Raw genomic sequence first — 126,896 nt, 5'->3', positions numbered from 1 at the left:
CAGGAAGTCACATCTGTGAATGCCATTGTTCTTTTATGTTGAGGACATCTGGTCAGTTCCGAGCTTTGATTTCCTGAGAGATCAAAATGATGCATTTTTATTGACTATCTTGGATGTTATGATGGATGCCAAGATGAAATTTATTTGATGTTTTATTGAATTTGTCCTCAAGAGAGGAAAAATTGTCTTTAATGCACCTGATGATAAATGTTTGATGCAACGATGCAAACTCATTTAACATGCATGTATGTGTATGTATGTATGTATGTATGTATGTGTTGATGTATGCTTGTCTTAATCTGTAAAGAGAATGATTGCGAGAGCAATCTTCACTCTATCATTGATTCAGTTTGTCTACATTTTCACCAGTGTGTACTCTTGCAAACCTTGACCTGAGACACTTTATTTTCTTTTCCCTATCAAATTTTGCCACAAAAATTTGGCTTCTCTTGCCCCAGCTTCGATCTAGAGCTTCAGAGAGATCTTCGTTGAATTCCAAGATATGCCTCCAGAGATATTATCTTGTTTGAAAATGTTTTTTCTTCTTCTTTTATTTTCAAAAGTCTGAAATTATCAATTAAAAGAGTTTTGAAAAATGTTTAATCAAAAGTTTGAAAATATTGCCCCTTTCGAGGTTTCACAATTGACAACTCATAAAACAAGATTTCATTGGATATCAAAGAATTAATTACACTGTTAATCCTTCAATAAATTATAGTTATTTGACAAGTGTCAAGATCAATGCTATCTTTGAGAAATGGATAATTAAGGAAGGTTAAAAAAGTCTCAAGTGGTTATTTTTGGTCAAAGGTTTGGTATTCTCATTTATTTGTTGTTCACTGATAGGATGGAGTAGCTTCTGTACTCAGTTATTGGAAGTGTTCTCCGACTCCCAGCTCTCATGATCTTATTCGGGTTGTCCGTTGCCTCATCAAGGAATTTGTGTGATCGCCTCCTATGCAATAATTGTACATTCTTTATATTCGAGCCATATTTTCAGGTTTTCAACTTGAATCCTCCTTTGGTTTCAATACGTTACTCAGAATTTTATGTCTTGAACCCCCCTTTTGTTATTTTTTTATCTATCATACATTAAATATTTTAGAAAACCTTTTGAAAATAAAAGATTAATCCTGATGGGCGGGATGAAATCTTAAGATAGTCTCTTCTGTTTATAAATCCATGTATGATTAGAATGGACTTTTAAGGCACGTAATGTAGGCTGGGGTTCATGGTTATGAAAAAAATGGATAAAAGGCTCAAACAAGTGTTTAAGGGTAATTGAACCAAGGATTAATTCAATCTGATGCCTTCAATCTGGTTTTGTTCAATTTGGATCTGCTCGTATATGTCTTTCTCTTAATGTTCTATGATCTTTGAGTGAAGTGATTCTGAAGTGATTGTGCTTGATCAATCTCGCGGTTTGAAGCTCGATGCGTCATTTGAGTCGAGAGACTCTTTGTCTGTGCTCTTTGTCCTCTTTTTTCTTTGTTTTATTTCTTTTTCTTTCTGCTTGTTTTTCTCTTTGTTTCTTTCTCTTTGATTTTCTTTGTTCTTCGCTTTTATTTGATCTTTGCACTCTGCATCTGGTTCATATTTCGGTATCTTATCTAGATCAATGGTCTTCACTCATGCTAGCAGATTTCCTCCAACTTGCCCCCCAGTGTGGAGGGTGATCCTTGGTTATGGTTGAATCAGAAGAAAATATCAATTAGGCTCAAATGGGGACGCAAGGGATATATATTTTCTCATGTTGTGAAGGGATAAAGAAAGAAAGCCGTTCATCATCTCATACATAGAAATCCTTGCAAAAGAGGTATCCCCAGGGGGATAGATTTTCAGGATTAGTTTTTATTCACATGAAAAAAATGTAATTAATGCATGATAAAATTATTTTGAAATAATTTCTTTTTCTTCTTCTTGTTCTCAGCATGCCTCAATTGTTCGAGCTTATCTTTATAAAATTGATGCAAGATACCCCACGTTGTGTCTTCTTGTAAAAATGATCATGTACAAGCGAATATCTTGTACTCAATGTCTGTAGGTTTTATTGGTAGAAAAATATCGGTTTGACGTCTAAGAAGATGATGTTGTGACTTTATTGGTTGAAAGAAAGGTATGGGTATGAATTTTGTGTATCAAAAGGATAAATGCAATGTTTCAAGGCCACAAAGAATGTTTTAAGGTCTCAAAGAATGTTTCAAGGTCTCAAAGAGAGGGAATGTCAAAAATTGGTTCTTTGGTATTGACTAGGAATTATTCTGGGTAAAAAATCGAGAGATTTTATTTTGGGTTTTAGACGGGATAAGAAAGGTTTAATCTTGCCATATGTTAAAAATCCATAATTCTTGAAGAATTAAGAGAATACGTAATTTATTCGATAATCAAAGAACTAAAAATTAAAATTTGTTCAATTATTCCACCTTAGAAGGTAGCATAAATTCAAACATTAAGATTAAAAATATTTTAAAAAATATTAAAGGTAGAACAAAAACGATTTCAAACAACACAATCTCTTTGGATGCAAATGGTAGATGGCATGCCCTTGTCCTTATTAGATTGTACATACCCCTGAATCCATCAGGTTCTGGATCTTGCGCTTCAGTTTCTTATAATTTTTAGCGGACTGTCTGGAGTTTCCTATGTGATATCAACATTATGGACCTCAAGAAACAGAGACTCTTTTCTTAGATCGTCCTGGTATGCTTAGTCCTACAAAACAAGCTCTCATCGTAATGATTTCAGTTTCTTCTTTTAATTGTAAATGTGGTTAGGACCACTTCATCAAATACTCTATGGATTAATTCCCTGTTTTTATGAATGATGCATGTGAAAATGCTTAAAAATGAAATACATATGAAAAATGCAAAGATACAAATGCAGATGCAAAAATGTTGATCCCAACGATGAATATCATAGAATAATTTTCACCAGAAATAAAAGCTTTCACATTACAAGACAATCCACTTTACAAACATTCTTTGGCTTAGATGTTTGAGTCTGAAGTAGATCGCTGCTTCGTCTCAGATCTTCGTCCTTGAAAACGATGCCCCTCAAGCGTTCTATAATCTGACACCATTAATGCCCCGGCGGTGCTGAAGTCAGTGCGTCACTCCTTGATGGATAGCGATGAAATAATTGTAGATGAGGCTCTACTGCTGGATTACTCAGTGGATCAGGGGATCATCTCTCCAGTCTCGAATGTTGCACGATCTTTGAGCAAGTCTCATTCTTGTATTCTGAACTTTTTTAACCTTCGGTGCATGTCTGTGTATGAGACTGCTTGATTGAAAACTTTTATCTCTTCTTGTGAAGATTTTCTCATGGATATCCCCTTGCGGATCAACACTTTCGTATTATGTTATGTCGATGCAATGCAATGCAAAGAATGATGAAAAATGACACAAACAAAAATAAATAAGTTAGTGTGTAAAAACAAAAGAGAAAAATGAGTTAGTACATATAAAATAATTGATATGGATAAAAATGTTATTCCAAGATGAATATAACACCTACCCCGTCATGATATCTACCCAAACATGCTTTCAATAGATAGCAATCCTACCCGGATATGATTTCTACCCAAAATTATCTATTTTCAAGAAATTGGTCCTAACCGCATGATATCTAGTTCGCATGCTTTTATTCAACAGAATTTAAAGTAAAAAGGAAAGGTTCAGAAACGCTCATCCTTTATGTACACCTAAGTTAGGTACCTACTGACGGACAGAGGTTCGGTATGACTATACTTATGGTGACCGTTCTAAGGTTCACTATATGCATGGTTTCAGCTCTAACGGAAAAATGGTACCCGAATTGTCCTTGATGTCGGTGCCCCCTTGGGCTGCCAGACCCTCGATCCTCACCCATTACAGGTTTCGAACGGAACGAGTTCAATTCGAGGGGATTCACTGCCTTATACCCATACGAAGAATAAATCCCTACGAAGGTATAAGGTATGTATCCCATGGGTTATTTACTAAAACTCATACGAAGAATAAATTCTTACGTGAGTAAAGCATTCACCCGACTAATTTGGATCGAAGCTCGTGTCTAGAGCTTACGTCATGCAAATGCACGTGATGTGTATGAGGAGCGTACCTACCTTTGACTCAAAATGAAAGAGAGATAAAACTTGACAAAAACTTGGATCGATCTGAAAGCAAAAATTCAAGTGTTAGTATGACAGTTAAAAATGAAGCAATTAAAAACCTCAATAAACGGATCATAAGTTAACTAAATACTCGAACTCATAATTTCCACCAAGACGACAAAGTGTAAGCGACTTAGCCTGACTCTCTAAAAAAAATTCCTCAGCAGAGTCGCCAAGCTGTCATAACCATTTTTTGATAAAACAATTAAATATTATTTTAAAAACGATTATGATTTTAATTTTGAAAAATTGGGAATTTTGGATTAATTGAAATTAAATCGAATGAGAGTCGCCATCGACCTTTGGATTAGGTAGGTCGAATACCTAAAAATGTCTTTTAAAAATAATTTTAAGAAAAATCATTTTTAAGACAACGTTGACCAGAAATCGTATTAAAACGGGTTCGGGAGTCGTTTACGCGTGGAGAAGGATTAGCACCCCACAACGCCCAAAAACTAGTACCGTGTCGCTTACACGTTGTCGTTAATGGTGAAAATTATAAATCGAGTATAAAGTTAAATTATGATTCGTTTATTGAGATTTAATTAATTTGCTTCGAAATAATTAATTAGAGAAAATTCTTTAACTTGAAAAGAAACTTCGAGATTAGCAATCCTCCGTCGGGAAAGCTATCTCGTCTATTCTTATTCGTAAAAATATTCCCTCATCGATTAAAAAACAAATAGAATATAAACTAAATATAAATAGTTTGTATGAAATAAAACAAATTGATATTTACAACAATACTCATTGCATCATTTGAATCATAATATAAACAAATTAATTAGTAAAATAGAAATTGATTTATCTCAAATTTTCCTTTCATTCGAATGGTGTATTGAATCGCACCTCCTCCGTAAGGGGGTACTTTTCACACCAATTCTATGACAAATGTTCTTAAAAATAATCAAAGGGCACCAACTAAAATTTAATTAATAAATAAACTTATCGTAATAAACAACATATACATGTATAAATATGCAAAGTAAAATTAACATAATACACATACATTAGGGACTAAAATGAAAACTAACAAATATTACAAACTGAAATAAAATGAGCAAAAAGGTAAGTACTTGAAATTATAAAGACCAAAATAGCAAAAATATAAAATCAAAGATCCAAAATAGTATAAACAATACTTAAGGGACAAAAATGGTAAAAACATAAACTTAAATGGTTAAAACAATAAAAACATAAATTTAAGAGTCAAAATAAAAAAACTTTAGGGGCTAAAATATATAAAACAGAAACTTCAGGGCTAAAAGAGCAAAACAGAACATTAAAGGACTGAATTAGCATAAACATGAATTTAGGACTAAAATGAAACAAATAGAAACTTAGGAACTACAACAGTAATTACAAATAAATCAGAGCCCAAAATTACAAGCATTAAACAATACAGGTACTAAAAATGGAAATAACCCGTAAATAAAATATATAACTAAAAGTAAATAAAACAGGAACATGGAGGGCTGAAACATAATTAAACCGAATGTCAACAATGACTGAAATGGACTATTTACAAATTCCATGACAAAAATTAAATAACAAAGAAAATTCAAAACACATAACATCAATGACTAAATTAAATTATTTAAAAACATTGAGGTCAAAGTCAAATATTTACATTAATGGCATAATAGGCAACAACAAGACTAAAATATAAGTACATAAACATGAGCGCTCAAATCAAAATGAAATAAACTTCATTTAATGGCTTAAACGAAACGTTACAAAAGAAAGGGGGACCTAAACTGTGATTTACCCCTTTTAGCAAAACATGCAGACCCTCCCTTGGCAAAACGGGGACGTTCAGTAATGTGGTTATAAATCATATTTAGGGTTATAAAACCCTAAATCCCTCATTATGTTCCCCTCTCAGCCGCTCAAACTCTCTTCTTCTCCCTTTCTCTCATCTCCTGCCTCCTCGTCGCCGAAGAACAGAGAACCCATGGGCTCCCTGGCCACCGTATAATGGTGGCCATAGGGAGCAGACAAACCCCCAAAGACCCCAGTTCTCCTTACCCTATGTTACCCATGGTTCAATCGAGCCTCATAAGGCTCGAAGAGCCCTACAACCACCTCCATGGGTCACGAAACAACCCCAACCGAGACCCACCGATTAGTGACTCTGACGAAGACCCAAGAAAGGTAAAATCTCCACCTCTCACCTCTATATTTTCTTTGTTTTGTTCAAATCCTTCCTCTGGTATTTCTTCTTTCCTATTTTCACTGGAAAACCGAATGGTCCCCTGATATTTCCCTCTCTGTCTTTTTATCTTTACATGTATCATTGGTGATATCTTCTCTGTTGATTTTGTGATGGATTGACTGATAGATAGACTCTTCTGATTCCTCGAGATTTCTTGTGTACTTGCATGATTTTATTTGATTTTTTTAATCGGGTTTTCTCTTTGATTTGCATGACTGATGTGGTCTCGGTCACTGTTGGTGATAACGTCGACAGAGACGATAGGAAGGGAGGCTCGCCTTGGTGGCTCGGGAACTCGACGAAGGCTTGGTGATCGGCTCACGACTAGGAAGCTGAGGAGTTGAAGCGGCGGCGGCTACTGGATGATATGCTTAGGGTTGAAACCCTAATCTGGGTTGCTTGTGGGCCGTTGATCTTCCTCTAGATCTAACGACTGGTGTTAAAGGTGGCTAGGGAGAATAGGGTGAAACCCTAACTGAGTTGAGTCCTTTGTTTGGGCATGCCTGAGTGGGTTGGGTAGACTAGGTCTTTGGCTTGTAATCTGGGCTGCCCATTAAGCCTAAAAAAATAATGAAAATGCATATTAAATAATAATAATAATAAAATATAAAACTAAATAAATAAAAAAGACCCGGACTGATTGATATCTATACAAGTAGGCAACAACATCAATGTCTCCTACTGCCTTTGCATGATTAGATTGTGACTTAGCATTATTCAGTTGATTAGATTGTGATTTTCTCTAATTTGATTTAAGCATGGAAAATATAAGCACACTTACATTAATTCTATGAAGGGAGAAAATTGGACAGTGGCAGGGCGACAATCATTTTCAGATAAGATAACCCCACGAAAAAAACACGTGAAGTGCTCTCAAATTTTCCTATATCATGGGTCCTTTCTCCTCATAATCAACACACAGAAAACATGATTTATACTGCTAATTAAGACCTCAAGACAAAAACACATTTTGGCCTCAGAAATGTGATTATGATGTTATCTTCTTAATTTCGAAGTAGGGTTTTAAACTGCAACTGTGAATATATATAGGGATGGGAATGGGACCTGATTCCGACGGGTTTCGATCCGATCCGAACGGGTCGGGTTTTTTTAATTTTTGTCGGGTTGAGTTTTTAAATGTGATGTTCGGGTCGGGTTCGGGTTTAGGGTAAAAATATCCGACCCAACCCGAAAAAATAATTTTACCTTCTATTTGGGAATAATTACAATAATACCCATATATATATTTTTTTCAATTAAATAACTGTTTTATTAAATAAAAATAATATTTTTTAATTATTTCGGGTCGGGTGGGGTCAGGTTCGAATTTTATCTAAAAAAATGGGGTCGGATGGAGGATATATATTTTTTGGGTACAGACAGGTCAGGCTGACCGAAACCCGACCCAAATCATACCCATGCCCATACCTAAATATATATATATACATATATATGTTTTTATCATGTTTGTTTATTACAATATTCAACAAGCAAGGAGTCAGAATTAGATATTGGCAGGGGTGAAATATTGAACTTTTTAAGAAAAATACAATAAATTATTAGGTGTTTAAACTTAAAATTTAAAAGACAATGTCTAATTTGTCTAATATTTAAACTTACAATGACCTAAATTGTTATTAGACCAATAAATAGAGAACATTAAATTATGTTTCTTTAGTTCGGCCCCTATATGATTAAATATTTAATAATTTTTTTTTTATTTTTTAATTTGATACTTATTTTTAAATGAACTAAAATAATATTAGATAAAAATCTATTGAATATAAAAAGGTACTGGGGTCGGGACTCCTTTGGGCCCCAATAGAGCTCCGCCCTTGATATTCAGGGATAAATCGAATTGGGCGGGGCAGTCGCCTGAAAATTTAAAATTTATATATTTTAGATTTTTTTTACGTATTTCTATTAAAAATTTGTTTTCGCACCCTTGAAATTTTAAAAGTTCAAGTTAGCGCCTCTTAAATTTTAAAAGTTCAAGTTCGACCCTAACATAAAATATTATATATGCCCCTGACAGTATTAGTATTTGAGACATATTCAACTTTGTATTACAAAAAATGCATAATAACAAAATTACCCCCAATGTTTTTACAAATGATCACTTTGTCTCTATCTTTTTTTTGGAGCATTTTAGCCTCTAACGTTTTATTTTGGAGCAAAATGTCCACTAGTTGGATGGAAATTGTTAGTTGACTGATTGTTAATGTTTCATACAGACATGACAAGTTCATGTATAATGTCACTTCAGTAAAAAATCTACTTTTAGAGTAAATTATAATTAGTTACATATACACTTATAAAAATATATTTGAAAATAATTTAATTTTTTTTTGATGACGTCGCATCACAAATAAACATGCCACATCAGTAAGAAGCGTTGATCGTTAGTCAACTAACGATTTCCATCCACATATGAGACATTTTATTCCAAAATAAAGTGATGTGGCTAAAATACTCAAAATAAAACGTTGGAGCTAAAATGCTAATAAAAGTAATAGGGATAAAGTGATATTTTTACAAAGGTTAGGGGTAATTTTATTATTATGTCAAAAAAAAAATAACGGTACCTATGTTTTGTACGTTCTTTTTGTATATCCCACGCTTAAATTCGGGTAACTTAGCTATTATAATTGTATTTTGTATTGTAAATCAACATAGTGGCAGGATCCTCTCCTCTTTACTTCGATCCTACTATGAATAAAGAGACAATGTTACAAATCATAAAAGTTGGTACGTCGAAGGGGACAATATATATGTCATTGGGGCCTTGGTTGTGCCCAAAATCAAAACAATGTCAGGATACAAGGTAGATAGAGGGATTGTGACATTGTCCCAAAGCCAAATTCCCTCCCCCTAACTCGTTCTCCATTGGCCACGTGTCCGTTCGACATCTCATCGGACCGTCGAGCTCGAAAGCCGGCCAACATGAACTAGGCACATAAAATAAATGGCTTGAAAGGATCCTTTAGGAACAGACGATTTAATGTTATTACGTATATTTGTATGGTGGCAGTGGCACTGAGCCATGGTGTGGTAGGATATTGCGGGTCCATCACGTGAACCACCCGGCGGCTCGCAACCTGTAGGCAAGGCCGATCGACCCACTTTGGAATTTTCTTCAAGATTTTGCACTGAAGTTTGGTACCAAACATATGTACAAAATGATCACAACAAGATCATATGATGGATAACTTTTGATTTGGTTTCTGGTTTCTTAAAAGAGTAACCCACCCAAACTGCCCCCATCGAACCAACAAAATTCAAACAAAACAGGAATGTCAAATAAAACATATTGTAGTTGAGTTTTAATATAATCTATCTTTTTCAGCTTAATAAACTAATAATGATAGTTGAGTTTTAATTAGATATTCCTTTTTAATTAAAATTAAATCTAATATTGCATATATATTGTAATAATAATAATCAGATACATACGAAGATTATGTTGTAGTAGTAATAATAATAATAATAATACAATATATTATTTAAAAATTAAAATTTCCAATTTAAATTGTTACCCTTCAACCAAATGTTAAAAAAAATTCATTTTATGGATAAAGTTAGTTCAACTTTATATTATAATTTGAATCAATATTATATAGATCATTTATATTAAAAATTTAGCAAGACTCAGTTATAACCATTAAAAAAAATCAGAGATTACTTAATTTTAGTGTCATAATATACATATTATATTCTTCAATAGAGAATTTAAATTTCAACTATGAGCCCTAAATATGAATTATAAATCAAAAATAAAAATAAAAATTTACTATTTGTAAACTTCGAAATTCATCAAGCCAAGCCAAAATTGAGTAAAAGGTATAAACGAATTAAATCACAACTTGATATAACCTAGAAATAGGATTTAAACTCAGCAGTCAATCTTACTTTGTTTCTCATTTTCTTTTTCCCTCATTTTGTGATTGTTTTTAAGCTTAAATATAAAATAAGTCACTAATGATATCGTTTTTTTACGAATAGGTATCTAAAGTTTTTTCGACTCATCCCGATGCCTAACGTTACAAACGTTACCATTTTAGGTAATCAGGCCGTAAATTTTCTCTATTAAGTTACATGTGTTTCGCGTTCTGATAGTTTTTGAAATAATTATTAAAAAATATAAAAAATCTTATTTTTTTTCTAAAATTATAAAAAAAACCTCAAAAATTCCTAAAATACCCAAATCCTAATCCTAACCCTAAACCTAACTCCACCTCCATTTTCAATCACGACCATCGCCTTCCATGCCTCCCTTGCTATCTCCGTAGTCGTATGACGTCGTCCTTGCTGTGGAGTCATCATGGTCTTCGTGATGGTTGTTGTTTGTCATGTTCGTCGGGTGATTTCGGGGTTGATTTCATCGCGATTTCGCCGCTTTTATGACGCTTGTTCGTTGGGGAACAAGTCTTTAGTGGAGTTGTTGCCAAGTGGAAGTCCAATCAATGACAACGATGGCGACGGACGACGGCAAACATTGTTATAGGGACTAGATTTAGTGTTTTTAAAGCTTGGGGGAGGTTTTTAAGATTTTTGAAATTTTTGGATTTTTTTAAAAAAAAAATTAAAAATTAACAGATTGCGATAAGTGTCACTTAACGGAGGAAATTAATGTCGTTGACGGCCTAGTCACACAAAATGATAACGTTTGTAACGTTAGGCACCGATATGAGCCAAAAAAATAATTTAGACGTATATTCATAAAAAAATATATATAGTTTTGACACTTGTTTTATACCTAAGCCTTTTTTATATGCCAAAAAGTATAATCCATTTTGACTATGAATATAGCAATAAAATGTTGCATCACTTGATTCATTTTATTACACATTGCACATGCTATGTTATTTCACTTCACTTTTTAGTCTCTTCTTCCCCTTTTGGGTATCTTGAATTCTTTATTTAATTTTAGTGTTTCTTTGTTCAGATTGGCTTTGAGTGATTGCATGAAATCGGTGAAGAAAATGGCTTGTGAAATACTTGAAAAAATGGCTGATGGGTTAAAGAATCAACTCAGAAATGTTTTGAGTAAGCTGTTAATGGATGAAGAGAGTGACTGTTTTCAGGGTTAACCACTACCCACCATGCCCACAAGTTCAACCTTTGAATGACGAATGGCAATGGTGATGTGATTGGATTCGGAGAACAAACTGACCCACAAATCATATCTGTGCTGAAATCCAACAAGACGTCCGGTCTTCAAATCTCTCATAGAGATGGTAGCTGGATTTCAGTTCCACCAGACCCCAACTCATTTTTCATCAATGTTAGTGACTCCTTACAGGTAAAAAAAATCAACATTTGACGAGTAGACGCAACCGCTTAAACTCGAGTAGTGAATTATTGATGGTTGATGTTATCGGATGATGACCAATGGAAGGTTTAAAAGTGTAAAGCACAGGGTGGTGACCAGCAGTGTGAAATCCAGGCTTTCGATGATTTATTTTGGTGGACCACCATTGAGTGAGAAAATAGCACCTTTGCCATCTTTGATGAGAGGTGAGCAGCAAAGCTTGTACAAAGAGTTCACTTGGTTTGAGTACAAGAAATCTGCTTACAATTCAAGGTTGGCAGATAACAGGCCCATTCACTTTGAAAAAATTGCTGCTTCATAACCTTTACTTTTTCCTCCTTTTTTATTATACTTTGTACAAGAAATAGGATTAGGGAATGTTAGTAGTATAAGGAAATTTAAAAACTGTATGATATTCTTGCTTTCTTCTTTAATTTCATATTAAAATTAAGTGAAATGCAATATTTTTCTATTAAAATAAATATTTGGCATTCTTTTATAAAAATTTGAAATTAAAAAATTCAACCTTTATCGCCCTATTCCATAAATTTAACATCCAATCAAGAGTTAGCCAGTTGGGTATCTGCCAATGGGTTTACGACTTGGGTGTTGTACTTAACGTTCCAGGCTGTTAAAGTCCTCACCTTTCAGTTCTAAGCCACTTTCTGAAAGGCAAAAGTTACCCAGTTTTTCTTTTTCCACTTCCATGGCGAAGAAAAGCTCGAAGAACCCTATTGACGATCCACCCACTGCTTCATCTTCTTCCTCTGGTTCTTCTTCAGAGGAGACTTCAACCCAAACCCCACAAACCCAGAAAAATTCTGCTCTCAATGTCAAGCCAATTGCCACAAAACCCATGGATGGAGCTTCAAAGGTCAAAAAACCCAGATCCAAGCCATCATCTTCTCCCGTCAAGGTTGTTTCTTCAACGAAACGTCCTAGCGTGTCCGATCAAGAACAACCCAAGGAATCAAAACGTTCCAGGAAGAAAGCCGGCGAGGACGGGTCCGATTCTGCCGATGTTGTTGAGGAGGAGGTGAAGAAGGCCGGAGAAGACGAAAAGAAACAGCTTTTCCAGCGACTTTTTAGTGACGACGACGAAGTTGCTGTTTTGAAAGGCTTGTTGGATCTCTTGGCCAAAAAAGAGGTTGACCCATTTGCTGATACGCATGCCTTTCATGATTTTGTTAAGGATTCGATTCACGCTGATGTTTCGAGAGCTCAGTTGATGTATAAGGTTAGGAGGTTGAAGAAAAAGTTTGAGAACAACGCTAGGAGGAGTAAAGACGGTGAGGATCGGACGTTTTCTAAGCCCCATGAACAGCAAGTATTTGAATTGTCCAAAAAGATTTGGGGTAAAGAAGGAATCATAAAAAATATCGATTCTTCTGCTGCAAAAGCAAAGGGAAACGGCAAGGCATCGGATACATTGAAAGCAGAGCCGGTTGCTTCAGCTGATGAGAAAGTGGATAATGGGGAGCTAATGGAGCTTGATATCAAGTCGTCCAAGAGTTCGGCTAGCTTGTTCGATAAGAGATCTGGTGTGGGTAGTTTGGAAGATGAAATTTTGAAGCATGGATTGCACATGGTTGGGGAAGAAAAGAGAGCTGCTTTGGAGGAGAAATGGAGGAAATTGCAGGTTGCTGAGTTGGAGCTGTTTTTGGAGAGGAATGAGTTGGTTAGGGAACAAGCCAAATTGATGTTGGAATTTTACAAGTCTCAAGATGCTTAGATTGTGGACTGTGGTTATTTGGTGTAGAGAATAGTCTTGTCTTGTGTTCATTGCTAGACAAGTTTCTAGGCACATTGCAGTATCTGTGTTGTTTGTTGTTAATCTTTAGTTTTATGTCTAATGCTTGTATTTGCTTTCTATGGATCTTTAGTTTCAATTTCCCATTATATAGGTGTGTCCAGACGCATTCGGATACACCGCATAATCGTTCTAATGTTCGAAAAGACTCTGCAACATAAATGAAACATATGTCCCCATACCTAATTCAATGATAACACTAACATATTAAAGATCATCATCCTTAGTGGTTTTACATAACTTTGCAGAAGCAATACTACCTTCTGAGCATGAGACATGGCAGCAGGACCTGCTTTGGAGGCTCGGAGTTTTATTTATGGCTCTTCTTTTTCCACAAGTCTCCGAACATTTTAATCCCGGAGCCTTTGTGCTTTCCACTTCTGAAACCATCATCCATTTCGTCACCTAAGGCTGGTGATCCGAAATAACCTGCAAAACCACCACCGGCTGGAGTCTCAATCACACCACCAAAATGCTTATCCATTGAGCTACACTGGTTTGAAATCCTCCCATTCGTGTCCATGCCCCCAGACAGAATGGCTGCTGCGGCATCCGCTGCTTTTCTCCACTGTTCTGTCTGTGCCCTTAGCTTCTTCGTCTCTGCTTCCAATGTTTCCTTTTGCTCTTCCACTGATTGGAGCTTTTCCTTCAATTGAGCTGAATTTGTGTTACTGGCTTCCAGCTCCTCCCCTACTTGGCACAACTTCAAATTCATTTCTTCTTCCTTGGCTTTAGCACTCAAAATGTTCGAGGTTGCTTCGATGAGCTGTTTTTTCAGGTTCTCGTTTCCGTTAGCAAACAGGGTAAGCTCCTTTTCTTTCTCTTCTAGCTTGGACTTCAGCATATTTATCTCATCATTTTTCGAAGCCAAGTCATGCAAAGATGGTTCCTCCTGCTCGGATTCTGCCGGCGATGCAATCGATATCGCTATTGCTTTGTTTTTTTCTTCAGCTTGTTTGACTTCTTCGACTTCCACCTTGGGCTCAATCGCTGCTTTTTCCACTGTGACTTCAAATACATCAGTTTCTCGCTGATTATCAGCAGAAACTTCATCTCTGATGCTGCAGTCTGATTTCTTATTGTCTCGAGTTCTTTTCGGAGAAATCTTTTCATTAGGTTCAACAGGTTCCGGAGCTTTCGGCTTCTTGGTCTTATTTTCCAGCTCTTGTTGCGCTTCTTTCTTTGCAGCCTCAGCTGAAACCAACTGGTCTTTCAGAATCTTCAGCTCTTCTTGTGCTTGCCCGAGTTGAGATTCTAAATCCGCAATGCGAGTGCCGAGCTTCTTCTGGGGATCAGATTGCGAAGCACCTCTTGGGGAACGACGATCTCCGACCTTGGGACTACTCCGATCAGTAATAGATCGATGATGCAGAGGGTCCGAATCAGAACTTGACCTAACCTGATGAGTTCCTCTTGGTGATTGCCTTTGTGGCATTTCCGAGCCCCTAGTCCTCAACAAAAGAATAACACAAAAATCACATACAAAAAATGCAACACTAAACAGCAGAAATATAACACATGTGGATCAAGTACTAAGTCATGAACAACTATATTCATTAGTTCATGGCAGATTAGATTCTCACCTTGATCTCGGCATTTTCGGAACTCCAACGTCGAAGAGTTTGTGATCGAAACGGGACTAGATAGTCGAAATCTTGAGACCTGCAGAGCTTAAAGTCACAATATTTCCGATCCTTAGTTGTAGCATCTTGCATGCCTTGAGAAATGCAACGCAGTTACATCGACATTATAGCTCAAAAACTGGAGAACTCGAACCAGAACTTGAATTAAATGCGACAACAACACAACGCATAACATATATCTTCAAAACATGATTATTTTTCTAAAAAATTATAAACAAACCCCTCATAGTTTTCATTTTCCAATATCCTATGTCTTCGGTTCCCTATATATTTCTTTGCTAGATTTCCCGGCATTTCTGGGGCTGTGCAAAAAGTCTCTTTCTTTTCACTCTCCATGCACATCAATATATGTAGGCCTGTAAACGAACCGAACGCACACGAACGGAGGTATGTTCATGTTCGTTCATTTAATAAATAGACGAACATAAACGAACACGAACATAAACGAACAAAATTTTTTTTGTTCATGTTCGTTTATTAAGGAATATAATATGTTCATGTTCGTTCATTTAATAAATAAACGAACATAAACGAACACGAACATAAACGAACACGAACATAAATGAACACGAACATAAACGAACATAAACGTTGGAGACCCTACCTTCCATTGTTCTTTCATGAAAAATAGTCGACAATGCAAATAACCAAATCTACAGTGATAAATAGCGTAAGAGTTTATTAGCAGTGATGAAATGTTTGAAGATATCAAATATTTTGATCGATCTTTTAAAGATATTAAATTATTCACACAACTTTAATTTAACACTATAACATTTATCTTAGTGGTCCATGATTACATATGAACAATCATTTTTCGCTATTACACTCTTTTCAGAAATTGCATAGAAACATTTGTTTTGTTTTCTGGCAAATTCTATATATTTTTCTCTTTATTGATGCTCATATACTTCTGATTGTTACCTTTATCTTCCCATCTATTTCTAGAAAGAAGTATGATGTTTTCTTGAGTTTTAGATATGAAGATACCTACAATAACTTTACATATCAACTATTAAGCCAAATAAAACAGAGAAAGAGATGAAAACAGACCTGTAAAACTTCATATTTCACTATAATATAACTTGTTTTGAAGCTTTCAGCGATCGTCTCCACTCTCTAGTGAACACTAGGGTTTGGGGAAAAAAGGGGAAATGAATATAGGTGCGATGTGCCTCACATGTTAACATATTGGATTTAATCTCCAAATAAAATTGGGTTAATTATGGAGTTGGTCATCAGAATATCAGATTAATTAATATTTTTAAGATACTTACAAATTGGTCACCAAAATTGATTTAAGAAGATTGAGTTAAACATAAATGAATGAACATAAACGAACATAATCGAACGAACATAAACAAACATAACCGAACGAACATAATCGAACGTTCATGAACGTAAATGAACGAACGAGACCTATGTTCATGTTCGTTCATTTAATTAAACGAACAAAAAATATTGTTCATGTTCGTTCATTTAGTAAATAAACGCACATAAACGAACTTCCCGCCGCACGGTTCACGAACGGTTCACTGAACGTTCAGTTCATTTACAGGCCTAAATATATGGACAATTAACCATGACTAAATCAAAAAGTATATAAAATTTCCAAGGGTGGATTTGTAATTAGAGAAAGGTAATGTATGATTAAAGGGAAGCCGGGCATGCGTTGTCTGTGCCTCCTGTCAGGACTCCTGAGTAAAAAAGTTCAATGACACGCGCCACCGTGAGCGTGATGGTGAGGTGAAGCAAATACAGATAAAATATTCCTAAAATTATATTCAAAAAATATTTGGCCTATTATGCAGACAATCAGACAAAGTTCATAGTTGTTTTCTGCAAATTAGAAGCATTTGAAAACAGATCAAATTCCCAATAATCAACTCGAGCATAGCATATAGAAAAACAGTTTGAGAAACTGCAGTTCTTAAAAAATGATCATACAAAAGGATTGAACTTCAAAATATTTTACTGCAGAAGCCAGCAATGGTTAGCTTGCATAACAACTTTTTGCATCGGATCTTTACACACACACAGATGCAGCTTCAGGTTGAAGATGAACCCAGATTTCACAAGCTATTTTCATGGAAGAATAGCAAAGAAAACAATAGAAAGGAAAGGAATTCGAGTCTTGAATCTCAGGGACAGTCAAGCAAAGTATGAAACTAAACAATCAAAGATGAAAATTTGAGAAAAAGAGAGATACCTTATAAAAGAAAGGAGGAAATCTTAAGCCATGGGAGACTGGAGAAAGCTTTTATTACAGAAACTGAAATGCAAGGCAATGGAGAAAGGGGAAAATGACCCACGAATTTGTTTTAAGCAATGAAGCAGCAGAGAGAAAAGAGGATGGAGAGAAAGAAGAGTTCAAAAGTTTGAATAAAAGCTGCCAATGGGAAAGTGGCATTGGCATATACTCCATTAATATCACTCACAAACAACAATAATAGAAAGAAGAAAAAATAGAATTAAGTGTATTAATTTGAATTTGAATACTAAAGCTGTGTAATTTCTTCCATTATTGTCAGCTTGTGATTGTTTTCTTATTAAAAAAGTGTAATTTTGAGGAAGAAAGATTGAATCTTGGAAATCCCAACATGTAGCTTCAACTCTTGTCTTGTTGTCTCTTTTCCTATCTTCAAACATTTTTTTTATTTCTTATTTCTATTTTCTTGCTTTCTCTTATCACACATGCACTTGCTACCACAATTTTTTCTTCTATATTTTATTAATTAATAAATCATTTGAATATATATTACTTTCTGTACTTAAAGTAGTGAATGCTTATTCTTCTCATTTTACAATCATAAATTCATCATATTTATTATTCAATTGATTAATAAACTTAATTATATAAAGAAACTAACATATATAATATGGGTAAATTACATGTTTGGTAATTGAACTTTATTCTCTCTCATATTTCACTCATTTTACTTTCAATTTTTTATTGAATTATTTGTCACTCAGTTGTTAAATAATTAAATGATATTAAGATATGAAAACTTACATCACAACGGCTTTAAACATGCATCAAAACAACATCGTTTTAAATTCTTGAAAAAAATAAATTTTAGACTAAAATGATGTCATTTTGTTTAAAATACAACCATGTCATAACGTCGTTAATAATCCAACGACGGAGTGGCAAAAAAAATTCAATCTATAAAGTTTAATAAGTAAATTGAAAAAATTAAAAGTATGATGAGTGAAATAAGAGAAAAAGTAAAATTCAATTACCAAACTTATAGTTTACCCATATATTATTAATCTCATCATCGATCATATAATTTGATCTCAAACTTTGAAGATAATTTTTTTCTGAAAACAAGTAGCCTGTCATTATTGCAATTTACTAGAAAAATCTGAGTGCATGAAATTATATAAATTCGATCGCATAATATATTGGATAAATTACGTATTGGGTACCTAAATTATTAGTTTTGATCTATTTTAGTAATTAAACTTTTGTTTTTCAAAATCATACCTAACGTTTAGTTTTTGTTTCATTTTAGTACCCTCCACTAAAAACTTAATGGACATGCTGACAGGGCATAGCTCCGGTGGATGGACGACCATCTGAATGGTGAACCACAAGAGAATGACGAGTCGACCAATATAGTCCAATTTCAGGTCAATCAATTGTTGATGGTAAAGATCGAAGGATGAAGAAATCGAATAATACATCGTTGATTTGGGTAAATTGAAGCATTTCTCGGGGAAACAGAGTGTTTAGGAGGTCAAAACGGTGCGGGCCGGAAAGTATGGGTTTCATTAGCTGACGGAGCGACGATCGACGACTGTAGACGCAACGGCTAACGAGCTCGTTTGTTAAGTTTTTAAGGGCGAGGTACTAAAATAAAACAAAAACTAAGTATTAAGTATGATTTTGAAAAAAATAAAAGTTTAGGTACTAAAATGGACTAAAATTAATAGTTTAGGTACTAAATATGTAGTTTATACTTTGACTACTAAAATTTTAAAACTTACATTTTGGTCACTACTAAAAATTTGGGGTATTACAGTTATGGGTTTACAATTTTCTTTATAGAAATAAATTTGATCTTTTAAATGATATTTTAGTTCATCTCACTAAATTAATTAATTATTTGTTATTCATCAATAACTCTAATTTTTTTATATAATTACTGGTCTATAATCTATTGATCAACTATATGAATCGGGGATTGCAAACGCAAGGGTGACCCTCCCAACTCAATTTACTCCATTCGCAATCGCCAATATTCAAACTCCTGACCTTACTTAAGAAATCTAATACCTCATCCCACTAGATCAATCGATTGTTGGTTACTCTAAATACTTTTAATACACATAAGAGAGTCAAAATTATGAGATCATAAATGGTCCCAAAAGGCAGTAAATAACATATTAGAACTTTTGAATATTTTATTTCTCATTAAATTTAAGGTAAATTATAAATTTGATAACTAAAGTTTATTTTCTCTTTTATTTCACTCACTGTATTTTTTTTTCTTATTGAGCTTAATACATTGGTTTTTTGGTCACTCAGTCGTTAAATAGTTAACCACGATAAAATTGACTGTGATATATATATGCAAAACAACATCGTTTTGGTGAAAAAATTATTTTCTTTAAAACGACATCTTTTTTTGATGTTGTTAACTATTCAACGACAGTGCCCGAAAGAGGAGAGAGAAAATAAAAATTCAGTGACAAAAAAACCCAATTATTAAGTTCAATAAGAAAATTGAAAACTTTTAAAATTTAGTGAGCAAAATAGGGAAGAGGGTAAAGTTCATTGATGAAATTGATAATTTACCCTTAAATTTAGAACTCAATAACTGTAACACCCCCAACCCGTATCCGACCCGGATACGAGTCCGAAGTGTCACATTGTCTTTTCAAACATTTATTCATATAAAATAGTGAGTAATTTAAAAACTTTTATAACATTGAACTTATTCAAAACGTTTACAAAACTATTCAGAGCTTATACAATATATTCTTTTGATTACATGCCAACTAAAACTTTATTTATTAAAATACGTATTATTCACCTCTTTTCTGATCTGACATTTGGTAAGGAGAACTGACATGTCTTGCTCCTTATTGCTCTTTACTCTTCTTGAAACCTACGTGTGAAACAATCACACGCTAAGTCGTTGACTTAGTGAGGCATATAAACATATAATAAAAACCATAGAACATTTCATATAACAAAACACATACCTGTACAAATACTATCATTATCATTAACATATCTATCATATAATATCATACATTTTTCCAATCAATACCCATTTCATCCGATGAATATGTATTCTAAACATTTGATCATGACATTTCAATATGCATGTATCTATTACACGATAACATATATAATCATATCATGCACATACGAAACTTACCTTCTTGTACCACTTTCACTTTAAAGTTTGTATTTCAATTGCCCATGTATATTATTGAGAATAGAGGTATGTGAGTACATTGAGGTTGTGCACTAATGCACTAATTGCATTCGATGTTTCCTTATTAATAGGATGCATCGATGCACTACTGATGCATCGATGCACAAATTGCATTCGATGTATTTAGTTTAAAAGAGTGCATCGATGCACTACCAATGCATCGATACACCTTCAAACAATTTCTGGGTTTTAACATTGATGCATCGGTGCACTATGAATATGCATCGATGCACTCTGCCCAGAACCTCCTTTTGAACCCGAAAAATCCTTCTTTTTGGATTAAATCCTTCATATTTCAACCCTTTTCATATTCCTAACTTTCATATACCTAATTAAACTCATTAATATTCATTTATCTCATCTTTAACCTTAATATCCTCTCCTCTTTAGGAATTTCAAGAATCATACCCTATTTTCCACATGTTTCAAATCCAATTCTAAAACTTAATACTTCTTAATTAAGCTGATGGCAAGTCAAATCCAACTTTAGAACTTCAAAAACCTTTCTATAACAAAAGTTCATTTATAAACCCTTAATAGAAATTCCTTTCTAATTCTATCTCTTTGGTGTTTTAAACTTATATAAGCTTTCCTTAAGCTTATATAACCCTCAAAGACTCAAATCCAACTTAAAACTTTCAAGAAATCAAAAGCTAAATCAAACTTACCTTTGCTCTTGGCTTCCACGTGAAGAAGAAGAAGAGAATTCTGGAGAATTCTCTCCCTTTCCACGTGTATATAATTCCATTTTTTTCCTTAAATGATCAAATGACCATTTTACCCTTTATTTCCTTTAATAATTACTAAATAACCTTCATCATATATATCCAATAATCATTGAACTATTTCATTCTTCTACTTTAGTCATCAAATTCTGAAACTTTACAATTTGGTCACTAACCCATAATTTGGGATGTTACAAATCTCCCCTCATTTTAAAAAAATTCGTCCTCGAATTTTCACTGCACATCCTTAAAAGGACATATCTTCTAACGTTCTCATGTTGCTTTCTGAACTTAATCTTTTGTATCATCTTTAATAACTTGGTTCTTATCTTTTCAATTATTCGACTACCTTTTTACTTTATATCTCCTATCATGTCACTTATCAGATAGACAATAACATTAATTCTTATTACTCAAACTCATAAATCAATCAAATTCCTTGTCAATCTTCAATTGTCTTTCAAGAATCACCAAACTTTTATTTCATCCTTACTTGACTGACTCCAAAACTTCCTTAATACATATAAATCTTTATTCATTTCTCTGACTACATCCACTTGACCAAGAAACATAACCTTAAATCTTCATCATAACTGATTAAACATAGACTTTACAAATTCAAACAATCTTTTCACATCATCCTACACATTTTTATTTACCTCCATATCGACTTATCATCTACACTTCCATAAAATCTTTCTCATATCTGATCCTTTAAACTCAACCATTTTCATTTCTTTATTCATATATCCTTTTATAATCAAGATCTTCTTATACATAACTAAGCCATATCATGTCCTTCATACTCCCATATTCTTTTATATCTCGTACACTCATTTCTGATTACTGATCTTCATTGCATCGTCATAACTTTGATAATCCTCTTTACTTATACAAACCTCATTCTTTACCATCTCATATACATTCTTTGCAGTCGGAACTATTTCAACAATTATCAAATCTCAATACTCATCTCACCCCTTTAATATACTTTTCCCCGCTTCAATTTTCATAAGTTCTAACAAAACTTTTAACCTAATTCTCGAAGGTTGTCTTTAACCCTGGCTTATTATCAATTAAATCCTTGTTTAATCTTTCAGTACTAGACTATACTAACTGAGTCTGTCTGACTCTCATCGGATTTGATTCTCTGGCAGAGAATGCAACTAATTCATACCTTGTCTGAAATTGAAAACCAGAATCTCTACCTCTCTTTGATGGTACTGAACTCTATGAAGCACTAATTCGCTTAATCATATGATATTTTTATTCTCCAAACTTTTCATTCTGAGCTCTTTCTCTTTAAAGCTTTAACACAATTAACCATTTCTTGAAACGAGAACAAATTCAAAACATTCAACATTTCTTTTAGTTAAAAGCGCAAGTCCTAAACAACTAATCACATGTATCATTTTCAATCGAATTTAACTCGGCAACAAAATTGATTAGCTTATTAAACTTACAATCATACTCATACAAGGTGTAATTCACTTGTTTCAATTTCGGGCATTCCAGTTTCATCTGTCTTATAAGCTGGTCATCAATGTACTTATTCTTGAATTCTCTTACAAATTCTCACTGCATCATTTGATATTTTCAACGTACTTATGATGGCACTTGTCCATCATATTCTAACTTACCAAAGTAGTAACAAAACTACTCAATTCAACATCTCCACTTTGAAGAAATGAAAAACCTTCTATCATATCATTCAACCAAAGGTCTATAACAATAGAACCTTCCTCAAATCCACCCTTGAACTTGGGTGCTCGCAACTTTATCAACTAATTTGATACATTCATTCTATGAGTTAAAGAAGTATAAATTGAAAACACATCAGAACATTCTTCAATCATGAAGAATAATTTTCCAAATTTTATACATGCATTTCCTGAGGTGTTCGCTCTTCTCTCTGCCTGGCCAGGGCAGGTGAATGCTATTACCTTCAGGTTTATTACCTTTCACTTCTTTCAAAGCTCTTATTATCATACTTCTATTATCACATAATAATCTATTTTTTTATTAGCAAGACAGCATACTCCTTACACTATCAGATCAGAATTTTTTCACTTTGAGTTGTCATGTACACTTTTTAAAACACTTCTGACTTCGATTTAAGCCTAGAATCGGCTAAACCGTAGCTCTGATACCATTAAATGTAACACCCCCAACCCGTATCCGACCCGGATACGAGTCCGAAGTGTCACATTGTCTTTTCAAACATTTATTCATATAAAATAGTGAGTAATTTAAAAACTTTTATAACATTGAACTTATTCAAAACGTTTACAAAACTATTCAGAGCTTATACAATATATTCTTTTGATTACATGCCAACTAAAACTTTTATTTATTAAAATACGTATTATTCACCTCTTTTCTGATCTGACATTTGGTAAGGAGAACTGACATGTCTTGCTCCTTATTGCTCTTTACTCTTCTCGAAACCTACGTGTGAAACAATCACACGCTAAGTCATTGACTTAGTGAGGCATATAAATATATAATAAAAACCATAGAACATTTCATATAACAAAACACATACCTGTACAAATACTATCATTATCATTAACATATCTATCATATAATATCATACATTTTTCCAATCAATACCCATTTCATCCGATGAATATGTATTCTAAACATTTGATCATGACATTTCAATATGCATGTATCTATTACACGATAACATATATAATCATATCATGCACATACGAAACTTACCTTCTTGTACCACTTTCACTTTAAAGTTTGTATTTCAATTGCCCATGTATATTATTGAGAATAGAGGTATGTGAGTACATTGAGGTTGTGCACTAATGTTGTCACCACAGCTCGTATCAATTCCCTCATGGGGCACCGAACCTTAGTTCAGTATTCATCCCGTAGGACCACTGTATATGTCTCGTAGGACCACTATGTCCCGAAGGACTACTCCTTAAGAACCACATACATAATACAATGGCTCCAATAAGTGTACCGAAGTACTACATATAGGTTCCACATAATTACATACATGTCCCGAAGGACCACGTAGAACCCTCGACTCTTGGCATGCCAACTATACCTATAGCTCTCATATCATATACTATGGGCATTATTCTTATGTTTCATATCACTTGTTCCTTTTCTTCTGTCACATACCATATGTATGTGTGAACATACATCTCATATCATATAACCTTTATCTCAAGTGCATGTAATCACGTATTACATGTAATCACGTAGATCATTTCATATGGATTATATCATTTCTCATTTTTCATGTAAACACACATGTCATATCTTATTCACATATGTTCATATATACATCATATATCACATAGAATAACATATAAACTTATACATATATTCATGTACATACTTTCATATAGTTCGTCTATCAATGCCCTATAACTTATCTCACATTATTTATATCATGGTTTCATATATTTACTTAATTCAATTTCACATAACTTGTTACCTATATATATTCTTATAACTTATCATCACATAACTCCCATAACATCTTCCTATAGCTTCATAGATCTTTACTATATGACTCATATATTATATGTTCATTTAAGCCCATAACTCTTCCCATATAGCTTATCTTACATGTTCATATAATCACTTCTGTCAATGTCTCCTAATTTATATATTTTCATATTGTCCTATAGGTCAATGTTATTTAACTTGTCTCACTTTTCATTTCATCTCATAAGTTGGTTATACTAATTCTCATATATTTAACTCGTGTAATTTATATCTTGTTATTATATTTTCAACTAGACCTATATCCACATGTTCATAATCACATATGTCTATGTCGTTTAACTTATCCTTTATATCTATATCATCTATTTTATATCATTTTTTCTTGCTATCACATAAGTCCTTGCTATTTTTACATAGTTCGTGATCCTATAGTCAATTATAATAGCATATGTTTATCTTATTTAATATCATATAGTTCTTTAACTCATGTCTTATATCACATATTTATATTATAAACTTATATAATCACATATACTATTTAAACCAATTCACATAGCTTATCACACTAACATATATTCATTCAATTCATGTAACATATGCAATACATATAACATATGTACCCAATTTCATGCACTCATGCAAACATAAGAATCACAATTCAAATAACATTTTTAGGAGTCCCTTCTTACCATAGTGACTCCATCACTGGATCATCGCAAGCCAATGTTTATTTGATACATAAGTACAATTTAAATTGCACTCACCTTAGCTTTGCTTTGATTTGAATCAATCCTAATCCTTTGATTGTTCCGGAAGAAGCTTACTTTTAGTATCTACATAATCACACATGGATCTATATCAGTATTATAACTAATATACTCTAATGGTTCACTCTTTAGACCAAGAGAAAAGTCAATTTCATCTTTTAATGAAGGTATGCATCGATGCACTACTGATGCATCGGTGCATAAAATGTATTCGATGTTGTATTATTACTGGGATGCATCGATGCATGCCTTATGCATCGATGCACTAATTGCATTCGATGTTTCCTTATTAATAGGATGCATCGATGCACTACTGATGCATCGATGCACAAATTGCATTCGATGTATTTAGTTTAAAAGAGTGCATCGATGCACTACCAATGCATCGATACACCTTCAAACAATTTCTGGGTTTTAACATTGATGCATCGGTGCACTATGAATATGCATCGATGCATTCTGCCCAGAACCTCCTTTTGAACCCAAAAAATCCTTCTTTTTGGATTAAATCCTTCATATTTCAACCCCTTTCATATTCCTAACTTTCATATACCTAATTAAACTCATTAATATTCATTTATCTCATCTTTAACCTTAATATCCTCTCCTCTTTAGGAATTTCAAGAATCATACCCTATTTTCCACATGTTTCAAATCCAATTCTAACACTTAATACTTCTTAATTAAGCTGATGGCAAGTCAAATCCAACTTTAGAACTTCAAAAACTTTTCTATAACAAAAGTTCATTTATAAACCCTTAATAGAAATTCCTTTCTAATTCTATCTCTTTGGTGTTTTAAACTTATATAAGCTTTCCTTAAGCTTATATAACCCTCAAAGACTCAAATCCAACTTAAAACTTTCAAGAAATCAAAAGCTAAATCAAACTTACCTTTGCTCTTGGCTTCCACGTGATGAAGAAGAAGAAAGGAGAAGATAATTCTGGAGAATTCTCTCCCTTTCCACGTGTATATAATTCCATTTTTTTTCCTTAAATGATCAAATGACCATTTTACCCTTTATTTCCTTTAATAATTACTAAATAACCTTCATCATATATATCCAATAATCATTGAACTACTTCATTCTTCTACTTTAGTCATCAAATTCTGAAACTTTATAATTTGGTCACTAACCCATAATTTGGGATGTTACAATAACCATATGATCATTATAATCATTCAAATTAGAGAAGGAATGTAGGTCGATGTGACCCTTCTCATATTTTTCATCTATTAATTTTATGAAAAAGAGGGAGGGCTCAGTTATTAATAATAACAAAGCCTAGACCATGATAAAGCATGTGAAATCCAGTACAAGTTGGCGAGTTTTCCTTATATTAAGGGAAGACACCTGCATGTGGAATTTAATTGTTTTCTAAAAGCATTTCAATTACTCTTTTGGGGCCAAGGACCCTCCACCCCTCATTAAAATTTTAATGTCGAGGCCCAAAATTGACCATCATGATGGAACAACATACATCCAACACCTATTCATAAATACCGATATTCAATGATAAAACATTTTTTTTGGGGGCTTAAATATACACTTAACTTATGAAGTACACATTTTCTCAAATTGGTACCTATGTATGGAGTGAAAAGATCATCAATGCATTGACCTTTAAACAGGGTTGTGGGGGGCTACTCGTGCACTTTGTCACGGCTCGAAGTGCGGTTAGCTAACAGCCATGGTCAGTATCATCGGTTTGAAAAAGAGGATAACTTGTAGCTTGACCATGGAACTCTAATGCCATGAAAATCCAATGCCTCTTGTCATAGTTCTACCTTCAGCCATTGATATAGACATCGCCAGCATCATCTGCTCCTCGTAACTCTCGGGAATGATGGGTTCGGGGAGATTACAAAAACCGGCCCTTGTTTCAGCTTGCTGTGGTATTGTGGAGATTGCGTCGACATATTCTGTCACATCGGAGCTTTCATAACTAGTCCCTGCATCAGCAACTTCTGATTTATGATACATGTCAACCGGAGTTTGTGCCAGAGGATAGTACTCAGCAACTCGGTCCAAATTACTGCTGCTGCAGCCGGGAAGCATATCAAATGCTGGCATGTTTATGTTATAATTGAGAGAAGATTCTCCAGTCATCTGCTGACGCTCAGCCAAGGCAGCTAGTGCACAAACAAGACCACCGGAAGCAGATGATGATGAACCAGCCACTGTGGTTGTGGCAGGAGAGAGATAGCGATCGCTTGAAACATATTGTACCAAAGAAGCAGCTTCTCCGCAGTTAGAACTTCTCAGCCTGCTATCATCCTATATCATTAGTTCAAGGAATCAAGTCAGATGGGATCAAATTTATGACAATGAAATCAATTAAAGTAGGCAATATACAAAAGCACACTGAGAAATTATACCTGAATTGACTGCCAAATTGCTTCTGTGACCATCATGTCCTCAAGATCCAAGTCAAAATCATCCCTGAAATTTTTGGATTTGATACAAGATATTATAGAAGATTCAATCAGATTCTTCCTGGATCATAAATTCAACAATGAAAAAACTTATCTTCGCCCGAGAGATTGGTACTTGTGCAATTCTAAACTACACAATTTCTGTGCAATGTTTTTCCTCTTAAACATGAATCATGGATTCTATAATGAGGAAGGAAAGCTACGTAAAACTCCACCTACCTGTTTCCCTTCCTATTTGAGGGTTGTTCAATCATCAAGGCAACTTGGGAATCTTGAGAAGAATCTACTTCCTCCGGGTCCGAGGAATGAGCTGCAAATAAGAAGAAAATGCGAGGGGGGAAATTCAAGTTAGAAGAATGTCAGACGGAATCAAGAATCGCCATATATTGATACCTGCAACCAAACTATTTTCGACTTCTCCCGATGCAACACAGATTGAAGAACTTAATCCTCGTCTTTTCTGCATCCTCTCTTCTTCATCCTGAAGTTCACGCTGCCTCATTCTAAGTTGTGCTTCTAGGACACGTTGTTCTTCCTGCCAAATTTAAATAGAGAAAATTAATCCATTTTCTATCTGATGAAAACCATAGGATTTACACCTTTCTTAGCTTCTCTGTGAGAGAGCAGGTGTACTTACAATTTGCTCTATCCCTTTTTCTTCCTTCGTTTTTACACCTCTATACTCCACCGCGTAGTTTGGAGTTTTGCAGAAAGGACACCTCAAAATGTTAAAGAATGCAAATAATTGGAATACAAGTACATAGACAACTAATTAAACTGAAATGTTTTATGGTCAAGTTCATTAATGTGAAGGATACTGGGTAGGATGGGCCGAATTTGGATTCTTCATCTGCAGAAAACACTCTGGTTCAAATAAAATGTGTCATAGTTCCAATCAGCAGTATAACTAAGAATCAGTCAGAAGCATCAATGATGGTTTACCTGTACAAATACTTTTCAAGCAACATCTTGATCTGTTGAGACTTGGATAATACTAAAATCAAATGGGGGAAAAACCAGAAGGTATCACATTAAAAAACTAACTCAAAGTAGTTAAAACTAACATTCAATGAAGAGCCTTAAAAAGAAAACAAATACTACATACCAAAAAGCAAATTGGGCATTCTTCAAGATCAGAACAGCACTCTTCATCCCCGGGATAACAAGGAGCGAGCTTTGATTCAAGTATCAGCTTTCTCAGCTTCTTAATATCCACATCTATATCTAAATCCAACCCCTGCGGACGTGTATACCTCTCGTCCACCACTTGCTTCTTCCTTCCCAACTTATTTCCCATCGATAATATATCGAATTTGTGTCCTAGAAAATGTTCTCTTCTTTTTCTTCTTCTTCTTCTTCTACTTCTACTTAGTATTATTTGTTTCTTCTTCTTCTTCTTCTTCTTCTTCCTTCTACTATTTGATTATTTGCTTTACTCAAAATATCACACACATTATGAACAAATAATCAAATAGCACCTAAACCTTCAACATAATGAAACTCACCCCCAAACAATTCAAAATTTGAATCAAAATTGACAGCAGTTCACTGTGTAAAATCATGCACCAAGAGTCCTGCAAATTCAGCAAAATATTGCTACAAAAGTAAACATAGAAGCGAATTAACAATTTCAAAAAGAATGCTTTTAGTATGTGAATTCCCTATAAAAATTCAGTGAGAAAACCCCAATTATTGTATAACTAAAAGAAATGAACTTACCAAGCTCTCACAACAGAACTAGCCAAAGCGTGCTTCTTTCAGAAACATTAGCATACATATGACTAAACCCTGAAAAACAAAACAAAGATTAAAACTTCAAAGCAAAACCATTTCGAAAAACAGATAATTTCTATAGGAAACAATATGCAAAGCTAACCACACAAAAAAAAAGATAGAAACTTTCCTAATTTAACTGTAGACACAGAGGATAGAAATTGACCTTCAAATCCCGTAAATGGAGTCTGAGGAATTGAAGCTCGAGACTTTAAAGGAATTGAAGCTCGAGACTTTAAAAGAAAAGCAGAGATTTTGCAACGCTAATGGAAAAAAACAAAGCACAACTTTCTAGTTTCTCCTGTAAAAATATAGAGATTTTTCATTTTCTTTCTTTATATATTATTTGTAGTAACATTTTTTTATAAGCAATATACATATAAACATGCATTGGTCCATTCAGTGTCTCTGATTAATTTAAACTAAATATTATCTATCATATTTTTTTTAAATATATTTTACTCGTTAGATTAATTAATATAATTAATTAAGTTTAATTGAAATTGTTGGTTTTTAATGGGGAAAATAAATTTTGAGAAAATAATGGAAGAATAGTAGGGGAAGAAAGGGATTATTAGGAAAGGGGTGGAGTCGTGGAGGAGAAAAAGAATCAATCTTCCTTGTATTTCTCTTTCAAAGAAAAGATCTTCAACCACTATCCTTTTCTTGTGGGAGTGGTCTGGATTATTTATTTCAAAAGATAAATTTATTTTAATTAAAATAAAACTAATCCTTCAATCGAATAGTGACACACAACACAACATACGATACTAGTAACACGTGATATCATTAGATTTGAGGATTAAATTTATTAAAAGTATGACTAAATTGAGAGAATACATAAATAACAGAGATCAAATGTATGATTATATCAAAATATCACGTCACCTAATCTGTTAACTGTTTACGACAGCTAACCCGTGATGATTACATCTTAATTAAATAAAAACGAAAGTGATCATATACTATATTTTTTTTAAATCAATGAACAAAATTAAACAAAACATAAATATAAGTGATCAATTATGTAGTTAAATTATCGTTCATTTAAATCATTTGAAAATCATGGTAACCGAGGGGAAATATGGATTTAGGAAAACCTTGATCAAAGAAAATTAACATTGATTAAAGATTTTAATTTCAGAAAATCAAAGAGAATTAACTAGTTACCATGAACGAGCTCTCTCAGAATCGTAAGTTACATTTAGAAAATAGAAAGAAATCAGCAATATTGTGCAAACATCAAAATCGATATAAATAATATCTTCTGGATTGAATTTTTCATCATTCACAGGACAAAAAATGCCTCTCCAAATTGATTTTGCTCTACTTTTCTTTTCGGTTTTTTTCTCGGTTTACCTCCCCGCAGTTCAAGGTGCAAGAACTTTCAACGTTAGGGAGTACGGAGCCATTGCCGATGGTCGAACCGACAATCGAAAGGTATTTGCAGCTGACATTTTCGTGTATCATTTTGTCGCTTCTTTCGATTAGTTTATCTGAATGCATGTTGGTATTTAGGCTTTTGTTCGAGCATGGACCGACGCCTGCAATCGAAATGGAGTTTCGATTGTGTATGTACCCAGAGGAGTTTACATGTTGGGAGCAGTTGAATTTTCGGGTCCATGCAAAGGTCCCATAATATTCTCGGTGAACGGACGTTTAAAGGCTCCGATGGGAGCTTCATCGGATGCTGAAAACTGGATAGCGTTTCAGTACGTAAATAATTTGGTGATGAAAGGTGGTGGAACACTGGATGGTCAAGGTCCTTCTGCTTGGTCCTTGAATGACTGCCAAACCAACCCTAATTGCAAGCAACTCCCAACTGTGAGTACTTTATCACTAATTGACAAGTCTACAAGTATATAAGATCCATTAGAGTCAAATTTATTATCGTACAAATGTATTTGTTTATGAATAATAATCATGATCTTAGGTTTGACACTCGCATACAATAAAAATCATCATATAAATCCTCATGTAAAATCGAGAAGAAATATAGCCTTAAAATTGTTCGTCTTTTTCATTAGACCAATTTCTAACTAATGCTCTTGAATTGTCATCACCAAAAAATCATAGATTGTGATATTTTACTCAAATCGAAAGAGGTGAATTAATAGAGGTTTGTCACATATAACACATTGTTAACATCAACAATTAGGGATGGGATGGGGTCGTTAATATCAACAATTAGGGATGGGATGGGGTCGGAGCCTGACCCAAAAAAATTATAATTTTACTTTATATATGCAGATATAATTATAATAATGCATCTTCCATATATTATTTTATTCAATTAAACCCCTATTTTTATTGAACAAAATTAATATTTTTAATAAATATATTATTTTGATCATGTCGGGTTTAAATTTTATCTCAAAAAATAGATTAGGTTTGAATCAGGTGAAAAATGTATATTTTTCAAGTCAGGTTCAGATGTCGAGTCGAGTTAATCGAAAATCCGATCCCACCTATGTCCATCCCCGTCAACAATAGTTATCTAACCTTTTATTATCTATTATTTATAGACTCTCAAATTTGACTTCGTGACCAATTCGAGGATCAAACGCATAAGATCAGTCAATAGCAAGAACACTCACATCGGATTCTTCGGATGCAATAACGTAAACGTGTCGAAAGTTTCTATACTAGCCCCGGACGACAGTCCCAACACCGACGGTATCAAGATCGGCAGCTCGACCCACATCCGAATATCACGTTCCAAAATAAGCACAGGCGACGACTGTGTCGCCATCCTTTCGGGGAGCTCGAGAATCGACATCTCCAATGTTCACTGTGGCCCCGGACATGGTATAAGCATAGGAAGCCTCGGCAAGTACCAAGGTGAGAAGAACGTCGACGGCGTGTCCGTCAGAAAGTGCCTTTTCCGTGAAACGGAAAACGGCGTTAGAATCAAAACATGGGAATCTCCGATTCGAGTCACCGTTTCGAATATATTGTTTCAAGATATTTTAATGGATAGAGTTCTGAACCCGATCATTATCGACCAGACGTACTGCCCTATTTCTTCATGCAATCAACAGGTAATCATAATGATCTGTATGTCTTCATTCTACTTTACTTATTTTCACCATGAAATTAAACATTGTTGTTTTGTTTGGTTTTTTTCAGACAGCTTCTCATGTTCAAATCCGAGATGTTACGTACAGGAACATATGGGGAACTTCACGATCTCCGGTTGCTGTTTCCATGGAATGCAGCAAGCAATTCCCATGCCAGAACGTTGTGATGACCGACGTCGTTTTGGCTAAATTCGGAACTCGTGGATCTTCTAAATCTCTTTGTTCATATGTAAACGGTCGTTTCTTCGGAAAACAACATCCTCGGCCTTGCTTTTAGTTTGCCTCTTAGACGGTCGTTTGTATCTATCATTTGTTTGAGTTGAACGGTTGAGTTTTAATCTTAATTTACATTGTCCTTTATTTTTAAGTAATCTGTTTGTGTATCCGATGTTTTTAAAGAAATATTATGTTTATGTAATTAATTTATTCTTGTTTTTGTATATTTTTATAATATTGAGATATTTCAGCAAAGTAATTTATTAATGGTACTTAATCTTAAGTTGTGTTTATAGTTAAAAATCTCTCTAATTTTTTTTTAAATAGGGGCACTTTGTATTAATAAGGATACAAAGTACATCAACCCAAGGACGTCATTAAAAAATCTCCCTAAACCTATTTGGAGGAAAAAGAGTATGCCATGGGGTGGATAATTACATAAACCAAAAACTATCAGTACATCAATCGAAATTTCACCCCATTCAGACCAACATAATTCATTCTGGTTGATCTGAAAACCAACCTAATTTACAATACTCTACCATTGCTAGCTAAACCGAAGAACAACAGATTGCTAATAAGCAATACAACAACAGTGACGCACAAAACATAGCAAAACAGCAAATTCGTCTTGACACCTATATTCCTGATAAACTAATTCAAAGAGAAGACTTCAACCATGGCAGCATTCAAATATAAAGGACCTTGGACTACGAACAAAATCCAACACACACGGAACCTTCAATGGCCACAAGAAATTCATCCAAACTCCTATCTGCAACAGAACGTTATCGAAAATCTCTCTAAATTTATTTGGAGGAAAAGACTACACACAAAACTAAGTGATCAAATACAAAACAAAGATTACTCCGCACATCAAAATAATCACAAAAACAGAAGAAAAAGAACGCACAGTGTTGTAGAAACTACAAAACCAAAATAAAGCAAATCTAGAGATTTTGTTAGTTAGTCGAATGAGCAATGATATCAATATTATCTTATCTTGTATAAGTTCGAATCCCGACATTTATCTCAAAATTTTAATATCTCTACCTAATAAATAAAAAAAATTGAAAAGCCTAAAGATATTTTTTTTTGGGTAACAAATGAAGATCCACATTGGAAAAGTTTAAAACGTGTATTAATTACGACGTCTTAATAGAAAGTGAATAAAAAGATTATATTTATATGGATTAGAATTAAGATTATAGATTTAATATTTAAAAACGGTTGAAAAATAATATTTTTATACTTATATGAATTTGAACACAAATCAATTTATTAAATTTAAGAATCATTGTTCTCAACTTTTTCAAATTTTATAAAATATTCTTTTTAATATAAAATGAACAACAATTTTTTATCATTTTTACTTTTTACATATTTTCATGGATATATATATATATATATATATATATGTTTGTTCGAAAATGGACTGTATGTATATTGTATTTAAAATTTCCGTCTAAATTAAATTTCAATGTAAAAATAAGGAAGACGATTAACCCTAAATTACAAAATACTTCATGTATAATTATAAATTAGTTAAAATATAAACGTAAATTATTTAAAACAAAATATTAATTAGATTAATTTTTATAATCTTATTTTTAAATAATAATCAGATCAAATATTAACTCTAAATTAAAAAATTCTAAATTCTTTTACTTGCTTTGAAGTCGTCGCCGTCACTGTTACCGTCGTGGCTGTTGCCGCCGCAGTCGCTACAGTTTGCATGATTTTTGTCTTTACAAATGATATTTATAAGACGATTTTTATTTGTGTATTGTACCGGTTGATTATAATTTAATTTTAAAAAGACGATTACCCTGTTTGTGGATAATCTACCAAAACAATTTCATTGGAAAGATCTATGGAATTTGTTTGCACGTGATGGATGCTTGTTTTGTTGGGAAGCTAAATTGAGGGGGAGACGTTTTGGCTTTGTACGTTTCAACAAAGAGATAGATGCAGAAAGAGCAACTGAGAGATTAAATGGTTTAATGGTCTACGGAAATAAAATCAGTGGGGCCAGCTAAATACAATGGTCGGGCAATGGAAGGGAATAGATCCAAATATGGAAGAACTAGAGAGAATAGGAGGAATAAACATCATGGATTCGATTTCAAGAACAGGGAGACAGAGAACATATACAAAACGAAGGGTTATGTAAAACAAGAGTAAAATTTGGAAATGTGCAAGAGGATTCAGGGGCATGTGATTCAAAAGGAGCTTTGGAGCTTGAAGAGATGTTTGGTGGGGGTAATCGATACCATCTGCACAGTAAGTAGCTAAAATCTTGACTTCTGACAAGCGTCGTTTTACTCGTCAAAATAAATTAAATCTTCTTCTCAAATAAAATAAATATAAATAAATATATATAGTGAAAGAGGGTCGATCCACAAAAACTTAGGTGTTCCTGATGTAGTGTTGTGTTTATCTTATTCCAAACGGAAAAATGAGTAGAACGGTTGTTGTTCGTGTTAAAAAGTCAGAATTGTAGAATTGATGAATTCAATTCTTTGGTAGGGCGGTTGTTTTGAATTTGATTAGCATGGCGCGGTTGGCAAATTGGCGGCTAAATGGTCAAATTTAGGCAGCCAATTTTATTGAAAATTGGCAAGGGATAATTATAAAATTGAGTCCTTGAACTTTAGAGTATTTACAAGATTAGTCCTTAAGCTTCAACTATAAATACCCTAACTCATTTAGCTTCAAAATCATCCCAAATCATTTATTTCTCCCACTACTAAGGAGTTTAGAGAGTTTTCTTGTGAGTTGTGAGTTTTTTGTAAACACCTATAAATTTTCTCTCTTTAGTGAAAGATCTGCAGTAGTCCGGAGACGTAGGCATAATTGGCTGAACTCTGTTATCAATTTCGAGTATTATTTTTCCGCTTTTATTTCGCATTCTCACTAATCTGGTTATAGGGAAATTACTCATATTCGTTTATTTCCCAACAACTGATATCATGAGCTTTTAGTTGTAAATTTTGTCAATTTTTCTGTGAGGTTACTATTCACATGAATAGTGAATTTCGTTAATAGAAAAATTTGGTCGGCGATACAAATTTGTCGACGGAGGTGTTCTAATATACGGTGGTTCGCGAAAATTGTCAGAAACGATCTAAAAGAAACCAGATTCGAGTGGGAGCGAAGGCTTTGAGAAACGAAGTTGATGAGCTCAAGAGGGAGCTGCTCATATGCAAGGGAGCAATGAGTGAATGGGATGCACTCAAGACCTTCTTGGAAGGACTTAGACCAGGGGTGATGCTCAGGGGAGAGCAAGGTGATGCCCAGAGACTTTCAGAGGCCATAGCTGTAGCCGGAAAGCTGACTGAGCTTGCAGGTTTCAAGCCAAGTAGCGATGTGTCGTCCAGGCCCATGCCCAGAGATAGTGGCAATAATGAGGGAGACTGAGAAAAAGTGTAGCGGGGAGATAGTAGAGGAAGCTCTTTGAATGGCCAATGTGAGCCATCGACTGTTAATAGCCAAGGAAAGCCATCGGGAAAGAATGACAAGGCTAAGTCCGATGCGAAGAAGAATGTGAGCAAAGAAAAGTTAAAGTGCTACTTATGTGATGGTCCTCATTTGATTAGAGGATGTCCCGAGAAGCGTCGGCTTACAACCATCATGAAGATGATGGGAGAAGGAGAAGTAGCGGGAATTGGCGCGGTTGTAAGTGTTAAAGCTGCCAAGCCAGGGAAAAGACTTGGTTCGATTAAGGGGGTCAATACGGCCAAGCAAGGATCGAGATGAGGCAAGGTTGTTGATGTTGAGGCGGTCGAACCCAGAAGAAAGTCCGATACGATTGCGGGCGTTCAAGCAATCAAGGCAGGGGCAAGACTTGATGAGGCTACATGTTCCAATTTAGCCTAATCAAGAGGCAAGCATGGTACGACTACAAGTTCTCAAGTAGTCAATCCAGGATCGAGACGTGACGAGACTGCGGGTGTCAAAGCAGTCAAGCACAGGAAAGAACCTAGTACGATAGCAAGAGATAAAACTGTCAAGCCGAGGGTGCAAAGTGAGCAAGTTCGCTCACAATGTGCCAAGATGGAGGCGTGGTCCAAGTTGAGGCGTCTCAAGCATAAAGGGGCACTTAAGGTGTATGTGAGCCGATTTAGAAGACTCATTCTCAAAGTCTCGAGTTTGACTGAAGAAGATGGATTCTTCACCTTCATGTTCGGATTGAAGTCGTGGGTGAAGAAAGTGTTGGAGCAAAGGAAAGTTAATGAATTGTCTAAAGCCTTGATAACCGCCGATTCCATCAAAGAATTTGGAGTCAAGAAGAACAAGACTTCCAAAGCAAAGCCAAAAGCTGAGGGTAGTGGCAAGAGATTCTGTGATGAAGGCAAGTTAGAGGATGAGGAATGTTGTTCCTCGAGTGGCATAGAAAATCCACTCAATGATGAACCATATGGGGAGTCTGGGGGAGATGTGTGCAGCCTTGGCACAAGTTCAAGTGTCAAAGATGCTAAGCCGAGGGTAAGAGTCGAGCAAACGAGGGGGCACAAACTTAAGATACCATAAGTGTTGCGAGTCATCAAGGTGATGGATAAGCCCATGATCGAGTTGTCCAGAGAAGAGGACGACTCAATACGGTTAATTTTTTTCCAAGGCAAGTAGAAGCCAAGTGCAGGAGGAGTTGTCCATGTCCAAGGAGTTTGCCAAGCATGTTCGTGTAGAGAACATGGCTTCAGAGACCATTATAAGAGAAGGGTCGAAGCAAGGGCTTGCCGAGGATGTTCAAGTGAGGAACAATCCTTCAAAGATTAATAGACAAAAGTCGAAGGGAGCCAAGACGTTGAGGGACAAGGCAACCATGGAGAAAGCGCTCCATAACAAGTGGGTTTACAAGAAGGTGACTACAGACAAACTGAAGTTGTGTTCAGCTTCAGTTGGCATACTAGAATAACAAGACCAGAAATGCTACTGCATCGATCGAGGTGTGAAGACATATTAAAATCAGTCTTCAAGTGGGAGATTGTTGAAAAGTCAGAATTGTAGAATTGATGAATTCAATTTTTTGGCAGGGCGGTTGTTTTGAATTTGATTAGCATGGGGTGACTAAATGGTCAAATTTAGGCAGTCAATTTTATTGAAAATTGACAAGGGATAATTACAAAATTGAGTCCTTGAACTTTAGGGTATTTATAAGATTAGTCCTTAAGCTTCAACTATAAATACCCTAACCCATTTAGCTTCAAAATCATCCTAAATCATTTCTTTCTCCCACTACTAAAGAGTTTAGAGAGTTTTCTTGTGAGTTGTGAGTTTTTTGTAAAAACCTGTAAATTTTCTCTCTTTAGTGAAAGATCTGCAGCAGTCTGGAGACGTAGGCATAATTGGCTGAACTCTGTTATCAATTTCGGGTATTATTTTTTCACCTTTATTTCACATTCTCACTAATCTGGTTATAGCGAAATTACTCGTACTCGGTTAATTTCCCAACAGTTCTTGTTCCTTGTTTCGAGCCTGGCTATAATCCCATGCGAAGGAGCAAAGAGGTCAAATGTCGATTAGGCCTAGATTGATGCACTCGATGAAGAACAAAGACGTTTCGATAAGGTGTAGCTTTCATCAGGATTGATTCTCCATCTAAGACTAATGTCTATTCCGATGTTATGTAGTTTTTTTCTTAGGCTTTGTTTTGTTGTTTCAACTTGGATCTGCTATCAATTTTTTAACTTTGGTATGACTCGATTGTTGTGTTTTGTTGCTTTGTCGTGAATATTTTCGAGGTGTTGTATCTTTCCCTAGTTAGGAGTACTTTTTTCCTATGAGTTGGTTTAGTGAGGTTTTTAATGAGGTTCTTAAATTAAGTCTTATCAAATAATTTTTTTGTCGAGCAAAAAAAAACTATTAAGCCATGGTCATGCATGTTTACATGGTCACCGTTGGTCGGAACATACAAACGACGGTAGTAGTAAGGACAAAGAATTTAGGATTTTTAATTTAGGGGTTAGTATTTAATCTAATTATTATTTAAAATAAGATTATAAAAAATGTAATTAATATTCTATTTTAATTAATTTACATTTAGATTTTTAACTAATTTATAATTATACGTTAATTAGTTTATAATTTTACAATTTTATAAAATAAATTAATGGTGCTTTTTGTTAATGGTGCTCATCGATTATCGTCGAGCGTCGTAGAATTTTCAAAAAGAAAGTCATGGAAAAACATTATCAATTTAAAATTCCATTATAAATCATAATAGAACGCTTAAGGGAAGAAAATCTAATGGATAGTATATTATTAAAATTGATTAATAGTTTTAATTTTAATATTAAAATAGAAAAAAAATCACCTATCATGTTAAAATAGGAAATAAATCACTGATATTAATATAAAAAACAAAATTAATTCAGAAAAAAAAAAACACCTTATAAATAATCAAGTTGAACCCTTCGATTATCACAACACAAGAAGTAAACAAAAGCAAGAAATTTACTAGGCAATGGCTCTCCAAACTGTGTTTGCTGCAATTTTGCTCCCAATTTTCCTTTCTATCTCATCTGCATCAGCTCAAAGTGCAAGAACTGTCAACGTTAGAAATTACGGCGTCGTTGCCGATGGTGGAACAGATAATGAGAAGGTATTAATACAGTACCAATACTGGATTCTTTTGTTGTTTCTCTGAACTATTGTTTATGTTGGAATATTTAGGGCTTTCTTCGTGCATGGAACGAGGCCTGCAATGGAAATGGGGCTTCGATACTCTATGTACCCAAAGGAGAATACGTGCTTGGACCGGTTGTGTTTTCCGGTCCATGCAAAGGTCCGATAATGTTTCTGATGGCCGGAGTTTTGAAGGCTTTACCCGGACCTTCTGATGTTTCAATTTGGATAAATTTTCGAAATGTAAATCTTCTGTTAATTAAGGGTGGTGGAACATTTGATGGTCAAGGACCTTCTGCTTGGCGTTTCAATAATTGTGCCAAGGACCCTAACTGCAAGCCGCTTCCAATTGTGAGTATTTTGGTTTTTTTTTCCATGACAAAAAATGGCTATCTTGTCTAATAATTATTATATGTTCTAATTTTAGAATCTCAAATTTGACTCGGTGACGAACTCGAGGATTGAATTCGTAAAATCAGTCAATAGTAAACAAACTCACATCTCATTCCACGGATGTGAGAACGTAAATATAACAAACGTTGAAGTACTGGCACCGGCCGACAGTCCCAACACGGACGGAATCAAGATGGGGAGGTGTTCCGGCATCCGGATATTGAACTCGAGAATAAGCACCGGTGACGACTGTGTAGCCATCCTTTCCGGGAGCTCGAACATCGAAGTTTCGAATGTTCGTTGTGGTCCTGGACATGGAATCAGCATCGGAAGCCTTGGCAAGTACCAAGGTGAATTGAATGTTCATGGCGTGACTGTGACAAACTGTACCTTTAGTCAAACCGACAATGGTGTTAGAATTAAGTCATGGGCATCTCAGGTTCCGGCCACTGCTTCAAACTTCTTGTTTCAAGATATTGTCATGGATAGAGTTCTAAATCCAATCATTATTGATCAGACATATTGCCCTCATACTACATGCGATCAAGAGGTAATTCTAATCAAATTTTTTGCTAATTATATATTCACCATTTTAATCAAAATCTTAATGTTCTAATCTTGCTTTTGTTTTTTCAGGCAGCATCTCATATTCAAATAAGTGATGTTACATATAGGAACATACGGGGAACTTCAAGCTCTGAAGTTGCTGTTTCTTTTCAATGCAGCAAGAAATTCCCATGCAAGAATATAATGATGGCTGACGTTAATTTTGTTAACGCTAAACGTGGATCACCTTTGAAATCTACGTGTTCGAATGTTATTGGTCGTAGTTTCGGACTTCAAAGTCCTCGGCTTTGCTTTTAGTTTGTAAAAACCTATATTTGCATTGTAGTTCTGTGCCGGTTTTGCTGAAGATTCTCAGTATATACAGTGTGTAGCTCTTCTGTTTCACCTCTTTAATAAAAAAAGTGTTTTTATAACTTCTTAAAGTTTATTTTTGTAGTCATTATTTTATAAAGGGAAGATTTTGTCACATTCGACGAATACCGATGAATATCATTAACGATGAACACCATAATTTAATTATAAAGTACTCAATGTATAATGATAAATTAGTTAAAATCTAAATGTAAATTATTTAAACTAAAATATTAACTACATTATTTTTATAATCTTATTTTAAATAATAATTAAATCAAATATAACTCCTAAATTAAAAACCCTAAATTCTTTTTTTCTTTGAAGTCGTTGCCATTGTCGTCGTTGTTGCTGCTACAGTAGATGTTATTGCCATCGCCATCGTTATTGTCGCTATTGTTGTTGTTACTACCATCGCCATCGTTGTTGATGCTACTGTTGCCATTGTCGCCATCGTTGTTGATGATACTATTGTCATTGTCGCCATCGTTATTGCCGCTACTGTTGTCATTGTCGATGTCACCACCGTCGCTGCTAGTGATGTTTTCATCGCCTATAATGCTCCGAAATACGAGTTAGTAGTTTGGGTCAACCTGAGACCTTTATGTCAAGCCAATTAGAGTACTTTCTAAGATAGTTGGACCAAGTTCTATAGGTATTAGGCTTAAGTAAGGCCTAAGAGTTAAGGGTAAGTGATGGTTTTAAGTAGAGGTAAAAATGAGAGGGACCAAAGATGTAGAACTTTTACCCATAGTTGGTTTTAAAGGTTATAAACCCCTTATTTAGCTAATTTCACGGAACTTTCCAAAAATATCTCTCATCTTTCCTCTTCTCTTCACCTTTCTTTCTTCTTCAAGAGAAAACAAAAATATAAAAGTTTCTTGAATCCCAAACCTAGTTGAAGAAACCAAGGTAAGAACCCTCATCCTCATCCTTCAAGCTTTCTTTTAAACCATAAAACTTAGGTTTTGGTTAAGATTGATGAAAATGAATTTTATGAGTTTTAAAGAATCAAGTGTTTAAGAGGGTTATAGCATCCAAAGAATCCAGGTAACACACTTATAGCTTTCTTATACCAGTTGTAGAATCATTAGAAAGAGTTTAGCTTGAAAGTTTAGTTTGCGCATGTTTAGTAGATTACATGTAGATTTCATGTTTGATGTTTAACATGTTTCTAAGTCTATTTATGACCTCTATAACTCACATAAGACTTAATAATAATTGGGAAACCTCAAGGTAAAATTGGGGACTTTAAAAAGGGTTTTAGAGTATTTTAGAGATTTTCTCGAGTGAAATATGCAGTATAGGTTTCGAAGCCCTGGGCTGGTTTCGAACCTCTTGTTTAGAATGACGTTCTGTCATGAAAATCTACTAAAAATCAACTACGCACGTCATGAGTTGCTTATCGTCATTTTTCTATTTTACAAGTCAACAGAATTCTATTTTTATGTTTATAAATGATTAATATCTACTTTTATTTTCTTTGCAGAGGCAATTAGAGACTTTTGGAGCTCAAATGGAAAACCTTGAGGACATGCTTAAAGAGATGAACACCTTTCTTTTTATCTCTTTAAGCATGTCCTCAAGGTCTTCCCTTGAGGACCAAGAGTCTCTAGTTAACTGTTAATAAGGGGTTTTGAAACCCCTACCTAAAATGTCAAAAATGGCATAAAACATTGTCCAGGAGGCCCTAGACCATAGTATAACCATAAAGGGGATCAAAAATACGTAAAACACTAGAATAAGTGTTATAGAATATGGTTTAAGTTCTGTTGCAATTGATGAAATAACTATAGGGGTGTCGATACTATAGAGTGTGTATCGATACTGTAAAACCAGTATTTATGCCCAGGGTATGGTTCGAGCTTAAAGCAAGAGGAAGTGTAGAGGTAAGTGAGGGTATCGATATTTAAGGCCATTATCAATACTAAAGGTTAAGTTTGGGATTTAGTTTAAGAGAGCTTTAAGAAGAGTTGAGGTTTTCCAAAAGCTCATAATTACTCCCTAATAAGACTACAAGTGAGAACAATATTAAAATGTTTAATCAAACTTAGAAAACGTAAATAAAGTAGGATCAAATAAGACTAGCCTTGTTTGATTCTTGAGAAACGATTTGGACACCCGAGTTCTTTAGTTCAGGGAGTCGAAGTATAGATCAGTCCGAATATATCCTTAGGTAGGGCACAAAACCCTTAAAATAGACTAACTAAGGTCGAGGCATGCCATTCGCAAAGGGTGTGTTAATCAGGGGTATGGTGTACGATGTAGAATTATAGGGCCTATATCCTCGGTATACTAGAGGAGTGTGTGAGCTCCGAGATGCAGTAATCCTTCAGTCGCACCATGATGTCTACCATAGCGTAGAGAGTGAGTATACGAGTATACTCACTATCAAATCAGATCAGTAGACTTGATATCATAAACCTTTCAGTGATATGAAGTTAGTATGTTTTAGCTATTATTATGGCGCCAAGCTAGTTAGCTTAGCCTTTGGATGTTTTAATTGACAGGTTAGTAGATCGAACAATTGAAGAGCCTTAGAAAGAGGCTGAGGTCTAGACCCAGTATAGAGCAGAGTACATCACAAGTTTTTTGAAGTACATGCATATTCATAAACCCACTTGTAATGTTAAGTTGTAAAGTCAGTTAAAAGTTAGTTTGTATATTTCGAAATGTATTTATTTATTTATTTTTTGAGGGCCCTATGATGTAAAAGTTTATTATATTTTAAAATAATTACTTTATTTAAATGGTCATTTCAAGTTAGAGAAAGAAATAAGAAAGTTGGTCAGCTACTCCGGTGGCTCCATGTAGCACCCAGATCGGTCTACTATATGTCATATTGGTCTAGTGTGTTATATTTAGTGGTATCAGAGCATAGGTTTAGGTGTTCTTAGGACCTTTGGGTCAGTGTCGGTAAAGATTTATAAGTATACATACCCTAAAGAGTTATGACGTACTTCTGCATCTGAAATAACAGAGAGCTCAGGCCACAGTAGAGAGGATATGCATGAGAGAGCCTCCCTAGCTGGTGATTCTACTGATACGAGTTTAAGGTGTAAGTTTGATGGTTTAAGTTTAGGAAGAAAGTCAGGACTAAGATAGTGGAGTTTAGTGAGAGGCCAAGGGTTTAAGGATCCCTTTAGTGAAGGTTGGGTAGAGAAACCAGGAGGTTGAGGAAGCAGTTGGTTAGCATAGAGGAGTATTAGTTCATAGTTGCGCAACAGAAGCCTAGAGGTTGACTTTAGTAGAAGGTTTAGTGTTAACAGTGAGTTGTGGAGTGTTATAAGAATTTCCTCTATCCATTATGACCTTATTTAGGAGAGATTTTCACCCGATGACCTTAAGATAGGGGTTACAGTTTTCATTTCTTAGAGTTAGATGTTTTAGTCGTCAAGATCGGTCACAAATGCTTAGTGGAGTTCCAGAGTAAGACCTTTATATAGGGAAATTTAAATGATGAAATTTCTTTTAGGAGGGAAGAGTTGTAATAACCCGAAATACATGTTAGTAGTTTGGGTCAATCCGAGACCTTTAAGTCAAGCTAATTAGACTTCCTAAGATAGTTTGACCAAGTTATATAGGTATTTGGCTTAAGTAAGGCCTAAGAGTTAAGGGTAAGTGATGGTTTTAAGTAGAGGTAAAAAGTAGATGGACCAAAAATGTAGGTTACCTATAGTTGGTTTTAAAGGTTATAAACCCCCTTATTTAGCTAGATTTCACGAAAATCTTCCAAAAAAAAATATCTCACATCTTTACTCTTATCTTATCATTTCTTATTCCTTCTCAAGAGAAGACAAAAAAATAGAAGTTTCTTGAATTCCAAACCTACTTTGAAGAAACCAAGGTAAGACCCTCATCCTTATCTTTCAATTTTTCTTTTAAACTCTAAAACTTAGGTTTTGGTTAAAATTTATGAAAATTGGTTTTTATGAGTTTTAAGGAATCAAATGATTTAAGTTATTTTAGGAAAGGATTTGAGTTATAGTGAGTGTATTTAAGTTTCATCTAGTATCTAATTGAGTAAATAACTCATTTTATACCTTGTTAGTGAAAGAGGTTGAAGAGAATTCAAAATCCAGGGTAAAAGAAAGGTGGATCCTAGTTGTTTGAGAGAGGTTATACATCCGAAGAATCCATGATACTTATAGCTTTCTCATACCAGTTGTAGAATCATTAGAAAGAAGTTTAGCTTAAAAGTTTAGTTGAGCATGCTTAGTAGATTTTCATGGTAGATTTCATGTTTGATGTTTGAACATGATTCTAAGCCTTATTTATGACCTCTATAACTCACATAAGACTTAATAATAATTGGGAAACCTCAAGGTAGGAAATTGGGGACTTTGGAAAAGTTTTAAGAGTGTTTTGAAGAGTTTTCTCGGGTAAAAAATTGAATTCTGCAGTATAGGTTTCAAAACCCCTAGGTTGGTTTCAAAACCCCTTGTCCATAATGACATTATACTAGGGAGGTTTCGAAACCCCCGCTCAAAATGTCAAAAATGGCCTAAAATGTTGTCTGGGAGGCCCTAGACCCATTATATAACCATAAAAGGGATCAAAAATGCGTTAAACACTAGAATAAGTGTTATAGAAAGTGTTTTAAGTTGGGTTACAATTGATGAAATAGCTATATGGGTATCGATACCTTAGGTGTTTTATCAATACTGCAGGTGGGTATCGATATTGTAAGGCCAGTATCTATACCAAGGGTATGGTTTGAGCTTAAAGCAAGAGGAAGTGTAAAGGTAAGCAAGGGTATCGATATATTAAGGCCAGTATCGATACTAAGGGTTCAGTTTGGGCTTTAGTTCAAGAGAGATTTAAGAAAAGTTGAGGTTTTCTCAAAAGATCATAATTAATCTCTAATAAGACTACAAGTGAGAACAATATTAAAAGTGTTTAATCAAACTTAGATACGTAAATAAATTAGGATCAAATAAGACTAGCCTTGTTTGATGCTCGAAAAACGATTCAGACACCTGAGTTCCTTTAGTTTAGGGAGTCAAAAGTATAGATGTAGTCTGAAGATATCCTTAGGTAGGGCGCAAGGCCCTTAAAATCGACTAACTAAGGCTGAGACCTGACACTCGTAATGGGTGGGTTAATCGGGGTATGGTGCCCGATGTGGAATTTCGGGGGCCATATCCACGGTAGACTAGAGGGTGCGTGAGTTCTGAGATGCAGTAATTCCTTAGCCACTCCATTATGTCTACCATAACATAGAGAGTGAGTATACGAGTATACTTACAATGCAGATTATATTAGTAGACTTGATAGCATAAACATTTCAGTGATATGCAGTTAGTATTTTAGATTAGTAGATCGAACAGTTGAAGAGCCTTAGAAAGATATGAGATCCAGATCTAGTGCTAAGCAAAGTACGTCACAAGTTTCTTGAAGTGCATGTATATTCATAAACCCAATTGTAATGTTAAGTTGTAAATCCAGTTAAGAGTTAGTTTTTATATTTCAAAATGTATTTATTTATTTATTTAAGGGCCCTCTGATGTAAACGTTTTATTATATTTTAATATAATTGATTTATTTAAATGGTCATTTTAAGTCAGAGAAAGAAAAGAAAGTTGGTCAGCTACTCTGGTAGCTCCTTGTAGTACCCAGATCGATCGACTGTGTGTCGTACTGGTCTAGGGTGTTACATCGTCGTTGTTATCGATTGCTATCGCCGCTGCCACCGCTACGTCAAAACAATAATTTTTTTAAGATTTAATTTAGAGGTTAATATTTGATCTAATTGTTATTTGAAATAAGATTATAAAAATAATGTAATTAATATTTTATTTTAAATAATTTACGTTTAGATCTTTAATTAATTTATAATTCACGTTGAGTAATTTATAATTTTAAAGTTTTATGAATTAAATTAATGGTGATCATCATTAGTGGTACTCATCGATACTCGTCGAGCGTTGTAGAATTTTACTTTATAAAGATAATTATTTTATGCAAATTTGGTAATGATATTTTTTTATACTAGGAACGTTAAGATTATGATAAGATGGCGTTTGGATCAAGAAAAATATCATTACCAAAGGGAATAATCTTTTCCATAACTTCATACCCACGTTTGATTCAAAAGCATTCCCACCGAGAGATAATGAAACATTATCAACAATTCTTTTTTTTTTTACCTTGAATTCACAACAATCTCATTCCCACTTTTCTTAAGTATTATATAATTTTCTCCCTTTTGGATAATATCCCTGAATAATATAAGTATTTCAAATCGAATCTTCCTTTTGTATATAATTACACGAGTATAAATTTTATTTTTTAATGATTTATGAATATTTTAATATTTATTATAAAATAATATGATGCATATAAAATAAAATTATATCAAATTTTTTATTTTATTTTGATTGTTTTTACGTATGTGTTCGATTCAAATTTTATTTTTTGTATATATTTTATTACATGTATTGTTTAGGATTAATTTTCATAAAAGGTTTTCATATTATATTTTTTAATATTTTATATTAATTTTTCTCATATAAATTGATATGATATTTAGTTTTCCAACTCACACATGTAGCATAAATAAAAAAATGTAGCAATTAACATATATTGTTGAACTTATATTTTAATATAACAAATATTTGTAAAATTGATTTTGGACTTAATCAAATTTTTTAAAAATAATTCAAAGTCCAAAATAATTTGAAAAATATGTGTTCTTAATTTCTTTATATATATATATATATATAATATTTTTGAGTTAATTAAAATATGTTTAAAGTGTTTAAAATGTGTTTAAAGATTTTTAAATATGAAAAAAATATTTCGTCACTATTTGGCATTGTTCATGATAATGTTCATACACGGGTATTGTTCATAGTTTGAAAACTTTGTAAGAATTTTGAAACTTTTATTAAGATTTTCGAAACTTTACAAAAGCTTCAAAACTTTACACCCAGAAATTGTTTTAACGATCCGATTTTCTTCAATGGTCATATTTTTAAGTAAGAGTTTCGAAACTTTCATCAAAGTTTCGAAACTTTCAAGAACAGTGTGTTTAGAAATTTCGAAATTGCATGTGCAGGTGGCCTTTATTGCATTTTTTAAAGCTTCCCAACGGTTATAACTCATTTAGAACGGTCATAAACGGCTAGCAACTCGTTCCACACAATAAAAACACTCGAAGGACACTTGAAGAAGGTTACTACACCAATCCAAGCTTAGAGATCAAGGGAAAATAGTTTTCATTCATATTTCCTTCATTTATCTCTTGTACGTAGTGTGTAGAGCTTAATTTAATATCTTTTATTTTTATTCTTGTGAGCTTAAATTTTGAAACACCTACCTTGAGAGGTTTCTTATTTACATTTCTTATCATTGTAAAAGGGAAGTGGTTATAGTTTAGTCTTGAAAAACTAGAAAATTGTAAAGTTACTTTTGAGCCTAGAAAATAAAAGAATAAATTAGTGAATTTGTTGAAATCCTTAGTGTGGAACAAAGGTGGTGGATGTAGACTTTGATTAAGAAAGTCGAACCACTATGAATCTTGCGTTTAATTTTATCTTTTATTGCTTCCACACCAAATATTTTTAAAGGCCAATTCACTCCTCTTGGCGTCGGTTGATCGTAAGAACCAAATATTATAATTGTATTTTGAATAAATAAATTACGAAAAAGGAAAAAAAAAAAAAAAAGGAGAAGTATTTGAGCAAACAATCGACGTTTCTTCCCATTGGGAGATCATCTTCCTCCACCCATGGATCTTAAAAGACTTGGTTAATAAATTGAAGTAATACCGGATGAGTAACCCGTGGCCTCATCGGTGTTTTCGAAGGATTTGATAGTTCAAATCTTGAAAATCATAATCCGAAAACAAAATCATGGAGTTGAGATGTGTACCGGTGACATTAAAATTAGAAATTAAAAAGCAAAAATCAAGCTATAAAAGAATCTACAAGTAATACAAAAGCTTATTCAAGGCAACATATTTGTAATAATTGGAAAAAAATATCATGTGTTGAAGAAAAATAGTAAAAAAGGAATTATGGAGAAACATTATCAAATAAAAATTACATTACAAATCATAATAAAATGATTATAGAATCTAAATCTAATAGACAATATATTATATTAACCATTGATTGATACTTTTAATTTCTTAATTTAGATAAAAAAATATTATCTATCATATTAAAATAAGAAAAAATATTAATTTAGATAGTATATTATTAACAATTGATTAATAATTTTAATTTCAACTACGTAAATTAAGAAAGAAAAAATCATCTCTCATGTTAGAATTGGAAATAAATCACTTATATTGATCCAAAAATGAAAAATTAATAAAAAACAGCTTATAAATAATCAAGTTGAACCCTTTGATCATCACAACACCAGAAGTAAACAAAAGCAAGAAATTTACTAGGCAATGGCTTTCCAAGCTGTGTTTGCTGCAGTTTTGCTCTCAACTTTCCTGTTTATCTCATCTTCATTAGCTCAAAGTGCAAGAACTATCAACGTTAGAAACTACGGTGTCGTTCCGGACGGTCGAACAGATAATGAGAAGGTATTAATACAGTACCGATACTGGATTTTTTTGTTGTTTCTTTGAATTATTGTTTACGTTGTAATATTTAGGGTTTTCTTCGTGCATGGAACGACGCCTGCAATGGAAATGGAGCTTCGATATTGTATGTGCCCAAAGGAGAATACGTGCTTGGACCGGTTGTGTTTTCCGGGCCATGCAAAGGTCCGATAATGTTTCTGATGACCGGCGTTTTGAAGGCTTTACCCGGACCTTCTGATGTTTCAAATTGGATAAATTTTCGAAACGTAAATCTTCTTTTAATCAAAGGTGGTGGAACATTTGACGGTCAAGGACCTTCTGCTTGGCGTTTCAATAATTGTGCCAAGGACCCTAACTGCAAGCCGCTTCCAATTGTGAGTATATTTTTGTTTATTTCATGCAAAAAATGGTTACCTTATCTAATATTTCTTATATAGAACCTCAAATTTGACTCGGTGACGAACTCGAGGATTGAATTCGTAAAATCAGTCAACAGTAAACAAACTCACATCTCATTCCATGGATGCGAGAACGTAAATATAACAAACGTTGAAGTACTGGCCCCGGCCGAAAGTCCCAACACCGACGGAATCAAGATGGGGAGGTCTTCTGGCATCCGGATATTGAACTCTAGGATAAGCACCGGTGATGACTGCGTAGCCATCCTCTCCGGGAGCTCGAACATCGAAGTTTCGAATGTTCATTGCGGTCCTGGACACGGGATCAGCATCGGAAGCCTTGGCAAGTACCAAGGTGAACTAAATGTTCAAGGCGTGACCGTGACAGGGTGTACCTTTAGTCAAACCGACAATGGTGTTAGAATCAAATCATGGGCATCCCAATTTCAGGCAACTGCTTCAAACTTCCTGTTTCAAGATATTGTCATGGATAGAGTTCTAAACCCCATCATTATTGATCAGACGTACTGCCCTCATACTACATGCGATCAAGAGGTAATTCTAATCATTTTTTTTTGCTAATTATAAATTCACCATTTAATCAAAATCTTAATGTTAAAATCTTTTTTTTTCAGGCATCATCCCATATTCAAATAAGAGATGTTACATATAGGAACATACGTGGAACTACAAGCTCTGAAGTTGCTGTTTCTTTTGAATGCAGCAAGAAATTCCCATGCAAGAATATAGTGATGACTGACGTTAATTTTGTTCACTCTAGACGTGGATTATCTTTGAAATCTACGTGTTCAAATGTTAATGGTCGTAGCTTCGGCCTTCAAAGTCCTCGCCCTTGCTTTTAGTTCGTAAAAACCTATATTTACAATGTAATTCTGTCCATGGTTTTTGCTGCAGATTCTCAGTATATATAGTGTGTAGCTCTTCTGTTTCAACTCTTTATTAAAAAAAAAGTTTATTTTAGCAGCCATTATTCTATAAAGATAATTATTTGTAGCACATGTGGTAAAAATATTTTTTCTACGAGCAACGGTAAGATTACGACAAGTGTATTTGATTCCTCCCTCGGCAAGACCATGCTTATTATAATCATAAACTAGCAGCAAAGAAACCCTAATGAGATTAACGTTGTCTAAACAAAATGATGGAATAAGATTAAAAACAAATCTCGAACCGAATCATAATCACAATATCTTCCGTCAAAAATGAAAAACGATTGCGAAGAAGAAAAAAGGGGAAGTATTCGAGCATCCCTTCGACATTTCTTAAATGACTTGGTTGAATGGTTAAAGCAATGTCGGACGGGTCACTCGGGGCCTCACCGGTGTTTTCGAAGGACTTACTCTGAAAAATGAGAATATAAACATTACAGCATTAGCTTTAGATGACAATCATTGAATTTAAAGCAACAAGTTCAGGGACGCGCACCTGATGGGCTGGGATCCTAGCACCATCCCACTGCAATTCAGAGCTATTATGGCGCTTTCAGCCTGTCCATAAAGGAAAAATTATCGGACAACATTATGGAGATATTATTACTTGGGAAACAAGTAATAAAGCACAGCTTCGTAGCGCCGCACAAAAGCATTGTTATGCTCGTTGCACAGACATTCAAACAAACAGACAGTTTGATCGTGCAACATTTTGCTATAATATCTATGATGTTCTGCAACATTTTAATGAAATATGATGGAAGCCATTCGACTCATGCGATCAGTATCATACATCCTTTACAAGCTACCGTTTTTAGAGATAAAGAGGAGAGGTTCAAATAAAAAACTATGAACCAATTGCAGATATGTTTCAAAATTAGGAATGAAGGCTGATTTTAGCCGAACATAGTACTACATTTAGAGTATACAAGAAGAAATTAGAGCAGATAGATTTTACACAAATAGTTTGCAAAGAGACGTGGATGACATTATAGAAATAAATTTAACATAACAGGTATTGTGGTATACTGGTTAGAACCAGAGCCAAAAACATAGGATTTCAAAGTATCATAAACATAATCCGAACCCGGATCTTTTTCTAGTCCTGAAAATATGAACTTACCATGGCAAACTCAACAAAAGCAATACGGGTTGAATGCACGTTATCCCCTAAAAGCCTCAACCGAGTGACCTGAGAATTAAAATAAAATCGACGTCAACCTTCAAAACCTTACTACCTTTAGTCTTCTAGTCGAAAACAAACGAAAGAGGCATGCATAGTATCGACACAATACTAACCTCACCACAGGCTGATTCAAAGAAATTCTTCACTTCAGCTTGGGAAACCTTGAAGCAAAGTAAAAATATTCTAGTAAAAAGAGATGCCAACCAATTACAGCAGTGATAAAAGTTCAGAACTCGATCATTAATGTAAGCAAACACAGGGTTTACCTTCTTGTCAATATTTGTACAATACACCGTCCTGGTGCACATTTCCCTTTCATCTTCTGACTGCAATTGTAGTTATTGTAATTAACGGCAAGTCGAAAAAGAAAACTATAGAGAAACTTCAATAGCTATTTAGTAACATTAAATGTCATTGGAAAGTGAACCTATATCCCAAACAGAGACAGCTAAGAGCCGGAAAGTTACTCATCCATACCCGAGGGAGAAACGTGGGGTTCACAGGGAGGATGGCGGTTTTTGATGGCAAGACCCGAACCGGATAATACCCTAGCATTATCCCATTGAGGTTCAAAGCAGCCCTTGCACCTTCTGTGAAAACAAAGTTCATATAAAATGTAACATGTGAATAAATGTGCATTGATTTACAAAACAAAAGTCCATGTCCTGTCCATAGCAGCTGCTTACCTTCATCTGCGAATTCCACGAATGCAAACCGAAGAACTGAATGCGGATCACCACAAACTCGGCAATCAACAACCTTCAATAATAATTTCCAACCCACTTTAGAAATGTCATACATCCAGAAATCTGCCCCATAAGCTATCAAAGAAAGTAATCCTATCAAGCAGTATCAATCAAAGCCACAACATCCTTTCTTTTTCCCGGGAAGAAAGGAGATACTCAACCCTCGGAATCAAATTCATAAGTTCTTTTGGCATTTTAATGGGGCTCTAAACAAAAAATCAAAATATGAAAGCAGAATCATGCCTTAATAAGATACAAAAGTGAAAAACAGAGAGAGAGATATGGAGCTAAATGATAAAGCTAGAACATTATTGTATATTATTCCACATGTAGCATGAGAGAAGAAATTAAGGTTGTAAATGAACCGAGCTTGAACAAAAGTTCATGTCTGCTTATTTATTTTTAAGCTTGTTTAGGTATGGTTCGTGATCGTTAAGGATTTCATCATCACGTTAATGTTTGTTTACTTAAATATAGAGTGTTTATTAAATGTTCGCGAACATATTCAAAAATATGTTCATGAACATATTATTGAGCATGTTCACAAACAATTAAAAATCTTTTCATGAATAATAAACAAACAAACAAACCATAAATGAACACAATTCTAAACTTTTAGATATAAAATAATCAAACATAAATACAAATATATATTATCTTTTATAGAAAAATATCAAATATAAATAAGCAAACTAATGGAGATTATAAATGAACTAATAAAAGAGCTTGTTTGTAAACAAAAATGAACCAAACACACCTCTATTCAAACCCATTCATTTAATAAACGGACATAAATTTTTATTCATATACATTAATTTAGCTTAATAAACAAACAGCTCACAAGTAGTTTGTCGAGCCCCGTTCATTTACAGCCCAAGAAGGAATGAAGTTGTGCAAGATGTGCATCACGGAGGAACAAACAGAGTTATAACAGAAACTTTAAAGCCAGAACTTTAACTTACTTGTCCACAATTACTGAATAAGCCAGCAAGTTGCTCTTCAGTAACCTGGAAGAAATGATTTTCAAAAGTGACTTCACCCAATCAGAATGAAACCCAAAAAAAGAAATCAGTGAATGGTGTCACCGGTTAAACTTACATTCTGATCAATATCAGAAACGTATACTGTTTGCCTAATACTATCATCTCGCTGAACTCGAAAAGCTTTACCATTAAGCCTTCTCCTACCTTGGCTGGAGTTGTTTCTTCTCTGAAAAACACAAAAACGGCCATTTACCAATGTAACCGAGGGAAATTAAAGAACAAATGCAACACCATGACATGTCAATATTGAGGTTAGCCTTTTACCTAAGTCTGTAAACTTTATTAATAGAGACCAAACAGTCTAAAAAAAGTTCAAAAACAGAGCAGCTGACACTAATTGAGCTTAACCTTATAAATGACAGCAAAACAGAAACCAGTTCAAAATGAAGAATTATATTAAACAAAGACAGGAATCGGACTGCAAATGTATAACCATTCGAATTACAAAAGTAAGCAAAATTTAGAACCCCAATCTATCCAAGCACTCAGAAGCATATCCATCAATAATCCACAAAACCCTCACAGAAAAGATGACCATTTTCCCAAAAAAAAAATAACACTAAGAATTAGCAAACACCCATTGCTCAGAACATAGAATTAAACAAAAATGTAATTTAGTTGAGAGAAAAAAATACCCTTCTGTTGGACTGATTCACATTTCCAGCTGATTTGTTATCAACAGGCACCTGATTGAATTTACTGTCATTTTTGGTCTGATTCTGATTATAAGATGACGGGAAAAACTCTTTGGCCAAAGGATTCAGCTTTGTGAACATATCAACCAGATTCTGAACATTGAATTCCTTTGATTCTGCTTTGGCCGTTTCCACCACCAAATTGTTCTTCTTGTCATTAGCAGCTGCGGCTACTGGCGCTGCCTCACCTGACTTGTCCGCAACTTCAGCCATAGAATCAAAACCCAAAACCCCCCAAAGACAAAATATATAAATAAAACCCAGTGAACAGAGGAAATTGTGATTGGATTTTTGGTAAATTTGTTGTCTTTATTTCTTCTTCCTCACTACAGAGCAAAAAAGTTCAGAGCTTTAGAGAGAGAAAAAATTAAGATTATCAATGTGCCTGATTAGACAATCATTGAAAATGTCTAGAAATGGAAAGAACAGTGAATTTGCAGATTGGGTTCTCTTTTTCTTTTGGAGTGATTTAATTAAGCTGACAAATATATCAAATCCAAAAAAGAGAGAGCAAAATTGGAAGAGACTGCAGCGAAGAACGTTAAGAAATGGGAGAATAACGAGTCTTATAACATAAAGATTTTTCAGTTAGCTTCCATCTTTTTTTCCTATAAAAATATATATTTTTTATAAGATATAAAAATATATTTCACATTTGTTAAAATTTAAATGTATCTAATAAAATTAAAAAACATTTTTAATTATTTAATATCAGATTAAGTTGGGGATATTTAAGTCCTGTTTTGTTGGGTAGTTAAGATTACAAGTTACTATTTATTTTATTAATTTATTTTTTCATCTTTAGAATTTCGATTTTAAGATCGAATTAAATCTTTAAATTTAGTAATATAAAGAATTTGAAATAATATTAATAAACAAAATTATGCATTATCTGTAAATTATAAGTTTTGTTCCTTGAAACAAAGTATTGAGAAATCCCCTTTGCATTGCATGCTTGCACAAGAAACCCCACAAAAAAATTTCCCTTTCAAATGCTCTGCTTTTGCCTGCTATGTACGCCACCCAAGAGAAATTCTTCCATGGCCTCCGATTTCGCCATCATCGGTCCGTCAACCGAAACTCTCGTCTCCGTTTATATTGCCTCGAAAAGAACTCGGTGCTCCAGAAGATCCGATAAAACACTCCTCATTTTATCAAGTGAAACTGGTTTCAATATAACACCATCCATACCAACCCTCATGCAGCTCTCCTTCGTCACCTTGTCCGTGTTTCCAGTGAGCGCTACTATTATCGGCCTCTCGTGGCGTTTTGTGAACTTCTCGTGCATGCGGATCGCGATTTCATAACCATCCATACCGGGAGTACAAAAGTCCATGAAAACAACCTTGTGCTCGTTAGAAACCACACGCAAACACTCCTCACTCGAGCTCACCATCGTTACATCACAGCCAAGATGCACAAGAAGCCCCTTGGTCACCTTCCGGCTAACTCTGCATTACAACATAACAACTCAATGCTCATATTCACTTGGCATCGAAGAAAGAAGTACCACTAATGCATAGGATATGCATACATGAAAAGAATTTGTAACTGAACAAGCAACTTGAATCCGACATATCTTATTACCGGTAACTGCGAGATATGGTCAAAAACATATTGATCAAATAAATAGGAATTAGCATGAACACAATGAAACTGACCCGTTCTCATCCATAACCAGAACTTTAAGCCCAGGAAAAGCTGTTGGACCGTGATTTGGTGGTACTTTAGGCATGAAGGCAAGTTTGGATTCATTCAACCGTTCTGGGATACCGAGTTTTACCATGAAGATAGCAGTAGATCCCTTACCAAGACCTTCACTCTCGATCCAAATATGTCCCTCCATGAGATTTACAAACCTGATCACATAATTAAAAAGGGTAAAACATCAGGCGGATAGCTGAAAAACCAAAAAACCAGTATAGGGGTTGGAAGATGCGAAGTACTCGGAAAAAGGTGTATACCTCTTGCAAATTGCAAGGCCTAATCCACTGCCACCAGAATTTTGTGTTGCTGTTGATTGATTTTGAGCAAATTTGGTAAATAACTTGGGAAGATCTTGTGGGCTAATCCCAATGCCTGAATCTTTCACCTGTATCATTAGCAAAAAAAAACATAAACATCAGCAACCTCTAAGATTAAAAAAATTACAACTGGCACCAACGGAACTAACCTGTACACGCAAATAAAAGTGATTATCGCTAGGCACAGGGAAAAATTCAGGGTTTCGAGAATCACTCAGTAATTCTGCTTTTGCAACAAAAGCCGTGATTGTAATACTGCCATCCTTTGAAAACTTCACAGCATTACCGACAACATTTAGAATCGTTTGCATCAGGCGCATCTCATCACCGATGGCATATTCGGGTAAGTCAGGAGCCAGGTTTAATGAAACATGAAGCTTTTTAACCGACGCAATGGGCTTGATCAAGTTAAGAACCTAAAACACAGTAAATGCATGTTACTAGAATGAAAAACACCGAGCAACAGTTATAAAAGTTTCCAGAAGCAGAAAATGAAATTCTACCTCTCTGAATACAACATAAAGGTTAAAAGTTCCAAGGTCTAGTTGAAGGCTGCCATCTTCAAGCCTCGAAAGATCCAACACATCATTTATTAGAGTAGAAAGAAGGTTACTACTCTTAAGAATGGTTTCAACCATCAGACGTTGTTCGGGTGTTAACTCAGTTTCTTGCAACAAAGAAGATAGAGCGATAATTGCATGCATTGGGGTTCTCATCTCATGATTCAAAACAGCCAAAAAATCATTTCGAGCACGGATTGCCATCTCTGCTTCTCTTCTGGCCAGATCAAGAGCAACATTCTGCTCCATAAGAAGATCCCTAGCCCTCATTGACTCCTCTAAAATTGCAGCATGCGAAAGAGCCACAGCCACCTGTGTTCATCATACAAATTTACAGATTAAGTGCTTTTAGCAAGCTGATATCCGAAGCATAAACAGCAATCTGAGAGGCATACTTATTAAAAGCAGGAAACGATAGGGCTAACCAAATTCCATAAATGATTAGTGTAATAACGCCATAACGGTGTCCAAATGAGAAGAGGTTGCAAAAAATATATAGTTTAGAAGTAGAACAGAAAAATTATACCTGATCAGCAACTACTTCAACAAGCTCCAGCTCGTGGACATGCCATTGCCTTGCACTATCTGAAGGCAGCATCAAAACCATCAAAGCATATCTTTTTGTTGAAAGTTCCGGCCAATCGTTAATATGAAAGTTAGAGAGATGCAGGAGCGGGACACGAGCTGCAACCACCTCCCCAGGCATGTACTTCCCAGCAGGGCGTATTCTTGCCACCGGACAATTAGGAGATATTTTCACCGCATGACTGCTACTAAATACTTGATTGATCACAGGAAGATGGATTGGTACAGTGTACCCAACCGGATTTTGTTGACGAAGAGTATACGAAAGTTGGAGCTCTAGCCCAGTTCGTGTCGGCATCCACAGGGCACATTCTTCTAGTGCCAATGTTCGACCCAATTCAACTAAAGTGGTTTTCAGTATCGTATGTCTATCCAAAGTGCTTCTGATCTCATGAGTGAGCATCCTAACATGTCGACCTGTTTCCTCTTGCGTACGAATCAGACCCATTTCTCTATCAAGCTCCGCGGCCTTATTCTTCAGAAATAATTCTCTAGTTTTAACACTCAATAAATCAGGAATAATATGAACCAGCATCAAGGCAGTTACACATGATACCACGGCAGTAAAAACCTTTGCAGTCATCATCACCATTGCCACAGTTCTTGTATGCAATGTAAAAGTCCACAAGTTAATGAGATGCGTTGTTCCGCAAAGTACTATAAAGGCACCAAACTGCACAATCACCCATCTATATGGAAACACGGCAGATTTCTTGACAAAATATATAAGCTCTAAAGGAATCGAAAAATAAGCAAGTGCAATGAAGAAGTCGGAAATATATTGATATTTCATCAACAGATCATCCGGGGGCCATTGTGGCTCTATGCAGTTGCAAGAAGAATCCATTCTGACTGAACCACCTAACCTTTCACTTGTTCTTCATATATCTGAAGAAGAAAGGTAGACTATAAACAATTCGCATATCCATTTGATTACAAGATAACAGGAAGATAGAATAAAGCATATACAATTTACATGCCCTAGATTTCATCATATTTACGCCACATCAAACATCAATACATCACATAATCCTACCCATTTTCTGTTCCTATTCTTTCCTCCTCAATGTCTTGCTAACCAAGCACACCCTCAAGCATAAATGAAAAAGAAACGGAAATCGAGCAAGAAATCTAAATAAAACCTAAGCTGATCAATAAAAGTACAAGAGAGAGTACTGTTTTGAAGTGCGTTTGTATATATGCTAGTGTATGTATAGATATACATATTATACGCGCACACAAGATTATGTGCAATAAACGGTTAAGAATAGACCAATAGGCATGATTTACAACATTGAGAAAGACACTTGACTACTTGGATCCCGCAAGACCTAACAAGACATTAAGTTTTCAAGCTAAAAAACGAAAAGGAACAAAAAGGGTTCCATCCACAAAACATGTTGAGAGCTAAAAACTAGCAGAAGGCATTTGAATATACAATTCATACAAATCTCTAATAACGGTAACACTTCAAAAAACATATCCAAGTTCCACAACCATGAAAAAGATTAAACAATCAAAACAAGTTACACTCTTAAGACCATTTCAACCACCCATGATATCCAATCCCAAATCATTAAAAAAATATTTCCTTTACAGCTGAAAGTAAAAGCTTGACCTGAGAAGAAATTGTGGGTTTGGGAGACAAGAAGGCAGCTTTGGATTACAAAGAAAAAGACCCAAATTTCCAAAACGTGAAACTTACCCAAAAAATCAATCAATCAAGTAGAACTTCTAGTTGAAACATCAAATCAAATTTCCCCCATAAGCTGCCCCACAAAAAGAAGCCAAAATTGAAAACCGTATAAAAAAAAAGATGGGAAGAAATCAAGTAAAATGAACCCGAAGATCAATATTACCCTGTTGAATTGTGTCTTTTTAGCAGCTTAATTGCAACCTTTTTCCCGTTAAGACGGCAATTGACGATCTCTCTATATATGCGGGAGCTTGCCTATGTAGAAAGGGAGTGGGAAAAAAAAGTCAGAATGCAAACACAAACCGGAAAGAAGTGGGCGGTATAATGATGCTGTCACCCGCCCGTGAGTTTTGTTTTGGTAATAGACGAACTGATCAAGAGACGGTTACCACTTATTGCTGATGTGGGACCCGCTCACTGAGGTCATGATGAACGGTGGTGATTATGTTTGAGTTTGACAGACGGGTAATTCTAGATTATTTTAATCTCCCCACTTGGCAATGCATTGAATGGCAACTTTTATTTCCTTTTTTGTTTTTAGTTTCTTAAATTGTTTTATTACTATTTGTCATGCTTATTTATATATAAAAATTTGAGCATCAACTATCTTATCTTAACTGCCAAAGTAACTGTTCTTATTTTCGGGTATTCTAAGTTTGAGCCTTAGAAATTATATAATATTTAAGCGTTTATTATTAAATAGTTAAATTTTTTATAATAAATATATACATAAACTTAAATTTCTTTAAGTGAAATAAAAATACATGAACTTTTTTAGTATCTTTGAGTTAAAGAAAACACGTTTTTAAACGAATTAAGCTAACGCGATGATTAAAGTGATGATTGTTGTCCTTAGAGATTTTGAGTTTAAGTATCAGCGTGTTGTGGAGGTATTTATGCATTTATTGTCAAATAATTTATAATCTTTATAAGAGATATTGTGTTGTAATTACCTTAATTTAATTAAAAATACACATTTTTAAATTTAAATAATAATTTTATATATAGATAAATATATCTCATAAAACTAAATTCAAACATGAACCAAACAAATCTATCAATAATTATTGGTATGTGATAGTTTCATTCATGTTTATGTCAATCACGTATGCTTGATGCAAACTCCTTTAGCTCATGAATGAAAAATATTGTAATATTTTTACAGATGATTTTAATTATTAATAAATTCTATTATAATTTTATAAAATATATTACTAAGAATATATATATGGAATATAAATCATGAAACAGATATAATAAACAGAAAAATTGTTTCGTTTAAAGTCTAGGGTTAACCAGGATGGACCTAGGTGAAGGGTGGTAGGATGGTCGCCCTCTAAAAATTTATAATTATTATATATTTTAGATTTTTTTATATATTTTCTATTAAAAGTTTGTTTTCGCCTCTTAGAATTTTATTACTTCGAGTTAATTTCCCTAAAATTTTATAAATTCAAATTTATCCTTCAAACAAAAAAGCAAGCGTTTGTCCTTCAGGGTTATAGTTTAAGATAATTACAAAGTAATATATATTTTAAATATTTTTAATTATTTAAAAATAAACGCTCAGTCATTTTTATTGTAATCACTGCTCGATGGTGCTCGAATTTAAGATCATTCCTTTAATCACTAGGGAATTTGGTTCGTGCCTTTTAAGTTATTTAAACCCATCCATTTTTATATATTTTATTGGACTATGGAAATTAAAGTTGATATTAGTGGGAAAGTGTAAATCAAATACAAAGTGTTGATTGGACCAAACCCTTTTTTCTTTTTCCATTTGTTGTTTATTAGAAATTTCCATGAGCTCCATCCCACCACCACCAACAACAAAAATCAACAGAAAAAATAAAAAATAAAAATTGACAACTCAGTGAGTTAGGTAATGCCATGAAGGAATCTAGACAAAGAATCTTAAATTACATTACATCTCAACGAAGAGCATGAACTATGGAAGTGCGGTTGGTTCTAAGCAACAGTGATGTGTTGACTGGCTCAGAACGAGTCAGTTTATTCACCGAGTCAAAACTCAAAGGCTTTTGGGATTTTGGACACGCCTCCATGGATGTGTGGTTGGAGATGCATGGACGGACACGTATTCAGGTGGAAAGGAATATCTCGACATGGGGATTACATGGCGATAGATGAAAGGCCTAGTGTCATTGGCGGCAGCTTCTTGGGTGTTGAAAAATGTTAAAAGATGGATTTGTCTTGTTTGATTTTCTTTTTCTATTGCTTTTGTGAGATTAAAACGTGACAATTAAAGGTAATAATAATGTTGACAATAATGATGGGCATCCATTGGCTATTGAACTTGACCTACAAGTAACAGAAATGACGGTTGTTGATTGGACACATGTTGAGAGTATCATGGTAAAATAAAATATTATTCGGTAAACTACGTTTATAGTAACTAAATTATCTATTTTAGTATTTTAATTTTAATTTAAATAATAATATTTAACATTTAGTTTTTGTTTCATTTTAGTACCTAGTATTAAAAATTTTAGTTATTACTTCATTTTAGTACACATGTTGAAAAATTAATGTTAATTTTTGAAAAATATTGAAAATTTATGTACTAAAACTGACCAAAAATGACAGTTTAAGTACTAAACGTGTTAATTTTTTAACGGGTGTACTAAAATGAAATGAAAACTAAACGTTATGTATGATTTTGAAAAAATAAAATTTAGGTACTAAAATGGATCAAATGATAGTTTAGATACTAAATACGTAGTTTATCCAAAATTTAATTAAAATTAGTAGTTTGAGTTTTAATTTGATTAATATTGCCATGGCATAACTATATATAATATGCGGGAAGTTTGGTGTTTTTTCCGAAAAATCACCAGTGATCGGTATATTTATCGATCTAACACCGGTCAGATTATATTTCCCGATCTAACACCCGTAGCAGTAAAGCGCACCCCTGAACCGCGCTATATGTTGATTTGGCACCACGTGGAGTATAGCGCGCCCCCTGTACCGTGCTATACGTTGACTGGGTTACACGTAGGGTATAGCGCGCGCTATACGCCACGTAGGGGTATAGCGCGGAATTAGGGGCCGCGCTATACGCCGTACCAAAATTATATTTAACACGGTCCCTGGTCTGCGCTATATAATAATTACGTATGCCGCGATGCAGGTCCCGCACCTTATATGTTTATAAATACCCTCCTCCGGTTACGTTTCTCACATCTCCTCTCATCTCTCCTCTCAATTTATAAATTAATACAATAATTCCGTTAACAAGTAATAATTCTGGCAATCTTCTCATATTTGATTTAGAAGTTCGTGCGATTTTTCGTTATAAGGTAATTTTGTTATAATTTTTTAATTATACTTATTGTTTATTTATTATCATTATTTGAAAAAATATTATACTAATTATTTTCAATTAATTTTTATGTTTGTAAAATTGAAAAGCGGGAGCATACGTCGAAATAGTTTTGCGGTGCAGGTAATAATATAAAATTATATTATTTAAATTATTTACGTTGATGTGTAAAAAATGTATTGTGTTATATTTTCGTTCATATATAATTTATTTAATCAGGTTTGTTTCAGTTATTTTTTTTTGCAGATATAATATTGTCGCACTTTTAAACTCAAAGAATGGCACGACTTTCAGGTATTGTTTATTATGATGGTGAAATTCGAGAAGATGAAACCGGCGTTGTTTTCGTATCAAATGAGCGTGTTAAAATATCATTCAAGAGAAACATAACTCTTGAGGAGCTGATAACGAAGATTTCGAGGAAGATTCATATTGGAAGTAGTAGAAGAATGTCGTCATTGCAGTACAGATTTCCAACATCATTGTTGCCATTAACTTATACATCGTTTGAACTTTCGAACAATGATGATGTTCAAATGATGGTTGAAGCTTAAAGTAATTATTCAGACGCCGCTATTGAGATGTATGCATATTTTTTTCAAGTGCGTGATATTCGGGGTCAATCATTAAGCTCCCACTATGGACTGATTGAATAAGTTGACAGTCCGACTACAGTAATGTGTAATGATTTTAATGTCATAATGGGGAGACATTCATCCGTAACTCCTTACGATATGTACCGAGGTGGGTCTACGAACAATCCGTATGGAAACACCGCATCCAGTTCAAGGGGAAGACATTCATCTGCAAATTTCTTTGACCATATGGAGATACCATCGACGCAACCATCTGTGCAGTTTCCATTTTGACACGATGGCTTCAAGCTCCAGTGGGAGGCATTCGACTGCGAGCTTTTTCGATCTCAATGTCGATATGCCTTCTAGTTTAAGGGGAAGACATGCAAATAGTAGGTTCTTCGACCTAAATGTGGAGAGCATGGAGGAACCATCATCTCCACCAGAAGAACTGCTTCGTGAGCCTGGTGCGGATAGTGTTGAGACTGGACTATTCATTCACCCAGAATCACCGCAATTCAACTCTGATGATGATGATGTAGATGAAGTACCAGGAAATGTGACACAAACTGACCCTCCTACACACATGTATGAAGTTGATTATGGTTCAATGTACGGGCCAAAATTTGCGGATATGCCTCATCTCGGTAACGATGGATATTACTCATCAATAAATAATGATGAGTTATCTTTAGGCATGGAGTTTTCAAGCAAAGAAGAAGCGATGATGGCTATCAAAAATTACAATATCCGTAATTTTGTTCAGTCCAGAGTCAACCGATCGACGACCGAAAAATATGTATGCTACTGTGTCCGACGCGAAAACGGATGCAATTGGATGGTTCGCGTATCGAAAATGAAGAAGAAAAACAACATATGAGAACTAACAGTATACAACGGTCCTCACACATGTTGTGCTGGAGGGGTTAACCAAGATCATCCCAACTTGGACTCTGAAGTGATATGTCAAGCCATCATGCCCATGGTAAAAGAAAGCTCTCATATAGCTGTTGCAGTGTTGATTTCAGCTATACAATCGCATGATGGGTACAATGTCTCCTATAAAAAAGCTTGGTTGGAAAAACAAAATGCCATTGTCAAACTCCATGGCGAATGGGATGCATCTTACAACGAACTTCCATGTTGGTTTAGGCTGGTGCGGACGTTGAATCCTGGATAATTGTGGACTTTGAAACCTCCTATGCATACCATAATTATCGAGTTCTTCGCGATCGATGCCAATTCTACTGGGTTTTTTGGAGTTACCCACAGTGCGTTAATGTAACATCTAAATTGTAAAACTTCAGATTTTGGTGATTTAAATTGGATATTTGAATAGTTCAATGATTGGTTCAGAAATATTTCCTAAAAGTTTATAGAAATTATCCAAAGAATTAAAGGGCAAAATGGTCATTTAGCATGAAAGATATTTTCCCCCAATTATATGAATGAATCACGTGGGATGGGGGAAAGAGTTATCTGAAAACTCTTTCTTCTTCCTTTCTTCTTCTCCCAACCGTGGAAGCTAGGCAAAGGTAAGGGTTTTCTGATTTGTTGGTTATTTGTTAAATTAAAGGTTAGGTTTTGATCATTAGATGATAACTAAGCTTAAGGAAAGCTTAAGTTGTCTTATAATCAAAAGATGAAGAAGTTATAAGAGATTTAAGAAAACGAGTTTTTATATGAAATCATGGAAAATAGTTAATAAGTTGAATTTGAAGTTAAATTTGACTTATCATCATGATAATTAAGGAATATGAAGTGTTAGAATTGTATTTAGAACATATTTAAATTTGAGTATGATTCTTGAATTTCATATGAAGGATAGGATTTTGAAGTTATAGATGATTTTCATGGATATAAGTTGGTTTAAGTAATGGTAGTTGAGTTTAATGGCATGATAGGGGTTTAAAATAGAAGAATTAAGTGAAGAATTGATGATTTTCGGGATTAAAATACAATTTCTAGGCAGAGGGAACCGATATCCTATGAATGGGAATCGATTCCCCCTCTTGGACGAAAATTTCCAGAATGTCCAGGGGGTATCTATTCCCCCTAAATGAAAAATAGAATTTGGTTCTTTAATCTGGCTTAAGTTGTTAACATCAAGTTTAAGGTTTAGGCTTCTGATAGTTGTTTTGAAATGTTATATTTATGTAGATATTGAGTATAAACAAGTTCCGGAATAATCAAAGGATTAGGATCGAATCAAAGAAAACAAGGCTAAGGTGAGTGCAATTTTAATTGTACTTATATTATTGAACGGACATTGACTTGCGATGAGCCAGTGATGGAGTTACTATGGTAAGAAGTGACTCCTAAAATGTTATTTAATTTGTGATTCTTATATGTGCATGAATACATGAAATGAGTATAGGTTATTATATATGTTACATGATATGTATAAACATAAGAGCATAAAACATAAGATATATGATATGATAAACATGATTATATGCATATGTGATATATGCTATGAGACATGACCAATGTGAAATAAGATAAGTTATGTGAATATATGAAATGATATATGAATATGCAATACGTGATACATGTGATATGATATGAAATACATGGTTACACATACATGTGGTATGTGACAGAAAAGAAAGAACAATTGATGAGAAAAGTATTCATCGTAAATGCCCATAGTATATGATACGAGAGCTATAGGTATAGTTGGCATGCCAAGAGTCAAGGGTATTGTAGTCCTTCGGGACGTAGTACTTCGGGACGTAGTGGTCCTACGGGGCATATATAGCAGTTCTTCTGGACGAATATTGAACAAATGTTCGGTGCCCCATGAGGGAATTTATACGAGCTGTGGTGACAGCATTGGTGCACAACCTCAATGTACTCACATACCTCTATTCTCAATAATATACATGGGCAATACAATTGAAAGATAAATTATAGTGAAAGTGATACAAGAAGGTAAGTTTCACGTGTGCATGACATGATTATATATATATGTCATGAAATATATATATATGCATATTGAAATGTCATGATCAAATGGTAAGAATGCATATTTATGAATCTATTGTTACATGTTCATTTATTGTCTCACTAAGTCTATGACTTAGCGTGTAAGTGATTTACACGTAGGTACCAAGAAACAAGAAGAGCAGTAATAGAAGTGGCAACGACAGTATCACTACTAGAAGATCAGATCAGAAGTAATCGACAAAGTATGTATTTTGTTGTGTATAGAGTGTTGGCATGTAATAAGTCGTTAATTATGAGCACTCTGATCGAGTTTGTATTTTATAGTTTCTTCTATGTAAATTAAAGTATTTTGTTTTAAACAAAGTTTTTTTTTAAATTTCCCGGGGATTTTCTTTAAGTGTCAAGGTTTTAAAAGTCAATGTGACACCTCGGACTCGTATTCGGGTCGGGTACGGGTTGGGGTGTTACAGTTAATGCTGCCAAATACTGCAAGCCTGTGGTCCAGATCGACGGGACTTTCTTGTATGGAAAATACAAGCAAGTTTTATTATTGGCAGTTGTCCAAGATGGCAATCACAACATTCTTCCAGTTGTTTTTGCTCTTATGGAAGGAGAAGATACATATTCTTGGGGTTTTTTCCTCCGAAATTTACGTGCACATGTTATCACGAGGGAAAACATCTGTTTCATTTCAGATCGCGGAGCTGGGATCAAAGTAGCGATGGAGTCTTTGGGTCCAATGTGGCAACCACCCTTTGTCCAACATAGGTATTGTCTCAGACACATTGCTGCGAACTATCATGGAAGGTACAAGAAGAATGATGAGCGATAATTAATTGTGCGTATGGTAAGTGAAAGCAAGTTAGTAAGTTATACATTTTTTGATCATTTTAATTTTGCAAAGAAAGCAAGTTAGTAAGTTATACATTTTTTGATCAGGTTACGAACTACTTCCTCGAGCATTTGAATCAATGCTTCAAGATTTGTGGACGAAGAACGAGGAAGGATACGATTACATCAGCCTCATCGATAAAGAAATGTGGACGAACGCATATGATGGTGGATATCGATATGGACATATGACGACCAACTTGGCTGAAACAATCAATTCAACCTTAAAGGGTGCACGTCACTTACCTGTAGTGGCTTTGGTAAAAACTATATATTTTCGTTTGGGGGTGCTTTTTGCGAAGCTCGGGGGACAAGCTCAAACCTGAATGCAAGGCGGTCATGTCTATCACCCTAGATTAGTTGTAGATATACAGAAAAAAGTGTTATATCAAATAGAATGTCTATAACAATCTTCTCTAGAAGGCATGAAATGTTTCGTGTCACAGAGTTACCGCGACCTCTTCAAGGGATTGAAGTTGTGTCGTTAAGAGTAAATCTAAGGGACAGAACGTGCGACTGCGGGTTTTTTCAAGCTCTGAAGTATCCATGCTCTCATGTGATAGCAGCTTGCTCGCACACACGTCAAAACTATAACCATTTTGTGGATCCCGTATACCCACTATCTGAAGTTTTTAAGGTATATGAATTTGAGTTTTCCCCCATAAGTAGTGATAAAGACCCTGATGAGGTTCAAGATTAGCTTCCGATTGTACCAAATCAGAGTTTATTGAGGGAGCGTGGTCGTTCAAAATCCAATCGAATTCATTGCGATATGGATATTCGAGAAAGATCTAGACAAGACAGAAGATGTGGGCATTGTAGAAACCCAGGGCACACGAGAAAAACATGTCCACTTCTATTGTCATCAAGTAACAATTGATGAGGAAATGATGTATTTGTTTATCAAATAATAATTCTTGTACTTTAATTTGCATTTACTTCAAGTTAATGATAACCAAATTGGTATTTGAATATAATTTTAAATACAACAAACTTACAATAAGTATTAAATGGTAAATGATAACCAAATTACAATAGCAGATATTAAATGGAAATAAACAAAATTAACTGAAATACATTAAAAAAAGTCCAACAAATTTAACAAAATAAAGTATTAAATGAGAAATAAAAAAAATTACAATTTAACAAAATAAAGTAAATACAAATATAATAAAAAAAATCTATCAATGCCTGCGATGCGAATGTGTTCCGCAGGGCGGTGGTTGTCGGTCTCGAGGAAGATTTCTTCGTATCACTGGTTCTGACTCCTCGCTGTCATCATCATCATCACCACCATCGTCGTCGTCGTCGTCCTGAGCAGATACATTAGGTTGATGAGGAGCTGATGACGATGAAGCACCTCCATAGAATAAGGACCCTGGAGGTGTATGACTGACTATCCTATTGGCCTGCAAAAACTGGGAAAACCCAGACATCGCTGAGTGTGAAAACTGTACAGGAGGTGTATGTGTTGCGGCCTTGGGTGATGAGGTTGAACCCGCCAAATATCCAAAATATGAACCCTAAGTCAGATCTGCAAAAATAGACCCATAATAACCTCCAGGAGGGGTCATCTGTGACGGCGGCGGCGGGGGGGTCATAAAACCAGGTGAAGACGGTAGCGACATCTGGTAATGGAAAGGTGATGACGGCATCATATATGGATGCGACATCATAAATGGTTGCGGTAGTTGCTGTGAAGGTCCTGCTGGTGCAGTTGAGGATGAACCGGAAGCACCTGCTCTCCGTCCACAAGTCGGGGGACGATGGAGAGGTGTCGGTGAACATCTCTGTCGACGTCGTGGAAAGGTCTGCCCTCGTGCGTCCTCGGGAAGTAGAAACGGTTTCCCGTTACTATTGAACCACTCATAATAATCCTCAGTATACATCAAGAAGTCAGTAAAAATGGGCTCTCTACGTGGAATGCGCCGATGTCGGTCATCCCACAACACGACCCACTCATGATGTCTCACTAGCCAATCTGTATCTGTCTTACCGCGTCTATCTAAGCTATGCAACTCATCCATATTGCGAGGTGCTTTCGGAATTGGTTGAAAACAACCAAACTGTCGGAGCACACGATCAGTGGAGTGCCACTCGACGGTCGCATAACAGATCAGAGGGACCATCGCCATCCAAACATCTAATGGACCCCTCAACTCAGGTGGGATTACCGCCCTCACATCATCAGTAGAATATGGCACCCATTCAAACTAAAACAAATAATATATATTTTTTATCAAAATAATAATCTAATTATATAACTATAATCTAAAATCGATTTTTAAACATTAAAATTCATACCTGTGTGCCAGTCTTCTGATCTATTAGCACCCTATTTTTTTTCTAAATCATCAGGTAGCTCCTGGTGATTTTTCCTATCAATAGACCACCTATTCAAGGAAAAAAATTTATTATACGTTGTATTAAATTATTAATATACAAAATCAGTTTTATAATTACCTCAGAAGTAGTGGAAATACGAATGAGTTCTTCACAACAGGACATAAAAAGGGCAATCGATATCATGCCCAAGACTGCAGCAGCAGGAGACATCCGTCGATAGCATTACGCCTGTAGTCAGTGGCTCCACACATCTCCTGTACAGCAAAGCCAAAACTGTCGAGCCCCAACTGAATGATCCGGCGAGACGAAAGTCGCTAAGATGTCGTAACCACATGCAGTGAACTAGGTTGCGCGATTTGTCTGGCATCAACAACCCTCCTATCAGCTGCAGTATGCATGCCCGTGCATATATCTTAACCTCATCCTCAGAGGCGTCTGCGCTCAACTCCCGAAAATTGGCATCTAACCAATTTAACGGTATCATACCTTCGATAAAATTTTTCGGGACACGTCCTAGACTATCCCGACACAAAGTAGTCCAAGAACCGGAAGTTATCCCCGATATCACATCTCCATCCACCGGAAGCCCCAGGTGCATAGAAACATCATCAAGCGTGATCGTGCACTCTCCGCACGGAAGATGGAATATATGGGTCTCCGGCCTCCACCGCTCTACTAAGGCATAAATCAGGTTTGGCTCTATCTTACAGTGACCCTGATATCTACCTATGTAACTGAATCCAGCCTCTACTAAATACGGCAAGACACGGCTGAGTATCACTAACTTAAGATTCCTAATAAAAGGATCTAATACACGATCCTTCTCCTAAAAATAAATAATTACAAAAATTAATTTTTAATCTAATAATCATCCATTAAATAAATCAACTATTTATTACTAATAATTTAAATTAAAACGTTAAAATGTTACTGTATCAACAAAGTGTCGAGATATTTAATTTTTAATCTAATAATCATGCATTAAATAAATAAACTAATTATTACTAATAATTTAAATTAAATTAAAACGTTAAAATGTTACCGTATCACCAAAGTGTAGAGATATATGATTTCCATCCGAGCGAAGTAGACTACCTTCCATTATATATCTGTAAAAGAATTATATTACTAAAATATTAAATAAAGTAAAATACTTAAATAAATTAAATACATAATATTAAAAATATTATAAAATATATCTTAAAGAGAGAGAGTATTTATGAGAAATTGAGAGAATTTGGTGTGATAAAAATGATTAAGGATGGGGATATTTATAGGGAGGATTGGAATGTGGACGGACGGGTATTTAGGGGTATAGCGCGCCCCTTGCACCACGCTATACCCCATGTGTCAGATAATTAGGTATAGCGCGGATCAGGGGGCGCGCTATATCCACGTGGTGCCAAATCAGCGTATAGCGCGGTACATGAGGCGCGCTTTACTGCTACGGGTGTTAGATCGAGAAATATAATCTGATCGATGTTAGATCGGTAAATATACCGATCACCGGTGATTTTTTTTAGAAAAACATCGGGAAGTTTGGCATCTTAAAAAATATTTTATAAGTTAAATTTAGTTTTAAAGTTAGACTGGTTGTATTTATTTTGGTTTATGCATCTTCGAGACCTAATTAGTCTTAATTTATGGCTTAAAACAGAGACTTAAGTCTTAATTTATGGCTATCAAGCTCAGATTATAATTCAGACAATCTCTGATCTGAATTAGACCTAGATTAACTAGAAAATATATTCGATAAAATTCTCTTTTCTCATAAACTATGTCGTTTCCATCTTCAACTGTTGTCACGTTATTTGCTAACATTTATCCATCTTTATTAGAGATGGGCATGGAACCCGAACTCGACAGGTTTCGACTCAACCCGACTTAATCGGGTAGGTTTTTTTTAATTCGGGGTCGGGTCGGGTTAATTCGTTTTTTTAAATGAGATGTTCGGATTTAAGGAGAAAAATACCCGACCCAACCCACAAAATATATAATTTTACCTTATATATTTATGAATAATTATAATAATACCCCACTATGTATTATTTTTTTTCAATTAAGTCACTGTTTTTATTGAATACAAATAATATTTTTTTATTATTTCGGGTCGGGTCAAGTCTGGTCCAATGGAATCTTGTTTTGGTCGGATCGGGTCAAGTTTCGAGTGGAAGATTCTTTGTTATCGGGTCGAGTGGACCCAAAAATCCGGCCTATACCCACCCCTAATCTTTATCCTCGATCAACAACACTCTCTATAAAAATCCCGTTCATGACCTATAAAGGAGAGGGAGGAAGCCAAACCCTAATCGGCTTTTTTTTACTATTGTTTGATTTATTTTATGAAAAAAAATATTTTTTTTAAAAATCGATCAAATGATATATAATCTTCAATCAATCAGTCATATCTATTAAAATACAAAATAGTATCCGTTCTAAATACTTTCAATCATTTGATAGTGAACACTCAATCACCTTAATATAATCCTTGATACTCAAACCAGTGACTTCTAGAAACAACAATGATTTTTTTAACTACTGAGGCAAGTTAATTCATACAAAATATTATTTGTACTCAATCTCTAGACATAGGTTACAAGAGGGTTTATATCTCTCGAGAAATCATGACACTTTGACTTAACCTATGATAGGTTCATATCATCTATCATAGCATAAATATTTCAATCAAACGATCATATTTATTGAAATTATCATTTTACAAATAGTCATCATGATTTTACATCTAATAACAATATTAAAGTTCGTTATAAATCTCTCGGCCAAAACTGAGAGAATGATCTAAAACCATATTAACTACTTCATCCATGTTTATGGACATTGATTAAGATCGTTTAATTATCATTTTACAAGTCTTTTACCTTTAATGCATCGTGTATCTATATGTGTGCAACAAAAACAAAATGAACGTTTCTTTTTCTTATTAAAACCGTCCCCCATTTAATGCAATGCTACAAAACACAGCACAAAGTAGCACCCGCCAATTTTGTTTTGGGTAGCCACCCACCTCTCCTTCAGCTGCCAAACAATGTGCCCTCCATGTGCCTTAATTCAACACTCCCCTCTCATATGGGGCCGTATTCAAGACCAATCATCAATGCAGCTGCCTTTCATTAATGTTAATCCCATCTCATATTTAGGTCACATAAACAAAAATATGGTAAATAACTGAGGCACGCATATGCAAATGTCTAATTATTGTAGTGTACATGTGTTAAAATATGTGAAGTTGATTCACTTTGTTAAAATAATTTATCTAGATGTTTTTATTGAAACCCATAGGCTAAACATTAGTGGGTATATAAAAAAATTAATTATTTGGTATATTATTGATTAAGGATAACACAAAAGGTAAATGTTAGTTGGCAGTTGGACGTTTTTTCAGGTAAAGTCTGTTGGTGTAATAGTTTTAATTTGAATTATTCGTTGGGAGGATATTCTTCTATCACCAATGGAGACACTAAAAGGCTGTGTTATTTAAACACCATCAACTATTACTAGTATGATCCTACAAGCACGAACTGAACGATTTCAAGGGTTAATGGACTTGTTATTATCCTTTGAGTTCGAACATCATATATGTCAGGAATATGATCGTTTATTGTCAAATGGTTAAGAGTCTCTGAAGATATACTTTCTTGTATTCACTCCGGATTTATTAAAAATTAATTCATCTAAAACGTAACAAATACTACCATTCATTTACAAGTTGCAATTGAGCCATTCAAGATTGATAAAATTTTCAATCAAAGATATATATCTTGAGAACACTAATACTTCTTTTATTTAAAATTATTATGTTCATGTGCTTTTATTTAAAAAAAACAGCTTATTGGCATTTCCCACCCCAAATTGGGTTTTTGAACATGTTTTATATAGGCTTATATAGGCTTATAGTTTCCACTTCGCTGTAATCATGTTGATAGTATTTAATCACGTGGCAATAGCACATGTCACCATGTGGACATGTGATCCAATGGCTTGCATTTGCATCTCTTATTACCATGAGATGCGCATACCATTTCCATGCCCTTACATGTGCAACTTTAACTATTACAGTTGCTACACTGATTTTTTTTTAATAATTTTCATTTTTCACAATTTGCAAACAAATATTTGTAAATATTCAAGATCCAATCATTGTGGGCACCAGACCACCTATTGATGGACATGTTGAAGGGTTTGAGAATGTTGTATTTTTATTATAAATTAATGTGTCATCTTTCGACAAATTAACCAACCGTTGGCTTTTAATTAAGTTTAGTAATATTATCATGAAGTGAAAGAATATAATATTAGACTTTTGAGCGGTTTAAGGTCATGCATGACATTAGGGCAAGATACAATCTCCCACTGCAAAATCATATGCTTTTTATTAATTAAATGGGAAGAAGATGAATGGAGATATGGTTGTTACATGTTAGCCTATTATTTGAAGTTTTATGTTAAAAAAAGTTGTTTATCCCTTTCATGTTCATGGTGGAAAATAAATTGGAATAGGGAATCAAGTATATTTTTTTAATTCTCATCAATAATTTTTTTAAAAAAAATTATTTGCTTTTGAGGAAACAAAAATCTTTTCCCAGAAGATTTGCTTATAATTAGTGTTAAAAAAATTGGAGACTATCAACATATTGATTTAAGTGGTAAGCAGTTTGATATTATTTAAATGAGATTTTAAATTCGAGGTTTTTTGCATACAGAAAATTCGACCCACCAAAATCAAATATACGATACAAATCGAATCAGATTAATCAAATTAAAACCCTAAACCTATGAGACAACTACAACAATGGAGGCTTTAAAGTCTTTAAAGAATGTGTATAATTATTCATTTAAATGATAAACAATATAATATCATTTAAGTAAGATTTAGAATTTAAATTCTTATAAGCGTAAAAAATAGAAGATTCACAATATAGGTCAGAAATGGAAAAAATTAGGGTTGTCGATGGAGAAACGTGTGGGACAAATGATGTGACTTAGATTTGGGGGTTGGAAAGCAGCAAACGCCACGTGTTCCCCTAAACCACTATCGTTCGAGGACACAACGCGGGGTTAGACGTGGTCTACCCTCCCTATCTATCTATAGTGCCATGCTCCAATATTCCATTACTCTTTTTCATTTTATTTTTCTTTCAAGGAAAAAAGGGCAAAACAACAATAGTTGCTATCAACGTTTAAAAAAAATAAGGGTAACGTACACAAATTGTCCTTTAATTATAGAGTATTATTTTATTAAGTCTTTCGACTATTAAAAATTATAATAATCATTCGATTATAGAATGTTGTTTTGTTAAGTCTATTAACTATTAAAAGTTATAAAATTATCATCTGACTATTTATTATGTTTCAAACTCGTCATTTTCTATTAAAAATTATGATTGTCAAAGATGACTGTTGACATAATGATCGATATATAATAGTCATTTGTGATTCTGAGATTAAATTTTATTATATCATGGTCAACAAGTTAACGTTCAACTCATAATACCGTCAGTTTTTTTTAATGAAAAAATGATGAGTTTTTAACACAATAAATAGTCGGGTGACCATATTTTAACTTTTAATAATCGATGGACTCAACAAAGCAACATTCTATAGTCAGATGATCATTTTGTAATTTTTAATAGTCAAGTGACTTAATAAAATAATATCCTATAATCAGATGACTATTTGTGTACTTTACCCAAAATAATATTAAAAAAAACTAATATAATATCAGTAAAATTTATGAGTATGTATCATATTTGAATTATTATCGAAGCATAAAATCACTCTATATATATATATATATATATATATGATACTAACTAATAAGTTTTTTTATATACTTTTATAAAGTAACTATTCTATTTCCCTTTCTCCTACTCACAATTGTTCATAACAGATTACTAAGTAATCATTACATTAACTAAATTACTAATAATGTAAATTATACAATTTTTTTAATTAGGTTAAATTTTGCCCATCCAACAATAAGCAGAAGTAATTGCTACCAAATTTGGATAATAAGATTCCATTTAATTAATTTGTACAATATCTTTTTATTAAACGAATGAGATTATAAAGTAATATATATTATAAATATTCTTAATCATTTGACAATTAATGTTTAATCATTTCTACAATCGTTGATGCTTGAATTTATATAACCTTTAAAAATAACACTGATTACTTTAATCATTAAAATATTTTAATTTGTGCACACCCATTTTATTCAATTACAATTCCAAACATCAACTTATATCTTAAAAATAAATAAAGAAAGGAAAAAAATCGTATTCCAAAAAGAAAGGTTGAGGGGGGTGATGGTGTCAAGGATTAAGCAAATATGTCCCGCACCCCCCCCCCCCAACACACACTGGTCGTCTAAATCACTTTAAAAATTGTAACATAAACTCACCCTAGGATGGGCCCACCTTCACTACTGAAATGCAACACGTGGTCTTCTCTTACATGTCTCTAGTGGACCTCTTCCCTCCTCTCCATTCTCTATATATACCTTCTTCTGCTCTCTCCCCAACACTCACTCCGCTCCTCCCCACCTTTTCTCTCCAACCAAACATCACCTAAGCCAACAAAAGCGCACATTTTCTCTTCATATTTGTCATTCTTTCTAAAGAGCCAATCAAGTTTCACTTATTCGATTTCAGAACATAGTGACTGGCCCTATGGCATCTTCATCGGCATCATCGGTTGCTAGTGGGAGCTGTTGTCTTAAGGCTAAATTCTCTGTTTCGAGTTCAAAATCAGCTTCTTCCTCTATAGCTTTCAAGAGGGGGAATGGGAGAAAACCCTACATTTCGTGTTCTCTTCAGACTCCTTCCATTCTTCATTTTCCTAAGCAACAATCACCTGCTTTCCCTCCGTCGCCTTCTTCCAGTCCTTCCACGAAGCATGCTTCTTACGATGATGAAGCTCAATCCCAGCAATGGAATCCCTTGCAGAGAGCGGCGGCTATGGCTTTTGATGCAGTAGAGAATGCTTTAGTCTCTCACGAGCGTCGGCACCCTTTGCCGAAAACAGCTGACCCCAGAGTTCAAATCGCCGGCAACTTTGGGCCTGTCCCTGAGCAGCCAGTCAAGCAGAGACTCCCCTTCATCGGCACAATCCCAGAATGTATACAGGGTGTCTACGCTCGAAACGGGGCGAACCCGCTTCATGAGCCGGTGGCCGGACACCATTTCTTCGATGGGGATGGGATGGTTCATGCGGTTCAGTTCAAAAACGGCTCAGCTAGCTACGCATGTAGGTTCACTGAAACCAACCGTCTTGCTCAGGAACGATCTTTCGGGCGTCCGGTTTTCCCCAAGGCCATAGGTGAACTACATGGCCACTCAGGCATAGCTAGGCTGTTACTTTTCTACGCTCGAGGCTTATTCGGACTCGTCGATCCGAGTCATGGTACCGGCGTTGCCAACGCTGGACTAGTTTATTTCAACGGCCACCTTCTCGCCATGTCGGAAGACGATTTGCCTTACCATGTTCGTATCACACCGTCCGGTGACTTGAAAACCGTGGGCAGATATGATTTTGATGGGCAGTTAAAGTCTACAATGATTGCTCACCCCAAAGTTGATCCACAGACGGGTGAATTCTTCGCTCTCAGCTACGATGTTATCCAAAAGCCATATCTCAAGTACTTTAAATTCGCACCCGATGGTAAGAAATCACCCGATGTCGAAATCCCGGTCGACGGTCCGACAATGATGCACGATTTCGCAATCACCGAGAATTTTGTGGTGATCCCGGACCAGCAAGTAGTTTTCAAGTTGGGTGAAATGGTTCATGGTGGTTCACCAGTGGTGTACGACAAGAACAAGGTGTCAAAGTTTGGGGTATTGGACAAGAATGCCATTGATGCTTCCGGGATTAAATGGATCGAGGCACCTGATTGCTTCTGTTTCCATCTTTGGAATGCATGGGAAGAGCCGGAGACCGATGAGGTTGTTGTGATCGGCTCTTGCATGACGCCCCCGGATTCCATTTTCAACGAATGTGAAGAGAATCTCAAGAGTGTTCTGTCCGAAATTCGATTGAATTTGAAGACCGGGAAATCGACTTGCCGCGCCATCGTATCGGAATCCGAGCAAGTTAACCTGGAGGCAGGGATGGTGAACAAGAACTTACTCGGAAGAAAAACCCGGTATGCATATTTAGCACTAGCCGAGCCTTGGCCTAAAGTGTCAGGATTCGCCAAAGTCGACCTCTCGACCGGCGAGGTTAACAAATATATCTATGGAGAACAAAGGTATGGCGGCGAGCCTTTGTTCTTCCCTCGAAACCCCGATTCTCCGGGCGAAGTCGACGGCTATATTTTGGCCTTCGTCCACGACGAAAAGACCTGGAAATCAGAACTGCAGATAGTGAACGCCATGGACTTAAAGCTGGAAGCCACGGTTCAACTTCCGTCTCGAGTTCCATACGGTTTTCATGGAACATTCATAAGCTCAAATGACTTGGAAAAACAAGCCTAATTCCATCAGCCATTTTCAATGCTCAAAAAAAGGAAAGATTTACCAGAGGGATGCTTTGCATAGGATGTGTCCGGAATCTCTTCCTCTGTTTTTTGGGATTAGTCCCACACTTTCACAACACCTTTTTGGTTATATTTTAAGGTGAAAAGATTTTGAGAAACACAGCTTGTAGCTTTTGACCATCGAAGCTCAGCTGGTTTCTGCTTATTGTTTCGCCGTGTGTTCATTAAACAGTACATAAAATCACAGGAAAAATAGTATTTCCTCTGTAATTCTCCCTTTCTTTGTGAATACCTGAAATCCACAGTAAATGAAATGTTTCTTAAATACCATTTGTTTATTACAATTAAATATCTACCCTGTACCAGAACAGTGCCTGGATTGTTTATATTTCCATAGACAGCCGACAGGACAAGTCAATTTGTTCTAACATATCTAGTGGCTGGTCTGGTTTGACAAAGAACAACCAAGTTGAAATTTTTAGAAACAATGAGCAAATTTTTAGAAACAAGTTGAAATTTTTTAATGATAATATATTTTTCGCCTCCTAAAATATTATAAATTTATTTTCATAAAATATTCTGGCCCAAATTTTTTTACCATAAAAAGGTAGAGATAATTAACAATTTAGACCTTTAAATTTTGATTTATTTTGATTTTGTCATCCCATTTTCTATTGTTAATTATACTTTACATCTAAAATCTTGACTCCGTCTCCAATGGTTCATTGTCATCACCTGAAAAAAAGTAAACAAAGACATCAATTAGTTTATAATGGACCAGGGAAGGGGACGAAGGAAAATGAAAAGAGATGATATTTCAGGTGAAAGAAAGTGATTATGAATAAGGCAACGTACATAATGCCTTTTATGGGAGGGTATATCCTTAAAAGAGATTAGATTTTTTTTTCTAAAATGAATTATGATTTTTCTAAGAAATTAAAATATAATTTTATTATTATATTCATTTATAATATAAACACATACGATGGCAAATTTATTCATGTAGTACAGTGAAAAAAGTTTTTTTTCATATAAGACTCATCATATTATTTTCTGATTTAGGGTTATGGCTATAGTGTCAAGCGGAGAACACCAAGAATATTATGTAACTTCAATTTCTTGGTGGAAGACGTCTCTTCAGCTTTCTCAAACAACATACATGGAAATGCAAAGCAAAGAAAAAAGTTGACGAAGGGGAAGACGCATTGTAGTCTATGCGTTTTCCTTAAAAAAAAAATTAAAGTCACGTGGTGTTCATGGTTTTCCTTGACACTGTAGTAATTATCCTAATTCAAGAAATAATATGGTGAGAGCCTTATAAAAGAATTTTTTTTTTCACTGTCCTACATTTGCAAATTTGCCCACTTACTTTAGTGCTTGCATCATGCAATGCCACACCCACAGGGTTGCGGCCTTGCCGGCATTCATAAACGTTTTATTCTGTACGTAAAATGAAAAATAACCCCCTAAAAAAGAAAAGAAAATCATATATGCATTTGACATTTAATGATGAAAGTGATGTTTTAAATTTGAAACGATTCAACGTGAGGAATAGGTGAAGAAGAGTATTGGCAGCAAATGGGAAGGAGAAACAGACAAATTGATCAAAAACCGCCGCCTACCCACACACGAAGCAACTGAGCTTAGAGGAAGGCTTAAATGCAGACATCAATGGTTGATGAAGACAAGTTTGTTTAGAAGTTGGCCTAAATGGCAAAGCAATTTGGTATTGTGACCTACCTATCAAGTGGGTGCCTTTGATGAGATGTGTTTGGTTTGTGACCCCAATTTAATAAAACATTATTACGATGTTTAGGGTTTAGGATGAACGATTTAGAATTTAGGGTTTAAGGTACGTGTGATTTTAATCTTAAAATTTTATCTTCAGCCTCTTAAGTGGGTGTGAGAATTTTTTTCATAAATGATTCACACGATTTAGAATAATATAGAAAGACCGTCAAGTTTAGATAATTCTTTTATTGTTTTTATTTAATAGTAAAGCATAATTGATAATATCTTTAAATATATGAGATTATATGATATTTAAGTAAAATTTATCATGTGACAGATCAAATGAGGAAATAAAAATCGGAAGAGTGGGATCCAAATTTTGAAATTAAAAGTATATGGATCAAATATTAATATATAAAGAGTATAGGGATTGAAAGCAAATTAGATAAAACATTGTAAAGCCCAACACATCAAAAGCTCAAGAAAGTAAAGCCCACTAAAAATAAATTGTCAGTTAGTAAAAAGGAAAAGCCCAGAAAACCAAAAAGGGTACAATTACAAGACATGGCTGGCCCCAATCCCCCAACTATCGTGCCATGTATATGATGTATTAATAGGTTAAAGTACACAAATGGTCATTGACTATAGGATACTATTTTATTAACTCTCTCAACTATTAAAAGTTACAAAATTTTCTTCTGCCTATACAGTGTTGCTTGTCGAGTTCCTCGACGATTAAAAGTTATAAAATTGTGACAGTTGACTATTCATTATGTTCCAAACCCGTCATTTTCTGTTAAAAAGTTGACGGTATTCTGAGCTGAACGTTAATTTACTGACTGTGATATAATAAAATTTGATCACATATCTTAAACGAATATCTTATATCAGTCATTATGTTAACTTTCAGCCTAGACAATCACCAATTTTCTAACGGAAAATGACAAGTTTGGAATATAATGAATAGTCAAGTGACCATTTGTAACTTTTAATAGTCAAAAGACTTAACAAAACAACATTTTAGAATCAAAAGATAATTTTATAACTTTTAATAGAATAATATCCTATAGTAGAGATACCATTTGTGTACTTTAGCCCAATTAATATTAGAGAAAATAACCTCAGTGACCAAAAATACCTTATAATATACGATTTTAACCAACTTTTTTTGGATTTGCCAAAATGACCAACTAAATGGCAATGCGATCGATAATTCGCAACGCGATCTCCGGTATCGCAAATCAGTTTCCAGATTCGTAACGCGAACATCGACTATCGCAATGCGATTTTCCAAATTCGTTGCGATAGTCCAAGTTCGCGTTGAGATTTATTCCAAATTCGCGTTGCGATAGTCCAAGTTCGTTGCGATAGTCGATTCCAAATTCGTTGTGATAGTCGAAGTTTGCGTTGCGATTTATTCCAAGTTCGTTGCGATAGTCGAAGTTTGCGTTGCGATTTATTCCAAGTTCGTTGCGATAGTCCAAAATCGCAACGACTGGTGGTATTGCATTTGTTTTTTAAGAATTTTCTCTAAAAAGATAGTATTCGCGCGGACGTGTCGAAGACACGTATTACCACGACCACGACCACGAGACGGACGGCGGCGACGGCGCCACCGCGCAAGAGTCCCCCTTGTTCTCTATCACTCAACAAGGAAGTGGGAAAGCCAAGCCTTAAATACCATTTCCAATAGTGTTTCCAATACTATGTGGGATTGAGCATTATCAACACTTGTTCCCAATACTATGTGGGATTGAGCCTTAAATAATGATATTATTTGTGAATTATAGTTAATGACTTTAGTATTTGTATGAAAAGTATTTGTGGTTCGTTTAGTTTTCATGCAATTCTAATTTATTTTCAATTGATTGTAATTGCACGATAACATTTTTTTTATCGCGAGTGATGCAATTTTTTTGAATGTTTTGCTTAAAATTGCAATAATCGCGATTGATTATCGATTGACTTTTAATTATGGCATATTTAATCGTATAATAATAATACAATTGGTTGTTGATTCAGTTGTTTTAAGGTGCATGATTGTTAATTGTTTCCTGAATAATCACATAGTATTGGAAACAAGTGTTGGTAATGCTCAATCCCACATAGTATTGGAAACACTATTGGGAATTGTATTTAAGGCTTGGCTTTCCCACTTTCTTGTTGAGTGATAGAGAACAAGGGGGACTATCGCGCGCCGCCGCCGCTGCCGTCCGTCTTGGGTAGGGTCGGGTCGGGTCGGGTCGTGTTCGTGGTCGTGGTAATACGTGTCTTCGACACGTCCGTGCGAATACTATCTTTTTAGAGAAAATTCTTAAGAAACAAATGCAATACTACCAGTCGTTGCGATTTTGGACTATCACAACGCGAACTTGGACTATCGCAACGAATTTGGAATAAATCGCAACGCGAAGTTCGACTATCGCAACGAACTTGGACTATCGCAACGCGAATTTGGAATAAATCGCAACGCAAACTTGGACTATCGCAACGGATTTGGAAAATCGCATTGCGATAGTCGAAGTTCGCGTTGCGAATCTGGAAACTGATTTGCGATACCGGAAATCGCGTTGCGAATTATCGTTCACATTGCGATTTAGTTGGTCATTTTGGCAAATCCAAAAAAAGTTGATTAAAATCGTATATTATAAGTCATTTTTTGTCACTGAATTTATTTTATCTTAATATTAATACAATCACACAACCCGTAATAAGTTGTGATAAATCAAGATATTCTTAATTAATTAAACAATACAATTTTTATTCCATTTTTGTATATCCTTCATGTCTATACCTCCTTCAACTTTAGATGTACATATTATTTTTCAACTAACTCGAGTTCCGATTATGATCAAATCTCTCTACTTAAAAGAAAATGAGAGCACGAATCAAGTGATTTTCATGGTAAAAGAATTGTTGTTATTTATGAGAATTCGGGTTCGAACACCATAGATGCTAAGGGTGTGAGCGTTCAATGTCGAAAAGTTAAGAGTTATTTTTAAACAGATACTATATTGTACTTATCCCAGATTAATAAAAATAATAATAACGAAGTTGCTCAATTATTGCCCTTGGTTTAATAATTTATTTAGATAAAATAAAATATCTACTTTAAAAATTTTATACTTGAATCAAACACTGATTTAATGAGTCATATTCTTTCAGTAAAACTAAATTAATTTATTGATCAATTAACTTTATTTCTATTTTTCTCTAAAATTGGAGCACAATCCTTCCCAGAAAGTTTCTTAGTTATTAATGACAGGAAGTCATCACTTAATAGCATGTTTATAGCAATAACAAAGAGATGGATAAATATTATAAAGGGTAAATTACATGAATGCATAAATATTATAAAGGGTAAATTACATGTTAAGTACCTAATTATAAGTTTTGGTATGTTTTAATACCTAAACTTAATTTTTTTTAAACTATACCTAAAATTTAGTTTTTGTTTCATTTTAATACATCGCCGTTAAAAACTTTAGTTTTTGTTTCATTTTAGTACATTTGTTCAAAATTTAACGTTAAATTTTCAAAAGATTGAAATTTTAGGTACTAAAACGGGTCAAAATTAATGGTTTAGGTACTAAACGCGTTAATTTTAACGGTGGGTATTAAAATGAAATAAAAACTAAATGTTATGTATGATTTTTAAAAAATAAAAGTTTATGTACTGAAATGGATTAAAACTAATAGTTTAGGTATTAAATGCGTAATTTACCCTAGAATAAAAACAATGGTCGGCCCAAATCTAAGCCCATTTGAAAGAGATCGACACTAGAAATTTAAAATCGGAGGTGAGTCGGACTCGGATACAGCGATTGGATGTGTATGTATTCTCTTTTTGTACGTTCAATTCGACATTCCACGCCTCTCTGTTCCCTACAAAACCATCAAACACAAACCAAACCTCTAATCAGCCTCTCTCCCTCTTTCTCAGGCTATTGAAAATCGATGGCACCCAAACGTTCAAACCTCACTGAAGTCCCACCGGCCGCTTCTTCATCTGAAGATGACGAGGAGACTTCCTCCGAAGGATCTTCTGGGGAAGAAGAAGAGGATGAGCCCCAAACCCACTCTAACCCATTGATCCAGAAGAGCCCGCCCCCTAAAAAGCTCGAACCCCTCACGCCCGTCTTGGGAAACGAAGAATCCGAGGAGTCCGGGTCGGAATCAGAATATGAATCCGAATCCGATATGGCTATGCCGATTGCCAAGCCTCTTGACTCGAAGCCCATGGACGACATGAATGCGAAGAAACCCAGATCCTACAAACCCTTGGCTTCTTCCTCGTCGAAACGTCCCGCTGAGATTGAGCAAGATGCCAAGGAAGCGAAACGGCCCAAGAAGAAAGCCGGGGAAGAAGGGAATACCACGGCTACTGCCGTGGAGGAGGTGAAAAAGACTGGTGAAGATGCTAAGAAGCAGCTTTTCCAGCGGTTGTTCAGTGAAGACGATGAGATTGCCTTGTTGAAAGGTATGTTGGATTATTCTGCTAAAAAAGGGGCTGACCCTTGCGCTGATATGAATGCGTTTTATGATATTGTTAAGAAATCAATTCATACTGATGTTACGAAAGCACAATTGATGGATAAGATTAGAAGATTAAAGAAAAAGTTTGAAAACAATGCCGGGAAGGGTAAAAAGGGTGAGGATCGAACTTTCTCTAAAGCCCATGAGCAGAATGCTTTCGAGCTATCAAAAAAGATATGGGGCAAAGAAGGGATTAGTGGGAAAGTTGAGTCTTTTGCTAAGTCCAATGGGAAAGCCAAGGCAAATAACAAGGCAGTGGTTGCATTGAAAGCAGAGTTGTATTCTTCACCTGATAAAAAAGTAGATGTTGGGCTGCCAATGGAGATTGATAAGAAGGTGACTAAGGGTTCGGGCAGTAGTTTGTTTGATAAGAGGTTTGGTGTGTCTAGCTTGGAAGAGGAAGTTCTAAAGAATAGTTTGGATATGGTTGACTGCGAAAAGAAGGCGGCTTTGGAAGCGAAATGGAGGAAATTGCAAATTGCCGAATTGGAGCTTTTCATCGAGCGAAGTGAATTGCTCAAGGAGCATGCCAGGTTGATGCTTGAATTTTACAAGTCTGAAGACAAATAAAGTGCTAGTAAAATAAGTAATGATATTTTTATGTGCATTTTAAAGAATGATAACTTATTGTGCTTATTAGATAAGCTGGCTTTAAGTAGCCAATCATGGTTATTTTGTAGCCCGCATTGTTGGTAACTTGGGATAATGTTTATTTTTTGCATAGAGAGTTACTTATGAAGCCGTTTCAATGTTTTTCGGTTGCATACTTGCGTAATAGCACACAGGTAAGCATATTTTGTTATGTTTGGAATTGCTTAATCTTTTTAAATTTTATTTGCTTTGATGTGAATTTGTTTCATGATTTTTCTTTTATTCATACTTCCTGGTTTTATTAAAAAAACAATGCCGCTAATGTAGTGCGTTTCAGGATGGTGGCTTCTGATCCTTTCATGACCATGTCATGTTTTCTTTTTGATCCTTAGTTCACCAGCTTTGCTTCGATTAAACCATTGCACTATGGATGTATCATGCCATGCTCTTGTAGCTACGGTTCTGTCGACCTTACGATTCAGGTTTGCATGAACAATGGTTGTTTGTAAATAACATGGGGTAGTCTAGTTTTCTAATTCCTGCCAGGAACCTTGGTAACAGTTTATCTAGCTAATTACAGATTTGGTTTCTATATATGAATGTGTCTGATGGTTGCTGCATTTGCTCTGGTTTTGATTTTATTCCGTCATAGTTTATTCTTGTATCTGTTTTGTCATATGCTCTGGCATTAGCCTAAAAACTAATGCTACCAAAGATGCAATCTGAAACCTGGAAGTTTTCAGCATTTTGGCATTAGTAAATCCTGTTATTTGAAATGTCTGGTTGTCTCCTTGTTATACTTCATGAACATCATATTTCAAGTTGAGGCTCTTGTATGTTATATTTAGATTTCTTTCCCTGTGGCTTTGTATGGTTTTACTCTGTTGGAATTCAAATAATAGGGAAATGAGGTCAGGGAAGCTAGCTCTTTTATGGGAATGGTGGTTTTGCTTTTATGTTCATGTATATCAACCTAGTTACTGGAGATTGTTGTCAGCGGCAAGTTTGTAAGGTGTTGTCCTGCATTATTGTTTCGAGTTCGATCTTATTGTGTTTCGACAAGGCATAGTGAAGTTTTAACCTCCATTCGTCATTTACAATTTATGTTGTTTTTGTTCAAGGTGTTTTATATTCACATAAATTGCGAATCTGTTGAAAATTCTTGTTATATAGATTTCCATCTGTGTTTTCATGGTGTGAACATGATGCATATAATGAGACTTAAAAGAAGCCGAAAGAATACAGCAAAGCAGGAAACAGTGGCATATGTCATTTTGTAAGTTTTAGTCAACGGTTATCAGTTTTTAAAATGAGCAACTGTATTAATCGTCGACTCATAAATGAAATGTCTAAGACAACTTTAATATATTGTTAAGGAAAGATTTTATCGGAAATGTTAATGTTTTTTTAACATTTTTAATAAAATGTTATTTAAAATATTATTGTTTTCTACCGGAAATGTTAATACTGGACACTACTTAAAATGTTACTTTTTCTATTAGGAATTAGGTAGTAAAATTAACATTTTTAATAAAAAAAATAATGTTTTAGGTAACGTTTAATCAAAAATATTAAAAAAATATTAATATTTTTGGTAAAGAGTTTTTCCTCATATATTAAAGTTGTCGTACATCCGCCCCTCATACATATCTATATGTATTTGTTAATATATTTATAATGTATCATACCCAGTCCAAGTGCCTTGTAAAGTGAATTGATTGAGATAACCGACTAAAGTGGTCCAATAATATCGGATACTGCATTATGATCAAACGATTTCCAATTATTTTTTACGATAAAAAAAATATAGGGTGCAGAATATAAATGGTCCTTGTCTATAAGATATTATTTTATTAAGTCTATCGGTTATTAAAAGTTATAAATTGATCTTTTGATTATAGAGTGTTGTTTTGTTGAGCCCATCGATTATTAAAAGTTACAAAATAGTCATCTGACTATTTATTATGTTTCAAACTCGTCATTTTTTATTAAAAGATTGATGATATTCCGAGTTAAACGTTAATATGTTGAATGTGATGATAAAATCTTATCCTCAAATCTCACACGATTATCATACATCATGTTAACGTCAATCTTAGACAATTATCAAATTTTTAATGAAAAAATACAAGTTTGAAACATAAATAGTCAGGTGATTATTTTATAAATTTTAATAGTTGAGGGACTTAACAAAATAATATTCTATAGCTGGATGATAAGTACAAAATAACATCTGTTCAAATATTTCTATCAACCTTTCGACATTGAAGGTTCACACCCTTGACATCTATGGTACTCGAATATAAATTCTCAAATAACAATAATTCTTTTACAGAGTCCCCTTTACACGTGCAAAAGAATTTATATTTAAATGAAGAGAAAAAGTAAAAGATCTCAATTCTTTATTGCCGGTAACAACTCAATCTCACTTGAGTTTACCCAACTCAACATTAATCTCATCATCTGCAGTCAAGAATTTTTCCAGGAAAATTAAAGACGGAAAACATTGTAAACAAGGCAAAAACAAACACAATATTGCTTGGAAAAAACACAGCAAAATTCGTTGCTTCACCTAATCTTACTTACTCATGCCATTAAATTCAGCCATTATTCAATTCCCTCGAACAACCATTTTCAAAAAACAAGTTGTTTGATTTAAATTTGTCTTCGCCATTTGCATGAGGAGCAAAAACACCGAGCTTTCAAGTGGCCTCGAAAGACAAAGTGTCTCTTTGCCACACATTGGTGACGAACGTGTCCGTCGTCCTTCAACGACTTCATCGTCACCGATATCGTTCTCTTCTTCAGGTATGGTGGCCAACATTTTCGTCAACGGACGCTTAGAAACGGAGACGAACCGTGGCGGAACGGCTTCGTTCGTGAACCGTTCGAGGTTCCGGGACTTTCCCATTGTTGTTTCTTCCATCGGACAGGTGAAAACACCAAGAAGTTAATGGATTGAAGATCGACGGAAGTGGGGGAGGAAGGTAGGGGAAATAAGCACGTAGAGGAAGGCTCGTATAGGGTCGTAAAATGGGAAGAAAAGGATAAGAGAAAAGAGAAATTGATTCATGGACTCCACAAGCACTAGAGGCATTGGATTTATATAGGAAGAATTGGAGGATAAAGTCGGTTTGCATGTGCATTACAGCATATGCCTTTTCCCATTGATGTGAATTTTCAATTTAAACTAAGAAGTTACCGTACTTTCTTATAAATTTTGTAAATGTTTTTTTTTTCATTAATAATAGTATATGAGTTTTGGTAATGATATATCCAAGTGGTCGGAATTACCTCGTGCATCCAAGCAATGCCTTTACACGACATGTCCATTGTCAATCTAATATTGACGATTGAGCCATTAATTGCAGAAGATATTGCAGAATGTTTTGGCCATAGGGAAGGGACCATACTTCCTTCGAGACAAGGGCTTGTGTCACCCAACAACGCCATGAGATTTCCACGGTTTTAAAGTTTGGTTTAGTTAATTTTTACGATTATTCTTACTAGATAATAAGTCTGTCAACTTACGAATAGTCATCATGATTCTACGCTTGATATCGACACTAAACATCACTGTAAAATTTATCGACCAAGACTAAGAGAAATATTTGAAACAACTTTCTTCATTCATCCATATTCTACCTCCTTATGAAGATAGAGAGCTTAAACACTGAACAATTGTCGTTCAACCATCAACCACAATTCTCCACTCAAACTAGAAAGGACGAACTATCAACAACCGACATAATCAAATATGATAAGTAGTATATGAATTTATTAATTCAAATATGATAAGAGTTTCGTTAATACATAGAAATCAAGTGCAAGGGGCATGTACTGTCATGTACAGGAATGAACTTTATTGCAAGAGATGACTGCAAGGACCGAACGGTTTTGAGTCTGGGCAATTTGGCTACGATCCAAAGGTTCGATGACCGGTGAGCAGTGGATCCGAAATACTGTGGTTGAAAACTGTGACTGCATCAACACGTCATCTGGGAGGGGACCCAAGCCAGTTGTGGGTGTCCAAGTCTTGGAACTCCTCCATCTAAACGTTGTTTTCGTACTCTATTTTTGGTTATTTAAAGTTGTTTTCACCATTGCCGCCCTTTGAATGCACAGCACGGACCTTACTTTCCATGCATGTTGCAGTAAATCATACGTTGACCAAATTTGATGCAAAATTTGTTACTATTATTTAAACCATTGGTTGGCTGCAAACGTAGCTCATTCATCTCACGCTTTGCACGCTCTATCGTGTTGTCCAATTCGATTATGATAACTACAGCATTAATGATGCTTCATCTTTGGCAAGAGTTGTACGGTGTATACGTTAAAATCAATTATTATGTTAGTATTCTCTTCAAAGACTCTCAATCATGTAACAATGAACTTTCATACCCCTGCATACGTGGTGCTCGAACTCAAAACCTCAAGAGATAACAACAAATCTTTACTGAGATCGCTTGATAGAATCTATTAAACCTAATCTCAAAATTTAGTAGACTTGGTCAGAGAACGTACGTAGAATTTTATGTTAGAGGAGAAGAATTTGAACTTCTAAAATTTCAAGAGGGTGAACTTGAACTTATAAAATTTCAAGGGTAAAAACAAATTTTCAATATAAAACACATAGAAAAAATCTAAAACATAAGGTAGTTTAAAATTTTCAGGGGACCGACCGCCCCCACCCGCCCCTCGGTCCATCTGTGGCCTTGGTATAATCTATGAAACATAAGCCCAAAATATTAATTAAATAATTATAGAATCTATTTCATGCTTTTGGGAGGCTTAGCAGATTCTCTATGAAATGTAAGACCAAAATTGAGTGCGACGGAGGAAGCCCAATATTATGGCTCACAGTTGTCCTGTACTGGGCCTTCAACTTGCTCTAATTAGTTAAAAAAGGGTTTAAAAAGTAAAAATAGATAAAAAAAATATAATTAAAGAATAATTGATTGTCTTTCAGTTTAATTAATATTAATAATATTATTAATAATTTTGAACGTATGTAATATGCAACACATCATATGACCTTTAAATTTAAGGTTCTCGTACTTTTAAAAAATACCCGTTAATTAAAAAACAATTATTTTTCACATGCATGAAAGAAAAATTAATTTTATATGTTTGAAGATTTTTATTTTCTAAGAAACCGATAAATTTTGATATTTCAAAAAAAAAATTCTTATTATAAAATATTTTAGAGACTATTTTAAAAAATAGCACGAGTTTTCTTATCTTTCAGAATGGACCTTATTCAAATATATTGATATCGTATTTTTTATTGAAATATTAATATCGTACTTAACATAAAATTGTTAATTTAATACTTTATGTCATGCGCACGATTTAAGCGATACCGGTGATAAAGAAATTGGTGTTATTCATTGAGGTCTCGGATTTAAGCAACATAAATATCAGGGTGTGAGCATTTAATGTTAAATGGTTGAGAGTTATCTTTGAATAAATACTATCTTATACTTACCCTGGATTGATAAAAAAAATGTTTTTATGTCATGGAGTCGAGTATTGTAAAATTTTATTATAAGATTATTTTTTAATTTAGTATCCTATTTAAAATATTAAAATTAAAACTTTAATATTGTTTAAAAAATCTAACATAAAAATTCAATAAATCAATTGATATTTTTTTAGAATTTTTTAATATACATTATATACATAACTCAATTGGAAACTGAACAACCACGTCTTTCAATTATTAATTTAATTTTCATATCGGTATTTTTAGGGTTGAAATCAAGATTTATTTCTATCTAGTGTTATTGAATATTAGGTAAACTACGCATTCAGTATATAAACTATCAGTTTGGTTTTATTTTAATATCTAAACTTTTATTTTTTTAAAAATCATACCTAATGTTTAGTTTTTATTTCTGTTTAATACTCATTGTTTAAAATTTAACGTGTTTAGTAGTTATTTCAATTTTGATCTGTTTAATACCTAAACTTTTAATTTTTTTTCAAAATTTAATGTTAAATTTTAAATATGAGTATTAAAATGAAATAAAAACTAAATTTTAGATATAATTTAAAAAAAATTAGATAATAAAACAGATTAAAATTAATAGTTTAGATACTAAAAGCATAATTTATCATTTAAATTTTATCAGTTAACAAAATATTATTTTTGTCAAGACTTGATAGGCTACTAAAATGCGTGTGGGAGACACCATTTGATTTTATCTTCCACAATCCAATAAGTGGCCCTCCTCTTCCAATTCAAGATAACCCCCTTTTGTTTTACACAAATCAAAATCCCCCCTTTTTTCTTCCTCTATTTTTCTCATCTTCTCAAAGTTCCAATCTTTCATCCCAAAGTTTAAATCTTTCATCAATGGCTTCCCTTCAGCAAACTTCAATCGCCATTCAATCGAAGCTCCTCCCTTCTTCCCAGCTCACCAGAGCTCTTCCTTCCCTCAACCTCTCCTTCTCAGCCACTTTCCCTTCCCTCAGACTCACCGCCTCTCGCCCGCTCAACGGCGGTGCCAGAATGTCGGCCACAGCGGCTTCCAGCTACGCTACTGCTTTAGCCGACGCAGCCAAGTCAAACAACAGCCTCGACACCACCTCCTCCGACGTCGAAAAAGTCGAGAAAGTATTCTCCGACACTCAAGTCCTCGACTTTTTCGTTAACCCCACCGTGGACGTCCTCAAGAAACGTCAGGTCCTGGACGAAATCGTTAAATCATCGGAGCTTCAGCCTTACACGGCCAACTTCTTGAACATCCTGGTTGACGCCAAGAGGATTGACCTTATCAAAGAAATTGCCAAGGAGTTCGAGATGGTTTACAATAAGCTGACGGATACTGAATTGGCCGTGGTGAGTTCGGTTGTGCCATTGGAGTCTCAGCATTTGGCTCAGATTGCTAAGCAGGTGCAGAAGCTGACTGGTGCTAAGAATGTCAGGATTAAAACTAAGATTGACCCAAGCTTGGTTGCTGGGTTTACTATCAGGTATGGGAGTTCAGGGTCGAAATTGATTGATATGAGTGTTAAGAAGCAATTGGAGGAGATTGCTGCTCAGCTTGAAGTGGCTGATATTCAACTTGCCGTATGAGTTTTTTTTTGTTACTATTGTAATTGAAATCGATACTCTTAATGTTAAATGCATGAAATTTGTCTAAGCTTCTTCAGATTGTTTGATTTAAGGAAACTGACAGTGGGGTTAAAAGTGAAAGCTGATATTTTTAGGCAAAATTCTGAGATCAATTTCAAGAATCTGAGCCTAATTCTCATATGAAGTATGTATGTGTTGAAATAAGATGGAGATTGTATATCAGTTCATAAATTTGAGTCCTTGAAACATGAGTATCAATTCATTTAAAAGAGTGTGATGTACCGTTCTTTCAAGAAAAATAGTGTGTTGTACCGAGCAAATTAATAAGAACAATGCCACCAAATGTGAGATTCCACCCATTGATTTGTCCAGGCTTGATGGTCCTTGCCATGATGAAGTGGTGAAACAAATTGTTAGAGCTGCTGAGACTCTTTGGGTTCTTCCAAGTTATCAACCATGGTGTTCCTATAGAATTACTCGACTCCCTTAAGCAGACGGCACATAACTTCTTCGGCTTGCCTGCAGAAAGGAAGGTTGTGTGTCGTAAAGAAGTGAGTCCATCCCCATTGGTGAAGTATGGGACGAGTTTTGTACCTGAGAAGGAGAAAGCTTTGGAATGGAAAGACTACATTAGCATGGCTTACACCAATGATGCTGAAGCTCTGCAACAATGGCCTGTAGAGTGCAGGTACTGAAATATATCTATGAACTGTATTTTCACTTCTTTCTTCCTTGACATTTGAAACCTAATTAATAGAAAGCTTTGAAGACCTCACATGACATGGTGAGGAAATTGCTCGAAGCTTTGATGGGAAATCTGGGAGTAGAACTAGACGACTCGAAGATGGATGCATTCATAGGAAAGAAGATGGTTAACATGAACTTCTATCCAACATGTCCCAACCCTGAACTCACAGTCGGTGTGGGACGTCATTCCGATATGAGTACTCTTACAATCTTATTACAAGATGGGATCGGTGGTTTGTATGTCAGAGTTCCTGAAGACGTTGACATGGAAAAGAAGGGAGAGTGGATAGAGATTCCCCCTATTCCCGGTGCCATTGTCATCAACGTTGGAACAAAAGTGCAGAGCATAGAGTGCGAACTACACGCACAAAATCTCGAGTGTCAACAACAATATTCGTAAGCCCACAACCCACACAAAGAATTGCTACTTTATTCTTTCACCTATTCATTTTTGGACAAGAGAAATGCTCCTGTCCTGTCGCAATATATTAAAAGATGCTTTACTGTCTTTCTATAGTTTATATATATATATAACGTTGTAATGTAATTGTGATTCACAATTTTATTGTATCAATATATTTCAATTCAACCCCTCATAATTTTAAATATATAATATTTGTTAATTATTTCAAAATATTAAAGAATTTACGAGTTTTGCAAAACCATAATCGAATTGTTGAATTCAATTAATTGGGTCAATATTATGCTAAAAAAAAACATAATATCATGTATACCTTTTTTTTTTTTACTTTTTTGGTAATATTTTCAAGTTTTTCTTTCAAAAATTTGAAAAATTCATTTAGTGTGTGTTATATGAAATAAAGAATATCATGTAAATATGATGTATAAATGAATTATTGTGTAAATTATTATGTTAATATCGTTAAAAAATATTTTATTATTAAAAGTAATAAATAATCAAATTAACTTAAAAAATTAAGGTTAAAGTAAAAATATAAATATTACAACTAAATTAATAATTATATTAATATATAGTATTTATTTTTTACAATAAAAAATACATAAAAAGATATAGTATTTATTTATGTACACGGGGGACGGGTGAATCTAGTAAATATATTATCAAAATCGGACATCTTAAATCGTCCTAATAAAATAAAGGAGAAATAAATAATTGTTAAAAGAATCAAACGATTTTAATAATTGAAATGATAATTATTATTTTTAGAGATTTTAAATTTGATTTTGATGTTTATGGAGATATTTAATTATTTTTATACTAATAAAAAGAAGAAAAAAACATAAACAAATGGTGATTATTTTGGCAGCCATGTTGTACTTTGAATTGACAAATCTTAGACTTTGACCTTGAATGGTTACGACTGACTTTCGATTTTTGTCAGTCCACGTGAAGGGAAAAAACAAAATTTGGATTTTCGAAGTTCATGCATTTGAATATTGACCTGTTCTCAATATTAATTTATATTAATTCAAGTGCTATTAAGCTTTGCATCTGTTTTGGAAAGAGGTTATTTGACATAATTGATATTAATTTTCTCTAATATTGTTTTTATATCGTTTGATCAATATTTTTTGAAATAGTATTTTTTCTGTTGATCTGATAAAAGATACATCTGTGGGGACGCGTTTTATCTGGGTTTTAAATGAGTCGGATGTTACGTGGGTAAGGCGCATCTCTGGGGATGCGTTTTACGAAACGTGTAAAAAATTAAGTGTTAATTTTGTAAATAATATTAAAATGATGCCTTATATGTAATTAAATTCTGTTAGGATGATATTTATGTAAAAAAATTCACTTTATTTATTTATTCAGATTTGTGTGTGTATGTATGCCGTGTGCCGGGGCCATGCCAATATTCTTTTTAAGATTCCAGTTTTTGTTGATGTCTAAAGTACACTATTCACCGGTAATACTTCTCATTCTATAACCTTAGAATAAAATTACTTATAAAACCCCAACAGAAAACCCTAATTTCTAAATTAGCCTTAAGTTATAATTTTTCTTTTATCATTTTTATTTAGTTTAAGGCGATTATAATATTGTATCTGTTTATAATTTTTCTTAATTATTAATAACACAATCATACCCTACAGACACATTTACTCGAACTCAAGATCTCTAGAAAGAAGAGAACAACCCTCCCTTTAATTATTGAAAAAAATATTAGATCTTAAAAAAAGAAATATATATATATACTCTTAATCATTTGATAATAAACGCCCAATCACCTTTGTAATTGCGGTGTTCAAACTCATAACTTTTAGAATAAATAATGATTGTTTTAATCACTAAATTAAACTGATTCGTGGAAATATTTATATTTTGATTTGTATTTTTCTGTTAGAGAAAAATATATATATGATTTTGATACCGCGTATGAATGAGTGTATTGAAAATAATATAATTGGAGTGTGTTGAATGGTTAGTTTGAAAAAACTAATGGTGATTAGTCATCTTCATCACATGACCGACGTTGTTGATTTCACGCGCCTTTCCCTTTCGTTTTCTTTATTGGCCCGGGGATGCGTCTTTTGTCACTTCAACTGAAAGGGTGTTACTTTAAGAAATATTGATCAAACGATGTCAAAGAGAAAATATTAAAGAAAATTAATGTTAGTTATGTCAAATTACATTGGAAAGAGCCTACACCATGTAATGCACCCTATAGTAGCTCCCTATCAAGCAAGCTGTGAACTTCAAACCATTCTCCTGCAACCAGCCAACTAATTCTTCAAAGGCAGCGACTTTAGGAGGGATAAAGTTGGCCCGCACAGCTTTCCACGTGTTCTTCTGCACAATTAACCCACCTGCAGTATTCTTTTGCCGAATATCTTCCATCTGCTGTTCTTTCCCATTTCTGGAGGTCAACACCTTCCGCATTCCATGATGTTCTATTGAGGGTATTTATAAAATCATTCCACACTCTAACTTCCCACTCAAACAGGGGGTCTTCTCATTTCCATGTTCCACTCCCACCTCCCACCTCCCATTAACACGATGGCCAAAATCGCATACTTTTTCATATTTTTGAGAAGCGGTGATGAATATTCTAGGAAATGCCACTCTGAGAGAAGCGATCTCTGTCCAAACATCTTCCCAAAAGTCGATTTTACTACCATCTCCGACCACGCATCTACAATTTGCTAGGAACGACTCTTCGGATAAGGCGGGTACTTTCATTATGTTTTACCATAACCAAGATTGTTTGCGATTTTTGACCGGTTTTGGGAATAGTGCCTGACTATCCAACCCATACTTCGCCACTATTTCCTTTTTCCACGAAGTGTCGTCTTCACTCTTCACTGCTAAAACGCTAAGTCCATCTATTTAGCAATGCCCGATTCTTCGTTTTTGTGCAATAAGACCCAACCCACCAAGGACTCTCGGTTTACACATTTTGCTCCAACTCACCCAATGAATGGCTCTGCCCATTCTTTAATATTCTTTGATTCGATATTGATGCCGTCCATTTTTGTTTTCCTCAAATTGAGCTTTGAGACCCGCTACAATCTCGAATGATCTCAAAATTCTTTTCACATTTCTTACCATTTCAAAGATGGCGTCAGAGAAGACAATCAAACCATCTGCCAATTGTATGCGCGTAATGGATGGTCCATTAGTACCCACCTGCACACCTTTGACAATCATCTCAGCGGCCGCTTTGTTGATTAAACCACTCAGAGATTCCCCTACCTAGTTTAAGAGTACCGGAGATAATGGACAACCTTGGCACAAGCCCCTTCTAATCTTGAAACTATCAGGCTGAGCCCCGTTTACTAAGATCGCTATCAAAGGAGGTGAGATGCATAGCTTAATCCACATCCTCCACCTCTTTCCAAAACTTAGTTGTACTATTGATATCAGGTTGTCGTAATCGATTTTTTCCTGGTACGACTTGGAGAAAAACAAGTAAATAAATAGTTTTTAATGAAAAGAATTGAATCGCCATCGGTCTTTTAGGTTAGATAAGTCGAATACCTAAAAATCACCTTTTGAAAGAATTTTTAAGAAAACATCATTTAAAAGAACTAGTCTATGCTTAATAAAAAAAATAGTAATAAAAAGGTTCGGGGTTGATTACGCTTGGAGAATGATTAACACCATACAACTCCCAATATTGATATCCATCGATTATAAATTGTATCTAATAATAAAAATCTAAAAATTTGAATATTAATTTAAATTACGATCCTATTATTCCAAATTCAGCAATATGATTTTTATTTAACAAAAAAATTCTAAGACAACCATGGGTTGCTGTCGGCGTGGAGCTGGGCTGCTGGCAGTTATTGTGTGGAGCGGGGAACCAGTTGTCGTTGTTGGAAGCTGCTGAAATGTGGACAAAGGGCAACCATGAGTTGTTGTCGGCGTGGAGTAGATGCCGTTGGAATGCTAAGGTAAAAACAAAAATGGTGATTACACATGTTAATATTAAATCAAGTGCTATTAAGCTATTAAGCCCCATATATGTTTTTTTTATTAATCTGAATAAACACAATGCATTATCTCCAGTTTCTTTGAATGAATTTCCAAAAGTGTGAAAGTTTCGTCCATCTTTCAATTGTTTCAAGATTTGAATTATAATTTCATTGTTTGTGGAAACTTTTTACCCTCCACAATGGACTTTTGATCCTTCGATTACTTTTCTTCTATTGATTTAACTTTAGATCAGGAATTCAATAATTCAACGTCATGGCCAAAATAAAAGTACAGTTTTAATGTAAAAGTTAAAATTTTTATTTATTTATTTATTTATAATAAAAAATCAAAATGACAATTAATATTTTTTTGTTGTTGTTGTATCGATTTCAGACTTTCGTACTAATTAATCTGGATCAACATACGTCGTACATCTAACTTTGGTGCATGAGTCTCCAATAAATTTTTTTTATATACACAAAGCTCAACTCGAGATCTACTTAAGCGATATCAAATTGTTTATTACTTAAATCAACTACATTGATTATAATTTGTTATGATTGAACCAAGTTTAAAATTTGTTATGATTGAACCAAGGCATGAGACGAGACCTGAAGTCGATAGGTTTCGATCTGATCAGATTCTATCGAGTTATATTCTTTAAAAAGAGTCAGATTCAAATTAGGTTGGTAAGGGTTTTTTAGAGACTGTATTCAGATCGAGTCGAATTTGGGTCTAAAGTGAAAATATTTGACCCGACCTAACTTGACCCAAAAAAAATTGTAATTTTAACTTACATATTTATGGATAATTGCAATAAGATTCATCTATATATTATTTTTCAATTAAATCTATATTTTTATCATCCTATTATAAAGATCATTTTTTGATGAGAAGGGATGAATTTTTCAACTATATCCGCTGATATATTAACAATGATGTGTATAATTACACCAATCTCCACCCATGTTTTAAGAATTAGAGAGTATAGTTAAAAAATTTAATTATGTCAGATAAAAACCCACAGATTATGATTATTATTTAAATAAACCATAATTATATATTACATTAATCGCATTTAAATCTAATTACTATATAGTTTTTCAATACGCGAGCCTAATAAAGCGTGCATTATGTTGACCAAGATGCCCTTGCAAGTGGATATTACGTTTTTGTTCAAAAGCAGACTTTGAGAACTGACCGCGCATTTCATTTTCTCCCAATTCATTATTTTTATATTCGAAGCATATACAAGTTGGAGGTTGGCACCCAAATTTATTAAGATATAAATGAATATACAATAAAAATAAAATTTTAATTATCTTAAAATGAAAAAAATGATTTAATAAAATTTAATAAAATATTATATTTTAGCCTCAACAAAAGTAATAATTTACTTTTAACTTTTCAAAAATTTCTAATTTGTCTCTTGTCCAAAAGCATGAATTAAATATTGAAATTCAGTACGTATATTTGAATTTGACAGTGGATATTTTAAAATTCGGAAGAGTACAAAGATTGAGACAACCATTTGACCTTTTTCTTTCTTTCATCATCTTAATTTTATAATAATAAGATAAATTGTAAATTTGGTAATTGAATTTTATTATATTTTATTTTATTTATTATATTTTAAATGTTTTTAATTTTTCATTGAGCTTAATAGAGTGACAAAAAAAAGCCTAACCTATTAAGTTTGGTGAAAAATTTAAAATATTTAAAATATAATAAATGGAATAGGAAAGAGAGTAATTTCTAATCGGTAATTTGCCCTATAATAATAATTTCCTGATCCTTCAATCTTTGGTGATGTTTGCGTTAGAGATCAAAAGGCAAGAACTTGGCCTACTTCTTTGATTGTAGACGCCCTGATCCTTGTCTTGTTCAAAATTCAAGATTAAGAATTTCCACAATACCGTCACTATTCTATAAATTTCAATTATGAAGCTCGTAAAGAAAGTTTCAACCATTTCTCCACTATATATCGAGATCTTTCCCTCTCTTTTTTCTCACCAAACTATCAGATTTTCATCAAACAAACCCTTTTCTTCGATCTCCAATTCATTAACACTCGTGAATGGCTCCAAGTTTAGACGATGCCAACCTTTTCAACTTCGTCGTTCGAGACGGCAACGGTGTCAAAGGGATGGTGGACGCCGGTTTGTCGACGGTGCCACAGGCATACTTGCAACCACCGAAAGAGAGGATCGACAAGGACGCCGCTCGTAAACACGGGCAGCCGCCGATTGATTTGTCGAAGCTAGATGGGCCCGAGCACGACCAAGTGGCAGAACAAATTGTTAGAGCTGCTGAGAGTCTTGGATTCTTCCAAGTCGTCAACCATGGAGTGCCGGTGGAACTACTCGAGTCCCTTAAGGACACCGCACATGATTTCTTCGGCCTGTCGCCGGAAAAGAAGGCGGTTTACCGTGCCGAAGTTAGTCCGACTCCGTTGGTGAAGTACGGGACGAGCTTCGTGCCGCAGAAAGAGAAGGCTTTGGAATGGAAAGATTATATCAGCATGCAATACACTAACGATGACGAAGCTCTTCAGCTTTGGCCTGCAGAGATCAAGGACGTCTCACTTGAATACTTGAGGACATCAATGAGCATGGTGAGAAAATTGCTTCAAGTTTTGTTGGAAAATTTAGGCGTAAAATCAGATGACTTGATCATCGATGTACTCCTAGACAAGAAGATGGTTAACATGAATTTCTATCCCACGTGCCCTAATCCTGACCTCACCGTCGGAGTAGGACGTCACTCCGATATGGGAACTCTAACCGTATTATTACAAGATGGAATCGGCGGTTTATACATAAAAATCGAAGAAGACTCTGAGTTCGGAAAGAAGGGAGAATGGGTAGAGATCCCTCCTGTTCAAGGTGCACTGGTCATCAATGTCGGTGACATGATACAGGTACATAAATGAAATAAATTTAGAGACTAACACGAACCCAAACCCAAACCCGAACTCAAAAGTTAATTTAATCATTCCAATTTGTGTTATATCTGCAGATACTAAGCAATGGGAAATACAAAAGTGCAGAGCATAGAGTCCGTACCACGAGCACAAAATCAAGGGTGTCGATACCTATATTTACAATGCCAAGCGCAACGGCAAAGATTGCACCTTTGCCTCAAGTGGTCGAAAAAGATGGTCATGCTCTTTATAGAGAGTTTGTGCTGGCTGATTATATGAAAAATTTCTTCGGAAACGCTCACGATGGCAAGAAATCGCTTGATTTTGCCGCCATTAACGCCGCTTGATTGCATCAACTTCGTGATTCGGTATTTACCAATAAACTGTCCTTCAATCGGCTTTATAATACCAAACTTGTTGATGTTATTTCTCTATGTAAAAAGCTTAAGGAAGTCACTTCTTTGACGTCATGATTGTTTGTTTAAAAAATAAGCTATTTGACCTTAATTTATTCGAAGAAAAAATACATCAAAAATATTTAAAACGAAGATACCAGCAAAGGACGGAACTAAAAATAAATCAATTTTAATGACTAAAATAAAAGTAAGAGAAAAGTTGAAGGATGCAATTTATAATTTAAAACAAAAAGAATTAGAGACAACGTATCTGAACTCTTAACTACATTTACGAATCAAAATCTTCCGAACTCCTCCAATAGGAAGAAGCTGGAGGATAGACTGCCTCTCCTAATTCAATCCATTTGCGGGTCAACATTATTGTTTTCATCACCATATTTCCCCCATAATATTCTCTGCAAATGGACGAGAAGGAAGAGTTCCTCAAGCAATTCGTTGACTATTACGGCTACCCCAACGCCTCTAAATCCATCGACCAAATTCGTGCCACCGAGTTCAAGCGATTAGATGGTAGCTTTTCTCTTCCTTGAATTTCCCCTTTTTAATTTTTTATATTCATTTTATAGTTGCCACGTAAGAAATATTTGAACTTTTTTTTTGGATAAATAGATTTTTATTACCCAATAGCAGAACCTGATAAATCAGAGATCTGTTATACAAGAGGACAAATTACATAGAATATGAATCAAAATCAACCAATGTCCCAATGCTTACAAAGATTAGCATTAACAATATCAATGCTATTTAAGTTTCTACCCCTAAGTTGAGAGCCAACAATGTCTTTGATGATTCGAAACAGTTCTTGAGCATTTCTGGATCGACCTTGAAATAGTTTCTTGTTTCTTTCTTCCCAAAGAATGTAAATCAGAGCATTAAGAGCAATCTTCAGAATGACACTAAGCAAAGATTTACCTTTCCAAGTATAGCAAGCCCACGCCAAAAAAGATTCCCAAGAACGAGTTATAAAATGAAGACCGGAAAGGGAGAATATTGAATTCCACAAGTAATCAGCAATAGGACAATGAAGGAATAAGTGATCCCTAGTTTCCAAAGGATCATCACAAAACATGCATTGGCTTTCATTGATAAGCCCCATACGAAGAAGTCTATCCTTAGTAGGAAGTCGATCAAGTAAAGCCATCCATGAAATCAAACTATGTTTTGGAATATGGAGAGGAAACCAGATAATTTTCTACCAAAGTACAAGGGGTTTCTTTATCCGAATAGCATCCCAAATACTCCTTACTGTTAATGTACCAGCAGACAAAATAGAGATAGCCTCAGGCCTAAATTTGAAGATTCTCCTTAAGCTCCAACTAGTTGAAGGACTAATTTATGCATTCCAGAAATCTTTATCTTTAAGAACGTAGCTATTAATCCAGGCCACCCAAAGAGAGCCTTCACCAGCAAGAATTTTTTTGATAAGAAGTAGCATACAAACTTTGTTCCAAGTCTTTAGATCTTTAATACCAAGCCCTGTCTCAGATTTCAGAGAGCAAATATCTTGCCATCCTACTCGAGCTCCAGAAGCCGTTTTGTCGGCTTCTTTCCAGAAAAAGCGGGAGCATAATTGTTCAACCCTCTTAAGGACAGAGTAAGGCAGAAATAACTGTCTACACCAGTAATTGCTGATGCTAAATATGACTGCTCTGATTAATTCTAATCTACCTGCATAGCTAAGAGATTTAGTAGACCAATGATGCAGTCGAGCTTTAATGCTTTCAATGAGGACCACGCAGTCCTTATCAGATATTTTCCTTGTGATTAAATGAATGCCGAGGTATCTCACAGAAAGGGATCCAATTTTAAACCTAGTGAGCAGATTTATTTCCTCAAGAGTGGATAAGGTCATATCAGCAGTAAATAATTCACATTTAGAGGCGTTAGTCTAAAGCCAGACATTTCATAAAATAAGTCTAAAACACTAGTTACCCCAAGAACAGAATCAACAGATCCTTTGTAGAATACAAGTAGATCATCAGCAAAGGAAAGATGAGTAAGACCAATTATTTTACATTTAGGGTGATAACCGAAGATATTTTTAGCAGCTGCTAGATTTAAGAGGTTAGAGAGGACATTCATAGAGAGGACAAATAAAAGAGGAGAAAGTGGGTCTCCTTGTCTAATACCTTTACCACCCTTGAAGTAGTCAATTAAGCTTCCATTGAAAGAAACAAAATATCTAGCAGAAGAGTAGCATAATTCAATCCAGTTTATAAAGGTGCTTGGAAGACCAATGGCTTTTAAAATGGAAGAGATGAATCCCCAATTTAGGGAATCAAAGGCTTTATGATCTATTTTCAGGGAACATCTAAGGGAAATGTGCTTCCTACTATAACCTCTAACCAATTCTTGAGCTAGAAGGGTATTGTCAACAATACTCCTGCCTTTAACAAAAGCTGTTTGGTTGAGGGTAATTAACTCCGGAAGGATGCTAGTTAGTCTATTAACCAGAATCTTATATATGGCTTTATAGAAAACAGTGCAACAAGAAATTGGTCTGAAGTCCTTAATAGTACTTGGGTTAGGGATTTTAGGCACAAGAGCAATATTTGTTGCATTGAAAGCTGGAAGGAGAGAAGAATCTTGAAAAAATTGTTTTATAGCGGCATAAACGTCATTACTAATGATAGACTAGGCCTTTTTGAAAAACAAAGGAGTATAACCATCAGGACTAGGAGCTTTGTCATTATCTTAGCGAAAGAAATCTTCCTTGATTTCATCGTTGGAGATTTCCTTAACAAGATCATCAATTTTATCTGCAGACAAAGAGACTTTGAGAATATCTTTTAACATGTTTGAATCGGTTGATTTCACCTCTAGATCACTGGTACCAAGTAGATTTGTGAAATAATTGGTCACCTCGGTAGACATGGAGTCAAAAGATTCCAGCCTATTGCCTTGGTCGTCAATCAGAATTCGAATGGTATCTCTTTTGTGTTTGAGGGCTACAACATTGTGGAAAATTTTAGTGCACTTATCCCCTCCTTAAGCCATAAAACTTTGGCTTTTTGTCTAACAAGCATATACTCGGCATCTTCAAGGTTCTTTAGCTCAGTTTGCAGATTTATTACCTTATCAATGACATCCTCACCTCTTAAGGATTTGATCTGCTATAATTCAAGCTCAGTTTTCTTGTGGTTAACCCTGGCGGTAAGGTCACTGTAACAAGACTGGTTAAGGTTCCTAAGGATAATTTTCAGGCGCTTTAACTTAGAAAAAAGAATTTGCATCGGGTTACCATGAATTGGGATATTCCAAGACTGATGGACCACATTTAAGAAATTAGAGTTTTGAGTCCAGAAATTAAAGAACTTGAAAGGTTTCGGTCTATTAGTATGGACTTCTTTAGTAAGTCAGACCAGAGCCATGCAATGGTCTGAAGCACCAGGACCTAGAAATTCAACATGAGAAGATTTATAGGAATTCACCCAATAAGGATTTACAATCTGTCGAGCTTCCTAGCGAGAAATGGAATATTTGAACTTTAAGAAGATAGAAATGGAATTTCGAGTTTTTGTTTAATGCTCTGGGTTGGGTACTTTGCTTTAACTATGTTGAGCTTTGGGTAGTGTAGATACTGTGTCTTTGGACCATGCTGGAGCAACCCTTTACTCCAAGCTGCAGATGGAAGCTATCTTCAAAGATCTTACCTCTAGTGTTCATGGAAATCCTCGTATCCTCTTAACTCGGAAGCATTTTTTCTCTGTTTTGATCAAATTCCAACTGTTCCTATGCTTTATTCATTGGATTCTATATGTTTCTTGTTGACTAATACCTTCCGTATTGTATATCAATGATCTTATAAATGGTTATGAGTTCTTTGAAGATCTGGAAAAAAAAAACTCAGTAATATCTCTACTGCATTTGTTTGGTTTCAATTTTAAGATGTACTATTCTTTTTTGGAAGAAAAGCTAGAAACTAGGCTTAATCCATGTCTGTTTGTATAAATATTCAATAATTATCAAATTAGAAGCTAGTTAACCCTATAATAGTATTATCTACATAGGAAAGGGCTCGAGAGCAAACTGCACAACCGATTTCAGCTCATCCCAATGAGCATCAGTGAAGAAATCATTTTCCGGACAATTCGAAAAGCTCGAAGACGACGCCATTGATGAAGGTATTTGAGCTACTGCACTCATTTTGTCTGCAATATTATCATGCCATTGCCATTGGCTCCTTCCATTGATCATATGATTCACATGCATCCATGGCTTCTCGTCATTACAATAGCCTTCAATCATCGGAGCACCGAAGCTAATGTAGTTCCCATGGCTGTTCGATTCCATAGTACATGTCTGAGAGCTAATTTGTGTGACAACTGAAGCTTTTTTTGCTGCGAGTTGTCTCCAATCTGGTCTGTGTTTCTTTACTGAGAGGTTTCGCCTGAAAATTCGACATATGGTCCATACTTCCTACAATCCCGATAACGTAATAAAATTGTCATAATTTTATTGTATGAATGAAACGAAACATGCATTAACCCTACTTGAACAATATTTTGACTTACAGCTTCTTGTGTAACTATTTTCGGATTCGAAAAGCTGGCGACGGCGATGTTACTATTGTCGGTTGAAAGGCGGAACTCGTGCATCATCCAATCGGTTTTGGTTCCTTTGCCGGCGACCCCACGGTAATACACCAAGGTTTTCTTTAGACCAATGCAGGCATGGCCCGGTGACGATGATTTTGCATAAACAGGCTTGTCGATGCCGGTTGCTTTCCAGAAACCAGACCAGGTTACCCTGTTTGGTCTCACGCTGTTCCTGTACTTTCTTCCTCGTTTGCAGAAGAAATATGATTCACTCTCTCCGCCGCCTCCCGCTATGCTAGCTTCTTCTTCATTCCATCAAAAAACATCAACGTTTAATTCGCTTCTATAAACTAAAAATTTATGTTCCATGCACTTATAGTGATTAATTTCATGCTATCAGTGCATGAAATACAAAAAGTATACTTTTAGATGAAATTTGGTTTTAATTTTCTGCAACAAGTTCATTAATCTTAATCAATTAAACCAACACTAGAGCTTAGTTCAAACTTCGAACAATCAATATATACGAAGCTTAAGAAGTTATGAAAAAGAATCAAAACATGATAACTGTAAATCAGACAAAGCTACCTTTTATTTGGAAATTTTCTGCAAAACCCTTTTCCCATATACATATACATATACATATATATACACACACATGTTGAAAAATAATGAAAGAAAGTAGGTTAGAACATACTTGGGAGATCCCATGGATCAGACTTGTAGATGTCAACCTGTTTGATCAGCTCGATTCTAAGTGGTTTCTTGTCAACTTTTCGTCGAAGATAAAACCCTACAAGCTCTTCATCAGTTGGATGAAACCGAAACCCAGGAAGCGTAACATCTTCTTCGACCACCTTATTATCGCTAACAACGTGAACTATGTTCATCTTCTTCGATCTTGATCGCCGGATCTGCCTTAAGCATTAATCTTTCAACTTTTGTGTGTACAGTGCATGAACCGGCACCGATCAATCATACAGGGAAAGCTAGCTAGCCTTGAAAAACATTATATATATAAAGAAGCTTCTTAAATAATGTGAATTTGGAGTCGTCTCGTCCCAATTGGTTGATTTGTTCGGGTGAAAGTCAAATTATTGACTCTTTGAACAAAAGAACTTCAATAAATCAAATTAGAAAAATGTCTTTAATTTCTTGCAAATTTCAAACACATCCTTAGGGATGGCAACGGACGGTTTAGGGTTGGGTTTTTGGTCAATCCGACCCAACCCAAAAACATGTATCCTCTACCTAAATTCGATCCGACCCGAAAACTATATATCTTTCATCTGATTTGAACTGACTCAAAAAATATATATCCTCCACCCGACTCAAGTTTTTAGAGTATAAATCCGACCCGACGTTATATAAAATAGGGACTTCTAAAGGTCAATCTTGTCGTTGTCTTCTACATTAAAGGGCCTTCTTGGCATTTTTTTAATTTCAAAACTTGAATTATGTAATTTTGATTTTGAAAAAAAGAAACAAGAAGGTAACAAAATTTTTCTTCATGAAATGTGTTATTGACTATTATTCATTTGTAGACAAATCACCTAATCCTTCAATACAGATATATTTTGAGGTCTATAAGTGTAATTTATCCATTTCTTTTTACAGTCTAATGTTTGAAAAGAATATAAAAGCATGTAACTAAGTCATACTCTAAATAAGGTGCTAATGAAATGAATGTCAAAAACTTTTTTTTTCTTTTCCTTTTATTTCTAAAACAAGAGTGCATCATCTCTGACCTTAATTAGTGGGTAATACAATACCAAAAAAATAGTATAAAAATAAGAGTATATGTTCAGTCCATTATCATCTATGGCAAGCAAATGTCTGCTAATGAAGATGATTGCTCCATTAAAATAAAATAAGAGTATATGTTCAGTCCATTATCATCTATGGCAAGCAAATGTCTGCTAATGAAGATGATTGCTCCATTAAAATATTTGCCCCCAAGACTTGACTTACCAGTTCAATCGTCTAGAATCATTACCTCACAGTTTAGAGATTAAGACGTAGATCTTTTAAAGAAAAGTTAAGAGTTTGAATTCAGATATCGTGAATGAACAAAATCGGTTTTGAAAGATCATCATCATGATGATTCCCCACCAAACTTTATCTCGATCAATATCTTACACTATTTTGTCAGAGTATGATTAGTGGCTTTGAGAATTTCAATATTTTGAATTCGAGCTTGTCTTGAGTAAGTTACACGTGAGTTGTTTTTAAATTTTAGAGTAAAGTATATAAATGGTTCATGACTATAGGATAATGCTTTTAAGTTCTCTGACTATTAGAAGTTATAAAATGATTTTCCCATTATATGGAGTTGTTTTGTTGAGTCCTTTGACTATTAAAAGTTACAAAAATGATCATTAATTTTTTAACATAAAAGAATGAGTTTGGAACATAATGAATAGTCTATCTTGTAATTTGTAATAGTCGAATGACTCAACAAAGCAACCTCCTATGGTCGAGGGATCATTTGAAACTTTTAATAGTCATGAGACTCAATAAAATAATATCTTATAGTCAGGGACTATTTTTGTACTTTACCCTTATTTTTATTGTGTAAATATTTCTGTCGTAACCGGTTTTTGCCCGGGCACGAAAATTTTACTCGGCGGGAAAAGTGATGTGAATAAATGGTTTTTAAAATGTTTTGGGAGTCGCCATCGGCCTTTTGGGTCAGGTAGGTCAAATACCTAAAAATTATCTTTTAAAGAGTTTTTAAGAAAATATCAGTTAAAAGATAAATTGATATGTGTTTAACCAAAAATTCATTCTTTTTAGAAATAAAAAGGGATTCGTGGTCGGTTACGTTTAGGGAATGATTAGCACCCCTACAACGCCCAAAATTGGTACTTATTAATTATAAATTGTCTCTATTATTAGAAATTAAAAATTCAAAGATATATTTAATTTATAATCCTGTTATTTCAAATTTGTTAATATAATTGAAAGAATATATATATATATATATATATAACATATTTATTTATTTAGAAATATCAGAAAAGGGCTTCTAGGTGTTTTAAGATAGCTCTTTCTTTTGATATTAAAAAATAAATAAATAATAATAATAAATTATTTTAATATAATAAGATATTTATTTATTTAAAAATATTAGAAAAGGATTTCTAGTTGCTTTAAGACAACCCTTTCCTTCAATATTAATAAATAAATAATTAAATATTAAAATATGTAATAATTTTTCCTAAAAATAATTTAAATAAAACTAAATTATAATTTTTATAATATTTAATTATTTAAAATACCAGAATAGGACATCTAATTGTATTAAGACTGCCCTTTTCTTTGATATTGAAAATAAATAAAGATTATTATTTAAAAATATATATAATTATGTGACTAATATGAAAATAATAATAAAATAATATAAAATTATACAAAATAATAATTTAAGACACCCTTTCCTTCAATATTAATAAATAAATAAATAAATATAAAATATGTAATAATTTTTCCTAAAAATAATTTAAATAAACTAAATTATAATTTTTATAATATTTAATATTTTAAAATACCAGAATAGGACATCTAATTGTATTAAGACTGCCCTTTTCTTTGATATTGAAAATAAATAAAGATTATTATTTAAAAATATATAATTATGTGACTAATATGAAATAATATAAAATAATATAAAATTAATAACAAATAATAAATAATAATGATTAAAATAAATTAAAAAGCAATAATATTAATTTGCAAAATATAAAAAAATTAGGGTCAAAAATGAAAAGAAACAAAAAATTGGTGACTAAAAAGTAAAATATCAAAATTAAAGGGCATATTTTGAATTATTATAAAAATATAATTACTAATAGTTTAATTTAAACTAATTAATTAATAGGTGATTAAGATAAATATTAATTAAACTATGAGGGACTAAAATGGGTATTTACCCTAATATACATATAAAATACAGGTAAGGACTAAAACATAATAAAATAAAATTCAAAGACTAAATTAAAACATTCAGAAGTTAGTTACAGTGACTAAAATGAATAATTACAAAACTCGGATGGTGAAGGAAAGGTTTACCCATCAGCGAATTACACCCTCACCGGAGGGAAACCATTTGTCGATCGGTCGCCGTATTCTGGCACCGACCACCGCCGTCGACCACCGCTGACGGTTGTCGGATTTACAAAAATTTCTCAAAATGAAGATCCCGGTGTCCTAAAACCGATTATGGTATTATTTTCCCTTAAAAACGCGTAGACCTTCTTAGATCTAAAAGAAGCCGAGGTATTTTACCTTCGGTTTTCCGGTGGTTATAGCGACGTTTGATCTCCTCCTCTGTGGTAAGTTTCTTCTGCCTTTTCTTCTTCCCTCGATTTATTGTTGAATGAGATCGTTGGTAGTTTGCTGTTGTTGTTGGTGTTGGGTCTTGCTGGGTTCTGTTGTGGTCTGTTGCTCCTCTGTTTTCCTCGTCTGTTCGTATCTCTCTTCTTTTTTCGTGGCTGTTCGTCTCCTCCTTTCTTTGCAGGGAACCATTGGCTTTTATAGGTCTCGTCGGAGCTTGTCTCGGACCGGTCACAAGAGTGGATTTCGGTGAGTCACCGAACTATGTGATGACTCACCTTGGGGCATCGACGTGTGGGGGGGGGGGCAGCTGGCTTCTGGAATCCTCGTTTGGTGTCGTGGCAATGACGGAACGGCGTAGAGGTTTCTGGCGAGGCGGCTGGAAGCTGAATCGTCAACGTGGAACGGCTGGGGTCTTCTGGAAGCTTGGAGAGGCGACTGCTGGTGATGACACAAACCCTAGATGGGTTTAGGGTTATTATTGGGTAATCAAATTTGGGCTTCCGTGTTTGGGCTTCAGTTTTTTTTGGGCCCCGATTGTAATCGGGTTGGGCTATTTGTAAATTAGGCTTGTATATATATATATATATTTATTTAATAATAATAATATATATAGTAATATAAATAATAATATAATAATAATAATAAAAAAAATAGAATGAAAAATTAATGTCTACAATTTCCACAAAAATATCCTAAATTTAAGTATATTTAAATTATTGTTTAATCATTTTTGTACTAGAGGGCAGACATTGACATAGCATCTCCTCACAAATGGAACAATATCAGTTTTAATCCCTCTTGGTGGTCAACAATTCAAATTCTACCTTGGAAACACTTTCAAAAAAGAAAGTCAAATTCTAAATCACGTGCTTGGATGACCTAAAATTCTAGATTTGTTTTGAAAGAGTTGTAGTTTCTTGTACCTGCTGTCTGGGAAATGAGAGAATAAAAAATAGCAAAGTCTTCAAAGGCTGAATTATTGGTGTTATATCATGGAAAAATAATTTTCAATTTCTTCATTTCATCATTTAATTATCAGCGCGAACTAAATTATCTCAATTATTAAAGGAATAATTATTATTCTTAGAGGTTATAGGTTCGAACACTGATAACTACATCACAATGATTATAGGGAAATAGTGTTGTTCAGATTCTATTAAGAGGTTTGGAGTACTTTTTACAAAGATTGATAAAATTGTTGATGGTTAAGGATGATATTAGTATAATTTTGGGATTATATTGTAGGAAAAAAATATAGGGATTAGAATTTATTTTTATTTAAAAAAAAGAATTAAGTCTGGCGGTTAAAAAGTATGAAGTTAAAAATTAAAAAAAATAAAATAAATGGTTAAAATAAGATCTCAACACATAACTCTTGAAAATTTAGATGGATTAAAAGAAATTGTCCCAATCAAATACTCACACAAAATTATGACTTATCGAGTGTTACACCGTTCTTAAGCTCTATTTGTTTCGCATAAAACATTTTTTCAAAAATATTTTTCAGTGATTGGTTGGAAGAAAATTGTTTGATCAATATAAAACATTTTTCTGATTAACAAAATTTACTTTGCATTTTATGGAAAACGACTTACGGTATGATTTTTCGTAAGTCATTTTTCAAACTTTTAACCCAAGAGAATAAATACTCAAAATAATTTTATTTTATATGTTTATTATTAATATAACATTTTAATATCATTTTGATCAAAAATATTATTTCTTAAAATATTTAAAATATGTTTATTAATATTTTTAATAATATAATATAATATTTTAATTTTAATGACTTCTAAAAGATTCATCAACTAGTGAATAATTATTTATACAACCTCTTCCAAATACCGTAAAATATTTTCTGAAAAAAGTTTTCTAAAAAATATAATTCATTTTACATAAAAACATTTTTTAAAATATATTGTTTTCACTAAAAAGCTTATTTTTGAAATTTATATTTTAATATACTTTTATTTTGTTTCATTTTAATCTTAAATTTAAAACAAAAATATATTATAGCAAAAGTAACGATAATTGTCTATAACAAAAAATAAATTTTGAATAATATATTTTTTTATAGTTAAAAGAATGATTGAACATCAGAGAAATCGTAAGATATTTCGGTGTTTATTATCAAATTGGTTTAGAGTTTAAAGAATAAATACTATCCCTTAGTAAAAGTTTATACGTAAAGTTCTCATCATTTTGGATATTAAAAAAATAAATATTGTTTTTGATGATTTAACCTTTTGAGAACTTCTACCATTTGTCACTCAATTTTTTTTTAAAATAATTAAATTATAATATCTAAAATATTGAAATATATCAATATTTTAATTATCATTGTTAATGTGTCAATAAAATTAGCTGACTCTTATTCCCATATGTAATAGGGTAAGGGGAGGTAGGATAGTATGATGCCCCCAATGCCAGGTTGAGAGCAGCTTCCGTAGGAGACCTCCGAATTATGAAATGCCCTCCGTGAGACTCGATCCCACGACCCCAAGGTTAAGAGCCTTGTGCTCTACCCCAAGGTTGACATTGTTAATGTGTCAATAGGGATGACAACTCAACCCGAACCCGACCCGATCGGGTCGGATTTTTTTTAAAAAAAAAAAATCGGATTCGGATCGGGTTTAGGGTGAAAAAAATCCGACCAGACCCGACCCGAAATATATATATAATTTTACCTATATATTTAGGGATAATTATAATATTACCCCTCTATATATAATTTTTTTCAATTAAGTCACTGTTTTTATTGAATAAAATATATTTTTTAATTATTTCGTGTCGGGTCGGGTCGGATTTCTAAGTCATATATTCGAGTCGGGTCGGGTCGGGTGAAACTTTAATTTCTTCGAGTCGGGTCGGGTCACGGGTGGAGGACCCTTTCTTCTCGGGTCAGGTCGGGTGACCCAAAAACCCGACTCGACCCGACCCGACCCGTTGCCATCCTATGTGTCAATGTCAACCCGAAATTACATAAAATAAAACATCATTTTTTTATTCAAAGAAAATCGAGCTGACCCCGTTCGCAATTCACCTTGTCTTAACTTATCTGGACTGGGCTGATCATACTGGGCCTGCTTACACAGTTCTCAAACGATCCCTTAATTAATTGTTCATGAATAAGGCAAGAGAGAATCCCATTCATTCATATAATTCATTTTGGTCATAAATATTCTAAGGGTGAAACATGGGAGTTTATGTAGTCATAGAGTTTTGCTCACCTAGCCGGTTTATTCGCGATAAGAAACGAACACATAATTTTATTTTAGGGGGCAAATTTATAAAATCTTAGGTAAGAATAAATTTATAAAATTTTATGAAAGTAAATTATCAATTAAAAATAGATTAAAAAAATATAAATATAAGATAATTCGAAATTTTTAGGAGGGCGATTGCCCTCACTCATCCCTCCTCGGTCCATTTATGCTCGTTATCGTTATCTTCGGAAGTAAAAAAAAATATAGTGTTTCCTCTATTCCACTAAATATGTCTCTTTTTGTTTTTTTTTTCATTTAAAATGTCTTAAAAAATCAATAAATAACAAAATTTATATTTACTTTTTTAACCTTATATATCTCGATCTTTTATATATTAAAACAAATCAATTAAATCTATTAATTAGGAGTATATTTCTTCGTATATCTATCAACATTAAAGCCTAATAGCCCGAGCCCAATAAGAAGAAGAAGACAAAAGCGAAACCCTAGTTGACATCCGCTCATGCTCACTCTCAAACGCACTACTTGCATTTCCTCGACTATAAATTCCGCATTTCCTCCCCGGCCCTCGAATTCCTCGTCTCCTTTTCTTTCTATTGCCGCCTTTCTCGGTTCCTCAGGTTTGCCCCTTTCCCTTTCTTTTTCATTAAGATCCGTATGGTTTTAGAAACTTATACTCGTCTATTCTTGTTTTTAATCTTAGATATTGCTTTCTTTATCATTTCTGGGATTTTGTTGGAAGTGTGAATGTTTTTAGTAGTTAATTATGCTGTTACTTAGCTCTAAAATGTTTTTGAATGTGTTTTAAATCTGGGTATTGGTTATTTATAGCTGCTATGATTTAATTTTCATGTTTTGCATAGTATAGGGAACATGAATGTTTTTAGTCGCAAAGCATGCGTAAAATGTTTTTGAATGTGGTTTTAATCTGGTTTTTGCTTATGTTCAGCTTCTATGACTTCCATTTCCCTTTTTGGATGTTATAGGAGACCTGAATGGTTTAAGTGGTAAATTATGATGTTTCTTAGCTCTAAAATGTTTTTGAATGTTTATTGTAATCTGGGTATTGGTTAATATGATTTCAGATCTTGAAATGCGCTTTTTTATATTTGATGTGTTTTGAGTTTCTTGAGATTGTGCTTATTTTGATGTATTGTGTATGTGTTTTTTTAGCAAGATCAATAATTATATTTGTTTTCTGTTTGCTTGGCAGCTTTGATTCTTCGTGGTATTTTAAAGACAATTCAAGATGGTAAGTTGAATAAACATTTTATTCTCATTTTTGTGGATTTATTCAAGTTTTTTTGGTGATGATTTGATTAATGCTATGTTGATGTGTTGCAGGTCAAGTTTACAGCTGAGGAGCTTCGGGCCATTATGGACCGAAAGCACAACATCCGTAATATGTCTGTTATTGCCCATGTGGATCATGGTAAGATTTCTTTCATTCATATTTGTTAATGGTGAACCTGACGAAATAGATCAAAGCTTGTTTGAGTTATCTCTACTGCAATAGTGGTTGTTTATTTGTTTTTTAACTGATTCTCACAATTTGAAGTATGAAATTGTATCTGTGTTAAATTTTCCTGTAGCCTGAAGTGAGGATAGATTAATTTCAAATTGGGAGCTATGTCTGTTATTTCACTTCTATATGATTGACAGTTGTCGATACTAGTGTCTCATGTTGTTAAATGTTGGGATTGTAGGCATTAGTTCTGATTTAGTTTTTCCTTTTTTATTTGCAGGGAAATCAACTCTTACGGATTCTCTTGTGGCTGCTGCTGGTATCATTGCCCAAGAAGTTGCTGGTGATGTTCGTATGACTGATACCCGTGCTGATGAGGCTGAACGTGGTATAACAATCAAGTCTACCGGTATCTCTTTGTACTATGAAATGAGCGATGAATCTTTAAAGAACTACAAAGGTGAAAGGAAAGGGAATGAGTACCTCATCAATCTCATTGATTCTCCTGGGCATGTTGACTTTTCGTCTGAGGTTACAGCTGCTCTTCGTATTACTGATGGTGCCCTTGTGGTTGTTGACTGTATCGAAGGTGTCTGTGTGCAAACAGAGACTGTCCTCCGTCAGGCTCTTGGAGAAAGAATCAGGCCTGTCTTGACTGTTAACAAGATGGACAGATGTTTTCTTGAGCTTCAGGTTGATGGTGAGGAGGCTTACCAGACATTCCAAAGAGTGATTGAGAATGCTAATGTCATCATGGCCACATATGAAGATCCTCTTCTTGGTGATGTTCAAGTTTACCCAGAGAAGGGAACAGTTGCTTTCTCTGCTGGTTTGCACGGTTGGGCTTTTACCTTGACTAACTTTGCTAAAATGTATGCATCAAAGTTTGGAGTTGACGAGTCAAAAATGATGGAAAGGCTTTGGGGTGAGAACTTTTTTGATCCAGCTACCAAGAAGTGGACCACCAAGAATACTGGAACTGCTACCTGCAAGCGTGGATTTGTTCAATTCTGTTATGAACCCATCAAGCAGATTATCAATACTTGTATGAATGACCAGAAGGATAAGCTATGGCCCATGTTGCAAAAGCTTAATGTCACCATGAAGTCTGATGAGAAGGACTTGATGGCGAAGGCCCTAATGAAGAGAGTAATGCAGACTTGGCTTCCTGCAAGCAGTGCTCTCCTGGAAATGATGATCTTTCACCTTCCTTCACCTAGCAAGGCTCAGAAATATCGTGTTGAGAACTTGTATGAGGGTCCACTTGATGATGTCTATGCCAATGCTATCAGGAACTGTGATCCTGAGGGTCCTCTTATGCTCTATGTTTCAAAGATGATTCCTGCTTCTGATAAGGGTAGGTTCTTTGCTTTTGGCCGTGTCTTCTCTGGCAAAGTTTCAACTGGTTTGAAGGTCAGGATCATGGGTCCAAACTATGTCCCTGGTGAGAAGAAAGATTTGTATGTTAAGAGTGTTCAGAGGACTGTTATTTGGATGGGAAAGAAGCAGGAAACTGTTGAGGATGTGCCTTGTGGTAACACTGTGGCCATGGTTGGATTGGATCAGTTTATAACCAAGAATGCTACTTTGACTAATGAGAAGGAAGTTGATGCTCACCCAATTCGTGCCATGAAGTTCTCTGTCTCTCCTGTTGTACGTGTTGCTGTTCAGTGCAAGGTTGCATCTGATCTTCCTAAACTTGTTGAAGGGCTAAAGCGATTGGCCAAATCTGATCCTATGGTTCTGTGTACCATTGAAGAGTCTGGAGAGCACATTGTTGCTGGTGCTGGAGAACTCCACCTTGAGATCTGTCTCAAAGATTTGCAAGAAGATTTTATGGGTGGTGCTGAGATCATTAAATCCGACCCTGTTGTGTCCTTCCGTGAGACAGTCCTAGAGAGGTCCTGCAGGACAGTGATGAGCAAGTCTCCTAACAAGCACAACCGTCTATACATGGAAGCTAGACCCCTAGAGGAAGGTCTTGCCGAGGCCATTGATGATGGGCGTATTGGTCCAAGAGATGATCCCAAGAATCGCTCCAAGATTTTGGCCGAGGAATATGGTTGGGACAAAGACCTTGCTAAGAAAATTTGGTGTTTTGGCCCTGAGACCACTGGTCCTAACATGGTGGTTGATATGTGTAAGGGAGTTCAGTATCTGAATGAAATTAAGGATTCTGTTGTTGCTGGTTTCCAGTGGGCGTCGAAGGAAGGTGCCCTTTCTGAAGAAAACATGAGAGGTATATGCTTTGAAGTATGTGATGTGGTTCTCCATGCTGATGCTATCCACAGGGGTGGTGGCCAAATCATTCCAACAGCCAGGAGAGTTTTTTATGCTTCTCAACTTACAGCCAAGCCGAGGCTTCTTGAACCTGTTTACTTGGTGGAGATCCAAGCCCCTGAGCAGGCACTTGGTGGTATTTACAGTGTTCTCAATCAGAAGCGTGGACACGTATTTGAGGAGATGCAGAGGCCTGGTACTCCACTTTACAACATCAAGGCTTATCTTCCTGTCATCGAGTCCTTTGGATTCTCAAGCACTTTGAGAGCTGCAACATCAGGACAAGCTTTCCCCCAGTGTGTGTTCGATCACTGGGATATGATGTCATCAGACCCATTGGAACCTAATTCCCAGGCTGCTGCCCATGTCGCTGAGATCCGCAAGAGGAAGGGATTGAAGGAGCAGATGACCCCACTTTCCGAGTATGAAGACAAGCTGTAAACTGAAGAAATAACTGTGATTCTGCGGCTAAACTTCTGCTGCAATTTTGTTTTGTCTGGTTGTTTTCTTTAAGATCCTTTTAGATGCTTTTCTTTTGATGATGACCAAGGTGTATTCCAAAATAAATTGTTTGGTGAACTCATTATATTGTTCTCGTCTTCATGTCTATTTCGTTTGCTTTATTCTGTTGAACTTAATCTGCATGAATGCCACAATTATAAACATTTCGACTTCAAACGTGGTATCATTTGGGCTCAGCTCTTTTCGAATTCAAATAACATAGTTGCTTCATGAGTAAATAAATGAAAATGATGTCCTTTTGATAGTGTTCATGTCATCGACCATTGCTTCCAAGGCATGTTTTTGAAAGATTGCAAGTTGAAAGATTACAAGTGATCACTGAAATGAAATTGATTGCGTGCCAACCAATCCCACTTCAGTTGGGGATTATGACTGCTCATCTTCAACATGTAAACAAGATATGCATATGTCGCAAATAAATGGCATTATGAAACAAATATGTGAAGTACTTATGTGAAGCTTTGTTAAAATGGTTAACATGCATTAGGTCTTAAACGATTAGTGTTTCTGGTATTTGATATTGGTTCGTTCCTAATCTTTAGTCTGGGATCAAATCACTTGAGAGGAAAACATGGGGAGGAAGTAAAGTAACTCGTCCATGTGTTTGATAAAATACATTATAGAATTGTTTAATCCTTTAGCCATGTAAAACACAGAGAGTATCTTTGATGGCTGCAACATGCTATTCCTTTATCTTTTTCCCCCGCGTCAACCTTCTTTGTGGAAAGACAAAACTACACTGAATTCTGGGGAATGTATGAACTTTCACTGCAGTTGCCATTATGCTTGCAGACTTACACTTGCTGAAATGATGGTGTTCTTCAAAACGAAGGTGATCATATTTGACTGAAGGCAGATTCCTTTTTCAATGGTTACACTTTAACCACTCTTTGTCAAGATTGTGTATTGCAATAAAGCCATGCATGATGGTATTAAATAATAGTTATTATGGGAACTGATATGGAAAAGACTATAAAATAGAGAAGAAAAAGAAATGAATGTATAACGCATCACTGGTATTACTGAGTGCTACCATATTCTGCTGAGGATAAGGGAACTTTAGCTTGTTCTGGTTATAGTTGAGAATACTCCATATATTCCATTAAAGTTATATGCTATTATATGTTCCACTTCTTTTACTTTGTTCAAGCTTTACCTAATTCTACCTTTGGCAATGTATGTATTGCATACAATGTTATTCGGTCCGGGATAGTCACACTCGAATACGAGTATAATACATACGCCGAACACGAATACTTTAGAGAAAAGCGTAAATCCAAAACCTTCTTGCTTCATTTAAAAGTGGACTTGGTACTTGGATATTTGTACTGTTGAATGCCAGTGTCAGCCAAAGAGTTGATACAATGATGGGGAAGATTAGCTTTTTTTTAATCTTTTGAGTATCTTTCTTTTAGGTAAAGCATGTTTTGAGGATAAGGAAAAGCCCACTTTACTGGTATTATTTAACATCTCTCTTTTAAACTTTCCCTCAAAACAGACTTACATGCACTACACTTCTCTCTCTTGCCAATAGGCTTAAAATAGGTTTTAATGTAAGTTTCTTTGGTACCATTAAGCATGAGAAAAACATCAATAATTTTACATGTCACAGAATTTATATTGAAGTACTTTTTGGTTATATCATGTCATCATATAATGTAGTCCAAAGCTACTACATACATCTGCTTCATCATGGTCTGCTATGGTCTTTTGGGAAAAGAATGATGACTGATGAGAAACAAACAGATCATTTTTCATATGTTTAGAAGCAATACTGTAGAAAAAAATGAGCCCTTTCATTATTACAGCATCAATGTCTGCTTCTCTGAATAATGAAATGGTCCATGGGGTGGGTGGGCAGGTTTAGCCTGTGCCATCACTGTCCAGCATTTTCATTATAACACTGAGACTCAGATTTGAATAAACAAAGGCCAGTGTGTCCGATTAACAGGTTAAGGCAGGTAATAATTAAATATCATTCATGGTGGATCCGAATCCAAGGCCCCTATGTATTTATTACCTCACACCCTCTTCTGTTGTTTTCCATATAGGCAGCCTAACCCCATTGCTGTTGCTTTACTATTCGACTCCACAAATGTAACGTTATCTTATCTTTGTGCCGAAACATAATTGGAAATGACCCTAACAGCATAGATGGTACTTTCCTTGTAAGTTTCCAACTATTTCTAGAAAACCAGCTGATGATAATACAGAAAAATTGGAAACAACTTGCTGAAAACCTGCTATCATATGGCCATATGTTTTTAGCTGATAGCATTTAGCAGCCTCCGCCATTAGTAGACAAAACACCAAAAAAACAATTCCCTTTGATGTGAAAGATAAAAAAGAAAGTAGATGCTAATACTTAATTTAGTTCACATGTTTGAAATTAGCTTGAACCTTCAACATATTTGATTGATTGAATTACGAAAGATGTTTCACATTTGATTTGATGTAATCTTTAAGATATGGCATTGATCCTTCCACTAATAGGAGAGGATAATAGTGTCATTAAAGGGATTTTTTACCCAAAAATACCCAAACAATTAATAATTAACTTTCAAACAATCTTTCTCCAAATATTATCAATCTAGCATACATTCTGACATAGTGATAATAAAGTGTGTTTTAGGAAACGCGCCTTGGAGACGTGGACGGAGAGCGCGGATCATGACTAACCATCCCACTGCTCATAGAAAACTATGAAAACTACGATCCATATTGAGTTGAAGGTGTCTGTGTCAGTGGTAAACCACCACCCGCCAAATAAACAGCATATGGAGCCCATGTTGGATCTATAAGCATGCTAACATAACATCCGCAAGGAGGTGTCATAAAACCCTACGGTGGTGGCATCTGAACCGGTTGTGGTGACGTCTAAACCAGTTGCGATTGTAACATTCTCAACCCGTACTCGACCCGGATACGAATCTGAGGTGTCACATTGACTTTTCAAAACTTTGATTCTTTGAAAATCCATTTAAAATTTAAATTTTTACTTTGTGTTTAGTGGTGAAACCTTATATAAAAGATAATATCGAAAATTCATATTTCAAAATGAAATTAAATACTTAATATATTTACATAAACTCTAAATAATATAGTTACAAAATAGATCAGAGCATTTGCGATTTAAACATTAATGATATATGCCAACAAAATTTCAAAATAATAAGAAGCACCTACAGTTCAAATCGTTATAATCTGATCGTCTTCAAAGTGTTTGATGTCCTTTCCTAGCTTTACTCTTCGGATCTCTTTGAACATACGTGTGAAAACACTTACACGTTAAGTCATTGACTTAGTGAGACATAAATGAGCAAAATAAAACAATAAAGCATTTACTTAAACATTTTCAAGAAACATTGTATATGGACACCAATATACATTTCATAAACATAATTATAACGTTATACACTATTCAATTCATATCAATCTATTTAAATAACCCAATGCATATCATTGAGAACTCAAGGTATGTGAGTGCTTTGAGGTTGTGCACTATAATTGCAGTCGAAACTACAATGTAGAATTTGCACTGAAATGCGATGTAGAATATGCACCGAAGTGCCACATAGATTTGTCCTGAAGGACAGCGTAGAATTGTCCCGAATGACCACGTAGAATTATTCTGAAGGACTGCGTAGAACCCTAGACTCTTGGCAGGCCAACTATACCTCTAACTCTCATAACATATACTTTGGGCTTTAACCATATAATTATTTCATATTACATTATTCACAGTATAACATTTTCACATAAAACATTTTCACGTAGAACATATTCACATAAAACATTTTCACGTAGAACATATTCACATACTAATAAAATCAAAATAGTACTTCAGAAATACAACTTATAGAAAACATTATAAAGATATTGCATAAAACAAAAAAAAATTATTTTTGATCAAAAATCTTCGAAGTTAGCTTATCGCAAGCCGTCCTTATATCTAATATAAAATAAATAAGTTGCACTCACCTTTGCCTCACTTAAGTTCTTAAGCAAAGTTTATTTTCTCTTTCGCTCAATCTCTTTACTACTTCGAGTATTTCAGTACTTGCTTTTGATCTACCAAAAATGAATATCGAAACTCAATTGACTACTAACAATCAGCGTTTATATAAATAAAATGAAGCATCTAATTTAAAATTTCAGACTGAATAATATCGATACTCTATACACAGTACGATACTTCTCTTCTATGGTACCGATACCTACTTCAATATCGATACCATTATGACATTCTGGAATTATATCTTCAATTATAGTATCGGTATCTTACTCTTGGTATCCGATTCATACAATTCCTTCAATTTAACCTTATAGTATCAGTATTGTTCTTCCAGAATCGATACCCTTACCCATAATTCACTTATTTTAATTCAAATTTTACCCAAAATTCACTTAAATCTGTTACTATTAACTCCATTCATGCCCTTAAACTCATTAGCACTTATCTCAACCAACTTACATCAATTAAATTCCCTTTAACATCTAAAATTTTCCATAGAATACTTAAAGCTAAAAATCATACCCATTCTTCAAACATGTTTTCAATCCTTTCTAATAGTTCAAATACCTTATTCAAACCTTTGACAAGTCAAGTATACCCTTAACATAAAAAACTACTCATTTTATCAACTCCTTAAAAACCCATTTTACCAAATTCACCATTAATACATCAATCTCATAGTTTCTAATCATCCTTAAGCTTTCTTTAAGCTTCTATACCAACCAAAGATTCAAAACCAACCAAAAAATTCAAGAAACAACCAACTTTAAAAATAACTTACATTGGCAATGGAGTCACGGTAGAAAGGAATGACAAGATGAAGATAACTCTCTAGACTTTTCTTTTCTTTTTTCACTAATTCCTCACATGTTAAATACCTTAAAATGAAGTTTAAATTCATTTCCTGCTAAAAGTCTATTATGCCCTTCCATTATTCAATATTTGATAATAAGTCCTATACAAAAATTTCCAAATCAGTCCTTGAACTTTTTAATTTATCAAAATTAAACCGCTAAATTTTAAATTCTTACACTTTAGTCATTAATACGATGTTTGGGGTATTACAGCAATGACATCTAAAATGGATGTTGTGCTATCTAAAATGATTGTGTTACCATCTAAAACAGCTGTGGTGCCATATGATACAGTTGTAGTGCCATCAAACCTGGCGATGTACCCATGTATAGTGGCAGGATATGAATATAAATCGGTGTAGTCGGTGGCTACTGTGATGATTTTGGTGCTACAGCTGAGAACGAGCCGGAAGTACATACTCTATGTCCACGAGTGGGGGGACGATGATGCTATGACTGTGGACGCTTTTCTCAACACCGATGAATACTTTCACCTTGTGCTTCCTCAAAAAGTAGGAATGACTTCTCATTCGTGTTGAACCACTTATAATAGTCACCTACAACCGAATAATGATCCACATAATTCGACTCTCTAAGGGGCATACGTCTATGTCAATCCTCCCAGATCATTATCCACTCGCTATGCTTCAGTAGCTAATTGACATCCTTTTTGCCCCGTCTATCGACGTTATGCATATTGTCGAAATTCTTAGATGCTTCATGAATGTGTTGTATGAAACCAAATTGGTGGAGCACGCTTATCAATAGGATGCCACTCGACAATAACATAACATATCATAGGGAATACCATAATCCATGCATCTAATGAGTCACTCAAGTGAGGTGGGATGCAAAGCCTCATTTCTTGAATAGAATAATGAGTCAATTCAAACTAAAACAAATATATATAATTCTTATCAAAATAATGTTCTAATTATATAAAAATAATTAAATGTAAATAATAAAATTTAAATACATAACTCTGTATCAGTCTACTGATTAATGAGTAGCCAAATTTCTTTTAATTCATCATGTATATCACGATAATTTTTCCTTAAACATGACCACCTATTCAATGTAAAAAAAGTTATTTCATTATATACTCAAAAAAATTATTTATATACGAACTCGGTATTGAAATTACCTTAACAATAATGGGAAGACTAACGGATTATTCCCCACTGAACATAAAAAGGGCATACGACACCACGCCCATGATTGGAGAAGAATGGGACATTCGCCGATAGCATTTTTCTAATAATTAGTAAACCGACATATTTCTTTATACAGAGATCTCAAAACTGTGGAGCCTCAACTAAGTCCGCCGGCAACGTGAAAATCTTCAAGGTGATGCAACCACATACAATGAACTTGGTTGCGAGATTTATCAGGATCAAGATCCCTCCTATGAGTTGTAATATGTAAGTCCGAGCAAATATTTTAGTTTATTCCTCGAAACAGTCTTCACTTAAATGTTGAAAATTTGTAGTCAACCATGATAAAGATATATGACCACCGTTGAAATTAGGCGGGATACCTCCAAGGTACCCCTCGCCCAAGGAATGTCAATTAACATCCGCCACAACAGAAATAACATTCTTATCTATCGGAAGCCTCAAATGTATGGAAATATCTTCCAGCGTAATAGTGCACTCCCCACACAGAAGATGGAATGTGTGTGTCTCTGATCTGCACCTCTTAATTAGTGTAGAAATAAGGTTAGATTCAAGGTTACAGTGCCCTTCATATTTCGCTATGTAATCGAATTCAACCTCAACTAAATACAACCGAACACAATTCAATATCTCTAACTTAGTGTTACGAATAAATAGATCTAATATATTGTCATTTCCCTAATTAAATAAATAATATACAAATTAAAATATAAACTAATACTGAAAAATATTCACAATAATTAAAATAACATAATTTAAAATTATTACCGTATCGATAAAATGACTCAATATATGATTCTTATCTAAACGCAATAACTCGCCTTCCATTTTATAACTGTAAAAAAATAATAAGAAAATTAGTAAATTAAATAATATTAAAATAATAAACTATTAAATAATTATAATATAATAAAAAAATTCTAGCTTCTATAAACGATAGTAAAACTTACTTAAAACTTGCTACAAGAATTGATAAGGAAGAGGATAAAATTTTTTGGTGTGGTCTGAGTGTTATATGAGATGATACTTATAGGAGGGATGGAGGGAGGAGGGAGGGAGGGAGGAAGGGAGGGAGGGAGGGGGACGGGGACGGGGACGGGGACGGGCGGTATTAAGGGGGTAGGTGATAATTAAATGCATGATCTCTATCTTATTCCACGTGTCAAATTTCTCGCGAAGGCACGAATTATTATCCGCGCTTTTTTACTATGATACCAGCTCGGACAAAACCTCATAAAGGCGCACTTCATGATCCACACCTTCTGTCCACATCTGCAAAGTACGTATCCTAAAACTCGTTTTATCATCACCCTATTATAAAAGATGCTAGAGCGATCATATTAAAAAACTCTGACAAATAATTATTGATTGTTTAAGTGATTTTTAGGAAATAACGCCGCCCATACAGCTCATCAAGCTTTCATTTAGTTAGAGAGAGAGAGTTTGGACACTGTATAAACACAGTTCCTTTCATTTCTTATTATATATAGGTATATGTCTATAATGAGTGCAGAAAAGCATATTGGTGTCAAAATCATCCAACTGGACTATGGAGGTGTGATAGAAATTTTGCATGGTCCATTCCATTATTGGTGGGCCAAAATCTCCCTCATCTCTCTCTCTGCATATGTATAATGAGTTGTCTTGAGATACAGCACAATATGTTATTATCATGCATTTGTGATGCTCGACATATAGTACCATATATATATATATATATATATTTCATCTAATCTATCTGGTCCAAAAGAGATGGGTGATTCTTTTGTAATGTCATCTTCAACTCCATGCTCATGTCTTTGTCACTGTTGGAATGTACAACTTCGAAAGAAAGAAGATAAAAAAGACAAAATGGAAGAATACAGATGAAAAGAACATAGTACAGACCACCCGTCTATCTTTGCTTCTTGAAACAAGTCATTGCATTTACATCAGATTTAGTTGTTTTTAGGTGTTGCATCAGTAGTTTGTTCAAATATCTCATCTATACCAACCCTACTAGGTTAACTGATAAGAAACTCGATAATATTTAAATAAAGATTTCTGGTTTGATTTTTTTCCTAAGTGATATATGACTCGATTCGACGCCCAAAGATCTTAGATACATGTTAGATATCATGTCTGCCAACTTTACTCAACCCCAACAAAACTACATGAATGATTTGTGAGGTTGGCCTTTTACATTGGTTGCCTAATGTTGACAAGATGGAACTATTTACAAACACTTTTAGGCAAAGTGCCCACTCATGAATAATGATAAAGAGAGGGATATATATATATATATATATATATATATATATATATATAAAGTAAAAGATGGAGAAAAGTGAAGCATAATGATTTTTACCCAAGGAGGAGAGGAGAGTTGGGTTTGCATCCATAATCACCAAGAACCTATTAGTAAAAGACCTTGTGGTCATATAGCATATGGATTCCTTGAGTTAGTGGATAAAGCTGATGTTTACACTTGCACAACAAGTTATCACATTTGCAATAAATAAATGCCCTTTTTTCTCTAGCCTTTAGCCCTACTCCACCCAATTGTGATCCTATGTAAAAAGAAAAGGGTATATTCAGGGCATTGGCGGGTCATTGAAATTCCCACATAAAAGGGCATAAAAAAAGTCTCATTGTGCAAGATATGATTTCTAGGTGAATGGTGTAAGCACACTTCCTTTTGGGAGTTTGTGGGATGCCTTAGACCCACCAATTTCCCTTTTCAAAAAGAAAATCATATAGGCCATCACAATTCCTTGTTCAATCAAATTAGGGTTTTCTCTAGGAACCTTAAAAGATTTGCATGATGACTTGAAAGCAAAAGTTCCCCCTTCCCACTCAACAAATAAATGACATTGAAGATTGAAACTTGTTTAGTAATGCTCCCTACCGCTGAAATTGAAGAAATGAGCTGTAAAAATAATACTATCTTCCATATTCTTAATTTGATTCCCGTAAACTTAATTGAAATATCCCCCAATTACAGTGATGCATTCGGAAATATTTCAAGGAGAACAATATTAGTAAAATTAAGAACGAACATAAAGAAATTCGGATTTCAGGATGAACACGTCCTACCATATACATAGATCCACCACTGCCCGATAATCGGTGTTTTTAACATCAATACAATAAGGAAATTGACGGTACGATGATCATTTTAAAAAAAATTTAAAATTTAATAACCAAAAAAATATTTACACAGTTTACGAGCCTCTAATATATTTCACCTAAAAAAATGATTGCCCCCTTCACAAAGTTAGGGTTTGGGGTCCATTATCCTTCTTGATAGGATCAGCATTTATGCTTTTGTACCGTCCATTGCTTTTGTTTACCCCACACTCAACTCAATAATTTCCGAATATTATTTTTTCTATTTTTATCAACGAAGACGACAACTTACAATTACTTGACATATACCAATCCCATGGGTTTAATACCTAAATTATATTATCAGTTTTGATATGTTTTAATATTTTTTTTTAAATCATAGTTTAAAACTTTAATTTTGTTTTATTTTAGTACCCTTTAAAAATTTAATGTTAAGTTTTGAAATTTTATGTACTAAACATGTTAAATTTTTAAGGAGAGATACTAAAATAAAATGAAATCTAAACGTTATATATAATTTTAAAAAAATTATAGTGTAGTTACTACCATTGTCCGAGATTCTATCTAAATTATTTTCAAATAATATCAAAATTTTCAAAAATCGAATGAAAATAAATCATATCTTTAATCAAATTGTTTACATTTGTTTAATTTATTCTGACTTTAATTATATTAAAAATAAATTAAATTTATAAACAAACAATAAAAGGTTATTGTTTTTGTTATTTAGGCTTATGTATTAATTTCAAACAATAATTATTGAAAAAGGAGAAAAAAAAGAAAGAAAAGTACCCACAGTGACATTGATGTGTGATTCTATTGGAAATGGGACCAAAAACAATTAAGTTTATTTTTTTAGTTTATTCATACATCTTTTTCTTGAATAGGGGACAAGATTAATAAATATTGAAAAGTTAG

At 34.4% G+C, this 126,896-nt stretch overlaps 16 protein-coding genes and 2 pseudogenes across 22 annotated transcripts; 12 read left to right on the top strand and 6 right to left on the bottom strand.

Annotated features, from left to right (window-relative positions):
* The first annotated feature begins 10,689 nt into the window (after positions 1 to 10,689).
* LOC120123895 lies at positions 10,690 to 12,011 on the top strand (annotated as a pseudogene).
* Positions 12,012 to 12,311: 300 nt separating this feature from the next.
* On the top strand, positions 12,312 to 13,545 carry LOC120123748 (GLABROUS1 enhancer-binding protein-like). Its single transcript, XM_039142575.1, has 2 exons — positions 12,312 to 13,418; positions 13,459 to 13,545. The coding sequence occupies exon 1, from the start codon at positions 12,386 to 12,388 to the stop codon at positions 13,409 to 13,411; it is 1,026 nt and encodes a 341-aa protein (XP_038998506.1). The 5' UTR covers positions 12,312 to 12,385; the 3' UTR covers positions 13,412 to 13,418; positions 13,459 to 13,545.
* Positions 13,546 to 13,690: 145 nt separating this feature from the next.
* Positions 13,691 to 17,549, bottom strand: LOC120123747 (interactor of constitutive active ROPs 4-like). 6 transcript variants are annotated; one of them, XM_039142569.1, is made up of 3 exons: positions 17,342 to 17,549; positions 15,073 to 15,159; positions 13,691 to 14,940 (listed from the first exon to the last, which is right to left on the bottom strand). In XM_039142569.1, the coding sequence occupies exons 2-3, from the start codon at positions 15,084 to 15,086 to the stop codon at positions 13,800 to 13,802; spliced, it is 1,155 nt and encodes a 384-aa protein (XP_038998500.1). In that variant the 5' UTR covers positions 15,087 to 15,159; positions 17,342 to 17,549; the 3' UTR covers positions 13,691 to 13,799. The 6 variants fall into 6 exon arrangements, with proteins under 6 accessions (XP_038998500.1, XP_038998499.1, XP_038998501.1 ...); XM_039142568.1 differs by having other exon boundaries at positions 15,073 to 15,151; XM_039142570.1 differs by lacking the exon at positions 17,342 to 17,549 and adding an exon at positions 16,451 to 16,463.
* Positions 17,550 to 27,049: 9,500 nt separating this feature from the next.
* Positions 27,050 to 29,962, bottom strand: LOC120123856 (E3 ubiquitin-protein ligase DA2-like). Of its 2 annotated transcripts, XM_039142665.1 has the most exons (10): positions 29,930 to 29,962; positions 29,710 to 29,778; positions 29,096 to 29,564; positions 28,933 to 28,984; positions 28,809 to 28,854; positions 28,628 to 28,709; positions 28,384 to 28,525; positions 28,210 to 28,300; positions 27,934 to 27,997; positions 27,055 to 27,832 (listed from the first exon to the last, which is right to left on the bottom strand). In XM_039142665.1, the coding sequence occupies exons 3-10, from the start codon at positions 29,285 to 29,287 to the stop codon at positions 27,302 to 27,304; spliced, it is 1,200 nt and encodes a 399-aa protein (XP_038998596.1). In that variant the 5' UTR covers positions 29,288 to 29,564; positions 29,710 to 29,778; positions 29,930 to 29,962; the 3' UTR covers positions 27,055 to 27,301. The 2 variants fall into 2 exon arrangements, with proteins under 2 accessions (XP_038998595.1, XP_038998596.1); XM_039142664.1 differs by lacking the exon at positions 29,930 to 29,962 and having other exon boundaries at positions 27,050 to 27,832; positions 27,934 to 28,003; positions 29,710 to 29,833.
* A 972-nt stretch (positions 29,963 to 30,934) lies between these two features.
* LOC120123894 (exopolygalacturonase-like) lies at positions 30,935 to 33,120 on the top strand. Its single transcript, XM_039142693.1, has 5 exons — positions 30,935 to 30,956; positions 31,058 to 31,203; positions 31,282 to 31,587; positions 32,289 to 32,804; positions 32,893 to 33,120. Exons 1-5 carry the CDS (start codon positions 30,935 to 30,937, stop codon positions 33,118 to 33,120), a joined length of 1,218 nt encoding a protein of 405 aa, XP_038998624.1.
* Positions 33,121 to 39,525: 6,405 nt separating this feature from the next.
* Positions 39,526 to 42,624, top strand: LOC120123893 (exopolygalacturonase-like). Its single transcript, XM_039142692.1, has 6 exons — positions 39,526 to 39,663; positions 39,735 to 40,037; positions 40,114 to 40,629; positions 40,716 to 40,923; positions 41,325 to 41,584; positions 42,487 to 42,624. Exons 1-6 carry the CDS (start codon positions 39,526 to 39,528, stop codon positions 42,622 to 42,624), a joined length of 1,563 nt encoding a protein of 520 aa, XP_038998623.1.
* A 6,777-nt stretch (positions 42,625 to 49,401) lies between these two features.
* Positions 49,402 to 50,800, top strand: LOC120123892 (exopolygalacturonase-like). Its single transcript, XM_039142691.1, has 4 exons — positions 49,402 to 49,539; positions 49,611 to 49,913; positions 49,977 to 50,492; positions 50,573 to 50,800. The coding sequence occupies exons 1-4, from the start codon at positions 49,402 to 49,404 to the stop codon at positions 50,798 to 50,800; spliced, it is 1,185 nt and encodes a 394-aa protein (XP_038998622.1).
* Positions 50,801 to 51,027: 227 nt separating this feature from the next.
* Positions 51,028 to 55,020, bottom strand: LOC120123815 (polyadenylate-binding protein-interacting protein 9-like). The gene is made up of 10 exons (XM_039142639.1): positions 54,498 to 55,020; positions 53,918 to 54,028; positions 53,782 to 53,826; positions 52,760 to 52,832; positions 52,551 to 52,663; positions 52,340 to 52,399; positions 52,187 to 52,234; positions 52,011 to 52,079; positions 51,384 to 51,445; positions 51,028 to 51,299 (listed from the first exon to the last, which is right to left on the bottom strand). Exons 1-10 carry the CDS (start codon positions 54,768 to 54,770, stop codon positions 51,242 to 51,244), a joined length of 912 nt encoding a protein of 303 aa, XP_038998570.1. The 5' UTR covers positions 54,771 to 55,020; the 3' UTR covers positions 51,028 to 51,241.
* Positions 55,021 to 55,490: 470 nt separating this feature from the next.
* Positions 55,491 to 59,674, bottom strand: LOC120123745 (ethylene receptor). The gene is made up of 7 exons (XM_039142567.1): positions 59,586 to 59,674; positions 57,668 to 58,614; positions 57,085 to 57,453; positions 56,731 to 56,997; positions 56,522 to 56,649; positions 56,219 to 56,416; positions 55,491 to 56,008 (listed from the first exon to the last, which is right to left on the bottom strand). Exons 2-7 carry the CDS (start codon positions 58,571 to 58,573, stop codon positions 55,651 to 55,653), a joined length of 2,226 nt encoding a protein of 741 aa, XP_038998498.1. The 5' UTR covers positions 58,574 to 58,614; positions 59,586 to 59,674; the 3' UTR covers positions 55,491 to 55,650.
* A 16,431-nt stretch (positions 59,675 to 76,105) lies between these two features.
* LOC120123814 (9-cis-epoxycarotenoid dioxygenase NCED1, chloroplastic-like) lies at positions 76,106 to 78,096 on the top strand. The gene has a single exon (XM_039142638.1). The coding sequence runs from the start codon at positions 76,219 to 76,221 to the stop codon at positions 78,022 to 78,024; it is 1,806 nt and encodes a 601-aa protein (XP_038998569.1). The 5' UTR covers positions 76,106 to 76,218; the 3' UTR covers positions 78,025 to 78,096.
* A 5,540-nt stretch (positions 78,097 to 83,636) lies between these two features.
* On the top strand, positions 83,637 to 85,143 carry LOC120123771 (probable transcription factor At1g11510). The gene is made up of 2 exons (XM_039142598.1): positions 83,637 to 84,965; positions 85,024 to 85,143. The coding sequence occupies exon 1, from the start codon at positions 83,715 to 83,717 to the stop codon at positions 84,861 to 84,863; it is 1,149 nt and encodes a 382-aa protein (XP_038998529.1). The 5' UTR covers positions 83,637 to 83,714; the 3' UTR covers positions 84,864 to 84,965; positions 85,024 to 85,143.
* Positions 85,144 to 91,095: 5,952 nt separating this feature from the next.
* Positions 91,096 to 92,042, top strand: LOC120123827 (ATP synthase subunit delta, chloroplastic-like). Its single transcript, XM_039142649.1, has one exon. It carries the CDS (start codon positions 91,246 to 91,248, stop codon positions 91,966 to 91,968), a length of 723 nt encoding a protein of 240 aa, XP_038998580.1. The 5' UTR covers positions 91,096 to 91,245; the 3' UTR covers positions 91,969 to 92,042.
* Positions 92,043 to 92,245: 203 nt separating this feature from the next.
* On the top strand, positions 92,246 to 92,818 carry LOC120123891 (annotated as a pseudogene).
* On the top strand, positions 92,736 to 93,134 carry LOC120123826 (scopoletin 8-hydroxylase-like). The gene has a single exon (XM_039142648.1). It carries the CDS (start codon positions 92,750 to 92,752, stop codon positions 93,113 to 93,115), a length of 366 nt encoding a protein of 121 aa, XP_038998579.1. The 5' UTR covers positions 92,736 to 92,749; the 3' UTR covers positions 93,116 to 93,134.
* A 6,010-nt stretch (positions 93,135 to 99,144) lies between these two features.
* Positions 99,145 to 100,402, top strand: LOC120123825 (scopoletin 8-hydroxylase-like). Its single transcript, XM_039142647.1, has 2 exons — positions 99,145 to 100,037; positions 100,136 to 100,402. Exons 1-2 carry the CDS (start codon positions 99,195 to 99,197, stop codon positions 100,385 to 100,387), a joined length of 1,095 nt encoding a protein of 364 aa, XP_038998578.1. The 5' UTR covers positions 99,145 to 99,194; the 3' UTR covers positions 100,388 to 100,402.
* A 745-nt stretch (positions 100,403 to 101,147) lies between these two features.
* LOC120123890 lies at positions 101,148 to 101,597 on the bottom strand. The gene has a single exon (XM_039142690.1). The coding sequence runs from the start codon at positions 101,595 to 101,597 to the stop codon at positions 101,148 to 101,150; it is 450 nt and encodes a 149-aa protein (XP_038998621.1).
* Positions 101,598 to 104,381: 2,784 nt separating this feature from the next.
* On the bottom strand, positions 104,382 to 105,884 carry LOC120123857 (transcription factor JUNGBRUNNEN 1-like). Its single transcript, XM_039142666.1, has 3 exons — positions 105,692 to 105,884; positions 104,971 to 105,299; positions 104,382 to 104,875 (listed from the first exon to the last, which is right to left on the bottom strand). The coding sequence occupies exons 1-3, from the start codon at positions 105,882 to 105,884 to the stop codon at positions 104,459 to 104,461; spliced, it is 939 nt and encodes a 312-aa protein (XP_038998597.1). The 3' UTR covers positions 104,382 to 104,458.
* Positions 105,885 to 113,060: 7,176 nt separating this feature from the next.
* Positions 113,061 to 116,756, top strand: LOC120123744 (elongation factor 2-like). Its single transcript, XM_039142566.1, has 4 exons — positions 113,061 to 113,179; positions 113,773 to 113,811; positions 113,904 to 113,991; positions 114,305 to 116,756. The coding sequence occupies exons 2-4, from the start codon at positions 113,809 to 113,811 to the stop codon at positions 116,743 to 116,745; spliced, it is 2,532 nt and encodes an 843-aa protein (XP_038998497.1). The 5' UTR covers positions 113,061 to 113,179; positions 113,773 to 113,808; the 3' UTR covers positions 116,746 to 116,756.
* The last annotated feature ends 10,140 nt before the right edge of the window (positions 116,757 to 126,896 follow it).

Source organism: Hibiscus syriacus, unplaced genomic scaffold, assembly GCF_006381635.1.
Source record: "Hibiscus syriacus cultivar Baekdansim isolate YM2019G1 unplaced genomic scaffold, ASM638163v2 tig00110403_pilon, whole genome shotgun sequence".
Lineage (NCBI taxonomy): Eukaryota > Viridiplantae > Streptophyta > Magnoliopsida > Malvales > Malvaceae > Hibiscus > Hibiscus syriacus.
This window is presented reverse-complemented; position numbering and strand designations above follow the sequence as displayed.

Bases quoted from the DNA above. Each gene is read 5' to 3' on its own strand.
- LOC120123827 (XM_039142649.1), top strand. From the start codon at position 91,246: ATGGCTTCCCTTCAGCAAACTTCAATCGCCATTCAATCGAAGCTCCTC.
- LOC120123892 (XM_039142691.1), top strand. From the start codon at position 49,402: ATGGCTTTCCAAGCTGTGTTTGCTGCAGTTTTGCTCTCAACTTTCCTG. The intron at 49,540-49,610 runs GTATTAATACAG...TGTAATATTTAG, and splicing joins GTCGAACAGATAATGAGAAG to GGTTTTCTTCGTGCATGGAA. The intron at 49,914-49,976 runs GTGAGTATATTT...TTTCTTATATAG, and splicing joins ACTGCAAGCCGCTTCCAATT to AACCTCAAATTTGACTCGGT.
- LOC120123857 (XM_039142666.1), bottom strand. From the start codon at position 105,884: ATGAACATAGTTCACGTTGTTAGCGATAATAAGGTGGTCGAAGAAGAT. The intron at 105,300-105,691 runs GTATGTTCTAAC...GATGGAATGAAG, and splicing joins TGATCCATGGGATCTCCCAA to AAGAAGCTAGCATAGCGGGA. The intron at 104,876-104,970 runs GTAAGTCAAAAT...TCGGGATTGTAG, and splicing joins AAATAGTTACACAAGAAGCT to GAAGTATGGACCATATGTCG.
- LOC120123744 (XM_039142566.1), top strand. The intron at 113,992-114,304 runs GTAAGATTTCTT...TTTTATTTGCAG, and splicing joins TATTGCCCATGTGGATCATG to GGAAATCAACTCTTACGGAT.
- LOC120123893 (XM_039142692.1), top strand. From the start codon at position 39,526: ATGGCTCTCCAAACTGTGTTTGCTGCAATTTTGCTCCCAATTTTCCTT. The intron at 40,038-40,113 runs GTGAGTATTTTG...TTCTAATTTTAG, and splicing joins ACTGCAAGCCGCTTCCAATT to AATCTCAAATTTGACTCGGT. The intron at 41,585-42,486 runs GTCAACCTGAGA...TTTTCTTTGCAG, and splicing joins AATACGAGTTAGTAGTTTGG to AGGCAATTAGAGACTTTTGG.
- LOC120123814 (XM_039142638.1), top strand. From the start codon at position 76,219: ATGGCATCTTCATCGGCATCATCGGTTGCTAGTGGGAGCTGTTGTCTT.
- LOC120123825 (XM_039142647.1), top strand. From the start codon at position 99,195: ATGGCTCCAAGTTTAGACGATGCCAACCTTTTCAACTTCGTCGTTCGA. The intron at 100,038-100,135 runs GTACATAAATGA...TTATATCTGCAG, and splicing joins ATGTCGGTGACATGATACAG to ATACTAAGCAATGGGAAATA.
- LOC120123745 (XM_039142567.1), bottom strand. From the start codon at position 58,573: ATGGATTCTTCTTGCAACTGCATAGAGCCACAATGGCCCCCGGATGAT. The intron at 57,454-57,667 runs GTATAATTTTTC...TGATGAACACAG, and splicing joins TTGAAGTAGTTGCTGATCAG to GTGGCTGTGGCTCTTTCGCA. The intron at 56,998-57,084 runs GTAGAATTTCAT...ACTGTGTTTTAG, and splicing joins TTTATGTTGTATTCAGAGAG to GTTCTTAACTTGATCAAGCC.
- LOC120123815 (XM_039142639.1), bottom strand. From the start codon at position 54,770: ATGGCTGAAGTTGCGGACAAGTCAGGTGAGGCAGCGCCAGTAGCCGCA. The intron at 54,029-54,497 runs GTATTTTTTTCT...TGTGTTTTTCAG, and splicing joins TGAATCAGTCCAACAGAAGG to AGAAGAAACAACTCCAGCCA. The intron at 52,664-52,759 runs GTAAGCAGCTGC...TTGTTTTCACAG, and splicing joins CGTGGAATTCGCAGATGAAG to AAGGTGCAAGGGCTGCTTTG.
- LOC120123826 (XM_039142648.1), top strand. From the start codon at position 92,750: ATGGTGAGGAAATTGCTCGAAGCTTTGATGGGAAATCTGGGAGTAGAA.
- LOC120123748 (XM_039142575.1), top strand. From the start codon at position 12,386: ATGGCGAAGAAAAGCTCGAAGAACCCTATTGACGATCCACCCACTGCT.
- LOC120123771 (XM_039142598.1), top strand. From the start codon at position 83,715: ATGGCACCCAAACGTTCAAACCTCACTGAAGTCCCACCGGCCGCTTCT.
- LOC120123894 (XM_039142693.1), top strand. From the start codon at position 30,935: ATGAACGAGCTCTCTCAGAATC. The intron at 30,957-31,057 runs GTAAGTTACATT...CATCATTCACAG, and splicing joins GAACGAGCTCTCTCAGAATC to GACAAAAAATGCCTCTCCAA. The intron at 31,588-32,288 runs GTGAGTACTTTA...TATTATTTATAG, and splicing joins ATTGCAAGCAACTCCCAACT to ACTCTCAAATTTGACTTCGT.
- LOC120123856 (XM_039142664.1), bottom strand. From the start codon at position 29,287: ATGGGAAATAAGTTGGGAAGGAAGAAGCAAGTGGTGGACGAGAGGTAT. The intron at 28,301-28,383 runs GTATCAATATAT...TCTTATTTGCAG, and splicing joins CGAAAATAGTTTGGTTGCAG to CTCATTCCTCGGACCCGGAG. The intron at 27,833-27,933 runs GTATAATTTCTC...CTAATGATATAG, and splicing joins CAATTTGGCAGTCAATTCAG to GATGATAGCAGGCTGAGAAG.
- LOC120123890 (XM_039142690.1), bottom strand. From the start codon at position 101,597: ATGGCTTTACTTGATCGACTTCCTACTAAGGATAGACTTCTTCGTATG.